The sequence below is a fragment of the Ranitomeya variabilis genome, chromosome 1 (genome assembly GCF_051348905.1).
Source record: "Ranitomeya variabilis isolate aRanVar5 chromosome 1, aRanVar5.hap1, whole genome shotgun sequence".
Classification (NCBI taxonomy): Eukaryota; Metazoa; Chordata; class Amphibia; order Anura; family Dendrobatidae; genus Ranitomeya; species Ranitomeya variabilis.
This window is the reverse complement of record NC_135232.1, coordinates 1102200517-1102344695: the sequence shown is the minus strand read 5'-3', so window position 1 is coordinate 1102344695 and position 144179 is coordinate 1102200517. Positions and strand designations below refer to the sequence as shown.

General features: G+C 46.0%; 1 protein-coding gene across 1 annotated transcript; it reads left to right on the top strand.

Moving 5' to 3' along the window:
• Positions 1-38586: 38586 nt before the first annotated feature.
• LOC143790368 (protein S100-P-like) lies at positions 38587-117808 on the top strand. Its single transcript, XM_077279115.1, has 3 exons — positions 38587-38682; positions 72222-72456; positions 117619-117808. Exons 2-3 carry the CDS (start codon positions 72319-72321, stop codon positions 117742-117744), a joined length of 264 nt encoding a protein of 87 aa, XP_077135230.1. The 5' UTR covers positions 38587-38682; positions 72222-72318; the 3' UTR covers positions 117745-117808.
• The last annotated feature ends 26371 nt before the right edge of the window (positions 117809-144179 follow it).

Below are 144179 nucleotides of genomic sequence, written 5' to 3'. Positions count from 1 at the left end.
TTTCAAACTTTTAATTTTTAGGCTATGTTCACACGGTGCGGTTTTTGCTGCGGATCCGCAGCGGATTTGCACTGCGGATCCGCAGCAGTTTTCCATGTAGGTTACAGTACAATGTAGCCCAATGGAAAACAGGACCCGCTGTGCCGACGATCCTTTTTTCCACAGGCAAATCCGCAGCGGTTTTGCCTGCAGAAAAAAGAAGTACCATGTCAATTCTTTCTGCGGATTCCGCAGCGGGTTTCCAGCAGCCCCAATAGGAAATTGCATTTGGAAACCCGCAGTGGAATCCGCAGAAGAAAAAGGATGAAAAACCGCAGCTAAAATCAGCGCTGAATTTAGCTGCGGTTTTTCAAAACAGGACCTGAAAAAAAAAGGATGAAAAAAAGGAACGTGTGAACGTAGCCTTATGCTCTTAAATCAGAGAGTTATATCACACAAAATAGTTAAAATAATGGATAACATTTCTCACATGTCGACTTTATATCAGCACAATTTTTGAAACATAATTTTTTTGTTAGGAACTTAAGAGTTAAGAGTTGACCAGTGATTTCTAATTTTTTCAACAAAATTTACAAAAACTTTTTTTAGGGACCACATCACATTTGAAATTAGTTTGAGGGGCCTATATGAGAGAAAATACCCAAACGTGACACCATTCTAGAAACTGCACCCCTCAAGGTGCTCAAAATCACATTCGAAAAGTTTGATAACTCTTCAGGTGCTTCACATGAATTTTTGGAATGAGGAAGGAAATAATGAACATTGAACTTTTTGTCACAAAATTTTTAATTTAGACCCCAATTTATTTTTTTGCAAGGTTATCAGGAAAAAATGGACCCCAAAATTTGTGAGACTTCTCCTGAGCATACTGATACCCCATAGGTGAGGTAAAACCACTGTTTGGGCACATAGCAGGGTTTGGAAGGGAAAGATTTGACTTTTTTAATGTAAAATTTGCTGTAATAATTAGCGGACGCCATGTTGTGTTTGGAGAGCTCCTGATTGCCTAAACAGTGGAAATCCCCCACATGTGTCACCATTTTGGAAACTAGACCCCTGAGGTAACTAATCTACACTCACTGGCCACTTTATTAGGTACACCTGTCCAACTTCTTGTTAACACTTAATTTCTAATCAGCCAATCACATGGCGGCAACTCAGTGCATTTAGGCATGTAGACATGGTCAAGACAATCTCCTGCAGTTCAAACCGAGCATCAGTATGGGGAAGAAAGGTGATTTGAGTGCCTTTGAACGTGGCATGGTTGTTGGTGCCAGAAGGGCTGGTCTGAGTATTTCAGAAACTGCTGATCTACTGGGATTTTCACGCACAACCATCTCTAGGGTTTACAGAGAATGGTCCGAAAAAGAAAAAAAATCCAGTGAGCGGCAGTTCTGTGGGCGGAAATGCCTTGTTGATGCCAGAAGTCAGAGGAGAATGGGCAGACTGGTTCAAGCTGATAGAAAGGCAACAGTGACTCAAATCGCCACCCGTTACAACCAAGGTAGGCCTAAGAGCATCTCTGAACGCACAGTGCGTCGAACTTTGAGGCAGATGGGCTACAGCAGCAGAAGACCACACCGGGTACCACTCCTTTCAGCTAAGAACAGGAAACTGAGGCTACAATTTGTACAAGCTCATCGAAATTGGACAGTAGAAGATTGGAAAAACGTTGCTTGGTCTGATGAGTCTCGATTTCTGCTGCGACATTCGGATGGTAGGGTCAGAATTTGGCGTAAACAACATGAAAGCATGGATCCATCCTGCCTTGTATGGAGCATCTTTGGGATGTGCAGCCGACAAATCTGCGGCAACTGTGTGATGCCATCATGTCAATATGGACCAAAATCTCTGAGGAATGCTTCCAGCACCTTGTTGAATCTATGCCACGAAGAATTGAGGCAGTTCTGAAGGCAAAAGGGGTCCAACCCGTTACTAGCATGGTGTACCTAATAAAGTGGCCGGTGAGTGTAGATGTGTGGTGATCAACTTGAACCCCCAGGTGCTTCACAGAAGTTTATAACATTGAGCCATGAAAATAAAATAATCACATTTCCTCCACAAAAATGTTTTTTTAGCCCCAAATTTTGCATTTTCACAAGGGAAACTGGAGAAATTCCACCATACAATTTGTTATTCAATTTATCCTGAGTGTGCTGATACCCCATGGGGGGGCAAACTACTGTTTTGGCGCACAGTAGGGCTTGGAAAGGAAGGAGCGCCTTTTCACTTTTTGAATGTAAAATTTGCTGGAATAATTAGCAGATTCCATGTCGCGTTTGAAGACCCCTGATGTGCCTAAACAGTGGAAACCCCCCACAAGTGACACCATTTTGCAAACTAGACCCCTCAGGGAATTTCTCTAGATGTCTGCTGGGAGATTTGAACCCGCAGGTGCTTCACAGAAGTTTATAACGTTGATCCGTGAAAATAAAAAAATCACATTTTCCCAACAAAAATGTTTTTTAGCCTCAAATTTTGCATTTTCACAAGGGTAACAGAAGAAATTGCACCTTACAATTTGTTGTGTCATTTCTCGGGAGTATACTAATAGCCCATATGCAGGGGAAAACCACTGTTTGGGCACACGACATGGCTCGGAAGGAAAGGAGCTTCATTTAACTTTTTGAATGCAAAATTTACTGGAATAATTAGCGGATGCCATGTCGCATTTGGAGAGCCTCTGATGTGCTTAAACAGTGGAAACCCCCCCACTAGTGACACCATTTTGGAAGCTGGACCGCTCAGGGAAATTATCTAGATGTGTTGCCAGCAACTTGAATCCCCAGGTGCTTCACAGAAGTTTATAACACTGAACCGTGAAAAAAAAAATCATATTTTCCCCACACAAATGTTTTTTAGCCCCAAATTTAGCATTTTCAAAAGGTTAAATAGAGAAATTTGTTGTGAAATTTCTCCTGAGTATGCCGATACCCTAGCTGTGGGGGAAAACTACTGCTTGGGCTCACAGCGAGGCTCAGAAAAGGAGTGTGGTTTTGGAACGCAGACTTTGATTGAATGGTCTTCCCATGTCATGTTTCGCTTGGAGAGCCCCTGATGTAAAAAGAACCCACAAGTGACTCTATTTTGGAAGCAAGACCCCTCAAGGAATCTATCTAGATGTGTGGTGAGCACCTTGAACACCCAGCTGCTTTACAGAAGTTTATAATGTAGAGCTGTGAATGAAAATTATAAAACAAACCCCATCAAAAATGTATTTTCACAAGAAAAGCAGGAGAAAATGGACCCCAAAATTTGTTGTGCAATTTCTTCTGAGTACGTCAATACCTCATATGTGGGAAGAAGCTCCATATTGGAGTTCACATTTTGCTAGACTGGTTTAAGCATGCCATGTCACACTGGCAGAACCCCTGAGGTGCCAGAATAACAGAATCCCACATAAGAGACTCCATTTCGCAAACTACACCTCTCAATGAATTCGCCTAGGGGTGGAGTGATCATATTGACACCACAGGTGGGTCACAGAATCTACTATATAATTGTCTAAGGGTCACTTCCGTTTGTCTGTCTTACTGTCTGTCTGTCTGTCACGGATATTCATTGGTCGCGGCCTCTGTCTGTCATGGACATCCAAGTCGCTGATTGGTCGCAGCAAAACAGCCACGACCAATCAGCGACGGGCACAGTCTGGCGGAAAAATGGCCGCTCCTTCCTCCCTGCAGTCAGTGCCCGGCGCCCGCTCCATACTCCCCTCCAGTCAGCGCTCACACAGGGTTAATGGCAGCGGTAACAGACCACATTATGCCGCGGTGTAACTCACTCCCTTAACGCTGCTATTAACCCTGTGTAACCAACTTTTTACTATTGAGGCTGCCTATGCAGCATCAATAGTAAAAAGATCTAATGTTAAAAATAATTAAAAAAATAAATAAATCATTATATACTCATCATCCGTCGGCCCCTCGGATCCAGAACCGGCCTTTACCGCTCCTCGCGATGCTCCGGTGACCGCTCCATGCATTGCGGTCTCGCGAGATGATGATGTGCGGTCTCGCGAGACCACTACGTCATCATCTCGCGAGACCGCAATACACCGCGCGACCAATCAGCGACATTGCCGCGGGATTTAAATCCCGCTTCGCTGATTGGTTGCACCGGCTGGGCGCTACCAATCAGCAACATTGCCCCGGGATTTAAATCCCACTTCGCAGATTGGTCGCGCCCAGCCGGCGACATTGGCATGGGATTTAAATCCCGCTTCCCTGATTGGTCGCGCCCAGCCGGCGTGACCAATCAGCGACATTGCCGCGAGATTTAAATCCCGCTTCACTGATTGGTCGCGCCCAGCCAGCGCGCCCAATCAGCGACATTGGCGTGGGATTTAAATCCCGCTTCGCTGATTGGTAGCTCCCAGCTGGCGCGACCACTCAGCGACACTGCCGCGGGACTTTTTACTATTGAGGCTGCCTATTCAGCCTCAATAATAAACAGATGTAATATTAAAAATAATAAAAAAACAAAAAAACTGCTATTCTCACCTTCCGTCGTCGGACGATGCGCTCGCGCCGGCCGCCATCTTCCGTTCCCAGAGATGCATTGCGAAATTACCCAGAAGACTTAGCGGTCTCGCGAGACCGATAAGTCATCTGGGTAATTTCGTAATGCATCCTGGGAACGGAAGATGGCGGCAGCCGCGCTTCTCGGCACAGCTTCGCTGGATCCCTGCGGGTGAGTATATAACTATTTGTTATTTTAATTATTTTTTTTAACAGGGATATGGTGCCCACACTGCTAAATACTGCGTGGGCTGTGTTATACACCGCGTGGCTGCTATATACTACATGGGCAGTGTTATATACTCCGTGGGCTGTGTGATATACTGCGTGGGCTGTGTGTTATACTGCGTGGGTTGTGTGTTATAGTGCGTGGGCTGTGTGTTATACTGCATGGGCTGTGCGATATACTGCATGGGCTGTGCGATATACTGCATGGGCTGTGTTATATACTACATGCCCTGTGTTATATACTACGTGGCCTGTGTTATATACTGCGTGGCTGCTAAATACTGCATGGCCTGTGTTATATACTATGTGGCCTGTGTTATATACTGCGTGGCTGCTATATACTGCGTGGACTGTGTTATATACTGCATGGGCTGTGCTATATGCTACGTGCCCTGTGTTATATACTGCGTGGCCTGTGTTATATACTACGTCGCCTGTGTTATATACTGAGTGGCTGCTATATACTTCATGGCCTGTGTTATATACTATGTGGCCTGTGTTATATACTGCGTGGCTGCTATATACTGCCTGGGCTGTGTTATATAGTGCATGGGCTGTGTTATATACTCCATGGGCTGTGTTATATACTGCGTGTCCTGTGTTATGTACTGCGTGGCTGTTATATACTGCTTGGGCTGTGTTATATAGTACGTGGGCTGTGTTATATACTCCGTGGGCTGTGTGATATACTGCGTTGCGTGTGTTATATACTATGTGACCTGTGTTATATACTGCGTGGCTGCTATATACCGCGTGGCCTGTGTTATATACTGTTTGGGCTGTGTTATATACTGTTTGGGCTGTGTTATATACTGCGTGGCCACTGTTATATACTGCGTGGCCTGTATTAACGCATCGGGTATTCTACAATATGTATGTATGTATACAGCAGCCACATAGTATATAGCACAGGCCACGTAATATTTGCTATATACTATGTGGCCTGCGCTATATACTATGTGGCTGCTATATACATACATACATACATATTCTAGAATACCCGATGCGTTAGAATCGGGCCACCATCTAGTTTTATATAATTGTGTAGTGAAGAAAAAAAATAATTGTATTTTTACCACCAATGTTTTGTTTTAGATTTTACATTTTCACACTGGGAAATGGGTAAAAATGGCACCAAAATTTGTCACACAATTTCTGCTGAATGTAGAAATACCTCATTGCTGCGTAGTCATACGGCAATACTTGGGAGGGACGGAACGCTCTTTGCAAATAGCAATCCGTCCCTCCTGACTCTGAGTCTTGCAGTATGGCTAAGCAGTACTGCTACACAGGAGGTATCCTGGAGTGCAGAATTTTCTATAATAGTTTACGGACTCCATATACAGAGCCACTAAGTGCTATAAGAGCAGAATCATCCCTCAAGTAGCTCCATTTTTGGAAATTATACCCGTATGGCAATTTATCTACAGGTGTAGTGACGACTTTGACTCCAAGAGTGTTTTCCAGGAGAAAGCAGCTCCTTTTTTTCAGAGGTGCACAAAACTGTGGCAGTTTTATGCCCTCCTAATAAAAAGATGGACATTGTTGGATCACAGGTCAGACAGCATTCACAGTGCCTCCATCTGCCTCACTATAGGAAATCTTCTGCTGGGGGTTCCATCTGAATCACGTATTTTAGAGATTTACACAGAGAGTTCGGTGTAAGTATTCAGTGCGGAGAGCAGGATTAATGTGTGCCTTAATGTAATCTTTGAGAGGCAGAATGTTACAATTCATTGTGGGATTTGTGTCAGCTCTGGTTCTTCTGAAATTTAAATGTTGTTTCTTACTTTTGGTCCAGCAAGATTTACTGTCTGTCTCTTGCTGGTTGTTCTTTTAGGTTGCTCAGCTAATGTTGGTTGGTAACCACTCCCACCTTCCTTTAAATAGTCACATGACTCATCAGCTGATTGTCGGTAACAGAGTTATTCTATGCAGACCAACAAGGGGTGAGGAGCTCGCCTGTGTCGATGGTGTTGCTGCGGTAGGAGTTCAGATTCCTGGTGCCGTTTTCTATACTGCTGTGGAGCATAGTCTGTCCCGTGTTTGTCTCTTCCCCTGTGTGTGATCATCTGCAGTGGTGAGGCTAGTGTCCTTGCCGGCCATTGTACTAGCCAGGGTACATTGAGGTGGCAATCAAGGACTAGGCATGCACGGTGGTGGGGGAAGGACCCACATAGGGCATTAGGGGAGCTTATGGACAGGCATATGTTGGTCCTAGCGTGACACAGAGTTATCAAATCAAAAGCAGGTGAAGAATTAGTTTTATTTATTTTTTATGCCATTCTTCATGTAGTATAATTGATTAGACTACTTTACTCTTTAAGTCAGTGCGATTACAGCAATACCAGATTTATATGGGGTTTTCCTGTTTGGCTGCTATCACACACTAAAATACACTCTTTTCAAAAACTAATTTTTTCATCTCCATATTTTGAGAGCTATAATTTTTCCATATTTCAGCCAACAGAATCATGTAAGGGCTTATTTTTTGCAGGACGAGTTTACGTTTTTATTGGTACCATTTATTGGGCTCATGACACTTTTTGATCACTTTCTATTCTGATTTTTGGGAGGCAGGATAAACAAAAATCAATAATTCAGGAATTTATTTTTTTTTAATGCCATTCCACGTATGGTAAAATTGATTAGCCTGATTGCCCATGCACGAAGGCAATAGGAAATAGTCGAGGCTAAGCACCATTTCTGGTGTGGCTGAAGGCTGGTGTTATTAGTTTGGGAAGGGGCAAATATCCATGGCCCTTCCCAGGCTATTAATATCAGCCTGTCTACTTAGCCTTTGCTGGTTAATAAAAATAGAAAGGACCACACATCATTTTTTGGTCCCTCTTTTTAATAACCAGTAAAGCTTACAGTTGTGCTCAAAAGTATACATACTCCTGCAGGATTTTTGCTTTCTTGGCCTTTTTTCAAAGAATATGAATGATAACACCAAAACTTTTTCTCCATTCATGGTTAGTGGTTGGGTGAAGCCGTTTATTGTCATACTACTATGTTTTCGCTTTTTAAATCATAAGGACAACCCAAAAAATTAAAATGACCTTGATCAAAAGTTCACATACCCTGGTAATTTTGGCCTTATACCTTGCACAGAGGTTGACACAAATGGGTTTGACTGGCTACCAAAGATAACATCCTGACCAGTGACCTGTTTGCTTGTAATCAGCGTGTGTGCATAAAAGCTGAGTAAGTTTCTGGGATCCAGACAGACTCTTGCATCTTTCATCCAGCTACTGACGTTTCTGGATTGTGAGTCATGGGGAAAGCAAAAGAATAGTCAACGGATCTACCGAAAAAGATAGTTGATCTGTATAAAACAGGAAAGGGATATAAATAGTTATCCAAGGAATTGATAATGCCAGTCAGCAGCGTTAAAACTGTGCTTAACAATTTAAAAATCAGGGGCTTTGTAAAAGCAAAACTACGGTCAGGTAGACCAACAAAAATGTCATCCACAACTCCCAGGAAAATGGGATGTGTGAGCTGCAAAGGCACAGGAAACTTGGTCAAAGTTGAAGGAAAGATGAATGCAGCACATTATCAGCAAATACTGGAGGCAAATTTTCAATCATCAGCTTGGAAGTTGCGCATGTGACGTACTTGGACGTTCTAACATGACAACGATCCAAAACACAAGGCCAAGTTGACCTGTCATTGGCTACAGCAGTGAAGGTTCTGGAGTGGCCATCTCAGTCTCCTGACCTCAATATCATTGAGCCACTCTGGGGAAATCTCAAGTGCGCAGTTCATGCTTGACACTCCATGAATTTACAGTAGCTGGAGGCTTTTTGCCAAGACGAGTGGGCAGCTTTACATCTGAGAAAATAAAGAACCTCATCCACAACTACCACAAAAGACTTCAAGCTGTCATTGAGAGGGGGGCAATACACGGTATTAAGAAATAGGGTATGTGAATTTTTGATCAGGGTCATTTGAATGGTTTGGGCTGTCATTATAATTTATAAAGAGAAAATACAGTAGTTTGACAATAAATGTCTTCACCCAACCACTAACCATGAGTGGAGAAAAGATTTTGGTGTTATCATTCATATTCTCTGAAAAAAGGCCAAGAAAGCAAAAATTCTGCCAGGGTATGTAAACTTTTGAGCACAACTAAGTAGTCAGCTGTGAGCTGAAATTAATAGCCTGTAAAATTCCATGGATATTGGTCCCTTCTGAGAATAATAACACCAGCTCTTATCTATCTGCTTTCCCTCAGCTGGTTAATAAAAATAAGGGGGACCCCACACCATTTTTTTCATTTACTTATTTATTACCGAAATACAAGTACAGAAAAATACACACGCAAAGCACTGATTATATATCTCACTAACATCTTTCTATCTATTCTGACAGTTCATGCTGTGAATTTACTATACTTGACTGATAAAATGTTGCATTTCCTATGAAATGTGTGCGTAAAAATCTGACGCCAACACCCATTGACTAGCATTGTTGAGTCTCTGCTGTTTTACGTGGCCATACGTGGGATGTGCAATTTTTTCCTCACCCCAATTCCAGGGGACGAAAAACTTGCAGATGAACACTACCTCATTGAATAAGATTGGTGCGAGTGCAATGCAATTTTTTTTTTCACATTGCAGTCGCCGATTTTATGCACAAATGTGAGCAAACCCTTCTACTTACATTGAGAAGTGACTTCCGGACCGCCCAGGAAACATTGGAGTAATGACGGCAGTCATAACTACAGTCACGTGGTGTGCAGAAGAGGACCGGAGCGGCACTGGGAACAAAAGAAGACAGTAAGTAGTTTCTTACATATAGGGAATATACATGACAGATATCATTATGATGGTGAAGTGGAAATAAAACAGAGTGGTACTTTAAGTCAGGACATTTTTCTCTATGGCTGAGATAATCCACAGGTAATCAGTAGGGAGCAGACCATAGCCACTCACTACTTCAGAGCTGCCTTTTTATTCCAAGTCTCTCTCCCCTGGCAAGCTCAGGTCCCTAATTATGAAACTCCCTTTTGGCAGGGAGCATTGGACTTAGTATTTTATATTTAAAAAAATGCCGTTTTTATGGTTGACCTCCCCCTTTGTTAGACTGTTGACAGTTTCTTTTGTATTCCTGTGTTTCCACACATAACAGTTTGATGACTCAACTGAATCAACAAGAGAAAAATGTGACAGCTCTCGGTCATACAACGAAGCACACATTAATCAAACTATGAATGCACATCCAAAATAATCTACAAGAAACTTCAATGGATACAGGAAAAGATATATGTTTACATTAATCAATAAAAAAAAAACACAAACACAGGCCTTAAAAAACATTTAAAATTGCATGCTATTAAGCGGAGTAAACAATGACGTTCCAGATATGACGAGATATACGGGAGAAAGGTTTAGAGACACTGCAGGCCATGGTAGCACATTTAGGCCACTAGACAGCTAACCGCAACATGAGCAACATGTGGCCTGGCATAGTCATGTTGAAAATTGGCTCCTGGGACACATGTCCTCAGACATGGCAGTTCCACTGGTTCCACCACCAAATCAATGTAAAGCTGAGTTGCTAGTGTATGGAGAATGAAGAAAATAGGAGTCCGGCTACCATATATTATGTCACCCCACATCATCATAATCCCGGGAGTAAGGCCTCTTCATGGTGTTTCTCATGTGGTCTCCAGATCAGTGTCCGGCTATCATTGCATTCAAATTAAAAGCTCATCGCTGTAGAGGATGGACCTACATTCAGGCCTCCATTGCTTCATTCCAGCCTCCAGTGTGAGCAGCATCTTTTTATCTTAGCATCCCTGGTATTTCTAGTATTAGATCAGATACACATGGTGGACAAGAGTGTGAGCAGCCTCTTCTTACCTAAGTACCCCTGCTATCTCTAATATTAGATCAGAGAGACAGGGTTGACAGTAGTGTGAGCAGTCTCTTCTTACCTCAGCACCCTGGTACCTCCAATATTAGATCAGATAGACAGGGTGGACAGCAGTGTGAGCAGCCTCTTCTTACCTTAGCACTCCTGGTATCTCCAGTATTATATCAGATAGATAGGGTGGACAGCAGTGTGAGCAGCCTCTTCTTACCTCAGCACCCTGGTATCTCCAGTATTAGATCAGATAGATAGGGTGGACAACGATATGAGCAGCTTCTTCTTACCTCAGCATGACTCGTATCTCAAGTATCAAATCAGAAAGACAGAGTGTACAACAGTGTGAGCAGCCTCTTCTTACATCAGCCCTTCTTTTATCTCCAGTATTAGATCACATAGACATCGTGGACAGAAGTGAGAGCAGCCTCTTCTTACCTCAACACCCTGGTATCTCCAGAACTAGATCCAAAAGAGAAGAAGGAGGGCCCATTGATTGAACCCTGGCTGACCTGACCCTGACTTATCACAGCAAAATCCACACCACGTTTGTAATGTGGCCTAAATATATGAACACAGTCTTATCGTATATATAATAAATATGCTAAATGGAAAATGTCCTTTAAATAGTAAGAACAATTATATTTTATTATTTATAAAACAACAATTCAAGTGAAGATAAGGAATTTTTTTTTATCTTTTCAGAGAAATCTGCTTCTATCTCCACTTATCAGTCGTCTATTGTCTCTTTCACTGATCATTCACTAAAATTGCTCAATTCTGTCTACAGATCTGTCTTCACTGAGGGATCAAATTACTGCTGCCTCTGGAAGCATATGGAGCATGGATAATGGATGAATAGGCAGAGCATACAAGAAGATACTACTGAAGCTTCTGGTGACTATGACCTGTGGAGGGAACACTGCTAAATAATGTAGAGCACAAAATATATAAGGCCTGAAATAGTGATGCACGCGCTAATTCTGAAAAGTGAACTGAAAGGACCATAATAAAACAATTGTTTTTTCAAATATATAAATGTATATCCTTTAAATGTCATTTTGCTTCTTATTATAACTAAGCTGAAAGTTTTCGGTAGTCTACCACAATCACTGATTGATCAGTCTAAGTACAAGGCAGAAAACAGTGACACCTGCAGGTAGAAATGTAAACTACTCCGCACACAAAAAGCCTCATTAATATAGTAAAAGTGCCAGTTATGTAGTAATGTTTCTGCCAATACAATTTGCAGTATGTACTTAGAAGACCCTACATTGGGGCCAAAGGAAGCTTTCAAAATTCATGCATGGATTCACACACTTGGTGGTGCTTGGTGTATTTCCTACATTATAGGGAATCTGTCAACACTTGTTTTTTGGATATATACCCTCAAATCTCCCAATGAAAATTATAATTTCTTTTGCTGATACCTGATGTACCACTCATAATAAATCCAGCATATGATCCATGTGCAATACAGGAAAACAATGCATTGGAAGAGGGTCAATGCATTTTTTACTGTATCTTCCCAATGTGTTGACATGCAACACCAAAAATTCTGTAGACAGAATTTGCCTGTAAATCAAAAGGAAAATATTAAATGCACTATAGGGGTGTTTCCAGCACATCCATCCAGTTTAAACTAAATTTCTTTTTATTAGAACAATTTAAAAACCAATGGTAAAATTGAGAGAGAGACTCTCAGCCTGATGAGTTTTTGGTGCACCTCGGTGCCCTTGGTCATGTAACTAAGGGTGCTGAGGTGTGCCAGAAAGGTATCAGGCTGATCATACCATGCCCATCATTCTTCCCCAGCTGGTGTAAAGAGACCGGGAAACAAGCATTAAATGACTTCAATATTATCGATCACGCTCGTGTAACGTCCTGAACTCAGCGCATTTAAATACAACTGAAATGTTTCTGTGTGATGGTGCAAAATGTTAGCATTTGGGACCCCACTTTAAACTTTTGCCCAGGGCCCGACTTTGTCTAAAGCTGGCCCATCCTGTCCCCTTAGCAGAAAAGCACCCCCAAAATATGATGTTTCTACCACCATGCTTCACAGATGGGATGGTGTTCTTGTGGTTGTACTCATCCTTCTTTTTCCCCCAAACACAGTTAGTGGAGTTGATGCCAAAAAGTTCTAAGTTCTATTTAAGTCTCATTTCAACACATGACCTTCTCCCATGCCTCATGTGGAAAATCCAGATAGTCACTGGTGAACTTCAAACGGATCTGGGCATGTGATGGCGTGAGCAGGGGGACCTTGCGTGTCCTTCAGGATTTTAATCCATGACAGCATAGTGTGTTACTAAAAGTAATGTTTGAGACTGTGGTCCCAGCTTTCTTCAGGTCATTGACCACATCCTTCCATGTAGTTCTTGACTGATTCCTGACCTTTCTCAGAACTACCCTTACCCCACGAGGCGAGATTTTGCACGGAACCTCAAACTGAGAAAGATTAACTCAGATTAACTCGGATTAACAGGCATCTTGTGTTTCTTCCATTTTCTAATAATTGTGCAAACAGTTGTTGCCTTCTCACCAATCTGCTTGCCTATTGTCCTGTAGCCCATCCCAGCCTTGTGCAGATCTACAATTTTGTCCCTGGTGTCCTTAGACAGATCTTTGGTCTTGGCCATGGTGGAGAGGCTGGATGTTGTGAATTCCGTTCTTGGGCTCCCTCCGGTGGCTGTAAACGGTATTTTTGTGAATTCGGTCCTTGGGCTCCCTCCTGTGGTCTTAAGTGGAACTGCTGCTCTTTGGACTTAGCATTTCAGCTGTATCCACTGATCGCCTATCTTGGATTTGTATTTAGTCTGGCTCTGGTCTTTAGTCCGTGCCAGCTGTCAATGTTATTTGGTTGGAGTCAGATTTCTCCTTGGATTTCTCTGATAGTCTGCCCATTTCTGCAAAGCTAAGTCCATGTTTGTTCTTGTTGTCCACTGGTTGTGGACATAATCCTTCAGTTCATTTTGTGCTTGTTTTTTGTCCAGCTTATCAGTATGATTTATTCAGTTTAGCTGGAAGCTCTGGGGAAGCAGATTTGCCCTCCACACCGTTAGTCCGGTGTGGAGTTTTTTGCAACCTCTGCGTGGCTTTTTAGCTTTTAATACTGACCGCACAGTATCCTATTCTGTTCTGTCTATTTAGTTAGTCGTGGCCTCCTTTGCTGAATTCTGATTTCATTTCTGTGTATGTCATTTCCCTCTCCACTCACAGTCATTATTTGTGGGGGGCTGTCTTTCCTTTGGGGAAATTCTCTGAGGCAAGTTAGCTTTCCTTTTCTACCTTTAGGGGTAGTTAGATCTCCGACTGTGACGAGGTGTCTAGGGAGTGACAGGAACATCCCACGGCTACTGCTAGTGTTGGTGTTAGGATCAGGGACTGCGGTCTGTATAGTTCCCACCTCCCCAGAGCTTGTCTCGTGTGGTTCCTTAACCACTAGGTCACAAATCATGTGGTTCCTTAACCACCAGGTCATAACAGCTGGAGTGTGATTGATTGAGTGTGTGGACAGGTGTCTTTTATATGGATAATGAGTTCAAAGAGGTGCAATTAATACAGGTAATGAGTACAGAGTAGGAGGGCTTCTTAAAGAAAAACTAACAGGTCTGTGAGAGCCAGAATTCTTCCTGGCTAGTAGGGGATCAAATACTTATTTCATGCATTAAAATGCAATTTAATTATTTAAAAATCAACCAATGTGATTTTCTGTATTTTTTTCGGATTCTGTCTCTAACAGTTGAAGTGTACCTACAATAAAAATGACATTCTTTGTAGGTGGGAAAACTTGCAAAATTGGCAGTGTATAAAATACTTATTTCTCACTGTATGTACAGCTCTGCGGCCAGAACTGTGTTCCCGCAAACCACTGTAAATGTATGACGCCGCTATTGCAGTGCAGTCTCTGACAGCAGACCATTCCTGCACATCGCCCCTGACCAGTCAATCACAGCGATTTGACAATAAAGTAAAAAAGAAAAGTAAATGGTGTGATTGGCACCATTTACAGCAGTAAAAATAGATGGGGTGATCGTGCCATCACTTCTGGTAGTTAACTCTTTTGCCGTTGATTGGATGAACAATAGTTACTGACCAATTGGCGCCAAAGGGGTTAATCAAAAATAATGATTACTGGTCTACACGCCATCTTTTCTTCAGATCTGGCGTGCAGAGCGGTTGTATAGCTCCTGTATATCTGTCAGAGAAATAAAAATCATCGGTGGCCAGTGCGATCCTCCTACGATCTCCTACTTCTGCTGTGTCTCCTGTGCTGTGGTGTGTTTGCGTGCTGTCTGCTGTGTAACAGATCTGTGATCATAGCAGCAGCAGCAGTTCCCAAACCCCTGTTCCAGCTGCCACCCCGTCCCCCACCTCCAATCACCCCACTTCCCAGTTGCATTTTTGGCCCACTTTTTTTGTGTGCATTTTATGTGTGTGCACCCTGCATGCACGCCCCTATTGCATTTTGCACTGAGCATTCGTGCTAAATTTTGGCGCACTTTTGCTTGCGACTCTAACGTGTGCGCTTCCATGACTGCAGTGCTCTGATCAGTATCGCTGCTGATCAGAGTCCTTACTAAGGGACATTTTTTTTTTTGCTACAGGTAGAGTAGTGGACATCACAATATAAGTGACGTCTGATTTTCTTGTAGAAATAAAAAATAATAGTAGCTTTATAGGTAGGGAGGTAGAGCAAAATGGGAGCAGACGTCACAATGTTAGTGATATTCGATTTTCTATTGCAAAAAAATAATAATAGTTAGCTCCAAGTAACTTCTTAGCTAGTGCATTAGGGGAGCAGCCGTCATAGTTTTAGTGACATCCATTTTTTCTTTTACACACAAAAAAGAATAGTTATTGCAGAGTAATTTTATAGCTAGCCCAATAGGGGAGCAGACGTTGCAGTGATAGAGACTAGAGATGAGCGAACCTTTCAACGCTCGGTTCGGTTCTATTCGCTGAACATTTAGATGTTCAGCGAACATGTTCGACGAACGTACCCGGACCCCACTAGATTCAATGGGAGGCGAAACCAAATAATAATAAATAATAATAATAATAATTTTATTTATATAGCGCCAACATATTCCGCAGCGCTTTACAACTTATAGAGGGGACTTATACAGACAACAGACATTACAGCATAACAGAAATCACAGTTCAAAACAGATACCAGGAGGAATGAGGGCCCTGCTGCTCGCAAGCTTACAATCTATGAGGAAAAGGGGAGACACAAGAGGTGGATGGTAACAATTGCTTTAGTTATTTGGACCAGCCATAGTGTAAGGCTCGGGTGTTCATGTAAAGCTGCATGAACCAGTTAACTGCCTAAGTATGTAACAGTACAGACACAGAGGCTATTAACTGCATAAAGTGTATGAGAACATGATGGAGGAACGTGATTATGTTGTTGTTTTTTATTAATAGGCCACACAGGGATAATTAGGTTAATGCGTTGAGGCGGTAGGCCAATCTGAACAAATGAGTTTTTAGTGCACGCTTAAAACTGTGGGGATTGGGGATTAATTGTATTAACCTAGGTAGTGCATTCCAAAGAATCGGCGCCGCACGTGTAAAGTCTTGGAGACGGGAGTGGGAGGTTCTGATTATTGAGGATGCTAACCTGAGGTCATTAGCAGAGCGGAGGGCACGGGTAGGTTGGTAGACTGAGACCAGAGAGGAGATGTAGGGTGGTGCTGAGCCATGGAGTGCTTTGTGGATGAGGGTAGTAGTTTTGTACTGGATTCTGGATTGGATGGGTAGCCAGTGTAATGACTGGCACAAGGTAGAGGCATCGGTGTAACGGTTGGCGAGGAATATGATCCTGGCAGCAGCATTCAGGACAGATTGGAGCGGGGAGAGTCTGGTAAAAGGTAGGCCAATTAGTAGAGAGTTACAATAGTCCAGACGAGAATGAATAAGTGAGACAGTAAGAGTTTTTGCAGAGTCGAAAGTAAGAAAAGGGCGAATTCTGGAAATGTTTTTGAGATGCAGATAAGAAGAGCGAGCCAGTGATCGGATGTGGGGGGTGAATGAAAGCTCGGAATCAAGGATGACTCCAAGGCAGCGGGCATGTTGCTTTGGAGTAATGGTGGAACCGCACACAGAGATGGCAATGTCGGGCAAAGGTAGGTTTGTAGAGGGAGAGAACACGAGGAGTTCAGTTTTTGACAGGTTCAGTTTCAGAACCAAATGTATACACAACACCTTAAGGGGTGAAAAAAGCTCCCAAAATAGCTAAAATTAGGGGCAGACACCATGAAAAGTGGCATCAATTGACCCACAGTAGAAATTTTCAAATGGGTTTGGTCCAGCATGTACAGCTAAGAATTGAAGTTTCAATGAGGACCCGGTGGTTAAGGGAGCAATGTAAGCCTTCTTACCTGGGAGTCCTGATACCTCATGCAACACCTCCAATTTTTTTTTTCCAGGCACACTCAGATGGCACAAACATCAGTTTCTTACAGTACTATTGGTAGAAAAATGTAATGAAAGTAACATAGGTTGTTGACTGATTAATATACCCACAAGAGAACCTTTTATAATGTCACAGTAGCAATCAGCCATGAACCATGCATGATGTATCAGGTTCTGGGCCAGCATTTACAGCTTGGAATTGAAGTTTCAATGATGACATGGTGCTTAAGGTAGTGGTGTAAGCCTTCTTAGCTGGGAGCGCTGATACCTCATGCAACACTTCATTAATCACAAGAAAAAATGGAGTTCTATACGAAATATTAAATTTTAAAATCAATATTTTATTACAACAACATAATAAAAAGACAATATTACAAAAAGTATAGAAAAAAAGGGGAGACCCTAGTACAAAAACATCCACGTCACAGACACATGAATATGTATATCACCATGGTATAAATATCTAAAGGAACATCCGTATTAGCACACAATGGTAGAGCATAGTTCTAGTTTTCATATGGACTAGTGTCCTCCATGCAAACTGCGCAGGAACACCAATTGTAATGCATATCAAATGAACGGTTTCTTACCCATAGTGAGATAAAGTGACCAGTGCCTGGGACTCTGGAGACCCCCTGACGCGCGTTTCGCGTAGCTTTATCGAAGAGGGAATGGAGTAATTGCCCACAAATTGGCGCTTTATAGCAGCGCCCATAAACCGGCGTTTTCAAAGTGCGCAGGCGCACCACAACCGACATAGGAAGCGGATCACACTCCCCAGCATTCATCGGGAGCGCACGTCAAGGGGAAATCCCCTGATGACGTCATGGACATGCGCTCTCGAGTAACTGAAGCCGGAGATGTAGTGATCCCTTACCCGGCGTGGGGCGCATGCGCATAAGGGCGATACTGTCTGCAAAGGAGACGTGCCCTGCTAAAATCATGGATCTGCGTGATCAAGTACGTAAAGCCAGAGATGTAAACAAGTGTTACATGGCATGGAGCGCATGCACATATAAGCGGCAATGTAAAAGAAAAACATGCCCACTATAACGGCACAAAGTAGAGCCATGCGTCTACAGCTGCAAATATAGCAGCTTACCCGTAAATATAGATCGCAGGCTCCACTATATGAACCAGGGGGGCAACAAAACAAAGAAACAAGGAGAAGAAAACAAAGCAAAAGAGAACTGAAAAAACACCCCGGACCAATGCCGCATGAGTGAATATACAGTGACTAATACATGATGTGAATATATGACATATGAAATACACATATTATATCATATACGTTAAGACATGTGTACCATGAATCGACAAAAGTGCAATATATGAAAATATTATTATTAACAAACATATATATACATATACCATACTCTACATAAAAAATTAGAAAAATTATTGAAAAATAAAATACATAAAAAACAACACAAAAAATGTGTGACAATTCTTCCAAATGGTAAGTTATCTTGTGGTGATACCAAGTGACACGGTTCACTAAAGCTTGTTATCCTTGTTCTTGATTCCCTATACATTGCTGGCGCAATACCACAAAGCACCAAATTTGGAGGGCAATTAAATCTAGGGATGCAAGGAGTAAGAGAGAAAATATAAATAAACAGAAAAAACAATTACATATACAGAATTAAAATGTAATACAGATTAGTTTTAATCTTCAGCACACGAGGACGTGGGGGAACAGGTATCTCATAGGAAAGGGACGAAACTAATTGTCTCGTTAAATCCCAGCGGAGACATGGAATCCAGGGTCACTATCCATTTGCACTCAAATTGTGCAAGTAACCGTTTTACATTGCCTCCTCTATTGCCACCATGGACTTGGTCAATCCCCATGATCTGCAAGCCAGTGGGATCACATCCATGAAACATATGGAAATGCTTAGGGATGGTTTTTAGGGCACCGACGTCCTCAGCTTTACTGTACGTGCATTTACGATATCCCTAACGTGCTCTCTCACACGTGCGCGAAGCTGACGTGACGTAAGTCCAACATATATTTTGGAACAAGGACATGTGGCCAGATATATGACAAAAGTACTACTACAGAGTATATGATGTCGAATCTGGAAACTCTTCCTCGCACACGACGACGAAAAATGAGTGCTCCTCACAAGATTCTTTTCTCTACAGGCCAAGCAATCGCCGCAGGGATAGCAGCCCCATGTAGGACCTCTATTGGTAGGATTAAGGGGATTGATGGTTTTTGCCACATAGTGGCTTTTTACCAATAAATCCTTAATGCTTTTACCTCTTTTCGCCGTAAAGCTGGGTCTTTGAGGGATATTTGATGCCAAGACGGAGTCAGTGAGAAGAACTGGCCAATGTTTATTGACTATCTCCTGCATACGCTTCCAATAGCAATTGTATGTGGAGATAAATCTAACATTGTTTTCCGATGTACCCCTCTTCTCTTTTTTATATAATAGCTGGTGTCTCTCCGTTTTCTTGGCTCTAATATACCCTTGTTTTATACAGCGATTGCTATAGCCACGAGCTCTGAATCTGCCTTTAAGGTCTTCAGACTGAACTTCAAATTTTTGTTCAGTGGAGCAGATCCGCTTCATCCTGAGGAATTGGCCAACTGGGATGGCTTTAATGGTATGTGTGGTATGAGATGAGGACGCATGCAACAAGGAATTGACTGAAGTAGCCTTCCTAAATACATCTGTATGCAGTGTCCCCATCTCATCCACCTCAAGAAAAATATCCAAGAAATCAATTTTTTGTTTATGTGCCTTGTACGTTAATTTAATGTTATGAAAATTACAGTTGAGTTGGCCCACAAATTCCTTGATACCACTTTCGCTACCCTGCCATATAAAAAAGATGTCATTAATATACCTATGCCAACACTGAACCTCGTCCACAGAAGAGGCCCCATCCTGATGGAATATGGATCTCACCCATAGACCAAGGAACAGGTTGGCATAGGCTGGGGCACAAGCTGCCCCCATGGCGGTCCCGCGTTTTTGAAGATAGTACCTATCTTTAAAAAGGAATACATTGTGGGTCAAAACAAACTGCAACAAGGTCACAACAAGATCACAAATCGAGCCATCCCAGTTGCCATTCTCCAGGAAGAAGCGGACCGCCTCAATTCCGTCGTCGTGTGCGATACAGGTATACAACGACTCGACATCAGCTGTTACCAGCCACATGTCCTGTTCCAAAACCATCCCCTCTGTTGTGAATTTGCTTTTTGCTCCCTCTAGTGGTTACTAGTTTTTTGACTCTGGTTTTTCTGTCATTCCTTTTATCCGCACCTGGGTCGTTAGTTAGGGGTGTTGCTATATAAGCTCCCTGGACCTTCAGTTCAATGCCTGGCAACGTAGTTATCAGAGCTAGTCTGCTGTGCTCTTGTCTACTGATCCTGGTTCCAGTTATATCAGCTAAGTCTGCCTTTTGCTTTTTGCTATTTGTTTTGGTTTTGTATTTTTGTCCAGCTTGTTCCTAATCTATATCCTGACCTTTGCTGAAAGCTCTAGGGGACTGGTGTTCTCCCCCCGGACCGTTAGACGGTTCGGGGGTTCTTGAATTTCCAGTGTGGATTTTGATAGGGTTTTTGTTGACCATATAAGTTACCTTTCTTTATTCTGCTATCAGTAAGCGGGCCTCTCTGTGCTAAACCTGGTTCATTTCTGTGTTTGTCATTTCCTCTTACCTCACCGTCATTATTTGTGGGGGGCTTCTATCCAGCTTTGGGGTCCCCTTCTCTGGAGGCAAGAAAGGTCTTTGTTTTCCTCTACTAGGGGTAGCTAGATTCTCCGGCTGGCGCGTGTCATCTAGAATCAACGTAGGAATGATCCCCGGCTACTTCTAGTGTTGGCGTTAGGAGTAGATATATGGTCAACCCAGTTACCACTGCCCTATGAGCTGGATTTTTTTGTATTCTGCAGACTTCCACGTTCCTCTGAGACCCTCGCCATTGGGGTCATAACAGTTTGCCAGGCCAGTATTAAATGTTTAATGCATTGCAGAAGAGGGATTATAAGAAAGAAGATTCTGAGTTTTTTTTTTCTTCTTCCCCTTTACCTCAGAGTGGCTATGCTTGCTGCAGACATGAATGTCCAGACCTTGATTACAAGTGTGGACCAGCTGGCTACTCGTGTGCAGGGCATACAAGACTATGTTATCAGAAATCCTAGGTCAGAACCTAAAATACCGATTCCTGAACTGTTTTCCGGAGACAGGTTTAAGTTTAGGAATTTCGTGAATAATTGTAAATTGTTTTTGTCCCTGAGACCCTGTTCATCTGGAGATTCTGCTCAGCAAGTAAAAATTGTTATTTCGTTCTTACGGGGCGACCCTCAGGATTGGGCTTTTTCGCTGGCGCCAGGAGATCCGGCATTGGCTGATCTTGATGCGTTTTTTCTGGCGCTCGGTTTACTTTATGAAGAACCCAATCTTGAGATTCAGGCAGAAAAGGCCTTGCTGGCTATGTCTCAGGGGCAGGACGAGGCTGAAGTGTATTGCCAAAAATTTCGGAAATGGTCCGTGCTGACACATTGGAACGAGTGTGCACTGGCCGCTAATTTTAGAAATGGCCTTTCTGAAGCCATTAAGAATGTTATGGTGGGTTTTCCCATTCCCACAGGTCTGAATGATACTATGGCACTGGCTATTCAAATTGACCGGCGGTTGCGGGAGCGCAAAACCGCAAATTCCCTCATGGTGTTGTCTGAACAGACACCTAATTCGGTGCAATGTGATAGAAAAACCGCAAATTCCCTCATGGTGTTGTCTGAACAGACACCTGATTTAATGCAATGTGATAGAATCCTGACTAGAAATGAGCGGAAAATTCATAGACGCCGGAATGGCTTGTGCTACTACTGTGGTGATTCTACACATGTTATCTCAGCATGCTCTAAACGTATAGCTAAGGTTGTTAGTCCTGTCACCGTTGGTAATTTGCAACCTAAATTTATTCTGTCTGTAACTTTGATTTGCTCACTGTCATCTTATCCTGTCATGGCGTTTGTAGATTCAGGTGCTGCCCTGAGTCTCATGGATCTCTCATTTGCTAAGCGCTGTGGTTTTACTCTTGAACCATTAGAAAATCCTATTCCTCTTAGGGGTATTGATGCTACACCATTGGCAGCAAATAAACCGCAGTATTGGACACAGGTTACCATGTGCATGACTCCTGAACACCGCGAGGTGATACGTTTCCTGGTTTTACATAAAATGCATGATTTGGTTGTTTTAGGGCTGCCATGGTTACAGACCCATAATCCAGTCCTGGACTGGAAGGCTATGTCAGTCTCAAGTTGGGGCTGTCGTGGTATTCATGGGGATTCCCTGCCTGTGTCTATTGCTTCTTCTACGCCTTCGGAAGTTCCGGAGTATTTGTCTGATTATCAGGATGTCTTCAGTGAGTCTGAGTCCAGTGCACTGCCTCCTCATAGGGACTGTGACTGTGCTATAGATTTGATCCCAGGCAGTAAATTTCCTAAGGGAAGACTGTTTAATCTGTCGGTACCTGAACATACCGCTATGCGTTCATATATCAAGGAGTCTCTGGAGAAAGGACATATTCGTCCGTCTTCTTCCCCTCTTGGTGCGGGATTCTTTTTTGTGGCAAAAAAGGACGGATCTTTGAGACCTTGTATTGATTATCGGCTTTTAAATAAGATCACTGTCAAATTTCAGTATCCTTTACCGCTGTTGTCTGACTTGTTTGCCCGGATTAAGGGTGCCAAGTGGTTCACCAAGATAGACCTTCGTGGTGCGTACAACCTTGTGCGCATTAAGCAAGGTGATGAATGGAAAACCGCATTCAATACGCCCGAAGGTCATTTTGAGTACTTGGTGATGCCTTTTGGGCTCTCCAATGCGCCTTCAGTTTTTCAGTCCTTTATGCATGACATTTTCCGGAAGTATCTGGATAAATTTTTGATTGTTTATCTGGATGATATTTTGGTTTTTTCTGATAATTGGGATTCGCATGTGGAGCAGGTCAGGTTGGTCTTTAAAATTTTGCGTGAAAATTCTTTGTTTGTCAAGGGCTCAAAGTGTCTCTTTGGTGTACAGAAGGTTCCCTTTTTGGGGTTCATTTTTTCCCCTTCTGCTGTGGAGATGGACCCAGTCAAGGTCCGAGCTATTCTTGATTGGACTCAGCCCTCGTCAGTTAAGAATCTTCAGAAGTTCTTGGGCTTCGCTAACTTCTACCGTCGTTTTATCGCTAATTTTTCTAGCATTGTGAAACCTTTGACGGATATGACCAAGAAGGGCTCTGATGTAGCTAACTGGGCTCCTGCTGCCGTGGAGGCTTTCCAGGAGTTGAAACGCCGGTTTACTTCGGCGCCTGTTTTGTGCCAGCCTGACGTCTCACTTCCCTTTCAGGTTGAGGTGGATGCTTCGGAGATTGGGGCAGGGGCCGTTTTGTCGCAGAGAGGCCCTGGTTGCTCGGTTATGAAACCTTGTGCCTTTTTCTCTAGGAAGTTTTCGCCTGCCGAGCGAAATTATGATGTGGGCAATCGGGAGTTGTTGGCCATGAAATGGGCATTTGAGGAGTGGCGTCATTGGCTCGAGGGTGCTAAGCATCGTGTGGTGGTCTTGACTGATCACAAAAATCTGATGTATCTCGAGTCTGCTAAACGCCTTAATCCGAGACAGGCCCGCTGGTCATTGTTTTTCTCCCGCTTTGATTTTGTTGTCTCGTATTTACCAGGTTCAAAGAATGTGAAGGCCGATGCTCTTTCTAGGAGCTTTGTGCCTGATGCTCCTGGAGTCGCTGATCCTGTTGGTATTCTTAAAGATGGAGTTATCTTGTCAGCTATTTCTCCGGATCTGCGACGTGTGTTGCAGAGATTTCAGGCTGATAGGCCTGAGTCTTGTCCACCTGACAGACTGTTTGTCCCGGATAAGTGGACCAGCAGAGTCATTTCCGAGGTTCATTCCTCGGTGTTGGCAGGTCACCCGGGAATTTTTGGCACCAGAGATCTGGTGGCCAGGTCCTTTTGGTGGCCTTCCTTGTCAAGGGATGTGCGGTCATTTGTGCAGTCCTGTGGGACTTGTGCTCGAGCTAAGCCTTGCTGTTCTCGTGCCAGCGGTTTGCTCTTGCCCTTGCCTGTCCCGAAGAGACCTTGGACACATATCTCCATGGATTTCATTTCTGATCTTCCGCTATCTCAGGGCATGTCCGTTATCTGGGTGATATGTGATCGCTTCTCCAAGATGGTCCATTTGGTTCCTTTGCCTAAGCTGCCTTCCTCTTCCGATCTGGTTCCTGTGTTTTTCCAGAACGTGGTTCGTTTGCACGGCATCCCTGAGAATATTGTGTCTGACAGAGGATCCCAGTTCGTTTCCAGGTTCTGGCGATCCTTTTGTAGTAGGATGGGCATTGATTTGTCGTTTTCGTCTGCTTTCCATCCTCAGACTAATGGTCAGACAGAGCGAACCAATCAGACCTTGGAGGCTTATTTGAGGTGTTTTGTCTCTGCTGATCAGGACGATTGGGTGACATTCTTGCCGTTGGCTGAGTTTGCCCTTAATAATCGGGCTAGTTCCGCCACCTTGGTTTCGCCTTTTTTCTGCAACTCTGGTTTCCATCCTCGCTTTTCTTCGGGTCATGTGGAGCCTTCTGACTGTCCTGGGGTGGATTCTGTGGTGGATAGGTTGCAGCAGATCTGGAATCATGTGGTGGACAACTTGAAGTTGTCACAGGAGAAGGCTCAGCGCTTTGCCAACCGCCGCCGCGGTGTGGGTCCCCGACTACGCGTTGGGGATTTGGTATGGCTTTCTTCCCGCTTTGTTCCTATGAAGGTCTCCTCTCCCAAATTTAAACCTCGTTTTATTGGGCCTTACAAGATATTGGAAATCCTTAATCCTGTATCTTTTCGTCTGGATCTTCCTGTGTCGTTTGCTATTCACAATGTATTTCATAGGTCCTTGTTGCGGCGGTACATTGTGCCTGTAGTTCCTTCTGCTGAGCCTCCTGCTCCGGTGTTGGTTGAGGGCGAGTTGGAGTACGTGGTGGAGAAGATCTTGGATTCTCGCCTCTCCAGGCGGAGGCTTCAGTACCTGGTCAAGTGGAAGGGCTATGGTCAGGAGGATAATTCCTGGGTGGTCGCCTCTGATGTTCATGCGGCCGATTTAGTTCGTGCCTTTCATGCCGCTCATCCTGATCGCCCTGGTGGTCGTGGTGAGGGTTCGGTGACCCCTCACTAAGGGGGGGGTACTGTTGTGAATTTGCTTTTTGCTCCCTCTAGTGGTTACTAGTTTTTTGACTCTGGTTTTTCTGTCATTCCTTTTATCCGCACCTGGGTCGTTAGTTAGGGGTGTTGCTATATAAGCTCCCTGGACCTTCAGTTCAATGCCTGGCAACGTAGTTATCAGAGCTAGTCTGCTGTGCTCTTGTCTACTGATCCTGGTTCCAGTTATATCAGCTAAGTCTGCCTTTTGCTTTTTGCTATTTGTTTTGGTTTTGTATTTTTGTCCAGCTTGTTCCTAATCTATATCCTGACCTTTGCTGAAAGCTCTAGGGGACTGGTGTTCTCCCCCCGGACCGTTAGACGGTTCGGGGGTTCTTGAATTTCCAGTGTGGATTTTGATAGGGTTTTTGTTGACCATATAAGTTACCTTTCTTTATTCTGCTATCAGTAAGCGGGCCTCTCTGTGCTAAACCTGGTTCATTTCTGTGTTTGTCATTTCCTCTTACCTCACCGTCATTATTTGTGGGGGGCTTCTATCCAGCTTTGGGGTCCCCTTCTCTGGAGGCAAGAAAGGTCTTTGTTTTCCTCTACTAGGGGTAGCTAGATTCTCCGGCTGGCGCGTGTCATCTAGAATCAACGTAGGAATGATCCCCGGCTACTTCTAGTGTTGGCGTTAGGAGTAGATATATGGTCAACCCAGTTACCACTGCCCTATGAGCTGGATTTTTTTGTATTCTGCAGACTTCCACGTTCCTCTGAGACCCTCGCCATTGGGGTCATAACACCCCTCTATCTTAGTTAACATGTCTGTTGTATCCCGAACGTATGAAGGCAATGTCTCCACCATAGATTTTAGATAAAAATCAATGTATCTACAAATTGGGTCACATAGGCCACCAATCCCAGAGACAATTGGTCTCCCGGGAGGATTTGTCATATCTTTATATATCTTAGGTAATAGATACAATGTGGGGATCTTAGGAAATTCCACCACCAAACCATCAAATACCTTTTTGTTGATGGTTCCCTGATCCAAAGCGTTCCGTAAAATCCCATCCAATTCCAATTTGTATGTTTCCATGGGGCTATGAGACAGTCGGATGTAGGTGTCCCTACAATTCAGCTGTCTCAGTGCCTCTTTTTCATATTTAATAGTAGGCCAAATGACAACATTCCCTCCCTTGTCCCCTGCTTGATGACTATGTCATCAAAATTACTAAGTTCTTGCAGCGCTAGTCGTTGAGATTTAGTCACATTGACGTTTGTGACAAACTCAGGGATTTTTTTAAAATCCCCTAATACAAGTCTGGTAAAGATCTCTACCTGAGGGCATAAGGACAAAGGAGGGAACGTGGTCGATTTGGGTAGGATAGATTTTGGGAACGTACCTTTGGATTCAGGTTCTTGTTCTTTTAACAAATCCTCCAGGACGGCCAAAGTCTCTTTATCAATTTTAGATGTCAGTCCATGCTCCTCATTATCCCTTTTGTTGTGTAGTTTTTTTAAGATTAACTTACGGGAAAAGAGGTGTACATCTTTCATGGCTGAAAAATAATTAAATGGGTTATTAGGCACAAATGTGAGACCAAGAGATAGTACTTCCCGCTGTGCATCAGATAATCTATGGTGGGATAGATTAATTACCTCCAATGTTCCGGATTTCTTTTTCTTGTCATCAGACTGATGTAATGGAGATATTCTCCGTTTGGTGGAGGATTTACCCTTCCCATATTCCAATTGTTTGTGGCTTGACCTTGTTTGTCTCACATGACTCAGACTGGCCGCCTGTGGGGCATCACTATCAGGTTCCTCCCCTGATGTAACTGAAGAGAGAGATTCATTGCGAACTCTGGATATAGATCGACCCTTCTCCTGTTGTTATGTCTCCACCTATAGACCTGATTGTTCTGAAAATCAAGCACATCTCTTTGAAACTTTTTTGCCTTGGTGGTCTTGATATCTTCCTCCCATTTAAGGAAGTCTTTTTCCAGGTCCTCATTGACCTTTTTAATGGCTTCAGTTGTCAAATCTTTTTTCAGGGTTGTTTGAATGCTGTCAATCTCCCTTTCAAGTTCACAAAGTGTAAGCTCATTAAATTTAATAAGTAGCTCCATGAAACCTCTGGAGCAATTACCAGCCAATTCCTCCCATCCATTTCTAAACCAGCGCAAATCAGTTTCAAAAGAGGGAAACACCTGCACCCGCAGGCCTCTAGGTATTAACCCCTTAGAGACATACTTTTCCAGAAATCCCTTGTTCCACCAAGTCCTCATTCGTCATGTGCAAAAGTAACTTTAATTTTTGAATTAATTCTTGATTTTCTCTGTAATTACAATTTAAAATCAAACTGGGGTCATCCTTAAATACATCGTTAATTTGGCTGAGCCATGTCGAGTCCCTGGCTCTAAAGTCCATCTGCCTGGAGTCAGCTGCTGTGAACAACACAGAATAAATTAGTAATGAAAACACACCTACAGAAATAACATGGATCCCACATACACCGTGTGTAGTTGTAGAAAGTTGTCTAACTCTACCCATGTATATATAAGGACAGTACCGTATACTCCGGATAATCATTAATCACAAGAAAAAATGGAGTTCTATACGAAATATTAAATTTTAAAATCAATATTTTATTACAACATAATAAAAAGACAATATTACAAAAAGTATAGAAAAAAAGGGGAGACCCTAGTACAAAAACATCCACGTCACAGACACATGAATATGTATATCACCATGGTATAAATATCTAAAGGAACATCCGTATTAGCACACAATGGTAGAGCATAGTTCTAGTTTTATGCAACACTCATGCAACACTTCAATTTTTTTTTACAGCCAGATTCAGATGGCACAAATACCAGTTTCATACAGTACTATTGATAGAAAAATGTAAGGTAAGTAACACAGGTTGTTGTCTGATGAATTGACCCACAATAGAACCTATTATAATGGCACAGCAGCAGTCAGCCATTGGCCATGCATGAGGTATCAGGGTCTGGGCAAGCATTTACAGCTTGGAATTGAAGTTTCAATGAGGATGTGGTGGTTAAGGGAGCCATGCAAGCCTTCTTAGCAGGGAGTCCTGATACTTCATGCAACACTTCTAATTTTGTTTTCCAGTCACACTCAGATGGCACAAACATCAGATGGCACCACTAAAGTGGTAGTTGAGTGAAAGTAACTGCAGGCCTGTTTGGGAGCTCTACTTCTACAGGCAATGCATATGAAGGAGAATCAACTTGAATTCTCCACATTTCAAAAAATTATTGTCATACACCACTAAAGTGGCTTAAATTTACATAGAGTAGAAATATTATAATAAGTCTCTGACACACCTTCCAAAACAGACTACCCACCAGATGGAGACCCAAGTTTGAGTTTCTACATTTCAATAAATTATTGTCACACACCACTAAAGTGGCAAACATTTCTACAGAATAGAAACAGTATAATAGGCCTCTGACACACCTTCTACCACAGTCAATCCACCAGATGGAGACCCAACTTGGAGTCTCCACATTTTCAAAAAATTGTTTGTAAAATCAGCAGCAGTAGCACAAACAGCAATAATGGAAGATCAATGCATGACACTAAAAACTACACCATTGCCTAGTCTGCCCAGTCTGCCTCTGGGGTGCAAAAGTAATTGTAGATCCATGATTTGTTCATTTTCATGAAAGTTATGTGATCTACACTTTCAGGGGACAGTCGGATGTGCTTATCAGTCAGGACACCACCAGCAATGCTGAAGACATGTCCTGAAAGAAGGCTGACTGACGGCAAGACAAAACCTCCAAGACTTGATAGGTGAGCTCAAGCCACTTTTCCTGTAATAATTATAGGGGATAACTCAGGAGTCTCTTTGCGTGGAACAAGACAACTACAGGACACAGTTTTATAAGTGGTAAAGTCTATATTATCACACAGTGATTCAAACAGGTGCAGAGAGAAACTCAAGTCCACAACACTTGGTGCAAATATTAAACGCAGCTTAGCAGTCTATAGGAAACTTCAGAGGAAAATGCAATCAAGCAGAAAGTCTATGAAGCACAGTTATTCTTGAGGATACTTGACACAAAAAAACCCTTGTCTTAGTCCAAACACAGATAGATATGCTTATAAGGCAGTTCAAATCATATCTTAGCTCAACCAGGGAGGCCTGGTTAATAGTCTCAGGTTTTTGCAGAGCAGCAACAGCTTACATGTCCAGCAAATGCAGATGGAAGTAAACACGAGCAGCAGATGAAGGAGGATTACTGGAAACTTGTGTACGCAGCAGGAACTCAGAGCAGAATAGCAGGATCACAACACAGGTTCACAGGAGCAGGTATATAGCCAGGGAGTAATCGGAGGTCAGGAGCTGGATGCAAGGCAGAATACTCTAGCACAGACTGAAGGCTGGGCTGGAGTTTTATAGCAGGAAGACACAGTGCACATGAGACCAAAGACGCCATCTTGGAAAAGGGCAGTAATGCACAAAAGGTAATAAAAAATGTTCAGAGTCCTGACACTTCCATTTTTGAAGACCAAAATGCAAAAGGGTCAGAACACCCCCAATAGCATTGATTTTGATCTCCAGAAACTCCTGCACCATCCTCTCCAGTCATTCACAACGTGTCAGACTTGTACTCTGTCCTGCTGTTACACAGGCTGGTCTAAAAAATGTGTGAAACGACCCACAGAAATTAAGACAATTAAGATTGTCTTCAAATATGTTTCAATACTCCAGCATGCTCTCTTTCCTTTCCAGGGGGAAGCATCTGGCAAAATTTACTCTTGTACTGTGGATCTAACAGAGTGGCAACCCAATAATCAGCACTATTTCTAATTCTAAGAATACGGGCATCATGTTGAAGATGTGCAGCAAGAAGGCGCTCACGTGTCGACCGCTTCCACGAGGTCCAAGTCCATGGTGTGTTGGTGGTGGGGTAATATACAAGATTGCTTCCTCCATCCCCTCCCACCAACCACTGACAACAGAGAGGGGATCATTATTCTCTTCCTCTCCTGACTGTTGCACCTTCACTAACAGATTGTCTGATACCATGAGCCCCCCTCGATCACTGTAAGTCACCATCCCATGGCTCCTGCCTGTGCAACAGCAGTCGGGACATTTGAGATATGGTTATGCCTTTTGCATCCTCCTCTGCTTCCACCTATTCCTCCGGAACCATCACCTCCTCACACAAACTATTCAATATGTGCTCCAGCATGTAGATGGTCAGAATACTGATGCTGATAACTGCATCATCAGCACTAACCATCTTAGTAGCCTTTTTAAAACTGTGCAAAAGTCTGCGGAGACCTTCATCTGTGCCCACTCCGCAAGCATGATTTGCACCACGTCTATACTGCGTTGACCCAGGCTAAGCAAAAGGAAATACTGCACCAGGGCTCGTTGCTGCTGCCACAGTCCCTGCAACATGTGCATAGTGGAATTCCACCATGTCTGAACATCGCAAATCAAATGGTTAACTGATAGGCAGAAAGACAAGTCGATGACCTGCATGGTGCGATAGTTGGAAGTGAGCACACAGCTTTCTCTAGCAGCGCATCAATGCCAGGATAATGGCACATACATTTCTGTACCACCAGGTTGAGGACGTGTCTAACTATTTGCAACTGAAAAATTATATATATTTTTTAATGTGCCTTAGGTCTGCAGACAGTTTCATATCACCGCAGCACTAAATTACAATGTGGAATTCAGATTTAGCTAGTGAAAAAATATTATTTAGAATGCTATACTAGTGCATGGAGCACAATAGAAGCAGTGCACAACACACTTGTAGGACATGTGCCCTGCTAACTTTATCTGTGGACCTCAGTAATGGGAAAAAAAATGCTGGAAGGCAGGGGTGGGATTCAAATTTTTTCTGTGTTTGTGAGTAGGAAAGTGCAGCGCCCCAGAGTCCTGGTCGTTGCAGTACTGTGGCTCCGCCGCTAAGGGGGGCTATGGTACGTCTGATGGCACTGAAGGAGTTCATCTGACCAGGTATCACATACACCAATACATTTCACAGTCGGGCCTCCAGGGGGAGCTAAGGGTTCTATTCATTAGGCCACTCCTCACATACTGGAAAAACTGGGGTCAGGCAGGAAGTTAGAGAGAAAGCTGACTGGGTTGGAACCAGGCAACACCTTGTGGCAGAGGGTGTTGTGGGGGAAGATTCGGTAGGGTCCCTGTCAGGGGTGGGATCCTGACAGAGGCCTGGCAAACAGAGAGAAAGCTATGGGACCGCGCCTGCACTTCATAGCGGCGGTGCCCTAAGAAAGGACAAGAAGCGAGATTTATTGTGCTGAGTGAGAAACGAGATCAAAGCAAGAAGGAGAATACCAGTAGTAGTCGTGCTGTAAGATCGAGGCAACATCCTACTGAGGTGCAAACAACCGGCGGCCGGAACGCCGAGGAGGTACAGAGCTCTAAGCCATACTTCAAACCAACGGCAGGACAGTCAGTCACAGGCGGGCTGTCTCACTTAAATCACCTACGCAGACATAGGGGGCAACCTTTGGAGAGGGGCAACTCTAGGGTCCCGGAAGAGCTCCGAGCCTACCCGTCATACGGGTGCGTCCCAACCATAACACCAGGGAGGGACGGAGGATTAGCAGAAGATCATCTAATCGAGTTGTGAGGGAACACGAGAAACAGACACAACAGTTGTGGGGACTATCCCGTAAGCTCAGCACGGGAGGACCACAACACATAGCACTAGTAGGAAGGCACAGATTTCCACCTGCAAAGGGAACTCTGGAGGTGCCATCGGACCGGCCGGACTTGCGCAGCCTGGTTAACCGTATTCCGGATTGAGGACTTTGAGACCTTCAGTAAAGAGGTAAAGAGACTGCAACCTGGTGTCCTCGTTATTAACTGCGACTGGCACTACACCGCACTACCAACACCATCCACACCTATTATCTATTATTTGGGTCACGGACTGGGCCTAGCCACCGTGACAACCCCAGAGCAGAGACTCAGAGGCCCGGTACCGGGTACCCCTCGGCCCTGCGGCAGTGGGGGCGCTGCAAATACCACCCCCATTTTTAAGCCACACCCATTTACACACACCTTTTCCTCAAGCATATACAAGTAGAGGCGCAGTCAAACCATACTTCCCAACTTTTGAAGAAAGGAATGAGGGCCAAAGTTTGTGGTGCGCACAGCACGCCGTGTAAAATTTTAGGCCACGCCTCTGACCACACCCATTTCACAACCTATATTCACATCCCAACCACACCCATTTAGCACTGCTGATCACACTGTTTCATAAACAATAATTATAAACATAAAAATATGACCACACATAATGCTTAATACTGTATAATGGCCCCACATGATGCTCAATACTGTATAATGGCCCCACATGATGCTCAATACTGTATATTGGCCACACATGATGCTCCATACTGTATAATGGCCACAAATGATGCTCCATCTATATATATAATTGTCTAAGGGTTTTTCTGTCTGTCTGTCTGTCCTGGAAATCCTGCGTCTCTGATTGGTCGAGGCCGCCAGGCCTCAACCAATCAGCGACCGGCACAGCATGGCGACGATGATGTCACAAAGGTTGCGTCGACCAGTCTGCCGCGAATTCGCCTCGACCAATCAGCGACGGGCACAGTATCGACGTAGATGTCATAATGGTTGCCATGGCGACGATCATGTCATAAAGGTTGCCTCGACCAATCAGCGACGGGCACAGTCTGCCGTGAATTCTGGAATCATCATTGTCCATATACTACGGGGACATGCATATTCTAGAATACCCGATGCGTTAGAATCGGGCCACAGTCTAGTACTGTATAATGGCCACACATGATGCTTCATACTGTATAATGGCCACACATGATGCTCAATACTGTATAATGGCCCCACATGATGCTCAATACTGTATATTGGCCACACATGATGATCCATACTGTATAATGGCCACACATGATGCTCAATACTGTATAATGGCCACACATGATGCTCCATACTGTATATTGGCCACACATAATGCTTCATACTGTATAATGGCCACACATGATGCTCAATACTGTATAATGGCCCCACATGATGCTCAATCTGTATAATGGCCCCACATGATGCTCAATACTGTATAATGGCCACACATGATGCTCAATACTGTATATTGGCCACACATGATGATCCATACTGTATAATGGCCACACATGATGCTCAATACTGTATAATGGCCACACATGATGCTCCATACTGTATATTGGCCACACATGATGCTTCATACTGTATAATGGCCACACATGATGCTCAATACTGTATAATGGCCCCACATGATGCTCAATACTGTATAATGGCCCCACATGATGCTCAATACTGTATAATGGCCCCACATGATGCTCAATACTGTATAATGACCACACATGATGCTCAATACTGTATAATGGCCCCACATGATGCCCAATACTGTATAAAGGCCCCACATTATGCTCAATACTGTATAATGGCCCCACATTATGCTCAGTACTGTAAAATGGCCACACATGATGCTCAATACTGTATAATGGCCACACATGATGCTCAATACCATACAATGGCCACACAGTGCTCAATACTGTATGATGGCCATACAGTGCTCCATACTGTATAATGGCCCCACATGATGCTCCATACTGTATAATGGCCCCACATGATGCTCAACACTGTATAATGGCCACACATGATATTCGGTACAGTATAATAGCCACAAATAGTTACACCTACACATACAGCTCCACTCCGTACACCTTGTACACACACACGGCTCCACTCTGTACACCTCATACACACACGGCTCCACTCTGTACACCTTGCATACGCAGCTTCGCTCAGTACACCTCTTACACACACGGATCCGCTCCATACACCTCTTACACATATGGCTCCACTCCATACGCCTCTTACACACATGACTCCACTCCGTACACCTCTTACACACACGGCTCCACTCCGTACACCTCTTACACACATGGCTCCGCTCTGTACACCTCATAAACACACGGCTGTGCTCCGTGAACCTCGTACACATGCGGCTCTGCTCCGTACATTTCGTACACACATGGCTCAACTCCGTACATCTCGTACACACATGGTTCCGCACCGTACACCTCATACACACACACACTGCTCCACTCCTCACACCTCGTACAAACACGGCTCCGCTACGTACACCTCGTACACACCCGGCTCTGCTATGTACACCTCGTACACACACGGCTCTACTACATCCACACTGTAAGCCCCTCCTGACCCCACACATAAGCTTACTCTCATCCAGCACCATGACAGCACGGCAGAGTCCTGCAATACATGGAGGCCCTTGATCATGTGACTGCTGACTCCTCCCCTCCTGTGACCTCATCACAGGTCCTGTGCGCACAGAGCAACGGCAGCCATAAAACGGTGTGTGGCTCTCTGTGGGTGGAGGGATGTGGCTCTGCAGTGCGGGACCATGGGGCACTCTCAAAATCGGGACTGCGCCACGAGATATGGGACAGTTGGGAGGTATGGTATGCGGCTCTGAATCTCCCCGATTCGGGGAACCATCTGCTATTTTAACAAGCGGTTCTATCGAACTGGGGAGAACCGGCCGAATCCTACCCCTGCTGGATAGTAAATTTAACAGTCACACTGGACACTAGCTAGCTACACTATCTAACTGATATACAACCACCTAGCTAACTAGCTAAAATCTTGCTGCTAACAGAGCAAGCATGAGGAACAGCCTCTCTGCGCTGTTACAGTGTCAAAATGGCTCTAAGACAAGATGTCCGCTTTTTATATGGAGATGTGGATCGCCCCCACTGCCGCAGGGCCAAGGGATACCCGGTACCGGGCCTATGAGTCTCTGTTCTGGGGTTGCCACAGTGGCTAAACCCGGTCCGTGACCCTGCTGAGGGGCGTCCAGTGAAAGGAGTGGATGGTGATGATGTTGTGGTGGTGCGGTGCAGGTCGCAGTAAATTACAAGGACACCAGGTTGAAGTCTCTTTACCTCTTTACTGAAGGCTTCAGGATCCTCAATCCGGAATACGGTTAACCGGGCTGCGTAAGTCCGGCCGGTCCGATGGCACCTCCAGGGTTCCCTTTGCAGGTGGAAATCTGTGCCTACCTTCTAGCGCTTGTGTGTTGTGGTCCTCCCCTGCTGTGCTTACGGGATAGTCCCCACAACTGTTGTGTCTGTTTCTGAAGTTCCCTCACAACTCGATTATGATGTTCTGCTTCGTCCCCCAGATGATATGGCTAGGATGCACCCGTATGACGGGTAGGCTCGGAGGTCTTCCGGGACCCTAGAGTCGCCCCTCTCCAAATGTTGCCCCCTATGTCTTCTTAGGTGATTTGAGTGAGACAGCCCGCCTATAACTGACTGTCCTGCCGTAGGTTTGAAGTAAGGCCTGGAGCTCAATACTTCCTCAGCGTTCCGGCCACCGGCTGCGCGCCTCAGTAGGATGTTGCCTCGACTTACAGCACGACTCCTACTGGTATTTCTCCTTGTTGCGTTGATCTCGTTTCTCACTCAGCACAATAAACCTCGCTTCTTGTCCTTTCTTGGGGTACCGCCGCAACGGGGTGCAGGCGCGGTCCCGTAACGTTCTTTCTGTTCGCTAGGCCTCTGTCAGGATCCCACCCCTGACAGGGACCCCCCTGAATCTTCCCCTGCAACACCCTCTGCCACAGGATGTTGCCTGGTTCCAACCCAGTCAGCTTCTAACTAACTTCCTATCCAACCCCCAGTTTTACCAGATTGTGAGGAGTGGCCTAATACATAGCACCCTTAGCTCCCCCTGGAGGCCAGACTTTGAAGTGTATTGGTGTCTGTGATACCTGATCAAGTGAACTCCTTCAGTGCCATCAGACGTACCATAGCCCCCCTTAGCGGCAGAGCATCAGTACTGCAACGACCAGGACTCTGGGGCGCTGCAGATGGACATGTGATTTCAGCAGCCAATGACACAAGCCGTTGTGTCAGGACATTGTGGGTGTTTCCTGGCCCTGATTGGCTAGCCGCAATGTGCCAAATGCTCATGATACACCACTATCATCATTGCTGAAGTGCTGAAAATTCGTTTGTGGCAATGCAAATATTTTCCTGCACTTTTTACCGAATGTTACCGATTTTTACCTCTTTTATAAATTTTTGCTCGTGTTTCCGATCACAAATCCAAATGTGCCATATTCGTGCCAAATTTATGTTTGGTGATCCTTTCCTAACAAATTTGCTCATCACTAATCACAATACACTTAGCAGTTATTACAAGAGGTAGAAATAAAGAGTACAAGTTCCATCATCGCACAATGTGCAAAGGTTTAAAAAAGTACAAAACATTAGCCACGTGGGGTACACACAGATGAACACTAAGAACTTGTTGCAGAAGCAGGTGGAGGAGGTGATTTCCTGAACAAAATGGTTTTGGATGGAAAGGGATGGACGTTAAGGCAACTTACAAAAAACCCATTTGGCCTGCATTTACTCAATGCTGCGCCAATGTGTGCGCCTAACCGTTATGATTGAACCTACAAAACTAAAAACCTGCTCAGACAATACACTGAGGGCATGGCAGCACCTCCAAGACATACAAGGAGAGGTTGGGCCAAGTTTGCAGCTTGGACAACCAATAGTTAAAGGACACTAAAGAATCAAGAAGGACGCTGGTATGGCTACTTAAGTAGTCCTTCACCATCTTGGTCAACTTCTCCCTCCTTGTCATAGTTACACCCACAGAAAGCCCTTGCTCACGGGACGGTGTCAAGAAATTGGCCCAGTTGGTAGACATCCCCCCCCCCCCCGAGTTGCGTCTGGGTGTGTGGCCCTTTCCTGTAATCCATGTGGGTGAAAAGAGCTGGGACCTCAGCATCCAGCGTTGTTGGAGGGTAATCTTTTGAGCAAGTCTTCCACTACGGCCCTCTGGCATGCATGCACTGAAAATGGCACGTCTGCCTCCAACATTAGGGAAGCAAATTTATCCTTGTACTGTGGGTCAAGAAAGGTGCACAGCCTGTATTTCATGGTGGACAAAATGTCTTTTATGCGAGTGTCTTGGGCATCTGGACATGAACTCTGCCATGTGTGGCAGACTACAAAGAGTCAAACATTCAGTGTTCTCACCAGGAAGAACACTAACCATCCTCTCCTCCTCACGATGTATAGCCTCCTCCTCTTCAGGCCATCCGTGCTGGACAGGCATGAAGCTGGGATTGGGAGTCCCCTCTGTAGTGCAGAGCAAAAACTCCTGTTCCTCCTCCTCCTCTTCCTGATCCTCGTCATCACCCAATGTGGCCTGAGAATACTGTGTGAGGCTGGGCTGTGTGGTATCAGCTACTGTACAATCTTGCTCCATAGCCACCTGCTTCACATTCAAAGCTTCCTCTTTCAGATTCTGCAGCGAATGTTTTAATAGACAGAGCAGCGGGATGGTAATGCTCATAATAGCGTCATCAGCGCTCATCATCTTGGTGCAGTACTTAAAGTTTTGAAGAACCTCACATAGGTCAGCGATCCAGACCCACTCTGCAGAGTTGTTACATGTGGGGGCTGAGTGTTACTCTGACGGGCATTGAGAAGCTGGAATTCATAGACTCTGCTGCTTACTAAGCCTTGCCAATATATTGAAGGTCGAATTCCAGGGCACAAATCAGTCAGTAATGAGGCAAATTAAAGCGCTGATGCAGCAAAGATAGATCGGCGAAAGCCTGAGATGACTTCCGGAAATGTGCTCTGACACGGCGTACCTTGGCAAGAATGTCAGGCAAGTCAGGGTATGTTTTTAAAAACCGCTGTACAGCCAAGTTCAGAACATGGGCCATGCATGGAACATGTACCAGCTTGCCAAGTTTTAAAGCCGCCATCAACTTATGCATATTCATACAAAGAGAGAATAAACCAAACAAAAAATTGGTGTGCACACCTGATTCAGTATGATTAAGAATGCATATAAATCTTTAGAACCTGGAACATACCGTAAGTTTAAGAACATCTTAAAACATACATACAACATGATAATCAAAACACACTCCCAAAGAAAATTATGTGTCCATGTAGGATAGCTAATATTTGGAGCTCCACAGGTATACAATAAAGCAATAAATAGAACCAACAGTACATGCAATAAGACCATTAGTATTATAATAATACATGATAGGGACCAAAGTATATACATCATCTGTAATATGATGTAACCCCTAGTAACCTAAATGAAGCAATTGCATATACTGTATCTCAATAAAGAGAGAGAAGGTCATGTGCTAAGTGACTCGAGGTAAAAATAGCATGGTATGGAGATAATAGCCCAAGGTAGGGGCTTTGAAAATGGAATACCAATATACTACAATTGGAAAGTCGTGAGAGCACCTGACACTCTAATACAAACAGCTAACTGAAGCTGCAAGGAGGAAAAAGGTAATCATCAGCACAGCTACCTAAGTAGCTCAAGAAAGGAGCTCCTATCAACAGCCCAGGTAGGCAGCATGTCCACATGGAATGGGGGTGTGGGAATACCCCACTCGTATCGCACATTATGCACATTATCACACACAATCAGACCTGGTTGAAGATTCAGTGGGGAGAGCCACTGATCGGTCTATTCTTTTACCCCTTTCAACAGCTCGGCTGATGTCCCAGCCTCTGACTCTGTCTCAAATTCCACAAGGTTAACCCAGTGTGCCATCAGAAAAATGTATCATCCCTGTCCACAAGAACTTGTCCACGTGTCTGTGGTTAGGTGGGCCTTCCCTGTGACTGCGTTGGCCAGAGCACGGCTGATATTGTGTGTGTGTAACCGCTGGTTGTGAACAGGAGGCATCAGCGCCTCCTTCATGGTCAGCAGACTGGGAAGGCCGTAACACAGGGGAAGGGGCAGTGATTTGACCCTCAGACACAGATTTTGTACCCAGGCGTTCCGCTCTCCTACTGCGGTGCTTGGCTGCCATGTGCTTTTGCATACTGGTGGTGTTCGGGTTGGCAGTGTTCTTGCCTCTTCTTAGCTTGGTTTGGCAGATGCTGCAAATGACAGTTGTTTTATCTGAAGGACTTTAACAAAAAATTGCCATACAGGGGGAAAAACGCACCTTTGGCCTGTTACCTAGCCAAGTTGGGGGGCTCTGTGGAACAGTTGACCGAGTTCTACCAGGACTGTTGCATACTCACCTAGTCCCAGCGCTCCTGGCGCTCCCCCTGCCCGACCCATGGTCTTCGGTGCCGCAGCTCTTCCCCTGTTCAGCGGTCACGTGGGATCGCTCATTAAAGTTATGAATATGGACTCCACTCCCATAGGGTCGGAGCCGCATATTCATTCCTCTAATGATGGTAACGGTGACCGCTGACAGAGGAAGAGGCTGCGGCACCCAGAGACCAGCTGTCCGGGATAAGGAGCCAGGGACGCCGGGAGCAGGTAAGTATGTCATAGTTACCTGTCCGCGTTCCACACGCCAGGCGCCGCTCCGTCTTCCGCGTCCTCTTGCTCTGACTGTTCAGGTCAGAGGGCGCGATGACGTACTAGTGTGCGCGCCGCCCTCTGCCTGAACAGTCAGTGCGGAGAGACGCCGAGACGGGACGCTGAGGAGCTGCGGGCAGCAAGAGAGGTGAGTATGTCATTTTTTTTTTATTGCAGCAGCAGCAGTAGCATTATATATTGCACACATATATATGGAGCATCTATGGGGCCATACTGAACGGTGCAGAGCATTATATATGGCACAGCTTTATAAGGAGCATCTATGGGGCCATAATGAACGGTGCAGAGCATTATATATGGCACAGCTTTCTATGGAGCATCTATGGGGCCATAATGAACGGTGCAGAGCATTATATATGGCACATCTTTATGTGGAGCATCTATGGGGCCATAATGAACGGTATGGAGCATCTATTTTTATTTTTTAAATTCACCGGTAGCTGTTGCATTTTCCACCCTAGGCTTATACTCGAGTCAATAAGTTTTCCCAGTTTTTTTGTGGCAAAATTAGGGGGTCGGCTTATACTCGGGTCAGCTTATACTCGAGTATATACGGTACCTCTTCATGCCTGTTTTCTTGCTACAGATCCATCCCTCTATGCACTGCTGTGCTCGCTAGGCTTGACACCATGCCAGGTGGATCAGTGGCCTCATCATCGACCACGTCATTTTCCAATTCCTCAATCTGATCCTCCTTCTGAGTTGCGATTTGAGGCTGATCTAATGGCAGCTGGGTGTCATGATTACCCTCCACCTCTTCAGACATGAATTGACCCTCTCTAATGTGGCTTCTGCCTGGCCGTGGGTGCTCAAATGTTTGGGCATCACTGCACTCCACCTACTCATGATCATTCATTACCCTCTTTAATGGTGCACGTTAAGAAGCCTAACAAATTACAAGGGAATGTAAACAGTTACTCAGAGTGGCCAGCGTTGAGGTCATACACACGTGGTCAAAATTGTTGGTACCCCTCATTTAATGACAGAAAAACCCACAATGGTTACAGAAATAACTTAAATCTGACAAAAGTAATAATAAATAAAAGATCTATGAAAATGAACAGATGAGAGTCAGACATTGCTTTTCAACCATGCTTCCACAGAATAATAAAAAAATAAAACTCATGAAATAGGCCTGGACTGAAATGATGGTTCCTTAACTTAATATTTTGCTGCACAACCTTTTGAGGCAATCACTGCAATAAAACGATTCCTGTAACTGTCAGCGAGACTTCTGCACCTCTCGACAGGTATTTTGGCCCACTCCTCAAGAGCAAACTGCTCCAGTTGTCTGGTGTTTGAAGTTTGCCTTTTCCAGACGGCTCTTTCCAAAGATGCTCAATAGGATTTAGGTCAGAGCTCATAGAAAGCCACTTCAAAATAGTCCAATGTTTTCCTCTTAGCCATTCTTAGGTGTTTTTAGCTGTGTGTTTTGGGTCATTATTCTGTTGCAAGACCCATGACTTGCGACTGAGACCAAGCTTTTGGACAGTGGGCAGCATATTTCTCTCTACAATCCTTTGATAGTCCTGAGATTTCATTGTACCCTGCACAGATACTAGACACCCTGTGCCAGATGTAGCAAAGCAGCCCCAGAACATAACAGCCTCCTCCACGTTTCACAGGAGGAGCAGTGTTCTTTTCTTGATATGCTTCATTTTTCCGTCTGTGAACATGGAGCTGATGTGCCTTACCAAAAAGTTCAATTTTTGTCTCATCTGTCCATAGGACATTCTCCCAGAAGCTTTGTGGCTTGTCAACATATAGTTTGGCAAATTCCAGTCTCGCTTTTTTATATTTTTTTTTTAACAATGATTTCCTCCTTGGTCGTGTAGCGCCCCCACTGCCGCAGGGCCGAGGGGTACCCGGTACCGGGCCTCTGAGTCTCTGCTCTGGGATTGTCACGGTGGCTAGGACCGGTCCGTGACCCTGCTGAGGGGCGTACAGTAATAGATGTGGATGGTGGTGGTAGTGCGGTGCAGTAAATAACGAGGACACCAGGTTGCAGTCTCTTTACCTCTTTACTGAAGGTCTCTGGGTCCTCAGTCCGGAATAAGGTTCACCAGGCTGCGCAAGTCCGGCCGGTCCAATGGCACCTCCAGAGTTCTCTTTGCAGGTGGAAATCTGTGCCTTCCTGCTAGCGCTATGTGTTGTGGTCCTCCCCTGCTGTGCTTACGGGATAGTCCCCACAACTGTTGTGTCTGTTTCTCGTGTTACCTCACAACTCGTTCGGATGATGTTCTTCTCCTCCGTCCCTCCCGGTGTTATGGTTGGGACGGCACCCGTATGACGAGTAGGCTTGGAGCTCTTCCGGGACTCTAGAGTCGCCCCTCTCCTAGTGTGCCCCCCATGTCTTCATAGGTGATATATGTGAGACAGCCCGCCTATGACTGACTGTCCTGCCGTTGGTTTGAAGTATTGCTTGGAGCTAGATATAGAAATACTTCCTCGGCGTTCCGGCCGCCGGCTGTGCGCCTCAGTAGGATGTTGCCTCGGTCTCACAGCACGACTCCTACTGGTATTCTCCTTCTTGCTTTGATCTCGTTTCTCACTCAGCACAATATATCTCGCTTCTGATCCTTTCTTAGGGCACCGCCGCTATGCTGAGCAGGCACGGTCCCGTGACGTTCTCTCTATTTGCCAGGCCTCTGTCAGGGTCCCAAACCTGACAGGGACCCTACCGAATCTTCCCCCACAACACCCTCTGCCACAAGGTGTTGCCTGGTTCCAACCCAGTCAGCTTTCTGACTAACTTCCTGCCTGACCCCCAGTTTACCCACACGGTGAGGAGTGGCCTAATAAATAGCACCCTTAGCTCCCCCTGGAGGCCCGACTGTGAAATGTATTGGTGTATGTGATACCTGGTCAGATGAACTCCTTCAGTGCCATCAGACGTACCATAGCCCCCCTTAGCGGCGGAGCCACAGTACTGCAACGACCAGGACTCTGGGGCGCTGCAGTCGTCTCCCATGAAATCCACTTTGGCTCATACAATGACAGATGATGTGATATGACACTGATGTTCCTTGAGCTTGAAGTTCACCTTTAATCTGTTTAGTAGTTTTTCTGGGCTCTTTTGTTACCATTTGTATTATCCGTCTCTTTCATATGTCATCAATTTTCCTCCTGCGACCACGTCAGGGAGGTTGGCTACAGTCCCATGGATCTTAAATTTCTGAATAATACGTGCAACTGTAGTCACAGGAACATCAAGCTGCTTGGAGATGGTCTTATAACTTTTACCTTTAACATGTTTGTCTATAATTTTCTTTCTAATCTCCTGAGACAACTCTTTCCTTCGCTTCCTCTGGTCCATGTTGAGTGTGATACACACCATGTCGCCAAACAGCACAGTGAGTGTCTGTAGCCCTATATACAGGCCACTCACTGATTCCAAGATTGTAGACACCTGTGATGCTAGTTAGTGGACACACCTTGATTTAACATGTCCTTTTCGTCACATTATTTTCAGGGGTACCATCATTTCTGTCCAGGCCTATTTCATGAGCTTTAATTTTTAAAAAAGTTCTGTGGATGCATGGTTGAAAAGCAATGTCTGACTTTCATTTGTTCATTTTCATAGATATTTTATTTATTATTACTTTTGTCAGATTCAAGTTATTTCTGTGACCATTGTGGGTTTTTCTGTCATTAAATGAGGGGTACCAACAATTTTGACTATGTGTGTATGTCTTTTGCGACTCTTGATGCTGGGAGGAAGGAGGACCAGGTTGAGGATTCAGAGGTCCAGCCTCTTGGCTACTGAAACTGGACCGTGTGGATGACTTTGTGGTGCTGCTTGTCAACACACCTTTGTCTGCCATCCAACCCAGAACATCCTCGCACTTGTCTGGGTTCGTTAGTGGTGTAGTGCGCTGACCAAATTTTGACATGAACGATACAGTCACCTTCAGATTTGTCACACGGCCTTGGTGGGCACCACTACATCCACATCCTTTAACATTACCCTTTCTCATTTTGAATGTGTTATGCTTATGAAACAAAAAATGCTGGCTTTATTTTTCACAAGTACCCTTACAAATGTCTTATGTACAAATTCACTGTATCTAACAATGTGTGGCTACTTTTTTTGGAGATTGCAGCTTGATTAACCACAGCAACAGCTGACTGATGTAAATTACGGGTAAATAGTCATGTTTGCGTATCTTTCCAGGTTTTGTGTTAGTCGCACAACTGCTAGATAAAGATACGCTATTTTTTAAAACAATAGAAAATTATGATTTTTTTTAGATCGCCTTGCTGACATACTCCAAATGTGGAGTAATGAAGATTATTGCCCCTGCTAAATTGTCACGTAAGATTATCTCTACCCAGATTGCGCCAGTCGCACAACTGCTACATAAAGATACGCTATTTTCTAAACAAATATATTTTTGGGGGGAATTTTTTGCCTCGCTTTTATGAGACACACCAAAGAGCAGACTCTGGGAAATTTATGGTAAATAGTGACATTTCGTAGCTCAAGAGGTTTTGCACCAGTCGCACAACTGCTAGACAAATATTAGGTATTTAAGCAATAGACGATAAATATTATTTAGCGATTAGATTTTAAAATGGATGTCACTGTATGCTGCCACTGAGGAATATTATTTTGCGGTAAAAAAAAAATATATATACAGGAATATTATGTAGCTCCCAAAAAAATGGTTTTGCATATGCTGTTACTACCTAATATTATTTCCCTCTACAAATATGCAGCATGCACTTGCAATGATGAGAACACCCAGGTGCCTGCCTTTCACTCTCCCTCCTATTAAATCTCTCCCTACTAAATCCCCACCTAATAAACAACTAATCTTGACAATCTTCAGCTCTTAAAAGAGCTTCTTGGAATGACACTTACTATAAGCTCCTATCACTCTCTCTACGCTCCTTTCACTCTCCCAATGCTCAGACTACGCTCTCCCTATGTTTCTGGCTGCAATGTGCTCAAGATGATGCCGGCAGCCTTTAAATATCCCCTATGATGCTGGAAGGCCAGCCAATCACATTAATGCCACCCAAAAGCTGGCGCCAGCATTACTGTGATTGGCAAGCCAACCCAACATGTTCATTGGCTGCAAATAAAGCGGCAAAGATGCTGGACGGGTCACTCGAATATACCAAGACGAAAAAATAATTACTCACCGAGTAACAAATAGCCCGAATACTGTACTACTCGCATGCAAGTAAAGAATAGTGCCGAATGTATTCGCTCATCACTATTAAATACCCTGCAGTAAATAAATTGCATAGTGCCTAAAAATAATATACGGTACTTAGTTTCATGTTTTTTGATCAAAAACATGCAAAAGCCATCCCACCACTCCATGGTGACCGTAATTGGGACAGTCCTAAATCTAATGTTAAAAACCTTAACGTTTGTCAAGTGACATGCATATGGATAAGGGCTGAGAAGGACTGGGCCCAACTAGTGGACACACAGCCATGGGAGACCACATTAATATATTGCCCAGCTCAAAGGAAAGACAGGCCGTGTTCACACTAGTAACTGAACAGAAAAAAAACAAACATAGAAACATAATTATTACATACCCTGCAGTAAATAAATAATCTGGCCCTCTGATTTGTCACTGAAACACAATTTTATCACAAACTATTTGGATTAGCTAATTTGGCCTCCTCGCTGCACCCCATTTTTAGGCCTAAAGATTTTTAAGTGGAAATCAGGCCTTCTGATTAGTCACTGAAACATAGCTTTACCACAAATGATTTGGAGTAGCAAATGGGACCTCCGGAGACTGCCACACAGTTTTTGCACAATCTACTTCAATGCTGAAAGATCAATTTCACACAGAACAGGATCCTATCTATTTAAATGACAAGTTCACTTTCAGCACTATCAGGAGCAGCTTCTCTGAAATGTGACACTGAGAAAGTGGTGCCAGCAAAACAAGATGTCCACTTTTTATATGGCCAGGGACATGTGACTTTGGCAGCCAACCACAGATTACCATGACGTGACATTGTGGATGATTTCTGCACCCTAATTGGTTAATGGAAAAAAAAAGCATGCCGCTCCTCTAACCTCTCCACACCCCCTTCCCATATTAAACATGTCACCCCGTCCCCCCCGCTCATCATTCAGCAGCACTATCCTAGCAAAAGTAATAACAAAAACATTAGTGGAAACGGGATGATTTACCGAACTGTGACTGAATTTTGCCGACTTTGAGTAAAAATGCTTGTGAAAGCTAACACGAATCCGAATTTGCTACATTTGTGACAAATTTGAGACTAGTGAATATTTTCCAAACAAGTTTGCTCATCTCTATACAGGACAGCTTGAATTTCTTTGCAATTTATCGTACATTTTTCGCTGCTGTCCACTTCCAGGAAGAGTAGCTATGCCATGGGTTGTAAAATTATTAATTATGGTGCACATAGAGGATAAAAGAACATTAAGTCTACATCCCCATGGTCAGTATTAGGCAGCGCTTTGGACGCAGCACATGTCTGCTCCGTCCAAAGCGCTGCCGGTTTTTGAACGCAGGTGATTCCGCATGTGTTCACAGAACCATGCGGAATCACCACGCTCAATACATTGGACTGGTGATATTTATCTTGCGGAGACGGAGCGTCTCCGCAAGATAAACAGATATGCTGCGATCTGGAAAGACGTGCCACATGTCCATCTCCACAGGGAAGCCGAAGGCGTCCGTGCACGCATAGTGGAGATGGGATTTCTTGAAATCGCATCCACTATGCTGTAACATCTGTCCGCTGCAGGTTGGACGCTGCGGATGTAGGCAGCGTCCAACCCGCAGTGTTTACTGACCGTGGGAACATACCCCAAGATCTCTGGAGATGGACTTATAACCTTGGGATTGTTGATATTGCTAAACAATTTTGGTTCTCAAGTTCTCAGACAGTTATCTTCTCTATCTGTTCTCCCCATAGTCCTCCATACAGTATAATGCACACCCCATAGTCCTCTATACAGTATAATGTGCCCCATAGTACTACATACAGTATAATACACATCCAGTAGTCCTCTATATAGTAAAATGCACCCCATAGTTCTCCATACGGTATATTACCCTCCCGATAATCATCCACATAGTATAATGCAATCCCCATAGCCCTTCTAATATTATAATAGCCTCCACATAGACCTCCAAATATTATAATTGCCTTCCAAATATTATAATGGCCTCCACATAGCCATCCAAATACTATAATAGTCCCAACATTGCCTTCCATACAGTACAACGGTCCTCACAGTCCTCCATATATAGTATAATGCCCTCACCATAGGTCTCCATATGGTATAATTCATTCCCCATAGTCCTCCATATAATATAATGCATCCCCTATATAGTAGAATGTACACCCATAGTACTCCATATAGTATAATGCACCTTAGATTCCTCCATATAGTATGATGTGCTCCGTAGTCTTACATATAGTATAATGCTCACTCTATAGTCCTCCACGTAGTATAATTGACCTCATAGTCATCCATACAGAATAAAGCACACCCCATAGTCTTCCATACAGTATAATGCACCCCATAATCCTCCATATAGTATAATGCACACTGTCATGAATCCCAATGGCTAGGGATAGCAAGGGACAAGCAAAGTAATACAAAATATCGGACGAGCTCTAGGGTGATGGAACCTGGGCTGACCGTTGCCCTACGCCTGACAAACGCAACTAGAGATAGCCAGGGAGCGTGCCTACGTTGGTTCTAGACGCCACGCACCAGCCTAAGAGCTAACTAGTACTGCAGGGAAAATAAGACCTCACTTGCCTCCAGAGGAATGAACCCCAAAAGGTATAGTTCCCCACCACATGTATTGACGGTGAAATGAGAGGAAGGCACCCACATAGAGATGATATATATAGGTTCAGCAAATTGAGGCCCGCTGTAAACTAGAAAGCAGAACGATACAAAAGGGGTCTGAGCGGTCAGCAAAAAACCCTAATCAAAAAACCATCCTGAGATTACAAGAACCCATGTGCCAACTCATGGCACATGGGGAGAACCTCAGTCCACTAGAGCTACCAGCTAGCATAGAGACATAATAAGCAAGCTGGACAAAAAACCAAACAACTGAAAATCAGCACTTAGCTTATCCTGAAAGATCTGGGAGCAGGTAGGCAGGAACCAAACAGAGCACATCTGAATACATTGATAGCCGGCAAGGGAATGACAGAAAGGCCAGGTAAAATAGGAAACACCCAGCCTCTGATGGACAGGTGGAAACCAAAGGCCGCAACCCACCAAAGTCACCCAGTACCAGCAGTAACCACCAGAGGGAGCCCACAAACAGAATCCACAACAGTACCCCCCCCTTGAGGAGGGGTCACCGAACACTCACGAGAACCCCCAGGGCGATCAGGGTGAGCTCTATGGAAGGCGCGGACCAAATCAGTCGCATGAACATCGGAGGCGACCACCCAGGAATTATCCTCCTGACCATAACCCTTCCACTTAACCAAATACTAGAGTTTGCGTCTGGAAACACGAGAATCCAAGATCTTCTCAACAACATACTCCAATTCTCCCTCCACCAGCACCGGAGCAGGAGGCTCAACCGAAGGAACAACGGGCACCTCATACCTCTGCAACAACGACCGATGGAACACATTATGAATAGCAAACGATGCTGGGAGATCCAAACGAAAAGATACAGGGTTAAGAATCTCCGAGATCCTATAAGGACCGATGAACCGAGGCTTGAACTTAGGAGAAGAGACCCTCATAGGGACAAAACGAGAAGTCAACCACACCAAATCCCCAACAAGAAGTCGGGGACCCACGCGGCGACGGCGATTAGCAAACTGCTGAGTCTTCTCCTGAGATAACTTCAAATTGTCCACCACCTGATTCCAAATCTGATGTAGCCTGTCCACCACCACGTCCACTCCAGGACAATCCGAAGACTCCACCTGACCAGAGGAAAAACGAGGATGAAACCCCGAATTACAAAAAAAAGGAGAGACCAACGTGGCAGAACTAGCCCGATTATTAAGAGCAAATTCGGCCAGCGGCAAAAAAGCAACCCAGTCATCTTGATCAGCAGAAACAAAACACCTCAAATAAGTTTCCAAGGTCTGATTAGTTCGCTCCGTCTGGCCATTCGTCTGAGGATGGAATGCAGATGAGAAAGACAAATCAATGCCCATCTTGGCACAAAACGTCCGCCAAAATCTAGACACAAACTGGGATCCCCTGTCAGAAACGATATTCTCCGGAATCCCATGCAAACGAACCACGTTCTGAAAAAATAAAGGGACCAACTCAGAGGAGGAAGGCAACTTAGGCAAGGGCACCAAATGAACCATCTTAGAAAAGCGGTCACACACCACCCAGATAACGGACATTTTCTGTGAAACCGGGAGATCAGAAATAAAATCCATGGAAATGTGCGTCCAAGGCCTCTTCGGGATGGGCAAGGATAACAACAACCCACTGGCCCGAGAACAGCAAGGCTTAGCTCGAGCACACACTTCACAAGACTGCACAAAGGTACGCACATCCCTAGACAAGGAAGGCCACCAAAAAGACCTGGCCACCAAGTCTCTAGTACCAAATATTCCAGGATGACCAGCCAACACAGAAGAATGGACCTCGGAGATGACTCTACTGGTCCAATCATCTGGAACAAACAGTCTTTCTGGTGGACAACGATCCGGTTTATCCACCTGAAACTCCTGCAATGCACGTCGCAAGTCTGGGGATACGGCGGACAATATTACCCCATCCCAAAGGATACCAGTAGGCCCAGAGTCTCCAGGAGAGTCAGGCACAAAACTCCTGGAAAGAGCATCTGCCTTCACATTCTTTGAACCTGGCAGGTATGAAACCACGAAATTGAAACGAGAAAAAAACAACGACCAACGAGCCTGTCTAGGATTCAAACGCCTGGCAGACTCAAGGTAAATGAGATTCTTGTGATCAGTCAAGACCACCACACGATGTTTAGCACCCTCAAGCCAATGACGCCACTCCTCAAATGCCCACTTCATGGCCAAAAGCTCCCGATTACCCACATCATAATTGCGCTCGGCGGGCGAGAATTTTCTAGAGAAGAATGCACATGGCTTCATCACCGAGCCATTAGAACTTCTCTGTGACAAAACCGCCCCCGCTCCAATCTCGGAAGCATCAACCTCAACCTGAAAAGGAAGTGAAACATCTGGTTGACACAACACAGGAGCAGAAGAAAACCGGCGCTTAAGTTCCTGAAAGGCCTCCACGGCCGCAGGAGACCAATCAGCAACATCAGCACCCTTTTTAGTCAAATCAGTCAAAGGTTTAACAATACTAGAAAAATTAGCAATGAACCGACGATAAAAATTAGCAAACCCCAAGAACTTCTGAAGGCTCTTAACAGATGTAGGTTGTGTCCAGTCACAAATCGCCTGAACCTTGACGGGATCCATCTCAATAGTAGAAGGAGAAAAAATGTACCCCAAAAAAGAAATCTTCTGGACTCCGAAGAGACACTGAGCCCTTCACAAACAGAGAATTGGCCCGCAGAACCTGAAACACCTTCCTGACCTGTAAAACATGAGACTCCCAGTCATCAGAAAACACCAAAATATCATCCAAATACACAATCATAAACTTATCCAGATATTCACGGAAAATATTGTGCATAAAGGACTGAAAGACTGACGGAGCATTGGAGAGTCCAAAAGGCATTACCAAATACTCAAAATGGCCCTCAGGCGTATTAAATGCGGTTTTCCACTCGTCACCCTGTTTTATCCGCACCAGATTATACGCACCGCGAAGATCTATCTTAGTGAACCATCTAGCCCCCTTAATGCGAGCAAACAAATCAGTCAATAATGGCAGTGGATACTGATATTTGACTGTAATCTTATTCAGAAGGCGATAATCTATACAAGGCCTCAGGGAACCATCTTTTTTTGCCACGAAAAAAAAACCTGCTCCCAGAGGGGACGAAGATGGACGAATATGTCCCTTTTCCAAGGACTCCTTAATATAATTCCGCATAGCAGTATGCTCTGGCAGTGACAGATTAAATAAACGACCCTTAGGGAACTTACTGCCAGGAATCAATTCTATAGCACAGTCACAATCTCTATGAGGAGGGAGCGAATTGAGCTTAGGCTCCTCAAAAACATCCCTATAGTCAGACAAAAACGCAGGGATCTCAGAAGGAGTAGATGAAGCGATTGAAATCGGAGGTGCATAATCATGAACCCCCTGACATCCCCAGCTTAACACAGACATTGTTTTCCAGTCCAGGACAGGATTATGAGTTTGTAACCATGGCAGACCAAGCACTAGTACATCATGTAAATTATACAGTACAAGGAAGCGAATCACCTCCTGATGAACGGGAGTCATGCGCATGGTCACTTGTGTCCAATACTGCGGCTTATTCATAGCCAATGGTGTAGAGTCAATTCCCTTCAGAGGGATAGGAACTTCCAGAGGCTCCAGACTAAAACCGCAGCGTTTAGCAAATGACCAATCCATAAGACTCAGGGCAGCGCCTGAATCCACATAGGCATCGACGGAAATGGAAGACAGTGAAAAAATCAGAGTCACAGACAAAATGAACTTAGGCTGCAGAGTACCAATGGCAAAAGATTTATCAACCCTTTTTGTGCGTTTAGAGCATGCTGATATAACATGAGCTGAATCACCACAATAAAAACACAATCCATTTTTCCGCCTATAATTTTGCCGTTCACTTCTGGACTGAATTCTATCACATTGCATAGTCTCAGGTGCCTGTTCAGAAGACACCGCCAACTGGTGCACGGGTTTGCGCTCCCGTAAACGCCGATCAATCTGAATGGCCATAGCCATCGACTCATTCAGACCTGTAGGCGTAGGGAACCCCACCATAATATCCTTAATGGCCTCGGAAAGACCATTTCTGAAGTTAGCAGCCAGGGCGCACTCATTCCACTGAGTAAGCACCGACCATTTCCGAAATTTTTGACAATATATTTCCGCTTCATCATGCCCCTGAGAGAGGGCTAATAAAGCCTTTTCAGCCTGAATCTCCAGGTTGGGTTCCTCATAGAGTAATCCCAATGCCAGAAAAAACGCATCCACATTGAGCAATGCAGGATCCCCTGGTGCCAATGCAAATGCCCAATTCTGAGGGTCGCCCCGCAGGAAAGATATTACAATCTTGACCTGTTGAGCAGGGTCTCCAGAGGAGCGAGATTTTAAAGAAAGAAACAATTTACAATTGTTCCTGAAATTCAGGAAGGTAGATCTATCTCCAGAAAAGAACTCTGGAATAGGAATTCTAGGTTCAGACATGGGAGTGTGAACAACAAAATCCTGTATGTTTTGAACTTTTGCCGCGAGATTACTCAGGCTGGAAGCCAAACTCTGGACATCCATGTTAAACAGCTAATATCAGAGCCATTCAAGGGTTAAGAGGAGGTAAGAAGCAGCTAGACAGCAATTAAGGGCTAGGCAGCAAAACTCTGAAGGAAAAAAAAAAAAAAATAAAATTTCCCTTAAACACTTCTTTTTCTCCTGCTTCAGCCCAAACAATTAACACTTTGCTGGCCGGCTATACTGTCATGAATCCCAATGGCTAGGGATAGCAAGGGACAAGCAAAGTAATACAAAATATCGGACGAGCTCTAGGGTGATGGAACCTGGGCTGACCGTTGCCCTACGCCTGACAAACGCAACTAGAGATAGCCAGGGAGCGTGCCTACGTTGGTTCTAGACGCCACGCACCAGCCTAAGAGCTAACTAGTACTGCAGAGAAAATAAGACCTCACTTGCCTCCAGAGGAATGAACCCCAAAAGGTATAGTTGCCCCCCACATGTATTGACGGTGAAATGAGAGGAAGGCACACACATAGAGATGATATATATAGGTTCAGCAAATTGAGGCCCGCTGTAAACTAGAAAGCAGAACGATACAAAAGGGGTCTGAGCGGTCAGCAAAAAAAACCCTAATCAAAAAACCATCCTGAGATTACAAGAACCCATGTGCCAACTCATGGCACATGGGGAGAACCTCAGTCCACTAGAGCTACCAGCTAGCATAGAGACATAATAAGCAAGCTGGACAAAAAAACAAACAACTGAAAATCAGCACTTAGCTTATCCTGAAAGATCTGGGAGCAGGTAGGCAGGAACCAAACAGAGCACATCTGAATACATTGATAGCCGGCAAGGGAATGACAGAAAGGCCAGGTAAAATAGGAAACACCCAGCCTCTGATGGACAGGTGGAAACCAAAGGCCGCAACCCACCAAAGTCACCCAGTACCAGCAGTAACCACCAGAGGGAGCCCACAAACAGAATCCACAACAGCACACTCCATAACCCCCATACAGTAGATACATTATAATGAACATCCCATAGTCATCCGTATAGTATAATGTGCTCCATAGTCCCCAATACAGTACATACTGTATAATGAACATCCCATAGTCATCTGTATAATATAATGCAGCCCCATAGTCTTCCATACAGTAGAATGGACATCACAGTCAACCATACAGTAAAATGGACCCCATAGATTTCCATATAGTATAATGCACCCCGTATTCCTCCAGACAGTATAAAGCACACCCAATAGTCCAGCATACAGCACAATGCATTCCCCATAGTCCTTAATACAGTTATATTGCACCCCATAGTCCTGCATATAGTATAATGCCCACCCCATAGCCCCCATACAGTACATACAGTATAATTAACACCGCATAGTTGTCCATAAAGTATAATGCACTCCCCATAGTCCTCCATATAGTATCATTCACTCCCCATAATCCTCCACATAGTATCATACATTCCCCATAGTCCTCCATATAGTATAATGCACTACGCATAGTCCTGCATATACCATAATATCATAATATAATGCATCCCCATAGTCCTCCATATAGTATCATTCACTCCCCATAATCCTCCACATAGTATCATACATTCCCCATAGTCCTCCATATAGTATAATGCACTACGCATAGTCCTGCATATACCATAATATAATACATCCCCCATAGTCCTCCATATACAGTAGTATAATGCACCCCTTAGTCCTCAATGTAGTATAATGCATCCCAAATGCCTCCATATAGTATAATGCGCTCCATAGTCATCCATATAGTATAGTGCATGCCCCATTGTCCTCCATACAGTATAATGCGCACCCAATAGTCCTCCATATAGTATAATGCACCCTATCATTCTTCATATAGTATAATGCACCCCAAAGTCCTTCTTATAGTATAGTGCACTTCATAGTCTTCCTTGTAGTATAATTCACCCCTTAGTCCTTCGTACAGTATAATGCACAGCACATAGTCCTCCATACAGTATATTGCACACCCTATAGTTCTCCAAACAGTATAATCTGCTCCCCATATTCATCCATAGAGAAAAATGCACATGCAGTACATACTCCATAGGCCTCCATACAGTATTATGGTCACCACAATATACTCAATGATTTAAAAAAATAAATACAAAACTCACTTTTCCCCATTTCCCAGCTGCTCCGGTCTCCACTGTGCGACTCTTCAGCAGCTCCACTGCCCAGCACAGCATGGCACGATGAAGTGAAATCCTCGCACCCGCTGGCTGAGACATCAGATGCCGAGGGAGAATGATGGGGGGAGGGAGTGGACGGTATGCCTCCTCCTTCATTGCTTCAACTGTGTCTGCATCCTGAATGTGCGATTCTGGGCTGAGGGTGCCCAGAGGCGGCGCTGAATCCTGGCATCCCCCAAAACAAGGGCCCCATAGTAGCCACATGGTCTGCCACTAATAGTGGCACATCACAGGATTGGGGCGCCTGGGGTAGTGGGGGCCCTGGGCAACTGCCCAGTTTTCACACCCCCTATAATACTGACCCGTTCCCCCTTCATACCCATGGATAATAGTTGTGTGAGTTGTTCTATATTTTGTGAAAACACATTATAGAACTGACACCACAATGGTCTACTGGTATATTATACTTCATAATTTTTACTATATTTGCAGGTGATGTGGAGAATGACATTTCACAGATTAGTAGATTCAGCGGGATTATACTCATCATAAACTATAATGGGGTCCATTGAGGTTGCAACCAGGATTCCAATATTTTGCACTATCCTTCCTATTTTGACCTCTTCTTTGACCGTTGCTGTTGGGTGACGCCTATTGATGGTCTGCAGTTGTGCTGAAATCAGGAATTAGGTGACTTGCATATAATAAATATAGGAACTTTTAAACATTGCAGTTCACCTGTGTGAAACTTTAAATTCTTAATTCTGAGTTTAGTTTCGCAATTTTTACAGGTGGAGAGTGAAATATAATTAAGGTGTGTCATTAATTCATATGGATAAAGTCAGCGATTATATTACGAAATCCACCTTTAACAGATAATTATTAGTGATGAGTAGTGTTGAGCGATACTTTCCGATATCGGAAAGTATCGGTATCGGAAAGTATCGGCCGATACCGTCAAAATATCGGATCCAATCCGATACCGATACCCGATCCCAATGCAAGTCAATGGGACGAAAATATCGGAATTAAAATAAACCCTTTATAAACTTGTAGGTTCATTCTACATGAAGGAAAACAACTAAGAATAATGTAGGATGTATTGGGGGACGTGGCGGAGATATTAAAGGGACAGAGGTTTAGCCCAATGTAATAGAATAGCAGGATTTTTAATTTTTTTTTATGAAGTTCGGCGTTAGAAAGAATTTGACTATGTTATTTTTTTTTTTTTTTATGTCAGATATTGATGTTTCACTACTTCCACGCCCTTCACCTTCTTTTTTACTTCTCCCACGCTTTCTTCTTAATTATCCTCATCATCAGCTTCTTTGACATCAACTTCTTCACCTTATTCATCTTCTTCTTCATCTTCTACCTATTATTTTTTGGGTTACATTGTTCATATTCTTTTTATTTTACTATTATCTTCATCATATTCAACTTCTTCATCATATTCTTATTTGTGACAGGCATTCCCGTAGTTGTTATCTATAAAAGTTTGAAGATTACACCTTCCGTTCTGCCTGTCACAAACCAGTTACATTTGTCCGCGTTCAGTTTGGCCTGCAGCATCAGGCTTTATCCAGGGGCACCACGAGGAGGAACGGACTCACCCCCATACACTGCTTAGTCTTCTTCTGCTTATAATTTACATAATATTTTTTTGCTCTGATATTTTGTGTTATGCTTAATGTCCTTCTGCTCTTTGTTCTGCAGCCTCTTGTTCTTCTGCTTCTCGGTCTTCCAGGTCGTCGTCGTCTCCAGGGTCGTCGTCTCCGGGGTCGTCGTCATCGGGGTGGTCTCCGGGGTCGTCGTCATCGGGGTGGTCTTCAGGGTCATCGTCTCCAGGGTCGTCGTCATCACGGTGGTTGTCGTCTCTGGTGTCGTCGTCATCTTAGGGGTGTTCTTCCGGGTCATCGTGTTTAGTCTCTTGAACTTGGAAATGTAGCAGAAGGTACAAGAAGGCTGAGAAAATGCCGAGAACCAGCTGATGGAACTGGAACTCGGATGGCTACCCGAAGGTCCAAGAGCCAATGGAACTACCGAGGACCAGCTGACGTTACTGGAACCCGGTTACTAAGCAGGAGGTACCCGTGCCTGAAAGCACTACCAAGGACCACCTGACGTTGGTGGAACTCGGATACCCAGAGGGAGGCACCTAAGCCAAAGGCTCTGCCCGGAACCAGCTGACGGTACTGGAACCAGGATGGGGAGCAGAAGGTACAAGAGCAAAAGACACTGCCGAGAACCAGCTGACGGTGCTGGAACCCGGATGGGTAGCCGAAGGTCCAAGAGCCAATGGAACTACCGAGGACCAGCTGACGTTACTGGAACCCGGTTACTAAGCAGGAGGTACCCGTGCCTGAAAGCACTACCAAGGACCACCTGACGTTGGTGGAACTCGGATACCCAGAGGGAGGCACCTAAGCCAAAGGCTCTGCCCGGAACCAGCTGACGGTACTGGAACCAGGATGTGGAGCAGAAGGTACAAGAGCAAGTGTCTGCGTGGCTTTTGCAGGACACGTTGCCGGCTGCACAGCAGGGGAACAGCTGGCGGTGCTGGACCCCACTGACACATTGGCGAGGTGTTTGGCTCTGTGCAGCCAGCACTTCCGGACAGCAACGAGCGGTGTTGTAGCCCGGGCTCTGCAGGGGGAGCAGAGTGTAGGCCGAAGCCTACTTGAACCAATTTCAAAGGTAACCTTTAACCCCCCCTCAGGGGTTAGAAAGTAGAAGAGCCACAGCTTATGCAGCAGTAGTGCTGCACAAGTCAAAGGTTGCTCTTTTAATTTCGCTCCTTGCACACGCTGACTGAAACACGTATAACATTTAGCCCTTTATACAGTCAAACTGTGTTGGAGGCGCGAGTTCCCTTTGTAATGAGACGCAGCACAGATGTCAAGAATCCCACCTTGGTGCTGGGTGCAGCCTCCTGAGCGTTGTTATTTGCTGTACAGGAGTCTGCGCTGTCGTGTTATCCCCTGGCCTAGCGCTGTTAGCGCTGCCCATCTTCTGACCTCATTTAATGTTGGCCGGTGCGGTTCGCGATGCCCATGAATCACAGCCCCGCAGTGTATTGACATAGTTTAAACACTGCGGGGCTGGGATTCATGGCCTGGCGCAGTACATATGTTCGCCTCTCGCTTGGGTTCTTACACCTGCTTCAGACTATGCGGCGTCATCTGATCCCTTATCGCATGCCACGGCCATGAAGCCGCACAGTCCGAAGAAGGCGGAAGGAGAGGAGGGACAGGCGAACTGATGCACTGATCCTGCCCATCAATCACACCCTCGCAGTCCCAATAAATAAGACACCGAGGGGCGTTGTGTGGGTCAGGGCGGCCGCAGAGGCGCAGGCAGCCAAACAATGATGCCAGAAGACGGGCAGCGCTACCAAGGGGGTTGCAGCGTGTCATTACAAAGGAAAGTCACACCACCGGGACGGTTAAATGGTCACACAGAGGACACATTGCAGACGTGTTTTCAGTTCCACATGTGCGAGGAGAATACGTTTCTGAGCCACCTTGCACACATGCAGCATTACCGCTGTACAAGGTGGCTGGATAACGTAAAAACGCCTGGGGGAGGGGGGACAGGTTCCCTTCAATTTCAGTTCTTGTGTCTGCGTGGCTTTTGCAGGACACGTTGCCGGCTGCACAGCAGGGGAACAGCTGGCGGTGCTGGACCCCACTGACACATTGGCTGGTGTTTTTCTCTGTGCAGCTAGCACATCTGGGCAAAAACTGGCGGTGTGTTAGAGCCCAGGGACAGCAGGAGGAGGAGCAGGAGGAGGAGGAGCAGGGGGAGGGGAGTGTAGGCCGAAGCCTGCACAGGCGGCAGCTTTGGGTGTGTTGTGTCTGCGTGGCTTTTGCAGGACACGTTGCCGGCTACACAGCAGGGGAACAGCTGGCGGTGCTGGACCCCACTGACACATTGGCGAGGTGTTTGGCTCTGTGCAGCCAGCACTTCCGGACAGCAACTAGCGTTGTTGGAGCCCGGGCTCTGCAGGTGGAGCAGAGTGTAGGCCGAAGCCTAATTGAACCGATTTCAAAAGTCACCTTTAACCCCCCCTCAGGGGTTACAAAGTAGAAGAGCCACAGCTTATGCAGCAGCAGTGCTGCGCAAGTCAAAGGTTGCTCTTGTAATTTTTCTCCTTGCACACGCTGAATGGAACACGTATAACATTTAGCCCTTTATACAGTCAAACTGTGTAATGGAGGCGAGAGTTCCCTTTGTAATGAGACGCAGCACAGGTGTCAAGAATCCCACCTTGGTGCTGGGTGCAGCCTCCCGAGCGTTGTTATTTGCTGTACAGGAGTCTGCGCTGTCGTGTTATCCCCTGGCCTAGCGCCGTTAGCGCTGCCCATCTTCTGGCATCATGTAATGTCGGCCGGTGCGGTTCGCGATGACCATGAATCCCAGCCCCGCAGTGTCTTAACATTGTTAAAACACTGCGGGGCTGGGATTCAGGGCCTGGCGCAGCACATATGTTGGCCTCTCACACTCGGGTCCTTACACCCGCTTCAGACTGTGCGGCGTCATCTGATCCCTTATCGCATGCCACGGCCATGAAGCCGCACAGTCCGAAGAAGGCGGAAGGAGAGGAGGGACAGGCGAACTGATGCACTGATCCTGCCCATCAATCACACCCTCGCAGTCCCAATAAATAAGACACCGAGGGGCGTTGTGTGGGTCAGGGCGGCCGCAGAGGCGCAGCCAGCCAAACAATGATGCCAGAAGACGGGCAGCGCTACCAAGGGGGTTGCAGCGTGTCATTACAAAGGAAAGTCACACCACCGGGACGGTTAAATGGTCACACAGAGGACACATTGCAGACGTGTTTTCAGTTCCACATGTGCGAGGAGAATACGTTTCTGAGCCACCTTGCACACATGCAGCATTACCGCTGTACAAGGTGGCTGGATAACGTAAAAACGCCTGGGGGAGGGGGGACAGGTTCCCTTCAATTTCAGTTCTTGTGTCTGCGTGGCTTTTGCAGGACACGTTGCCGGCTGCACAGCAGGGGAACAGCTGGCGGTGCTGGACCCCACTGACACATTGGCTGGTGTTTTTCTCTGTGCAGCTAGCACATCTGGGCAAAAACTGGCGGTGTGTTAGAGCCCAGGGACAGCAGGAGGAGGAGCAGGAGGAGGAGGAGCAGGGGTAGGGGAGTGTAGGCCGAAGCCTGCACAGGCGGCAGCTTTGGGTGTGTTGTGTCTGCGTGGCTTTTGCAGGACACGTTGCCGGCTACACAGCAGGGGAACAGCTGGCGGTGCTGGACCCCACTGACACATTGGCGAGGTGTTTGGCTCTGTGCAGCCAGCACTTCCGGACAGCAACTAGCGTTGTTGGAGCCCGGGCTCTGCAGGTGGAGCAGAGTGTAGGCCGAAGCCTAATTGAACCGATTTCAAAAGTCACCTTTAACCCCCCCTCAGGGGTTACAAAGTAGAAGAGCCACAGCTTATGCAGCAGCAGTGCTGCGCAAGTCAAAGGTTGCTCTTGTAATTTTTCTCCTTGCACACGCTGAATGGAACACGTATAACATTTAGCCCTTTATACAGTCAAACTGTGTAATGGAGGCGAGAGTTCCCTTTGTAATGAGACGCAGCACAGGTGTCAAGAATCCCACCTTGGTGCTGGGTGCAGCCTCCCGAGCGTTGTTATTTGCTGTACAGGAGTCTGCGCTGTCGTGTTATCCCCTGGCCTAGCGCCGTTAGCGCTGCCCATCTTCTGGCATCATGTAATGTCGGCCGGTGCGGTTCGCGATGACCATGAATCCCAGCCCCGCAGTGTCTTAACATTGTTAAAACACTGCGGGGCTGGGATTCAGGGCCTGGCGCAGCACATATGTTGGCCTCTCACACTCGGGTCCTTACACCCGCTTCAGACTGTGCGGCGTCATCTGATCCCTTATCGCATGCCACGGCCATGAAGCCGCACAGTCCGAAGAAGGCGGAAGGAGAGGAGGGACAGGCGAACTGATGCACTGATCCTGCCCATCAATCACACCCTCGCAGTCCCAATAAATAAGACACCGAGGGGCGTTGTGTGGGACAGGGCGGCCGCAGAGGCGCAGCCAGCCAAACAATGATGCCAGAAGACGGGCAGCGCTACCAAGGGGGTTGCAGCGTGTCATTACAAAGGAAAGTCACACCACCGGGACGGTTAAATGGTCACACAGAGGACACATTGCAGACGTGTTTTCAGTTCCACATGTGCGAGGAGAATACGTTTCTGAGCCACCTTGCACACATGCAGCATTACCGCTGTACAAGGTGGCTGGATAATGTAAAAACGCCTGGGGGAGGGGGGACAGGTTCCCTTCAATTTCAGTTCTTGTGTCTGCGTGGCTTTTGCAGGACACGTTGCCGGCTGCACAGCAGGGGAACAGCTGGCGGTGCTGGACCCCACTGACACATTGGCTGGTGTTTTTCTCTGTGCAGCTAGCACATCTGGGCAAAAACTGGCGGTGTGTTAGAGCCCAGGGACAGCAGGAGGAGGAGCAGGAGGAGGAGGAGCAGGGGGAGGGGAGTGTAGGCCGAAGCCTGCACAGGCGGCAGCTTTGGGTGTGTTGTGTCTGCGTGGCTTTTGCAGGACACGTTGCCGGCTACACAGCAGGGGAACAGCTGGCGGTGCTGGACCCCACTGACACATTGGCGAGGTGTTTGGCTCTGTGCAGCCAGCACTTCCGGACAGCAACTAGCGTTGTTGGAGCCCGGGCTCTGCAGGTGGAGCAGAGTGTAGGCCGAAGCCTAATTGAACCGATTTCAAAAGTCACCTTTAACCCCCCCTCAGGGGTTACAAAGTAGAAGAGCCACAGCTTATGCAGCAGCAGTGCTGCGCAAGTCAAAGGTTGCTCTTGTAATTTTTCTCCTTGCACACGCTGAATGGAACACGTATAACATTTAGCCCTTTATACAGTCAAACTGTGTAATGGAGGCGAGAGTTCCCTTTGTAATGAGACGCAGCACAGGTGTCAAGAATCCCACCTTGGTGCTGGGTGCAGCCTCCCGAGCGTTGTTATTTGCTGTACAGGAGTCTGCGCTGTCGTGTTATCCCCTGGCCTAGCGCCGTTAGCGCTGCCCATCTTCTGGCATCATGTAATGTCGGCCGGTGCGGTTCGCGATGACCATGAATCCCAGCCCCGCAGTGTCTTAACATTGTTAAAACACTGCGGGGCTGGGATTCAGGGCCTGGCGCAGCACATATGTTCGCCTCTCACACTCGGGTCCTTACACCCGCTTCAGACTGTGCGGCGTCATCTGATCCCTTATCGCATGCCACGGCCATGAAGCCGCACAGTCCGAAGAAGGCGGAAGGAGAGGAGGGACAGGCGAACTGATGCACTGATCCTGCCCATCAATCACACCCTCGCAGTCCCATTAAATAAGACAACGAGGGCTGTTGTGTGGGTCAGGGCGGCCGCAGAAGCGCAGCCAGCCAAACAATGATGCCAGAAGACGGGCAGCGTTACCAAGGAGCTTGTTGCGTGTGTCAATACAAAGTCAAATCACACCTGAGGGACGTTTTAATGGTCACAGAGGACACATTTTAGACGTGTTCACTTCAACATGGGCAAGGAGAATAAGTTTCTGAGCCACCTTGAACACATGCAGCATTACTGCTGTTCAAGGTAGCTGTAAAACATAGAAACACCTGGGGGAGGGGGGACAGGTTCCCTTCAATTTCAGTTCTTGTGTCTGCGTGGCGGTCGCAGGACACGTTGCCGGCTACACAGCAGGGGAACAGCTGGCGGTGCTGGACCCCACTGACACATTGGCTGGTGTTTTTCTCTGTGCAGCTAGCACATCTGGGCAAAAACTGGCGGTGTTAGAGCCCAGGGTCAGCAGGAGGAGCAGGGGGAGCGGAGTGTAGGCCGAAGCCTGCACTCGAGCAAGTTGAAAGGAAACCTTTAACCCCCCCCCCCCCAGGCGTTTGTAGCTGAAAGAGCCATTGTGTACAGCACTAATGCTGGAAAAGGTAAACTTAGCTCTTTTAATTATGGTCCTTGTACATGCGGAACCTAACATTTATGAAATGTGTCCCCACACAGCGTTAAACCGTCCGGTAGGTGGAACTTTCCTTTGTCGTGTGACGCAGCACAGCCATCATTTTTACCCCCTTGTCGCCGTTCGCCCCCTCCTCAGCGTTGTTTGAATCTGTCCCGGAGCCTGCGCTGTTAGGTTAGCCCATGGCTATGCACACATGTTGCGCTGCCCGTCTTCTGACCTCATTTGGTGTCAGGCTGGCTGCGCCTGTGCGGGTGCGCTGGCCGAGATCCCGCCTCGCAGTGTCGTCTCATGTAATCCCACCGCGGGCCTGTGATCCGTGCCCGTGCGCAGTGCATATCCTCTCCTCTCACTCCCCTCCCTACGGCTTTTTCAGACTGTGCGGTGTCACGGCCGTGGCATGCTATTAGGGACCAGCTGACATCGCACAGTCTGAAGAAGCCGTAGGGAGGGGAGTGAGAGGAGAGGATATGCACTGCGCACGGGCACGGATCACAGGCCCGCGGTGGGATTACATTAGACGACACTGCGAGGCGGGATCTCGGCCAGCGCACCCGCACAGGCGCAGCCAGCCTGACACCAAATGAGGTCAGAAGACGGGCAGCGCAACATGTGTGCATGGCCAAGGGCTAACCTAACAGCGCAGGCTCCGGGACAGATTCAAACAACGCTGAGGAGGGGGCGCACGGCGCCAAGGGGGTAAAAATGATGGCTGTGCTGCGTCACACGACAAAGGAAAGTTCCACCTACCGGACGGTGTAACGCTGTGTGGGGACACATTTCATAAGTGTTTGGTTCAGCATGTGCAAGGAGCATCACGAAAAGAGGCACTTTTTCCCTTTGCATCATCATTACTGCTGCACAAGGTGGCTCCTTCAGTAACAAACGCCTGGGGGGGGGGGGGGGGGTCAGGTTCCCTTACATTTAACTTGTTGTGTCTGCGTGGCGGTCGCAGTACACGTTGCCGTATACACAGCAGGGGAACAGCTGGCGGTGCTGAACCCCACTAACACATTGGCGAGGTGTTTGGCTCTGTGCGTACAGCACTTCTGGACGGCAACTAGCGGTGTTGGAGCCCAGGGACACGTGGAGGAGGAGGAGGTTGGAGGAGGTAGGAGGAGGTAGGAGGGATTGCCACACACACAGCAGGGGAACAGCTGACGTTACTGAACCCCAATAACAGAGGAGGGACTGTTGACTGTGCGTACAGCACTTCTGGACGGCAACTGGCGGTGTTGGAGCCCAGGGACAGGTGGAGGAGGAGGAGGTTGGAGGAGGTAGGAGGGATTGCCACACACACAGCAGGGGAACAGCTGACGTTACTGAACCCCAATAACAGAGGAGGGACTGTTGACTGTGCGTACAGCACTTCTGGACGGCAACTGGCGGTGTTGGAGCCCAGGGACAGGTGGAGGAGGAGGAGGTAGGAGGAGGTAGGAGGGATTGCCACACACACAGCAGGGGAACAGCTGACGTTACTGAACCCCAATAACAGAGGAGGGACTGTTGACTGTGCGTACAGCACTTCTGGACGGCAACTGGCGGTGTTGGAGCCCAGGGACAGGTGGAGGAGGAGGAGGTTGGAGGAGGTAGGAGGAGGTAGGAGGGATTGCCACACACACAGCAGGGGAACAGCTGACGTTACTGAACCCCAATAACAGAGGAGGGACTGTTGACTGTGCGTACAGCACTTCTGGACGGCAACTGGCGGTGTTGGAGCCCAGGGACAGGTGGAGGAGGAGGAGGTAGGAGGAGGTAGGAGGGATTGCCACACACACAGCAGGGGAACAGCTGACGTTACTGAACCCCAATAACAGAGGAGGGACTGTTGACTGTGCGTACAGCACTTCTGGACGGCAACTGGCGGTGTTGGAGCCCAGGGACAGGTGGAGGAGGAGGAGGTAGGAGGAGGTAGGAGGGATTGCCACACACACAGCAGGGGAACAGCTGACGTTACTGAACCCCAATAACAGAGGAGGGACTGTTGACTGTGCGTACAGCACTTCTGGACGGCAACTGGCGGTGTTGGAGCCCAGGGACAGGTGGAGGAGGAGGAGGTTGGAGGAGGTAGGAGGAGGTAGGAGGGATTGCCACACACACAGCAGGGGAACAGCTGACGTTACTGAACCCCAATAACAGAGGAGGGACTGTTGACTGTGCGTACAGCACTTCTGGACGGCAACTGGCGGTGTTGGAGCCCAGGGACAGGTGGAGGAGGAGGAGGTAGGAGGAGGTAGGAGGGATTGCCACACACACAGCAGGGGAACAGCTGACGTTACTGAACCCCAATAACAGAGGAGGGACTGTTGACTGTGCGTACAGCACTTCTGGACGGCAACTGGCGGTGTTGGAGCCCAGGGACAGGTGGAGGAGGAGGAGGTTGGAGGAGGTAGGAGGGATTGCCACACACACAGCAGGGGAACAGCTGACGTTACTGAACCCCAATAACAGAGGAGGGACTGTTGACTGTGCGTACAGCACTTCTGGACGGCAACTGGCGGTGTTGGAGCCCAGGGACAGGTGGAGGAGGAGGAGGTTGGAGGAGGTAGGAGGGATTGCCACACACACAGCAGGGGAACAGCTGACGTTACTGAACCCCAATAACAGAGGAGGGACTGTTGACTGTGCGTACAGCACTTCTGGACGGCAACTGGCGGTGTTGGAGCCCAGGGACAGGTGGAGGAGGAGGAGGTTGGAGGAGGTAGGAGGGATTGCCACACACACAGCAGGGGAACAGCTGACGTTACTGAACCCCAATAACAGAGGAGGGACTGTTGACTGTGCGTACAGCACTTCTGGACGGCAACTGGCGGTGTTGGAGCCCAGGGACAGGTGGAGGAGGAGGAGGTTGGAGGAGGTAGGAGGGATTGCCACACACACAGCAGGGGAACAGCTGACGTTACTGAACCCCAATAACAGAGGAGGGACTGTTGACTGTGCGTACAGCACTTCTGGACGGCAACTGGCGGTGTTGGAGCCCAGGGACAGGTGGAGGAGGAGGAGGTAGGAGGGATTGCCACACACACAGCAGGGGAACAGCTGACGTTACTGAACCCCAATAACAGAGGAGGGACTGTTGACTGTGCGTACAGCACTTCTGGACGGCAACTGGCGGTGTTGGAGCCCAGGGACAGGTGGAGGAGGAGGAGGTTGGAGGAGGTAGGAGGGATTGCCACACACACAGCAGGGGAACAGCTGACGTTACTGAACCCCAATAACAGAGGAGCGACTGTTGGGACTGTGCGTACAGCACTACCAGGCAACAACTAGCGGTGTTGGAGCCCAGGGACAGGTGGAAAAGCAGAGGAACACAATGTAGGCCGAAGCCTGAGAAAGTCGAAAGGGAACCTTTAACCCCCCCCCAAGGCGTTTGTAGCTGAAAGAGCCAGCTTGTGCAGCACAAAAGATGCAAAAGGAAAAGGTGGCTCTTTTCATCATGCTCCTTGCAAACACAGAACTAAACACTTATAAAATGTGTCCCCTGCAACCGTAAAACCGTCCCGGAGGTGGGACTTTCCTTCGTAATGTGACGCAGCCCAGCCGTCATTCCTACCCCCCCGGCGCCGCGCACCGGCTCCTCAGCGTTGTTTTATTCCGTCCAGGAGCCTGCGCTGTTATGTTATCCCGTGGCCAGGCACACTTAGCGCTGCCCGTCTTCTGGCATCATTTGGTGTCTGGATGGCTGCGCCTGTGCGGCCGCGCTGGCAGAGAGCCCGCCTCGCAGTGTCTTCTGATTTAATCCCACTGGGGGCCTGGGATCCATGGACATGCGCAGTGCATATCTGAACCTCCACCTCTCACTCATCTCCCTATGGCTTCTTCAGACTGTGCGGTGTCACGGCCGTGGCATGCTGTTAGGGACCAGCTGACACCGAACAGTCTGAAGAAGCCATAGGGAAATGAGTGAGAGGTGGAGGTTCAGATATGCACTGCGCATGTCCATGGATCCCAGGCCCCCAGTGGGATTAAATCAGAAGACACTGCGAGGCGGGCTCTCTGCCAGCGCGGCCGCACAGGCGCAGCCATCCAGACACCAAATGATGCCAGAAGACGGGCAGCGCTAAGTGTGCCTGGCCACGGGATAACATAACAGCGCAGGCTCCTGGACGGAATAAAACAACGCTGAGGAGCCGGTGCGCGGCGCCGGGGGGGTAGGAATGACGGCTGGGCTGCGTCACATTACGAAGGAAAGTCCCACCTCCGGGACGGTTTTACGGTATCAGTGGACACATTTTATAAGTGTTAAGTTCTGCGTGTGCAAGGAGCTAAACAAAAATAGCTACCTTTTCCTTGGGCAGCATTACTGCTGCACAAGGTGGCTCTTTCAGTAACAAACGCCTTGGGGGGGGGGGACAGATTCCCTTACATTTCAGTTGTTGTGTCAGCGTGGCGGTCGCATGACACATTGCCGGCTACACAGCTGGGGATCAGCTGACGTTACTGAAACCCAATAACACTGGGTCGTATGTTTTGACTGTGCAGACGGCACGTCTGAGCCTCAACTGGCGGTGTTGGAGCCCAGGAATTTAAGTTCAGGTGGTAGAAAGATGAACACAACAGGAGACCTGGATAACGTATACAGTGACCTAATTATTCAATCAGGAGGAGGAGTGGCAAATTCCGGCGAGATCCAGGCCTTGTTCATTTTCAGGAAAGTAAGCCGGTCAACGTTATCGGAGGATAGTCGCATGCGACGGTCAGTTAGTACACCACCTGCAGCACTAAAGACACGTTCTGATAATACACTGGCCGCAGGGCAAGACAGCACCTCCAATGCATACTGGCTTAGCTCTGGCCATGTATCCAGCTTTGAGACCCAAAACTTGAAAGGGGAAGAGCCGTCTGGGAGTACAGCAAGAGGGCAAGACATGTAGTCTGTCACCATCTGACGGAACCGTTGCCTCCTGCTGACTGGAGCCGTCTGTGATGGTGTAGACTTTTGTGGCGGGCACAGAAAACTGTGCCACAGTTCGGCCATACTGGTCTTGCCTTGGGCAGAGGCACTGCTTCTGCTCCCTCTTTGTGCAGAGCCTCCACCACGGCCTGGACGCACTGAGCTGCTTTGGAATGCACTAGCAGCACTTCTCTCAGTTGGAATGGAGAAGATGATGGAATTGACCAGTGTGTCTTGGTACTCCCGCATTTTTCGCTCCCGGTTCAACGGTGTGATGAGGCTTTCTACGTTGTCCCGGTAGCGAGGATCGAGGAGGGTGAACACCCAATAATCAGACATGTTGAGAATGTGGGCGATGCGGCGGTCGTTTCTCAGGCACTGCAGCATGTAATCCACCATGTGCTGCAGACTGCCAACTGCCCAAGAAACGCTGTCCCCTGCTGGAGGCGTGATCTCTGCCCGCTCGTCATCACCCCACCCTCGCTGTACACACTGAGTACTGGACAATTGTGTAACTCCCTCCTCTGGACGGATGTCTTCCTCCTCCATTGACTCCTCCTCATCCTCCTCACAAACGGTCCCCTGCCTACGCGTTTGTGAGGAACCACGTGGCGCTGACTGTCCAGAAGATGATGGAAATGGTGAATCCTCATCCTCCACCTCTTCCACAACATCATCCCTTAGCGCTTGCAGTGATTTTTCAAGCAGGCAGATAAGGGGGACAGTCATGCTGACTAGTGCATCATCTGCACTCGCCATCCGCGTGGAATAATCAAAGGGACGCAAAACCTGGCAGACGTCATTCATAGTGGCCCACTCTGTGGTTGTGAAGTCTGTACGGCGCTGACTGCGACTTTTTTGCGCCTGAAGCAGCTGGTACTCCATTACAGCTTGCTGCTGCTCACACAACCGCTCCAACATATGTAACGTGGAATTCCACCTGGTAGGTAGGTCACATATGATGCGATGTTCCGGCAGGCGGTGTCGGCGCTGCAGAGCCGCAATGCGCGCTTTTGCCGTGCTGGAACGCCGCAAGTGAGCACACTCTAGGCGGACCTTGTGCAGCAGTGCATCAAGATCCGGATAGTCCCTCAAAAAGCTCTGCACGACCAAATTGAGCACATGTGCCAGACATGGGATGTGAGTGAGGTTGCCGAGGCCCAGAGCTGCCACCAGATTTCGGCCATTATCACACACTACCATGCCTGGCTGGAGATTCGCTGGCACAAACCACACATCGCTCTCCTGCTTGATGGCATTCCAGAGCTCCTGCGCTGTGTGGCTACGATTCCCCAAGAAAATTAATTTCAAGACGGCCTGTTGACGTTTGGCCACGGCTGTGCTCATGTCGGTCGTAACAGGTACACGTTCATCACGGGTCCATGTGGAGGTGGACTGTGACGGCTCCTGCAGCGATGATTCTGAGGAACTGGTGTAAGAGGAGGAGTCAATGCGTACAGAATGGATTCCTGCAATCCTTGGAGTGGGCAGGACACGTCCTGCGCCACTCGCACGGTCTGTACCCGGCTCAACGACATTAACCCAATGGGCAGTGAGGGAAAGGTATCGCCCCTGTCCATGTTGACTGGTCCACGCATCGGTGGTGAGGTGGACCTTGCTACTGACGGCGTTCAGTAGCGCGTGTTTTATGTGTCCCTCCACATGCTTCTGCAGGGCAGGGACGGCTTGCCTGCTGAAGTAAAAGCGGCTGGGCACATTGTACTGTGGGACTGCCAATGACATCAAGTCACGGAAGCTGTCAGTCTCCACCAGCCTGAATGACAGCATTTCCAGTGACAGAAGTTTGGCAATGCCTGCAGTCAGAGCCTGTGCTCGTGGGTGGTTTGACGAGAAAGGCCGCCTTTTCTCCCATGCCTGTACTACCGATGGCTGTAGACTGGGCTGGGAGTGTGTGGATGACTGGGAAAGTGGCGCTGCGGGTGGAATTACAGCGGGTCTCTGGACAACAGGGGCAGAGGTTCTTCCACGGCGATCCTGGGAGGACGCCGAACCAGCTGCGTGTGAGGTAGAGGAAGAGGCAACACGAGCTGAAGAGGTGGTAGCTGCCGCTGTTGGTTGGCCTACCTCTTCAGTGTGTTTTTCTAACTCCGCCGGGTGCCTGTTGCGCACATGTTTCCACATGTTGGAGGTATTGAGGTTGCTGACATTTTTCCCTCTTTTGACTTTTTGATGACACACGTTGCATCTGACATAGCAAATGTCATCTGCAACTGTGTCAAAAAAGGACCAGGCACTGCAAGTCTTGGGAGCGCCCTTTTTGGCTTTTGGAAGAGACATGCTCCTAACGGGTGCCAAAGCGGAGGCTGCAGGATCCGCAGTCTTCCCCCTCCCTCTCCCTCTTTGGGCCGTACGGGGAATCTCTTCCTCAGAGCTGCTCCCACCACCTTCCTGTCCCTCACGCCAAGATGGGTCGAGGACCTCATCATCTACACTACCCTCTGCCCCCAACTGCTCCTCCTGGGTAGTCTCAGCAGCAGAGCACGCACCAGTAAGTGGCACCTGAGTGTCATCATCAGCTGATGCGGCCTGCGATGTGGTGACCGGAGCCACTGGCCCACCCGCCTCTTCAGAGGAAGACAGAAAAAGCTGTTGGGCATCACTGCACCCTGCCTCTTCTTCCATTTCTCCAATGCTGCTTGGCTGGCCCCCTGTTTCCAAGCCAAGAGATTCAGAGAACAGAAGTAGAGACGGCTCCTGTCCTGGGCTCTCTGTCTGCCTGGGCAATTTGGCAGGTGGTGAAGAGACAGATGGCTGCTCTCCAGTGCTCTGTGTCTGAGAGGATGTGGCACTAATGGAAGTTGATGCATTAGCTGCCATCCATCCGACAACAGCTTCAATTTGTTCTTCACGCAGCAGCGGTGTACGGCGCTCGGACACAAAGCTTCGCATGAACGACTGTTGCCTGGTGAAAGTGGGTGCTGATGAGTCACCGGTGCCCGCAGCAGGCACAGAATCCCCACGTCCCCTCCCTGCTCCGCGACGGCTCCCACGCCCCCGTGCCTTACTCACTGCCTTCTTCATCTTGGTTGACTGATAAAGATAAGCAGAAAAGTACTAACGGATTTGTGTGCTTATTCCTGAGCAACTCCTCCTAACAGGTATAAGAAGCACTAATTATCTAAAGTGTGGACTAGACTTTAATATGAGCTAATGTGGCCTACAGAAATGTAAAGTGGTGTAACTGGTGTGTTTGGTGAACTTTATTATTTATTTATTTTTTGGGGGCTGAACTGACAACAGATAGAGCTGCAGTCACACGGAGACCGTGCAGACAGACGTAAACGGCGCTACAAGGCCCAAAAACCCTCCTCTACTTTATCCTATGTAGTGTTTTTCCACAAATTAGCTGGAGACGGGTGGAAAGACACTAATAGGATTTTTTTGAATAAATTAGCAGCAGACTACACTATTTGGAAAAAAAAGAAAATTGATTTGGCGGTATGACGCAGTGAAAAACCCTGAGCTGGAGACAACCAGGCTATAGCTGCTCACAGATTACAGGGCGAGCTGCAGTCACACGGAGACCGTGCAGACAGCCGTAAACGGCGCTGCAAGGCCCAAAAACCCTCCTCTACTTTATCCTATGTAGTGTTTTTCCACAAATTAGCTGGAGACGGGTGGAAAGACACTAATAGGATTTTTTTAAATTAATTAGCAGCAGACTACACTACTTTGAAAAAAAAGAAAATTGATTTGGCAGTATGACGCAGTGAAAAACCCTGAGCTGGAGACAACCAGGCTATAGCTGCTCACAGATTACAGGGCGAGCTGCAGTCACACGGAGACCGTGCAGACAGCCGTAAACGGCGCTGCAAGGCCCAAAAACCCTCCTCTACTTTATCCTATGTAGTGTTTTTCCACAAATTAGCTGGAGACGGGTGGAAAGACACTAATAGGATTTTTTTAAATTAATTAGCAGCAGACTACACTACTTTGAAAAAAAAGAAAATTGATTTGGCGGTATGACGCAGTGAAAAACCCTGAGCTGGAGACAACCAGGCTACAGCTGCTCACAGATTACAGGGCGAGCTGCAGTCACACGGAGACCGTGCAGACAGCCGTAAACGGCGCTGCAAGGCCCAAAAACCCTCCTCTACTTTATCCTATGTAGTGTTTTTCCACAAATTAGCTGGAGACGGGTGGAAAGACACTAATAGGATTTTTTAAAATTAATTAGCAGCAGACTACACTACTTTGAAAAAAAAGAAAATTGATTTGGCGGTATGACGCAGTGAAAAACCCTGAGCTGGAGACAACCAGGCTACAGCTGCTCACAGATTACAGGGCGAGCTGCAGTCACACGGAGACCGTGCAGACAGCCGTAAACGGCGCTGCAAGGCCCAAAAACCCTCCTCTACTTTATCCTATGTAGTGTTTTTCCACAAATTAGCTGGAGACGGGTGGAAAGACACTAATAGGATTTTTTTGAATAAATTAGCAGCAGACTACACTACTTGGGAAAAAAAAAAAAAAAAGGAACAGTATGAGGCAATGAACCACCCTCCCTGAACTGAATACAACCAACTATGGATGGCCTATGTGGCTGCACTCAGACTGGAGACTGGGCTGCACTCACACACACACACACACAGACCCTGCAGATCGCTGTGAAAACAGCGCTACAAGGCAAAAGCAAGGTGAATAGTAGGTGAACACAGCGGTTGCTAAATTAGCCTTTGGAAAGCACAAAGAAGCAAATCGCTATCTCTAAACTGTCCCTCAGTCAGCAAACAGCGTCCTGTCACTAACTGAATTCACAGCAGAGTGATCGCAAAATGGCGCCAGCGACTTTTAAACTGCATCATGACATCATTACACCAGCCAATCACAGCCTTGCCAGTAGTTTCATGCCCTCCATGCTAAACAGGATGTGCCCACACTTGGAATCAATCTCATTGGCTGAATTTCTGCTTTTTGAATCTTAGAACTTCCGATTCCGGTATCCGATACGCGGCAAGTATCGGAATCCCGGTATCGGAATTCCGATACCGCAAGTATCGGCCGATACCCGATACTTGCGGTATCGGAATGCTCAACACTAGTGATGAGTAGTGTATTCATTGCTAGAATTTGTATCACTGTTACACCCAGTAAATATTTACATACTAGTATAATATTTGCTCTTCACCCTATAGACATAATTCCTCTATAAGTACCCCGTCCTTCCCTGTATTACATTCTGCCTACAACAAGCTGCCGGGACGAACAGAAAAGATAATATCACATCCAAACATGTCTGAGCTGGCGACTGCAATAGATATGTTAACTAATGTCTACAACAAATACTCCAATACTGGAGGCAAAAAGAACACGTTAACCAAAGGGGGAATGAAGACTATGCTGGAGAAGGACGTGCCTGTGCTCATGGCGGTAAGATTTTAATCCACACACACATAAAAATACTTAGGTATCAGCTGTGTAGCTTCTTTGTGGTTGTGTCGCAAAAATATATGGAAAATTAAGTAAATAGCAATTTACTAAAATTAGAACATCTCCCTAAAACTGCTAGAAAACAACTAGATAGTAATTCCTGATTTACTCTAAATAAGGAACACATCAACAGGGCATTGATAGATAAATGGGTGTTAGGTTGTCTATATACTGTGATTGACATACTGTACAGCTGGTGAATAGAGAACATATGGAGCTTGAACACCTGGCTGTAAAATATATGGATATGGACAGGGAAAATTCACATGTCTGATTTATCATAAAATACAAAATTTTAATAAAGTCACATAAACAAAACAGGTTACAGTACAAACTTATACAGGTAGAAATAACTAATATAAAAACAGGAGACAACCATACAACCATGGGGCGACAGTACAGGCAATAATGTGATATATGAGGGGGAGATACTAGTAGATGAATGTCACAAAAATGTAAATTGGAATCAAAATAGCTCAAACCCCTTATGGAGAAAAAGGGGAAGAGGAGAGTAAATGTGCCATCAATCAAACAGACATGGAGCGCAAGTACGTTAAAAAAATGCAGAAATAGAGGGATGCATTGTGAATGAGATGCGCTATGAATATAAATCGCAGACCCTCTACAATTCATGTAAACGTGACCCTGGACATCCCCGGTAGGCTCTGTTACTGCATAATGATATAACCATGAGAGGCAGGGGTGATGGATGCAAGCATAAAAGACACCATGGCCAGTATGGATGGTTGCAAGTCAAATAGACAGTAACAAATCCTCTTACCCATCTGTAATAAAGTGCCTGTGCGCCATGCCAAGGCCCCGACGCGCGTTTCGCTTTAGCTTTCTCGGGGGGGGGGGGGAAGCAGTGTGTTACATGCATCTTGTGAAGTTTATAACCCCCTGGGCCCTCTCACAACCAATGAGAGGAACGGAACATGCCCAACTGCATTCATCGAGCATATGGAGGCCGGACATCTGCTGACAGAACCATCCCTTCCAGTGTCGTGCTGTGGTGCATGTCAGGCATTAATATATTCCAATGACGTTAGAAGGCATGCACCACCCCATGAGGACACCTTCCCGCAAAAGAGGCAGACGTCACATGCTTCCAGTGGTGGTTGGACTAAGTGGATGTCATGTGGTGTGTTGTATATGTGTCGGCCATGTGGGCAAAGCAATAACAGGTGACTATTGCAAAAATAATATCGATAAAGCAGCAATAAACAGAGTTCGTAATGCTGTATTTCAAAACACATTGTAACTAGTGATGAGCGAATATACTCGTTATTCGAGATTTCCCGAGCACGCTCGGGTGTCCTCTGAGTATTTTTTAGTGCACGGAGATTTAGTTTTTTTCGCCGCAGCTGAATGATTTACAGCTATTAGCCAGCATAAGTACATGTGGGGATTCCCTAGCAACCAGGCAACCCCCACATGTACTTAGCCTGGCTAATAGCTGTAAATCATTCAGCCGAGGCGATGAAAACTAAATCTCCGAACACTAAAAAATACTCGGAGGACACTCTAGCATGCTCGGGAAATCTCGAGTAACAAGTATATTCGCTCATCACTAATTGTAATTTATTATTAATAATACAGAATGACGCTGTGCTATAATTCCCTATTGCATTGAATTCCAGCAAAGCCCCACAATATGAATGGGAGAATTCTGGAACATCAATGCAGGCACCATAACAATAAAGCAATAATCAGACCACTAATCCTGCCCCTTCAGCAATAAAATGGCCAATTATTTGAAAACTCACACTAGGAAACAAAGAGTATATGTACAGTAAAAAATGAAAGCGAACCTGTCAGCAGTTTTGGCCGATACGAGTTACGGCCACCCCCTTTCAGGGCTTATCTACAGCATTCTATAATGCTGAAAATAAGCCCCGGTCCGACCTGGAAGAGAAGAAAAATAGGTTTTATTATACTCACCTGCGAGGGCGGTCCGGTCCAATCGGTGTCGCTTGTCCTGGTACGGCACCTCCCATCTTCTTGCGATGTCGCCCTCCTGCTTGCTTTATGTGGATGACACGTCCCTGCATCATCCACAGAGGTTCCATGGCATCGCGCTCCTGCGCAGGCGTATTTATCTGCCCTATTGAGGCAGTTTAACAAGATAATATGAGAAGGACTTACATAGGTGAACTGATGGAGGTACTCCCGCAGCCCCAACGCACGTTTAAAGGGAACCTATCACCCCGTTTTTTAAAGATTAGATAAAAATAGTGTGAAATAGGGGCAGAGCTGGGCTTTACATTACTGCCTTTTTGGTGCCTTTACACCCCCGTTAAGCTGCCTAAATACCTGTGTGAAGTGGCCGTTTTCTGCTGTCACTCAAGTTGGTCAGGTCGGATGGGCGTGGTCACAGCGCTGTTTGTCCCCCAGGATCCTGCTCATCATTACGTTGGTGGCGTAGTGGTGTGCGCATGTCCAGCAGGCGAATCCACTGCCCAGGAGATGAATAACAGCGTGGTCTTCGCTATTCAGCCGTTTACCGGTGGGCGCAGCCATCTTTCCTGTGGCCGCGCCTGCGCAGATGGAGCGCTCTGCTGCCCGGGGCTTCAGGAAAATGGCCGCCGCGATCTCCATCTGCGCACGCGCGGAATCCCGCGGCCATTTTCCTGAAGCCCCGGGCAGAAGAGCGCTCCATCTGCGCAGGCGCGGCCACAGGAAAGATGGCCGCGCCCACCGGTAAACGGCTGAATAGCGAAGACCGCGCTGTTATTCATCTCCTGGGCAGTGGATTCGCCTGCTGGACATGCGCACACCACTACGCCACCAACGTAATGATGAGCAGGATCCTGGGGGACAAACAGCGCTGTGACCACGCCCATCCGACCTGACCAACTTGAGTGACAGCAGAAAACGGCCACTTCACACAGGTATTTGGGCAGCTTAACGGGGGTGTAAAGGCACCAAAAAGGCAGTAATGTAAAGCCCAGCTCTGCCCCTATTTCACACTATTTTTATCTAATCTTTAAAAAACGGGGTGATAGGTTCCCTTTAATGTGGTCAGTTCCTCAGGATAACATGGCAAATGACTAGAGATATGCGAATATGTTCGAAAACCGATCGCCAAACATAAATTCAACATAAATATGCCACATTCGAATTTGTGATCGGAAACACAAGCAAATCGGTAACATTCGGTAAAAAGTGCTGAAAATATTTGCAATGCCACTAAAGTATTTTGAACACTTTGGCTACAATAATGGTGGTGTATGATGAGTGTGGGGCACATGTTTGATGAGGATATAGGGGTGGGAAGGTCTCAGAGGAGAAGTGTGCTTGTAAACTTTATTTTTCCTAACTGTATGTGTGCACATTGAGGCTAGCCAATCAGGACGAGGAAACATCCACAATGTCCTGACACAATGGCTTGTGTCATGGGCTGCTGACATCACATGTCCCTCTTTTTATATAGAGCGGCCATCTTGTTTTAGCGCCATTTTGTCAATATAACAGCACAGAGAGGCTGCTCCTGACTCTTTGCATTGGATGCTGATAGATTTTTAGCTACGGTAGTTAGTTGGGCAATTGTTTCTAAGTCAGATAGTTTAGATAGCAAGTGTCCTGTGTGGCTGTGAAATGGAGCTTCCAGCATTTTTGTTTTTGCCATTACTGAGGTCTACAGACAAAGACAGCATTGTGCACATTTCATAGAAGTGTGTTGTGCACTGCTTCTATTATGCTTCATGCAAGAGAAGACCATTCTAAATCTTAATATTTCAGTTGCTAAATGTGATACAGCACACCATATCCCACCTTGTCATTTAGTGATGGTGACATTGTTCTGTGATTTGAGCTGTAGCATGATACAGCAGGCTAGATCCAAGTTTAAAATTGTTTAGAGCATATATTCTATGTTATACAGGCCTCATCCACACTAAAAGCAAATTTCTTCTGTTACTAACGTGATACAGTAGGGGAGATCTCAGTTTGATATTGTTTGGAACATATCTTTTTTGTCATACAGGCCTTATCTACATTCAAGCAGTTCTTTCTTCTGTGACTAATGCGATTCACCACGCCAGAGTTCAACTTGTCATTTAGTGATGCTGAAATTGAGCTGTGTGCGGAGCTGCTGGAAAGTAAAAAATCACATTTTTGCTGCTAATACTGTGCTCCTGCAGCGCCCCAGAGTCCTGGTCGTGCAGTATTGTCGCTCTTCCACCAGGGGGAGTGATGGTACGTCTGATTGTACTAAAAGAGTTCACCTGACCAGGTATCACAGTCACACATTACACTTCACACTCCGGCCACCAGGGGGAGCAAAAGGTTCTATTTACTAGGCCACTCCTCACACTCTGGTTAAACTGGGGGTTGGATAGGAAGTTGGAAGAGAAGCTGACTGGGTTTTGCCCAGGTAACACCTAGAGAGAGTTGCTGGGAAGATCCAGGGAGGTCCCTGTCAGGGGTGAGATCCTGACAGTGGCCTAGCAAGAGACAGATCGTTACGGAGCCGCGCCTGCACTTCATTGCGGCGGCATCCTAAGAAAGGACAAGAAGCGGAGTATATTATGGAGAAGTGAGAAACGAGATCACAGCACTAGGAGATAATACCGGGAGGAGTCGTGCCCTAAGATCGTGGCAACATCCTTCTGAAGCGCGTAGCCGGAACACCGAGGGAGTACTGGCTCTACGCATTACTCCAGATCACGGCAGGGCAGTTAACTTTAGGTTGGCTGTCTCACCTTTTCACCTATGCAGACAACGGAGGCAATTGTGGGAGAGGGGCGTTTCTAGGGTCCCTATAAAAAAGCTCCAGGCCTACCCCGTCACACGGGTGTGTCCTATCCATACCAACTGGGGGACGGAGAGAGAACATCAGAAAAAGATACAAGAGGACTATCCCGTGGTGCTCAGCAGGGAGGTACTACAACACACAGGCGCTAAGTAGGAAGGCTACTGATTTCCACCTGCAAAGGGAACTCTGGATGTGCCTTCGGACCGGCCGGTCTCAGCTAGCCCTGTTAGCAGTGCTCTGGATTGTGGATGCCGAAGTCTACAGTAAAAGGTAAAGAGACTGCAACCCTGTGTCCTCGTTATTCACTGCGACCTACACCATTACCATCTACTCCTCGAGGGAAGCCCTGGGGACATACTTCACCTGTGGGAAGGTATACCATCTAGCTGCCATTCCATCACCCCCAGCGGACCCCTAGCAGCATCGGTCACTCTGACCGAATACCACAGGTGGCGTCACGAACACTTGACAGACTTCTACCTACACCTTTAATTGGACGCCCCTTAGCAGGGCCACGGCCTGGGTCGGGCCACCGTGACATCCCCAGAAAAGAGACAGAGAGACCCGGTACCCCGCTGCCCTGCATCTGGGGGTGCTCCACTCCTACCATACTATCTAAGCAAAATGACTGGGAAAAAGCAAGGTTGTGGTAGAAGGTAAATTAGGCTTGGTGTTCAAGGTGTATGTGAGGTACGTGGTAATGTTTCTGAAAGAACTAGTGAACCAACAATGTCACGTCCTATACAAAGACAACTTACAACTCCTGTTACTGGACCGGCTACTCCACTACCTTTCTTTGGGAGACGCACAGCAGTACGCCTTATTGATGAGGCCTATAAAGAGCATGTGCTTGAGTGGATGTCAAGTACAGCTTCAAGTGGCCTCTGCTCCTCTTCATCCTCCTCAACATCATACTCAGTACAGTCCACAGAGGTGGCATCCCAATTGCCCTTGCTTTCCCCCATGGCACAACTCTCCAACCGCCCAACTTGCTGTAGGGAACCACAGATGGGTGAGTCTTCAGAGCTGTTCACACATTCTATGTGATGGACATCAGAAGTGTACTCAAAAGCTTCCCAGAGTCAAGAGGAGGAAATCATTTGCACCGATGCCAAAATGACCCAATTTTTTTTTAGCTTGGATCAGGGGCAGGATGAAGTAGGGTCTGAGCAGCATCCTGACCCTCATCAGCAGATGTTAACCCCTGAAGGGGGAAGGTGATCCTGATGAGACTCAGATATCTGAGGCTCATGCAGACTGTATTGTGCTGTCAGGGCATGAAGAGGAGGAGGGTGACTCTCTAGGCGAGGAATATGATAACACAGAGGATGATGATGAGGTGGTGAATCCCAGTTGGCGTGAACACAGAGGCACACAGCTGAGTAGATCATCTGAGGAGATGGAGGAAGAGGAAGATGAGGAGGTTATGGTGCGCTGTACTTCGCAGACATGTAGTGATGCAGCCAGCAGCATTTGAGGGTCTGCAGTTCAGAGGGGCAGCAAGAGTTGATTAGCCTGGGCCTTTTTTGACACCGCAAAGGATCAGCAATCTCACATTATAATAGTGCAATAATGTACCTATTACATGCATGGCCCTTTTCATGCGTAATCAACATTCATTGCTCTGGGAATCCCATTGCGCTAAAATGCAGACAAGCTGAACTCAGCAATCACCAGCCGCCCCATCAATCACATCTGCTGATTCTTCCTCCTCCTCTGTTACTGTGCCAAGTATTGTCACACAGGTCTCTGACCGTAAAACCCTGGGTGCTTTAACAACTCCAGTCAGGCTAACTGAGAGCCTGCCATCAACTGTAATGCAAGCTGACATGCCTGTTGTTTTTGACTGATCTCAGAGAATGAGCACACCACACCACTCGGCCCTATCTCAGCACTGCAGCTGGCCCACGGTCCTGCAGTTGTGGTCATGTAAAAGATTGTTTCCTCCTATGCATGACAAAGCTAAGAGATTGAACTCTACCATCTCCAATGTGTTGGCTAAGGAAATTCAGCCTTTCCACCTGGTAGATATAAACGCTTTCAGGAAGCTGAATGCCATCGCAGTCCCCCAGTACCAGTTGCCCAGTCGTCATTACATCTCTAAGAAAGCTGTGCCTGTGCTTCACCAGCATGTCGCAGACAACAACACCAGTTCCTTGACTAAATCTCTGTCTGCCAGGGTGCATTTCACTACAGACACTTGGATGACTAAGCATGGCCAAGGGTGTTGGATCTCGCTGACTGGGCACTGGGTGACTCTAGTGGCTGTGGGGGCAAGCGGGGAAGGTGCTGCTCCACAAGTCTTGAAATCCCCAAAGCTTGCAGGATAAACCTCTTTATTTCATACTTCATCCACTGCTTCTGCCTCCTCCACCTCCTCTAGGGCCTCCACCTGCACCCTCAACCTCTGCCTTAATGAGACACACGTTCCAAAAGTGCTGAGTGAATTCCCACCACCTCTGTACTGCGCAGCTGGCTCACCGCAATCAGACAGTGTTTAAATTGACATTGAAGTATGCAATCACCGCGCTACAATAGAAAAAGTTACTGGTAGTGTACTCCTGTGTGGAATAATATGTCAGGTGCCCAGAGTGGATTAGTCAAGCAGATGGCAGCAAGCAATAATAATACTTACTTCTAGTATCCGGGCATACAGCGATGGTTCCGTGCTAGGATGGCTGATGTACAGAGAGGCCGGGTTATGGGGAGCATCCTCCCGTGATGGCGACTCACACAGATGCACAGAGACTCAGGTTGTGAAGGTGCACCGAGATGGAAGCTAAGCGGCGTGCTCTGGCCGGAAGCACTGCTGAAGCAGGGACAAGGTTGCCGGAAAACGTGACGTCATGTAGCTCAAAACGACAGATGTGTGGTGAGACCAAAAAATCAACCAACACTTTTCGAAGGACGTGGTCCTTTTTCGTCAGGGTTACCAGTTTTACCAAATTATTTGTGATTAACACGTATCCATACTTTCATGTTTTCATATTTTCATATTTTTATATTCTCATATTCTTTGAATTTTGATGGTATTAATTAAACAGCATTTTGCACTTTCACAACTTCATTCTCCGGCAACCTGTGCGAGTTTCCATCACGGGAGGATGCTCCCCATACCCCAGCCTCTCTGCACATCAGCCATCCTAGCATGGAACCATAGCGGTACGCCTGGATATCAGAAGTAAGCCCTATTATTGGTTGCTGCCATCTGCTTGACTAATCCACTCTGGGCACCTGGCATATTGTGACCGCGCATTATTTCACACAGGAGTACACTACCAGTAACTTTTTCTATTGTAGTGCGGTGATTACAAACGTCAGTATTACTTTTACCCTACTTTGACAGGACTTGCACAGAGCCTGCCATTTCACCTACAGCAACAAGTTTTGTTTTATCTCTTAGAAGCCCCGGTGTGTCTTTTCTATTCCTCCTTCTCAGTGTTAAAATTGATATGTTTTGGAGATCGCAGTCATACAGCTGAAGAGTTCTGGAGTCTGGACAGCTCTCTGGGCCGAGTTTGAGCAATGGCTGTCTCCACTGAACCTGGATCCAGGGAAGGTCGTGTCCGATAACGGTGTGAATCTGGTGGCGGCCCTACACCGAGACAAGCTCCCACACGTGCCTTGCATGGCTTACGTCCTCAACCTAGTGGTACAGCGATATCTCTGCCACTATTGTGACACCCCAGGTTCCTGGTTGTCACAGTGGCATTGCTTTCCTCACAGGGAGAGTGATGTCAAGCTTGGAAGCGATGAAGGATTTCTCTTATCAGGTATTCACAAGCATGCAACATGTTCATACTCCAGGCCAGAAGGGGGAGCTCTGACCAGCAAACCTGTGTCCTTTGTTTCTTTCTACACTACCCATCCTCTCCATCTACACACTGGGAGCCCTGGGGACCCAACTTCATATGTGGGAAGTTGTTCCATCTTAGCTGCCATAACATCACCCCAGAGGACCCCTTTAAGCAGCAGGTGGCATCACGAATAAACTTTATTCACAAAACCCCTTTAAAGACCATCCCTTTTACATGGGCTCCCAGGGCCACGGACCGGGTCGCAGCCGCCGTGACACATCCCTTTAAGTACCAGACCCGGTACTGAGTACCCCTAGGACCTGGCGGGCGTTCCACTATCAAGTTGGATCGCCCCCATGGGGCCATGGTGTACTCGGTACCGGGTCCTGCGGTTCACAGGGGGATGTCATGGTGACTGACCTGGTCCGTGGCCCTGGGACGTCCGTGTAAAAGGAAAAGGTCTTTAAAGGGATAAAGTTTGCGTTCCTGACGCCACCTGTGGTATTCGGTCAGGGTGACCGACGCTGCTTTAAGGGGTCCACTGGGGTGATGTTATGGCAGCTAGATGGTATACCTTCCCACAGGTGAAGTATGTCCCCAGGGCTTCCCGGTGTGTAGATGGTGGATGGTGAGAGGCGCAGAGAAGAACGAGGACACAAGGTTGCAGTCTCTTTACCTTTACTGAAGACTTCAGCATCCACAGTCCAGGGCACCAGATCACAGGGCAGGCAGAGTCTGGCCGGTTTGGAGGCAAGTCCAGAGTCCCCTTGTCCAGGTGGAAATAAAAGCCTTCCTCTAGCGCTGTGGTGTTGTAGTCCCTTACTGCTAAGCTTCTCATAAGGTCCTCACAACTGTTGTAGATGTTATTTCTCTCTCTGTCCCCCAAATAGGATAGGACAAACCCGTATGACTGGTGGCTTGAGGAGGTTTATAGGGACTGTATCATGCCCCAGCCTCTAAGGCGTGCCACCGTGCCTCCTGGGTGTAGGGGCGGACAGGTAACGTGAAATTAGCTGTCCTGCCGGTCTCTGAAGTAAAGCATAAAGGTCCTTACTCCCTCAGTGTTCCGGCTACTGGGATCCTGTGCCTCAGAAGGAGGCAGCCTGTGCAGGGCTGGTCCCCTTCTGGTATCCTCTCCTTTGCTTCTTTTCCTTACACACTCGCTGCAATACAATTCTGCTTTCAATGTCTCTTTCTGGGAGCTTCAGCTCTGAGGGCATGCACAGCTCCTTTGGACCCTCTGTCCACCTCAGACTACTGTCTGGAATGTTCTAACTTTCCCTACAGACTACCAGTTATAAATATATGGGGAGTGACCTAATAAATAGGAGCAGAAGCTCCCCCTGGTGGCCTGGAATGTAAACTCTGTTGCATGTTTGTGGTACCTGGATGCAGTTATCCTTCTTTGCCTCCAAATGAAGTATCACTCTCCCCAAGAGGAAAGCAATACCACTGCGACAACCAGGACCCTGGGGTGCCGCACTCCCCCCGTTAAATCCAGTACTCCCGGACTGGGAAAAGAAAACAACAGTTACAGGTTAGCAAAAAGACATACAAATTTTGAGTGCAATAAACAAGTTAATATAAACTGGTGCTTCCCTTTATGGGAGGTGAGGACTCTTGAACGTTGCGTAACAAAATATATTTACATAGTAGGCCTACTTTTAGAAATAAAGCAAATTAACAAAAAAGTACATTAACTAACTATGAAATGCGATGACCCTCATGGGTATACTATCTTAGAACTTTAAGTGCAAACAATCTTTTTCCTTATTCAGGTGCAGAACAGTCTATCAACCCCCACGGGCTCACTGCATTATCTTTCAATTTATTCAAAAGTGCTCCATAATATCAGCTACATACTATCGGCTATGTAAAACACAATTCTATCTATATTTAAGTCTAACTGGCAAAGTGCAATAATTCAACACTCCCTTTAAGGGTTCAAACAATATTCAAGTCTTTTAATGAGGTAGTGCAAGTAACACTCAAGTCAATTATTAACTCTAAAACAGCAGGAACTTTCACCATTATATCAGGAACAGTCTCTTCAAAAAGCTCCTTTTGTAAAACCAGTAGGAAGCACCCTTAAAAAGGTGGAAACTATATACAGCAAAGCTTGTGAATCATTTACCGTCCATGATTCCAATGTTCTTTAAGGCAAAAAAGGCAACTGTGCAAAATACAGGATCCCTTTAACACGGGACCCTTTTAAGAAATAACCCTGGTAGGGTTTAGTGAACTGTAGCAGCAAAAGGATGAAGAATTAACTATTTACAGTCATTTCAAGTTGCTATATTACTTGAACAGCTCTGGAGGTAGTACTGGTGGTGGCAGTCCCTTCGGGTATGAGCGGCTACCAGGCATCACATACAGTGCGTCTGCACTCCGAATGGGAGTCTGTGTACTTTGTTGTGAATTCCGTTCTCGGGCTCCCTCCTGTGGTTGTGAATGGTACTTTGTTGAGTTCTGTTCGTGGGCTCCCTCTGGTGGCTTTGAGTGATACTGCTGGTCTTTAGCTGGGCTCCAGCTGCCTCGTTTTCTGCTATGCTGGCTGCCTATTTAACTCCACCTAGATCTTTACTTGTTGCCAGCTGTCGTTGTATTCAGTATTGGTTCAGATCTCTCTGGGACTTCTCTTGTGACCTGTCTCCTCCAGGAGAAGCTAAGTTCATGCTAGTTCATTTTTGCTCATTGCTTTTGGAAAATGTTTCTCAGTATATGTTAAGTTCAGTCCAGCTTGCTTATATGCTATTTCCTTGCTAGCTGGAAGCTCTGGGGAGCAGAGTTGCTCCCTCACATCGTGAGTCGGTGTGAGGGTCTTTGGTATTCTCTGCGTGGATATTTTTGTAGTATTTTATACTGACCGCACAGTTCCCTTGCTATCTTCTTACTATTCAGTATTAGTGGGCCTCATTTGCTAAAACCTGTTTTCATTCCTATGTTTGTGTTTTCCTTTCAACTCACCGTCATTATTTGGGGGGGCTGACTTTACTTTGGGGAAATTTCTCTGAGGCAAGTGAGGCTTTGTTTCTCTCTAGGGGTAGCTAGCTCTCAGGCTGTGAAGAGGCGTCTAGGGAGAGTTAGGTACGCTCCACGGCTGCCTATAGTGTGTGTGATAGGATCAGGGTTGCGGTCAGTAAAGTTCCCACATCCCTAGAGCTTGTCCTATATTTCTGGTTTACCTATCAGGTCTTTCCTAGTGTTCCTAACCACCAGGTCCATAACAGTACTTACAGTCCTCTGTTCCACTAGAGCGCGTGCGCATCTGGAGCACAGAACAGCGGGTGTTCTGTCATGGGCAGATGTGTCTCTCACCTGACCAGGTGGGGGCAGTGTTGGGCGATATGGAACCTCCGGTGGCAATGGCTCTGAGTCTCTAGATGGCGATCTTCCCTCGTTCAGCTCACACTTGTGCACGTGGAGAGCGTACCACCCTTTGTCTCCCCAATGTCTGATGTAGGTGACGCGGTCACCAGGGTAGAGGTCACGGCCCGGGTGTCCCTCCATCAGATGGGCCTCCACGTCACGTCGGTTCACGAAGACCTCCCGATACAGGTCTGGTTCCTTGATGAAACCCCATCCGGCATGAAGGCGAAACACCACAACGGTCCCGCACCTCCGCCTCCAAACGAAGTATCACTCTCCCCTTAACTATGATTCAAAATAGTGCTGATTACTGGGTTGCCACACTGTTAGATCCACGTTATAAGAGTAAGTTTTTCTAGATGCTTCCCAACCAGGAAAGGGACCTGTCAATGCTGGAAGTTTAAGAGAGGTTTTCCCCAAGACAGTAGTGAAGCACACCGTGTGCATCACAGCTCTAGACTTCCAACCTCCGGCACGTCAACTCATCAATGGCAAATCATTAGCTGCAGTAGTGTAAGTGGTAGTAGCAATTTCTGTGAGTCCTTTGACACATTTTTTAGACCAGCTTGTACACCAGTACAATAGAGTCCAAGTCTGACACGTGGTGAACGAATGGATCGGATGGTGCAGGAGTATCTAGAATTCAATATCAATACCATCAGGGAAGGTTTGGACCCCTTCACATTTTGGCTTTCAAAAATGGATCAGTGGCCTGAGCTTGCCTTTCATGGCTTGGAGCTTTTATCATGCCCGGCAGCCAACATTCTCTCAGAATATGTCTACAGCGCTGCTGCTGGTGTTATCACAGATAAGGGCAGCCGGCTGTTGAAGTTTTTAGTGTACTGCATTGATCTCGCGTAATTGCAATCTGTGATATCTTTAGTGTGGCTTCTGTACCTGCTGTTGCTGCAGATGTTAGCACCAATTTGTGGAAATGTGAACAGTCCTGGTTGTTTTCTATCTGCTTGGTTGGCTGTAGTGGAAGACGTGTTGTCTCTATTATACTATTTCTACTCTCATGAAATTGATGCTACTTTGCTGGTGTCTGCCACTGATTGTTGGAAATGTGTATACTCCTGATTGGGTGTCCATCTACATGGGCAGCACGGTGGTGCAGTGGTTAGCACAGCAGTCTTGCAGCGCTGGAGTCCTGGGTTCAAACCTCACCAAAGACAACATCTGCAAAGAGTTTGTATGTTCTCTCTGTGTTTGTGTGGGTTTCCTCCCACATTCCAAAGACATACTGATTTAGATTGTGAGCCCCAACGGGGACAGCGATGATAATGTGTGCAACCTGTAAAGTGCTGCGGAATATATTAGCGCTATATAAAGATTATTATTAGTATTGGCTGTAGTCGAAGATGTAAGTAAGTAGATGATGCCACTTTGGTGGTGTGTGCCACTAATTTTTGGAAATGTGTACATTCATGGTTGGCTGTCCATCTGCTGGGTTGGGTGTAGTGGAAGACCTGTCAGTCCCTATTATACTATTTCTATTGTGGTGAATTTTATGCCACTTTGGTGGTATCTGCCAAGAATTGCCAAAAATGTGCTGAAAGAGGGACTCAGATACACCCTTTATTAGGCATCAAGGAGGGCCTCATACACATTCTGTTCAAATTGTCATGTAGTGTTATTATTCCTAGCCTCATGAAGGCTATACACTAAGTGCAAAGCCTTCCAAAAATTACTAGCAGGGTCATCCATACACCCTTGAAGGCACCACCTGTAGTGCCTCATTCAAACATTGAGTAAAGTATATGTCATGGTCAGCTGCAGCCACTGATGCGGCCATCCCACAAACGCCGACAGACCACGACGGTGCGGGGCACACATCCCCCAGTGATGCAATATGGACCCTTTATACCGCAGAGGGGAACCCGGGCCTACCCAAACTAGGGGAGGGCAGAGACCGGGGTTCTGTGGCAGCTGAGCATGTGGACAAGGAAAGAGACATGTAGGACTTGATTACACCGCACAACTTCAGGTATAGAGAAAGTAAAGTTTACTAAAGTGAAGTCACACAGTACATAAACAAAACATGACTATGCCAGGCTCCCGATTCCACAGCTCCCAGAAGGTTACCACCCAGTGGACCCCAACGGATCACCAAGGCACACATAGGGGGGACATCAGGACACAGGCAGGACATCAGGGTGCACGAGGTCATCAGGACGCAGGCAAGACATCAGGACACAGACAGGATGTCAGGGTAAATGAGGTCATCAGGACATCAGGGTACATCAGGTCATCAGGATGCAGGCAGGACTTCAGCTTACAGACAGGACATCTTGACATATTGTCACCAGCAGACATCAGAAAGGAGTCGTTCGGTTCCGGACATCCGACACGACCTACAGGCACCACCACAGTCATCAGGCTCCAAACTCCAGGCTGCTGTCATCAGGTTCCAGACTGCGGTCGTCAGGCTCCAGGCATCAGACCTAGGGTGGAACTCTAGCAGGATGGTGCTAGAACCGCAGGATTGCTGGGCCTGCCAGGAGCTAGCACCGCATGGTAGCCAGAGCCCAGAGTAGCAGATGCACAGCAGAAACACCAGTTACAAGAGACTCAAAGTCACTGGGTGTGAGGCTCCGGACACAGAGCGATTCCAGGAACATAAAACAGCACAGTTCAGACAGGGTCAGGTACAGAACAGGTACAGGATCAAAGATTCAGACCTGGATATACCACCTCCAGGACAGGTGCCAGAACAGTACATAACAGGAATCAAGGCAAGGACTTTGGTACCAAAACATAGACAGGAGAGGTGCAGGAACACAAAACACACATAGCAAAGTTAAGGAGCTTTGTGAGTAGCCCAGCCCAACCAATAGGGCAGGGGAATTTTATATAGGAGCTGCCCCTCAGCAATTGGCTGGGGACAGCATTTCAAGTACACACACTAACCCTGATAAAAAGCAGGGGAGGTATGGCCACGCAGACCCTTAGCACAAACAAAAACCATTACAGCACAATCAATGCAGGAACTGAGGCTCAGGGCACCTGGCAGTGACTGCACGCCCAGACACACATGGAAAGTCATGCACCAGCTGCAAATGACCTTGCAACCCACGGACAGCTTCCACAGCAGCAACCAGGGATCGCACATGTGGATGGTCATGCAGCAGAGCAAAGACCTAACCATCCATGTACGGCTACGCAGCAGAGCAGGGAACTGAGAAGGCTCCATACAGGTAACAGCCAACAGTATCCCAGCTCAATTAGGGGGAAAGGAGCAAAGGGTTAAAGCAAAGACATGCGTTGTCACGCCGAAAACCAGATACAGACAGAACGGCGAGACAGTATAGTTGTGGTACTCATACACTCAATAAAATTCTGCACAGTGCAAAGCCTGACAAAAATTACAAGCAGTCATTAATAAAACCTTTGAAGGCACCAATTGTAGTATGTCATTTAAATATTGAAAACAAAGTATAGTTGTGGTACTCCTACACATAAACGTTCTGCACAGTGCAAAGACTTCCAAAAATTATAAGCTGGGTCATCATTACAATCTTGAAGGCAACAAGTGGTCTGTCTCATTAAAATATTAAGAAAGTGTAGACCTACAGCAGACCAATTTTGTTATTTATTTCAAACCAACAAAATGTCTACGGTCAATTTTTTTACCAAAAATGTTTTGTGAACTGTACCAGGCCAAGCAGTTTTAAAAAATTTTAACCCACCATAGTTTTATACAAAGCACGTTAAACTGCATGCATGAATCATTGAATTCATAGCCTTCTTCGCAAGCTTTTTTTTTTAGAGTTTAATATTCCAGCAAAATGTAACAAGAACCGCATTACAGTGTATAACATAGTAACATAGTAACATAGTTAGCAAGGCCGAAAAAAGACATTTGTCCATCCAGTTCAGCCTATATTCTGTCAGAATAAATGCCCAGATCTACGTCGTTCTAAAGAACCTAATAACTGTAAAATACAATATTGTTACGCTCCAGGAAGACATCCAGACCTCTCTTGAACCCCTCAACTGAGTTTGCCATCACCACCTCCTCAGGCAAGGAATTCCAGGTTCCCACTGTCCTAACAGTAAAGAATCCTTGTCACGATTGGACTGGCGAGTAAACTGGGACCAGGGGCACCTTTCCTGGACCTAGCACTAGGGGGCGCCCTAATTCGCTCTGTTCCCCGTGATACCTCAGATAGCGAGGATGCCAGGGCCTCCGCCCTCGCCCTGTCTTCTAACTGCAGCCCTGCGTCTTTCCCCTTCCCCCACCCGAGGAAGAGAGGCGCTACCATGTACCGCAGTACACCAACCCGACAAACAGGGGAACCAAGACAAGGGTAAAAGAAAACTCCACTCACATAAAATCTACTCTCACAAATAACAGAGGTATTTACCAGGGTGTGAAGGATGGGGGAAGAAAATAAGGCAGGTAAGGATGAGGAATTTCCAAGCGTACAAACCAAGCAACAGTCGCACAATAAACTCCTCCAGCTCTCCAGACACCAGCTCCTCACTACTCCAGGTATATCTAGCAAGTCCTATCTCAGACAAGGATCTGGCCAGAAGGCCTAGCTTTTATAGGAAAGAGGAGTGGCTAACTGAGCACAGCTGAAAGCAGGGATATCCACATGGCCTATTAACCCCTGTCCTGTTGAAAGAAAACAAACACCTTTAATACGCTGGAGAAGTACTTCTCAGCGGCGAAGCAGGAGCCATCAGTCTTCTGTTACTGCTCTGTCGCGGTAACTCTGTGACAATCCTCTTCTAAGTTGGTGGAAAAACCTTCTTTCCTCCAGACGCAGAGAATGCCCCCTTGTGACCATCACCTTCCTTAGCATAAACAGATCCTCAGAGAGATATTTGTATTGTCCCCTTATATACTTATACATGGTTACTAGATTGCCCCTCAGTCGTCTTTTTTCTAGACTAAATAATCCTAATTTTGCTAATCTCTCTGGGTATTGTAGTTCCCCCATGCCCTTTTTTAATTTTGTTGCCCTCCTTTGTTCTCGCTATAGTTCTACTATATCCTTCCTGAGCACAGGTGTCCAAAACTGTACACAGTACTCCATGTGTGGTCTAACCAGGGATTTGTACAGAGGCAGTATAATGCTCTCGTCATGTATCCAGACCTCTTTTAATGCACCCCATGATCCTGATTGCCTGGGCAGCCGCTGCCTGGCACTGGCTGATCCAGGTAAGTTTATCTGTAACTAGGATACCCAAGTTTAAAGGAATCATTGAATCCTTAAAAAGTTTTGGAAGGTTTTTTCTAAAAGTTTAATATACCAGTGAAATGTAACAAGAATCACATTACAGTGTATGGATTAATCTTTGAATCTATGAAAAGTTTTGGAAGGTTTTTTTAGATTTTAACCCCTTAATGACCGCCAATACACATTAAAATGGCCGCCATTAAGGGGCCTTAGTCCCTCATTTCCAAGTGTATCTGAAAGCCTGGAAAACTGTTATACGCTGGTGGTTTAGGAGCAACATGGGACGTGCTCTGGAGGAGGTGGTACCTGTACTGACCGCAGTTCCTGAGCTTAACACAACACTAGAAGTAGCCGTGGGATGTTCCTGTCACTCCCTAGACACCTCGTCACAGCCGGAGGACTAACTACCCCTAAAGATAGAAACAGGAAAGCTATCTTGCCTCAGAGAAAATCCCCAAAGGATAGGACAGCCCCCCACAAATATTGACTGTGAGTGGAGAGGGAAATGACATACGCAGAATGAAACCAGGATGTAGCAAAGGAGGCCAGTCTAGCTAGATAAATAGAACAGGAAAGAATACTGTGCGGTCAGTATTAAAAACTAGAAAAATCCACCACAGAGTTTACAAAAATCTCCACACCTGGCTAAAGGTGTGGAGGGTAAATCTGCTTCCCAGAGCTACCAGCTTAACTGAATAAATCCATACTGACAAGCTGGACTAGAAAAAACATAGAAAGTGCAGAAAGATTAAGTCCACAACAAGTGGACTGCAAAAGAACAAAGCAAGGACTTATCTTTGTTGAACTGGTCAGAATATCAGGGAAATCCAAGCAGAGATGTGAATCAAACCAGGAACCATTGACAACTGGCAAAGGCTGAAGGATAGAACCAGGCTAAATAGCCGAGCCAGAAAGACAATCAGTGGAAGCAGCTGCTGACTACTAAATCCAAGGAGCAGCAGTACCACTTAAAACCACCGGAGGGAGCCCAAGAGCAGAACTCGCAAAAGTGCCACTTACAACCACCAGAGGGAGCCCAAGAGTGGAATTCACAACAGAAAACATGATCAGGGCCGTATTTTTCCTGTCCCCGATCACATGATCGCCGGTATTCATTGAATAACAACAATCACTTAAAAAAATATGTGCCGCTATTCTGCCTGCCGGCATTCAACAGCAGCTGGGATTTTTCTTATTGGTTCATTTTGATCACTATGATAGACTCTATCAAAATACAATAATTAGTATGTCATCCCCCACTTTGTCAGATTACATTTTATTTATTGCATCATTTTTATTTATTTCATTCTTTGCCATTAGGGTTAGTGTTGGAGTTAGGCTTGGGTTAGGGTTGGAGTTAAGCTAGGGTTAGGGTTGAGGTTAGGCTAGGGTTTGGGTTGGGTTAGGCTAGGGTTTGGGTTAGGATTGGGCTAAGGTTAGGTTTAGAGTTAGCATTGGGGTTTGGGTTTTTTCAAAAGTTAAAAAAACAGGATGATGATATGACAACCAAAGGTACTACACAGCATTTGATAACATTAGGTCATCATATTGAATATGTTGTCATTGGTGTTGAGCGCAAGTGCTCACTACGTAAGTTTGCATAGGGGTCAATCGAGCACCCTCGATACTTGATGCATACCCAAGTAGCCAATGCAAACTCGAGTAATGAGCACTTGCGCTCAACACCCATGATGACATATTCAATATGACAACCTAATGTTATCAAATTCTGTGTAGAACCTTTGGGTAAAATCCTCAATATACCCATGGATAAAATACTTGAGGGGTGTAGGTTCCAAAATGGTGTCATTTCTGTTTAGGCACATCTGGGGCTCTCCAAACGCGACTTGGCGTCTTCTCTCAATTCCAGCTATTTTTGGGTTCAAGAAGAAAAAACGGTGCTGCTTCCTTTCTGAGCCCTGCCATGTGTCCAAACAGCGGTTTACCCCCACATATGGGGTATTGGCGTACTCAGGAGAAATTGCACAACAACATTTGGGGTTCATTTTCCATTACCATTGTGAAAGCAAAAACTTTGAGGCTAAAGCAAAATTTTAGTGAAAAAAAAATAAAATGTTCATTTTTTTCCTTTCACATTCCATTAATTCCTGTGCAGAACCTAAAGGGTTAATAATCTTCTTGAATGTGGTTTGGAGGACTTTTAGGGGTGCAGTTTTAGAATAGTGTCACTTTGGGGTACTTTCTGTCAAAAAAGTCATTTCAAATGTGATGTGGTCCCTAAAAAAATGGTTTTGTAAATTTTGTTGGAAAATTGAGAAATTCCTGATCATCTTTTAACTCTTCTAACTTCCTAACAAAAAAATTATGTTTTAAAAATGTACTGATGTAAAGTAGACATGGGATAAATGCCATGTATTAATTATTTTGTGCTACCACCGTGCGATACAACTAAAATCTACCCAAGAACATGTAAAACTGTATGGATCAGCAATATAATAGTGATACATTTTTGAACAATTTCTTGGAGGATTAGATACCTCCAAAATGCACCCAAGAAAATGTAATACTCTATGGAAGAACAATATAATACTGATACATTTTTGAAAAAAAATTTTGGGGTTGGATACTATCAAAATGCACCCAAGAAGACATAGTACTCAACGGATGAGTAATATAATACCAATAAATTTTTGAACAATTTTCTTTTAGCAATTTTTAAATGCTTTTTTGGAGTGTTATATATCACAAAAATGGACCACAGACGACAGAATACTGTATGGCTTTCAAATGTAATCCAGCAAAATTTTTGAACGCTGTTTTTGGAGTGATAGATATCACAGTAATGTACTCCACACCATGGAATACTGTATGGGTGCGTATTTTAACCCAGAAGCATTTTTAAATGCTTTTTTTGGAGTGTTATATATCACAAAAATGGACCCCAGACACGGAATACTGTATGGCTAAATAATTTAATCCAGCAACAAAAATTACACTTTTTTTTTAGTGTTATGTATCACAAAAATGTACCCAAGACCACAGATTACTGTATCGGTGAGAAATTTAACCCAACAAAATTTTTAAATGCTTTTTTGAGGGGAGTGATATCACAGTAATGTACGCCAGACCAGGGAATACTGTATGGTCGAGAAATTAAACCCATTTAAATTTTAAGTGCTTTTTTGGAGTGATAGATATTACAGTAATGTCCCACAGGTCACAGAGTGCTGTATGGGTGAGTAATTTAATCCACAAATTTTTTTAAATGCTTTTTTTGGTGTGTTATATTTCACAAAAATGAACCCTAAATCACGGAATATTGTATGGCTGACAAATTTAACCCAGCAACATTTTTAAACTTTTTTTGGGAGTGATAGATATTACAGTAATGTACTCCAGACCACGGAAAACTGTATGGGTGAGAAATTTAACTCAACAAAAAAAATTTCCACTTTTTTGGACCGATAGACATAGTAAAAATGTACCCCAGATTATGGAATACTGTATGGGTGAGTAATTTAATCCAGAAAAAAAACTTTTTTTGGAGTATTATATAATACCAAAATGTACCACAAAGCATTTAATACTCGATCTTTCACACAATATAATCAATTTTTTCACAGAAAAAAATTTGCAGCATCTACGGTATATATTTTTCAAGGGACTCAACAGGACTAATCCCTGTCTACAGACTGTATTCTGCCACTGTCCCTGCAACTCGCTCTCCCTCCCTAGACTAAATGCAGAATGTATGTGATACAAACAGCAAGGCAAATGATTAAACCTGACAAGGGCTATTAGTATGATGGTTCAGCTTCAGCACCAGTATCAAGATTACAAGACTGATTTGTTATACGGTGAACACACAAGCTTGGACAAGCACTCTCTCCCTCCAGAGCCGGCTGGCGCCAGTTTTCTTTGTATTATGATGATGTCACATGGCCAGCCAATCACACTAATGCCACTACCAATTACAGTAAGAAAGATGGTAAACTCGCAGAAAAATCAATAATTTCAGATGACAGACCCAAAAGAATACAGACGTGTACAATTCGACGTTTCGGCGTAATATCGCCATTCTCAAGATACATCTGTTCTGCAAGAATAAAACAGTATTCATACAAAATAATATAAAGATAAACAAAGTAAAGGGTCCAATGATACATAGAAAACTCTATTTGTCTCACTTAATAGATTCATAGAAACAAAAAAATTACTGTAGCTAGTTAGCCTCACCGAAATAGGGAGGTTACACCCATCCTGTCTAGGAGGTACTGAAAGACAGTGCAAACAAAAATGATAGTTTCAAGCTCAAATGCATACTTTCCTGGTATGTATATAAATAATAATAGTGATCATAATAATCATCATAGGTCACTTACAGGCATAATATTAAATAGGCATAATATTAAATGTCTTGGAAGCAGGTGACAAAAACAAAAATTCCACAAGCAGAATGCGGGAACAAAGGTGCTGTAAGAGAGTGCAGGAAGAGTCGTTTTACCTGTCAGGCTCAGGGTCCCCGGGTGGCGGTATGTAGTATCCACATGTGCTGCGGTGTTGTTTGGTGCTTGTGTGCATTTTTATAGTCTGTGCGAAAGTGATTAGCAGTGCTTCCGGTGTGTTGACCGCTGGTGTGAGGAAAATGAACTGCGCATGCGCGTTCTGAGGACAGCCGGAGAAAGCCGAAACTTTGTTTGTGAAAACTCCAGTTTTTCAATGACTTTTTTAAAATGTGGTGCTCAGAACTGGACACAGAATTCCAGTTGAGGTTTGACCAAGGAGGAGTAGAAGGAGATAATTACTTCACATGATCTAGACTCTATGCTTCTCTTAAAACATCCTAGAACAGTGTTTGCCTTTTTTGCTGCTTCATCACACTGTTGACTCATGTGCAGTCTTTGATCTATTAGTATACCCAAGTCTTTTTCACACGTGCTGTTGCTTAGTTCCGTTCCTCTCATTTCCAGCTCAGATGTAGAATCTTACTTTTCTCCCTGTTTAATACCATTCTATTAGATGCTGCCCATTATTCAAGCTTATCTAGATCCTTCTGAATGCATTCTTTGTCTTCGCTAGTGCAGAATTCTGCAGACAAAATTGACCTCCTGTTTCTATATAGAGCTTAGAATGATTCAGCTAGTTAGTTTTTAGTCACCTGAAGTCAAAGACTTAATTGAAAACAGTCTAAACAGCACTAAAGAAATGCTTTGTAGACAGTAGTAGGATGCGCTTATGGGTTCTCCTCCATGAACAGCCATCATGCGATCACTATGTGGAGAGATGTAGCAGGTGCTGCTGGTTCAGAGGAGACCCAGACAGCCCTGCTATGAAGACAAGTCTTTTTCACACGTGCTGCTGTTTAAATCTATTCCTCCCATTGTATACATGTAATTTTCGCTATTCTTGCCCAGATGTAGAATCTTGCATTTCTCCCTGTTAAATACCATTCTTTTAGTCGCTGCCCATTGTTCAAGCTTATGTAGATCCTTCTGAATCCTTTCTCTGTCTTCTCTAGTGTTAGGGTACCGTCACACAGTGAAATTTCCATCGCTACGACGGTACGATTCGTGACATTCTAGCGATATCGTTACGATATCGCAGTGTCTGACATGCAGCAGCGATCAGGGACCCTGCTGAGAATCGTACGTCGTAGCACATCGTTTGGAACTTTCTTTCGTCGCTTGATCACCCGCTGTCATCGCTGGATCGTTGTGTGTGACAGCGATCCAGCGATGTGTTCGCTTGTAACCAGGGTAAACATCGGGTAACTAAGCGCAGGGCCGCGCTTAGTAACCCGATGTTTACCCTGGTTACCAGCGTTAACGTAAAAAAAAAAAAAACAGTACATACTCACATTCCGGTGTCTGTCCCCGGCGTCTCAGCTTCTCTGCACTGTGAGCGCTTGCCGGCCGGAAAGCGAGCACAGCGGTGACGCGGTGACGTCACCGCTCTGCTTTCCGGCTATGGCGCTTACACAGTGGAGAGAAGCAGAACGCCGGGGACAGACACCGGAATGTGAGTATGTACTGTTTGTTTTTTTTACGTTAACGCTGGTAACCAGGGTAAACATCGGGTTACTAAGCGCGGCCCTGCGCTTAGTAACCCGATGTTTACCCTGGTTACCCGGGGACTTCGGCATTGCTCCAGAGCCGTGATTGCAAAGTGTGACCGCAGTCTACGACGCTGGAGCGATATTCATACGACGCTGCAACGTCACGAATCGTGCCGTCGCAGCGATGGAAATTTCACTGTGTGACGGTACCCTTAGCTATCGCTCCTAGCTTTGCATCGTCTGCAAATTTGATTAGTTAACCTTCAGTTCCCTTATCAAGATCATTCATAAAAATGTTGAGCAACACTGGGACAGGACAGAGCCATGTGCTACCCTACTTGAAACACTTGTCCAATTGGATGTGCAACCATTTATTACCACTCTTTGAGTACGATCACTGAGACAGTTATGAATCCACCTAACCGTAGCCTTGTCAATCTCATACATGGTAATTTTTTCCAAGAAGGATAGTATGAGATACTAAGTCAAATTCTTTGCTGAAGCCGAGATATACTATACTACATTTCCCAGATCCACCAAGTCATTGATTTCATCACAAAAGGAAATTAGAAGTGCTTCTATCTAAATTAGAATATCATCAGAAAGTGAATTTATTTCAGTTCTTCAATACAAAAAGTGAAACTCATATATTATATAGAGTCATTACAAACAGAGTGGTCTATTTCAAGTGTTTATTTCTGTTAATGTTGATGATTATGGCTTACAGCCAATGAAAGCCCAAAAGTCATGATCTATGTAAATTAGAATAATTAACAAAAAACATCTGCAAAGGTTTTTTAAGTATATAAATAGGTCCCTTATTCTGCTTCAGTAGGCTCCACAATCATGGGGAAGATTGCTGACTTGACAGATGTCCAGAAGGCAGTCATTGACACACTCCACAAGGAGGGTAAGCCCCAAAAGTTCATTGCTAAAGAAGCTGGCTGTTCACAGAGTACTGTATCCAAGCATATTAATGGAAAGTTGAGTGGAAGGAAAAGGTGTGTTAGAAAAAGGTGAGAAAAGATTGTTAAGAAAAGGCCATACAAAAATTTGGGGGAGATTCACAAGGAGTGGAATGCTGCAGGGGTCATTGATTCAAGAGCCACCACACACAGACGTATTCAGGACATGAGCTACAAGTGTTGCATTCCTTGTGTCAAGTCACTCATGACCAATAGACAATGCCAGAAGCGTCTTACCTGGGCCAAGGAGAAAAAAGAACTGGACTGTTGCTCAGTACTCCCAAGTAGGGTTGAGCGACTTTCATTTTTTTAAGATCAAGTCTGGTTTTGTGAAACCCGATTTAGTCCAGAGTCGAGTCGAGTGAAGTCGGCCGATTATCGCTAAAAGTCGGGGATCGACCGAAACACGAAACCCAATGCAAGTCAATGGGGAAGCATAGCCGGCAGTGAGTGGAGGCCAGGAAAACACCTACAGTGCACATTTTACTGCCAAAAACATCCATTCTTGTTTTCTGAAGCTTGTCAATCTTAATTAACTTTATAATAATAGTTGGGCACTGGAAATTGGGGGTCATTTGGCAAAAGTTGTGGGGGTAGGGCTGGTTCAAGGTTTTAGTGGGCCCAGGAAACATGGACTACGTCATGGCGGTGGAGCAGGGAGAGGTAAGTATTTCAACGTTGCAAGTGCTGTGATCCTGAGCAAGCAGGGGGGGCCCACTCGTTCGCATTGGCACTGGCACAGGGCCCCTCAAAGTACGGCGGTGTGTTTGCATGGCGAGGGCGCCTCCCACCAGCAGCGACACTTTTGCGTACTCTGAGTGGCCCTGTGCCAGTGACGTCGCCAACGAGTATGCCCCCCCACCTGATGAAGGAACCCGCACTTTCATCTGCACCTTCCTCTTTGTCCCTGTGTAAGGTGGTATAATATGCGGGAAGGGGAACCTTACTTTCAGCAGGGTCAGATTCTGGCTGTGTAGAGTACAAGGGGAATGTAGTGGTCTAGGTCAATGTACCAGCAGACTCATCTAGCAGTGGCTGGGCAATGGGCAGGATGATGAGGAAACAGATATAGGGCCAAAGAATAAAGTAGGCTAAATGCAGATCAAAATTGGTAACAGGACTAAACAGGCGGCATTGCTTTGTTCAGTGGAGTAGCAAACCCAAGAGCAGCAGACACTGTTTCAAGGGCCTAACCACACTAGTAGGCCAAATGCAGTTTAATATCTGATAGTATAGGCCGAAAGCCAGAATGTGGAAGCTCAGCTTTGTTCAGTTGAGGACAACACCAGGGAGGGGCAGACACCGTTAGTAGGCCCTAACCACCATTTTGTTTTTTAAAAAACACTTAATGAGAGCCAGAAGGTTGAAGCTCAGCTTTATTCAGTTGAGGGCAACACCAGGCAGGGGCAGACACCGTTAGTAGGCCAGAACCAGCAATGTGTTTAAAAACAGCAGTTAATCAGAGCCGGAAGGTAGAAGCTCAGCTTTATTCAGTTGAGGGCAACACCAGGGAGGGGCAGAAGCCGTTAGTAGGCCGGAACCACCATTTTGTTTTTTAAAAAACACTTAATGAGAGCCAGAAGGTTGAAGCTCAGCTTTATTCAGTTGAGGGCAACACCAGGCAGGGGCAGACACCGTTAGTAGGCCGGAACCACCATTTTGTTTTTTAAAAAACACTTAATGAGAGCCAGAAGGTTGAAGCTCAGCTTTATTCAGTTGAGGGCAACACCAGGCAGGGGCAGACACCGTTAGTAGGCCGGAACCAGCAATGTGTTTAAAAACAGCAGTTAATCAGAGCCGGAAGGTAGAAGCTCAGCTTTATTCAGTTGAGGGCAACACCAGGGAGGGGCAGAAGCCGTTAGTAGGCCGGAACCACCATTTTGTTTTTTAAAAAACACTTAATGAGAGCCAGAAGTTTGAAGCTCAGCTTTATTCAGTTGAGGGCAACACCAGGCAGGGGCAGACACCGTTAGTAGGCCGGAACCAGCAATGTGTTTAAAAACAGCAGTTAATCAGAGCCGGAAGGTAGAAGCTCAGCTTTATTCAGTTGAGGGCAACACCAGGGAGGGGCAGAAGCCGTTAGTAGGCCCTAACCACCATTTTGTTTTTTAAAAAACACTTAATGAGAGCCAGAAGGTTGAAGCTCAGCTTTATTCAGTTGAGGGCAACACCAGGCAGGGGCAGACACCGTTAGTAGGCCGGAACCAGCATTTTGTTTTTTAAAAAACACTTAATGAGAGCCAGAAGGTTGAAGCTCAGCTTTATTCAGTTGAGGGCAACACCAGGCAGGGGCAGACACCGTTAGTAGGCCGGAACCAGCAATGTGTTTAAAAACAGCAGTTAATCAGAGCCGGAAGGTAGAAGCTCAGCTTTATTCAGTTGAGGGCAACACCAGGGAGGGGCAGAAGCCGTTAGTAGGCCGGAACCAGCAATGTGTTTAAAAACAGCAGTTAATCAGAGCCGGAAGGTAGAAGCTCAGCTTTATTCAGTTGAGGGCAACACCAGGGAGGGGCAGAAGCCGTTAGTAGGCCCTAACCACCATTTTGTTTTTTAAAAAACACTTAATGAGAGCCAGAAGGTTGAAGCTCAGCTTTATTCAGTTGAGGGCAACACCAGGCAGGGGCAGACACCGTTAGTAGGCCGGAACCAGCAATGTGTTTAAAAACAGCAGTTAATCAGAGCCGGAAGGTAGAAGCTCAGCTTTATTCAGTTGAGGGCAGCACCAGGGAGGGGCAGAAGCCGTTAGTAGGCCGGAACCACCATTTTGTTTTTTAAAAAACACTTAATGAGAGCCAGAAGGTTGAAGCTCAGCTTTATTCAGTTGAGGGCAACACCAGGCAGGGGCAGACACCGTTAGTAGGCCGGAACCAGCAATGTGTTTAAAAACAGCAGTTAATCAGAGCCGGAAGGTAGAAGCTCAGCTTTATTCAGTTGAGGGCAACACCAGGGAGGGGCAGAAGCCGTTAGTAGGCCCTAACCACCATTTTGTTTTTTAAAAAACACTTAATGAGAGCCAGAAGGTTGAAGCTCAGCTTTATTCAGTTGAGGGCAACACCAGGGAGGGGCAGAAGCCGTTAGTAGGCCGGAACCAGCAATGTGTTTAAAAACAGCAGTTAATCAGAGCCGGAAGGTAGAAGCTCAGCTTTATTCAGTTGAGGGCAACACCAGGGAGGGGCAGAAGCCGTTAGTAGGCCCTAACCACCATTTTGTTTTTTAAAAAACACTTAATGAGAGCCAGAAGGTTGAAGCTCAGCTTTATTCAGTTGAGGGCAACACCAGGCAGGGGCAGACACCGTTAGTAGGCCGGAACCACCATTTTGTTTTTTAAAAAACACTTAATGAGAGCCAGAAGGTTGAAGCTCAGCTTTATTCAGTTGAGGGCAACACCAGGCAGGGGCAGACACCGTTAGTAGGCCGGAACCAGCATTTTGTTTTTTAAAAAACACTTAATGAGAGCCAGAAGGTTGAAGCTCAGCTTTATTCAGTTGAGGGCAACACCAGGCAGGGGCAGACACCGTTAGTAGGCCGGAACCAGCAATGTGTTTAAAAACAGCAGTTAATCAGAGCCGGAAGGTAGAAGCTCAGCTTTATTCAGTTGAGGGCAACACCAGGGAGGGGCAGAAGCCGTTAGTAGGCCGGAACCACCATTTTGTTTTTTAAAAAACACTTAATGAGAGCCAGAAGGTTGAAGCTCAGCTTTATTCAGTTGAGGGCAACACCAGGCAGGGGCAGACACCGTTAGTAGGCCGGAACCAGCAATGTGTTTAAAAACAGCAGTTAATCAGAGCCGGAAGGTAGAAGCTCAGCTTTATTCAGTTGAGGGCAACACCAGGGAGGGGCAGAAGCCGTTAGTAGGCCCTAACCACCATTTTGTTTTTTAAAAAACACTTAATGAGAGCCAGAAGGTTGAAGCTCAGCTTTATTCAGTTGAGGGCAACACCAGGGAGGGGCAGAAGCCATTAGTAGGCCGGAACCAGCAATGTGTTTAAAAACAGCAGTTAATCAGAGCCGGAAGGTAGAAGCTCAGCTTTATTCAGTTGAGGGCAACACCAGGGAGGGGCAGAAGCCGTTAGTAGGCCCTAACCACCATTTTGTTTTTTAAAAAACACTTAATGAGAGCCAGAAGGTTGAAGCTCAGCTTTATTCAGTTGAGGGCAACACCAGGCAGGGGCAGACACCGTTAGTAGGCCGGAACCACCATTTTGTTTTTTAAAAAACACTTAATGAGAGCCAGAAGGTTGAAGCTCAGCTTTATTCAGTTGAGGGCAACACCAGGCAGGGGCAGACACCGTTAGTAGGCCGGAACCAGCATTTTGTTTTTTAAAAAACACTTAATGAGAGCCAGAAGGTTGAAGCTCAGCTTTATTCAGTTGAGGGCAACACCAGGCAGGGGCAGACACCGTTAGTAGGCCGGAACCACCATTTTGTTTTTTAAAAAACACTTAATGAGAGCCAGAAGGTAGAAGCTCAGCTTTATTCAGTTGAGGACAACTTGAATTAGGGACTGCATACAGACTTAGCAGGCTGTCCCCTGTGTGGACCATGCATCCAATACATTAACCCATTGAGCCACAAAGGACACGTAACCTTCCGTGGCCATGCCTACAGGTCCATGTGTCTGTTGTCAGGTGTACCTTTGTCAGTGTAGGCCTATTGGAAGGAGGGACCGCAGACAGGCTTCGAAGGCCTAACACAATAAAATGGGCTGGCTGTAGGCACTTTAAAATTGGTTCCAGGGGTACACGGGCAGCAGTGGTCTGGTCAGTGGAGGCCTAGTGGAAGGAGGGACCGCAGACAGGCTTCGAAGGCCTAAAATAACAAACAATAGGCTCATGGCAGTTTTACAGCGGTTACATGGATACACGGGCAGGCAGCTTGGTGGTGAGTGGAGGAGTATTTAAAGTAGGGACCGCAGACAGGCTATCAAAGGCCTAAAATAACAAACAATAGGCTCATGGCAGTTTTACAGCGGTTACATGGATACACAGGCAGCTTGGTGGTGAGTGGAGGAGTATTTAAAGTAGGGACCGCAGACAGGCTATCAAAGGCCTAAAATAACAAACAATAGGCTCATGGCAGTTTTACAGCGGTTACATGGATACACGGGCAGGCAGCTTGGTGGTGAGTGGAGGAGTATTTAAAGTAGGGACCGCAGACAGGCTATCAAAGGCCTAAAATAACAAACAATAGGCTCATGGCAGTTTTACAGCGGTTACATGGATACACAGGCAGCTTGGTGGTGAGTGGAGGAGTATTTAAAGTAGGGACCGCAGACAGGCTATCAAAGGCCTAAAATAACAAACAATAGGCTCATGGCAGTTTTACAGCGGTTACATGGATACACGGGCAGGCAGCTGGTGATGAGTGGAGGAGTATTTAAAGTAGGGACCGCAGACAGGCTATCAAAGGCCTAAAATAACAAACAATAGGCTCATGGCAGTTTTACAGCGGTTACATGGATACACGGGCAGGCAGCTGGTGATGAGTGGAGGAGTATTTAAAGTAGGGACCGCAGACAGGCTATCAAAGGCCTAAAATAACAAACAATAGGCTCATGGCAGTTTTACAGCGGTTACATGGATACACGGGCAGGCAGCTGGTGATGAGTGGAGGAGTATTTAAAGTAGGGACCGCAGACAGGCTATCAAAGGCCTAAAATAACAAACAATAGGCTCATGGCAGTTTTACAGCGGTTACATGGATACACAGGCAGCTTGGTGGTGAGTGGAGGAGTAGTGCAAGGAGTGTCTGTCCCAGTACTCCCAAAATATAAATAGATGTTAATGTCTCGCAAAACAACCAAAACAAAAAAAAAGGTGGCATACTTAGGTACAGGGGTGGGCTCATCTACTGAGTTTCTGACATAGTAATTTGGCAGTAACTATTTAATGGTGCCAATATAGGACACAGACACAGACTACTTTAAGTTGCATCATAGATGTCTACAAATTTGTATTGTCAGTGCCAGACATTGAATGATGTCAGCGAATAGACTAAAGATTGGTGGAGCTGTGCGACATAATTTTGCACGTGGTAGAGCACATTTTGAGCTGGGGTAGGGGGGAACTCTCTTGAGGCCGGCGGGACCGCCCCAGGGCCCCTCATGTTACAACGGTGTGTCTGACGTTGGGTGCGCACCGCCACCGCCAGAGACACTACATTGTACTATGAGGGACCCAGTAGCAATGCCGTCAACCAAAAGCGAGCACACCCACCTCTTCAGACAAACAGCAGTCTCACGGGTGCTTGCGCCAAGTCGCGATACCACGGCCCCGTGTGGGGAGTTTTGCCATTTAGGGAGGTGTAAACATGTCGTATGCTGTACAATCAGCTGCAGCAAATTAGACATTAGAAAAGTAATTCACAGGCAAGAGCTTTTCATAGGAAAGCTAGGTGTCGGCCGGGCAAGGTGGGGCAAAAGATTTCGAAATCCAGTTGTGGTTCATTTTAATGAATGTTAGATCGTCAACATTTTGGGTAGCCAGACGAGTCCTTTTTTCGGTTAATATTGAACCTGCAGCACTGAATACTCTTTCTGATAGGACACTTGCTGCCGGGCAAGCAAGCTCCTGCAATGCATATTCTGCCAATTCTGGCCAGGTGTCTAATTTGGAGGCCCAGTAATCAAATGGGAATGACGGTTGAGGGAGAACATCGATAAGGGATGAAAAATAGTTAGTAACCATACTGGACAAATGTTGTCTCCTGTCACTTTCAATTGATGCAGCAGTACCTGTCCTGTCTGCGGTCATAGCAAAATCACTCCACAACCTGGTCAGAAAACCCCTCTGTCCAACGCCACTTCTGATGTGTGCACCCCTAACACTCCTAGTCTGCTGCCCCCTGGAGCTCGTGTGAGAACGATCACGTGCGCTGTGTGCTGGGAATGCCTGAAGCAAACGGTCAACAAGAGTTGATTGTTTGGTTGCTAATATTAGTTCCAAGTTCTCATGTGGCATAATATTTTGCAATTTGCCTTTATAGCGTGGATCAAGGAGGCAGGCCAACCAGTAATCGTCATCGTTCATCATTTTCGTAATGCGTGTGTCCCTTTTTAGGATACGTAAGGCATAATCCGCCATGTGGGCCAAAGTTCCAGTTGTCAAATCTCCGGTTGTGATTGGTTGAGGGGCAGTTGCAGGCAAATCTACGTCACTTGTGTCCCTCAAAAAACCAGAACCCGGCCGTGACACGCAACCAATTTCCTGTGCCCCCGGGAAAGGTTCGGCATTAAAAATATACTCATCCCCATCATCCTCCTCGTCCTCCACCTCCTCTTCGCCCGCTACCTCGTCCTGTACACTGCCCTGACCAGACAATGGCTGACTGTCATCAAGGCTTTCCTCTTCCTCTGGTGCAGACGCCTGCTCCTTTATGTGCGTCAAACTTTGCATCAGCAGACGCATTAGGGGGATGCTCATGCTTATTACGGCGTTGTCTGCACTAACCAGCCGTGTGCATTCCTCAAAACGACTTGACACACATCAGCGCAAAGTCATCTGTCAAAAATGTTCAACTAGCTTAAGCAGAGGTCAGAATCTGAAAAGTCTAAATACTAGTTGCAAAGTAAAAAAGGCAGCACACTGCAGCGCTAAGACATGCAAACATGAAACATGAAAACTGAACTGCAATACTGCACTAGAAATATGAAAAATGAGAGCGTTTAGCGCATAAAAATGGCCAATTTTATGTGTACCTGATAGCCCCTTTACGGCATCTCTCGTATATCAGGACCTGATATACGAGAGATGCCGTGATGGGGCTATCAGGTACACATAAAATTGGCCATTTTTATGCGCTAAACGCTCTCATTTTTCATATTTCTAGTGCAGTATTGCAGTTCAGTTTTCATGTTTCATGTTTGCATGTCTTAGCGCTGCAGTGTGCTGCCTTTTTTACTTTGCAACTAGTATTTAGACTTTTCAGATTCTGACCTCTGCTTAAGCTAGTTGAACATTTTTGACAGATGACTTTGCGCTGATCAGTTGGATGTTGTTTAAAAAAATGCCAGACTGCACTCTTCCTAGACTCGGATCCCTTTTCAGGGATTGCAGACTGAGCTTTAACCGGATGGCCACGCTGTCCTCCAACAGGTTTTGGCTTTGACACGCGTTTTGGGCCAGATACGGGCCCGGCAGATGGAACCTGTTGCGATGTTGATGCCTGCTGCGGCCCCTCCTCCACCTCCGCTTCTGAACTACTGCCGCCTGCACCCTGTTCCCCCAATGGCTGCCAATCGGGGTCAATAACTGGGTCATCTATTACCTCCTCTTCGAGCTCGTGTGCAACTTCGTCTGTGTCACTGTGTCGGTCGGTGGTATAGCGTTCGTGGCGGGGCAACATAGTCTCATCAGGGTCTGATTGTGGATCTGTACCCTGAGAGGGCAATGTGGTGGTCTGAGTCAAAGGAGCAGCATAGTACTCTGGCTGTGGCTGTGCATCAGTGCACTCCATGTCAGAATCTACTTGTAATGGGCATGGCCTGTTAAATGTTTCACTTTCTAAGCCAGGGACGGTATGTGTAAAGAGCTCCATGGAGTGACCCGTTGTGTCGCCTGCTGCATCCTTCTCTCTTGTTGTAGTTTTTGCTGAGGAGGACAAGGAAGCGACTTGTCCCTGACCGTGAACATCCACAAGCGACGCGCTGCTTTTACATTTACCAGTTTCGGAAGAGGAGGCAAAAGAGCTAGAGGCTGAGTCTGCAATGTAAGCCAAAACTTGCTGTTGCTGCTCCGCCTTTAAAAGCGGTTTTCCTACTCCCAGAAAAGAGAGCGTTCGAGGCCTTGTGTAGCCTGACGACGAAACTGGCTCCACAGCTCCAGACTTAGGTGGAATATTTTTATCCCCACGACCACCTGATGCTCCACTACCACTACCATCATTACCAGCTGACAATGAACGCCCACGACGACCTCTTGCACCAGACTTCCTCATTGTTTTAAAATCTTAACCTGTGAAGGAAGCCCCTGTTCCTTCCACGTCACCAATCCGTGACGTCACTACACAGGCACAGCTCTCCGGCGCCCCCTTTGTCTCTCAGGTCAGTAAGGGAACTGCACCTAGAGCAAATGGCCGCCGGAATGACTGCCCTGTTACCCACACTGGGTATTCTAGGATTCGCAATCAGAGTAAAAGGATCAGCCCAAAATTAATTTATGATTTAATTGCCTTAAGGGCGCACTAGGTAATTACAAGAAATATACAATCACAATATATCAAGAGTTACAGTCAGAGTACAATATAACAACAATGATACAAGGCTTAAGGTATAAAGTTGGAGGTCACTTTACCAGGTTAGAGGTCGCTTGTGGAAGCCGGGGGGCGCAGCGTTCCGCAGGTCCAAAACTTTAGTTGCCGGGCAGCCCCCAGAAAGCGTGTGCTTGCCCCCCTCTGGCTGGCGTGTGCCCTGTTTCTTAGCTGTTCATCTTCTGTGTGTCACCCACTCTCCACATGGTCCAGCTCTTAACCCTGCCGTGTCCCTCCCCCTGTAGCTGGGTGGGCTTAGCAATCTCCACCCCTCTGCCTCCCTGCAAGATTTATTCCAATATCTAATAAATGGGATAACTGCTCTCAGGATGATCGGATCAGCCCACGGGCAGTACCAGCGCCTGTGGTTTGTTCTGCCGGTCGTACTGGGATCAAACCTGGACCCATTCGGTCCCTGTGGGAGGCTGATCTCTATATCTCGGGTTTCAGACCTCCCACGGATACCGGAGTCGCACTATTAGATGCACCATTTCTTTAGGACGAGGGGAATATTTTTTATGAGCCGGTACCTCGGACGATGCGTCCATAATTCACGATTCCATGTCAGAGACGGTTCGGCTGGACGACCATACTAGATGTGTATCCAGTGGCTACTTGACATGCGTGCTTTAATTAAGCCCCCATGCATTTCCAAGCTCCCTGCTGGTGTGGTTTCCTCCCTGAGCTTTGAAGTACCTTCTGCAATCTACACTGAGCTCAGCCAATTACCATACTAATAGGCACTATGTTCATTAGAAAAGGTGGGGGCCAGGAGCACTCCTCTCTGCAGACCTGTGACCAGGAGGCAAAATGGAGTCACGCCAATCTCTGTTAGTATGCCCGTCCAAGATGGCGGCTGTTCCCTCATCACACCTCCCTGCTTTAGAGGGCGCTAGGGGGCATCACATTCCTGTGTTCCCCCGTGCGCCCTTCCGCACTCTCTCCTTGCCGGGACAACCCATCAGCATTACCATGGTCTCTGCCCCCTCCTCTGTCTCTCTCCGAGGCTGTCTCTGCCTCCTCCTCTGTCTCTCTGAGGCAGTCTCTGCCTCCTCCTCTGTCTCTCTCTGAGGCTGTCTCTGCCCCCTCCTCTCTCTCTGAGGCTGTCCCTGCCCCCTCCTCTCTGTCTCTGAAGCTGTCCCTGCCTCCTCCTGTCTCGCCCTGAGGCCGTCTCTGCCTCCTTCTCTCCTTCCCTGAGGCAGTCTCTGCCTCCTCCTCTGTCTCTCTCTGAGGCTGTCTCTGCCCCCTCCTCTCTCTCTAAGGCTGCCTCGGCCTTCTCTCTCTTTCGGAGGCTGTCTCTGCCTCCTCCTCGGTCACTCCATGAGGCTGTCTCTGCCCCCTCCTCTCTGTCTCTGAGGCTGTCCCTGCCTCCTCCTCTGTCCCTCTCTGAGGCTGTCTCTGCCTCTCCCTCTCTCTCTGAGGCTGTCTCTGCCTCCTTCTCTCTTTCCCTGAGGCTGTCCCTGCCTCCTCCTCTGTCCCTCTCTGAGGCTGTCTCTGCCTCTCCCTCTCTCTTTCTGAGCGGATAGGGTACCCCTAACTGTCGGTCCCTGGGCCACGCCTCCGGTGAACCCTGCTGGACCGTTACCTGGAACAGCCATCCCTGGTCCCAGACCACCCGCTCGCGGTCTGACTCCCCAGGAGGGTGTGCCGCCTGCTCCTTGAGAGCTTTCAGGCTAGCATCAGCTTCCAACGCTGCCTGAAATCCCTGACTCGATGTGGCGAGAATGGACGACACTGCCACATCCGCTGTCAGCTCCCCGGGATCTGTCTCCTGGCCGCTGTCTGACTCGGCCGCCACTTGGTCAGAGAGGGGGAAGCCTTCGGACCTCTGCAAGGCTCCTTGGGCTCCGGCGCTCCCACTCCTGGTGACAGCGGCCACGACCGCTGTGCCCATGGGTAGCGCCTGCTTCCCCCCGGCTCCTGACCAAGTCGCCGGGTCAGGCAGACTTCCCTGCCCTCCTGACATCCCGGGGGTGGGGAACTCCTGCCCTGGGGTCTTACCTGGTGGCTCCTCTCCTGGGACGCCTCCTCCCCCCATGGCCTGTTCCCCTTCCTGCAGGGGCCCTAGACTCAGCAGGCTGGATTCACTTAGGGGCCCTACACTGCCCATAGCAGCCCCTCCCTCCACCTCTGTGCTCTCCCCTACAGTCTCCTCACCTGTCCTCCCTGTGAGCCCTGTGTGTGTGGTGTCAGTGTATGGATTACCCTCAGGTTTCAATCCCTCCTCCACTGTTGGAGGCACATTCAACACATCAACATTCACAGTAGAGTCATGACATTCTTGGGGAGCCGAACTTGGGGGTTCAGTGGCCACATACTGAGACACTATCTGCCCCAAATCGGTCCCAAGTAATACATTGGCAGGAATATTTGACGTTACTCCCACCTCCCGCACTCCCCTCCCGGCGCCCCAGTCCAAAAACATCTTGGCGACAGGCAGCGCCGGTTCCACGCCTCCAATTCCGGAGACGGAAAGGGTTTTTCCCGGTACCAAGTCTTGAGGGGACACCACCTCAGGACGTACCAGGGTTCGTTCAGCGCCTGTGTCCCGCAGTCCCATGACCGCTGTGCGGCCGATAGTGACGGGTTGGTAATTGTCCAGGGACCTCCCACCACCCCCTCCCACACATAAAACAGTGGACGGTTTCGGGGACAGGGATGGGGCCTTAAGACGCTGGGGACATGCAGACTTGAAGTGTCCCAGCTGGTTGCAGTGATGACAACGTCTGGGTTCTGCGCCTGGCCTGGAGAGGGCAGCAGGGGGGTACACCCCTTGCACTCTGGGGGCTGGGGAAACAGGGGCAGGATTGGGCTTACCCCCTCTCCAGGTGCTGCTGGCAGGCTTCTTCGGCTCAGGCACCCTGTTATTGGCATACTCATCTGCCAGGGCGGCTGTAGCAGAAGCCCCCTTCGGTTTCCGGTCACGAAGGAACTGCTGGAGGTCCTCTGAGCAGTTCCACAAGAACTGCTCCGTGACGAACAGTTCCTGGACCTCCTGGCGGGTGGTGAGCGCTAGACCCGAGGTCCAGTGCTCTGCAGCTCTCAGCAACGCCCGCATGTGGTCGGTCCAGGTGTCCTTTGGGCCCCGCTGCAGGCTCCGGAACTTCTTGCGGTAGGACTCCGGGGTGAGGTTGTAGTGCTGGATCAGGGCCCGCTTGATGCTGCTGTAGTCCTGCTCCGCCCCGGCAGGTAAGTCCCCCAAAACTTCCAGGGACTTACCCCTCAAACGGGGGGTCAGGTATCTTGCCCACTGAGCCGGTGCCAGATGGTGTTGAAGGCAGGTCCTTTCAAAGGCCAGCAAGAAGGAATCCAGGTCTCCATCCTTCTCAAGCAGAGGGAAGTCCTCGGCCCGGACTTTGGAAACCCTGGACTCTGGTGGTGCTGGGGCGTCCAGCGGGAGCCCGTGTTGAGCCATCTCCAGTCGGTGCTGGCGCTCCGCTGCTCTCTCTGCCGCTGCTTGCTCTGCCGCTTCACGGCGTTCTGCACGCTCGACCCCCGCTGCTTTCTCTGCAGCTGCCATGAGTCTCATATAGGCGTCTTCATTACCTGCCTCGAGACGTGCCACTGCCGCTGCAACAAGGGTCGCTGATGTGGACAGGCTGGGGCGGGTAGGTGGTGGGTAGTCCCTTGCCGGACTACGCACGGGTGGCTGGCTCCTTGGGGAGTCTGGGCTGAGCTCCCCCTCACCTTGAACAGTAAAGTCCACCACCACCTCCTCATCGACCATAGCACTGGCCTGCGCCCTCACTGCACTCCTGGTGCCCTCTGCCATCTTTGAAACCTCTGGTTACTGACACAGCTGTAACCCTGACCTTGCACACAACTTATTATATTTACACTCTGACCGTCTAGTGCTGGGCTGACCTTAAGACCCCAGCAGCGAAAGTTACTACTGGTAGCCTTTAGTGTCTGGGAGTAGGGGTCCCACGCACACTATTACTCTGATCCCACGTACGCTGCCACCACTGTGAAGGAAGCCCCTGTTCCTTCCACGTCACCAATCCGTGACGTCACTACACAGGCACAGCTCTCCGGCGCCCCCTTTGTCTCTCAGGTCAGTAAGGGAACTGCACCTAGAGCAAATGGCCGCCGGAATGACTGCCCTGTTACCCACACTGGGTATTCTAGGATTCGCAATCAGAGTAAAAGGATCAGCCCAAAATTAATTTATGATTTAATTGCCTTAAGGGCACACTAGGTAATTACAAGAAATATACAATCACAATATATCAAGAGTTACAGTCAGAGTACAATATAACAACAATGATACAAGGCTTAAGGTATAAAGTTGGAGGTCACTTTACCAGGTTAGAGGTCGCTTGTGGAAGCCGGGGGGCGCAGCGTTCCGCAGGTCCAAAACTTTAGTTGCCGGGCAGCCCCCAGAAAGCGTGTGCTTGCCCCCCTCTGGCTGGCGTGTGCCCTGTTTCTTAGCTGTTCATCTTCTGTGTGTCACCCACTCTCCACATGGTCCAGCTCTTAACCCTGCCGTGTCCCTCCCCCTGTAGCTGGGTGGGCTTAGCAATCTCCACCCCTCTGCCTCCCTGCAAGATTTATTCCAATATCTAATAAATGGGATAACTGCTCTCAGGATGATCGGATCAGCCCACGGGCAGTACCAGCGCCTGTGGTTTGTTCTGCCGGTCGTACTGGGATCAAACCTGGACCCATTCGGTCCCTGTGGGAGGCTGATCTCTATATCTCGGGTTTCAGACCTCCCACGGATACCGGAGTCGCACTATTAGATGCACCATTTCTTTAGGACGAGGGGAATATTTTTTATGAGCCGGTACCTCGGACGATGCGTCCATAATTCACGATTCCATGTCAGAGACGGTTCGGCTGGACGACCATACTAGATGTGTATCCAGTGGCTACTTGACATGCGTGCTTTAATTAAGCCCCCATGCATTTCCAAGCTCCCTGCTGGTGTGGTTTCCTCCCTGAGCTTTGAAGTACCTTCTGCAATCTACACTGAGCTCAGCCAATTACCATACTAATAGGCACTATGTTCATTAGAAAAGGTGGGGGCCAGGAGCACTCCTCTCTGCAGACCTGTGACCAGGAGGCAAAATGGAGTCACGCCAATCTCTGTTAGTATGCCCGTCCAAGATGGCGGCTGTTCCCTCATCACATAACCAAAGTAACTTTATTTGTTGCTGTCAAACAACTTACACGGTGAGCTATAACTTCAGTATGATTTCAATATCCCTTAACAGGTTGGTGAGACCACAAGGAAAATCAGGCACAATGTTACACACTCTGTTTTCTGTGGCACAAAATCACAGAGATGACACACACGCAGGACTGTCACTCAAGCACTAATGTCAATATTAATCTCCCACCTAATTTATTTATTTATTTTTTCTCAGGGAGACTTTAGAAACCAAATAATATTAAAAAAAAAAAAAAAAAAAAAGGCTTTCTATGGCCCACAATTAGAGAGAGAGAGGTGGCACACCCAGGAGTCAAGACTGGCGCACAAGCTGAAAGGGCAATATTACTCTCCCACTGTTTTTTTAAGTTTTTTTTTTTTTATTTTCAGGGAGACTTTAGAAACCAAATAATATTAAAAAAACCAAAAAAATAAATAGCCTTTCTATGGCCCACTGAATGAGAGAGAGAGGTGGCACACCCAGGAGTCAAGACTGGCACACAAGCTGAAAGGGCAATATTACTCTCCCACTGTTTTTTTATGTATTTTTTGTTTTTTAAGGGAGACTTTAGAAACCCAATAATATTTAAAAAAACAAAAAAAAAAAAGGCTTTCTATGGCCCACAATTAGAGAGAGAGAGGTGGCACACCCAGGAGTCAAGACGGGCGCACAAGCTGAAAGGGCAATATTACTCTCCCACTGTTTGTTTAAGTTTTTTTTTTATTATTTTCAGGGAGACTTTAGAAACCAAATAATATTAAAAAAACCAAAAAAATAAATAGCCTTTCTATGGCCCACTGAATGAGAGAGAGAGGTGGCACACCCAGGAGTCAAGACTGGCGCACAAGCTGAAAGGGCAATATTACTCTCCCACTGTTTTTTTAAGTTTTTTTTTTTTTTCAGGGAGACTTTAGAAACCAAATAATATTAAAAAAACCAAAAAAATAAATAGCCTTTCTATGGCCCACAATTAGAGAGAGAGAGGTGGCACACCCAGGAGTCAAGACTGGCGCACAAGCTGAAAGGGCAATATTACTCTCCCACTGTTTTTTTAAGGTTTTTTTTTTTTATTTTCAGGGAGACTTTAGAAACCAAATAATATTAAAAAAACCAAAAAAATAAATAGCCTTTCTATGGCCCACTGAATGAGAGAGAGAGGTGGCACACCCAGGAGTCAAGACTGGCACACAAGCTGAAAGGGCAATATTACTCTCCCACTGTTTTTTTATGTATTTTTTGTTTTTTAAGGGAGACTTTAGAAACCAAATAATATTAAAAAAAAAACAAAAAAAAAAAGTCTTTCTATGGCCCACAATTAGAGAGAGAGAGGTGGCACACCCAGGAGTCAAGACTGGCGCACAAGCTGAAAGGGCAATATTACTCTCCCACTGTTTTTTTAAGTTTTTTTTTTTTTTCAGGGAGACTTTAGAAACCAAATAATATTAAAAAAACCAAAAAAATAAATAGCCTTTCTATGGCCCACAATTAGAGAGAGAGAGGTGGCACACCCAGGAGTCAAGACTGGCACACAAGCTGAAAGGGCAATATTACTCTCCCACTGTTTTTTTATGTATTTTTTGTTTTTTAAGGGAGACTTTAGAAACCAAATAATATTAAAAAAAAAAAACAAAAAAATAAATAGCCTTTCTATGGCCCACAATTAGAGAGAGAGAGGTGGCACACCCAGGAGTCAAGACTGGCGCACAAGCTGAAAGGGCAATATTACTCTCCCACTGTTTTTTTAAGTTTTTTTTTTATTTTCAGGGAGACTTTAGAAACCAAATAATATTAAAAAAAACAAAAAAATAAATAGCCTTTCTATGGCCCACTGAATGAGAGAGAGAGGTGGCACACCCAGGAGTCAAGACTGGCACACAAGCTGAAAGGGCAATATTACTCTCCCACTGTTTTTTTATTTTATTTTTTTTTTTTCAGGGAGACTTTAGAAACCAAATAATAAGAAAAAAAATAAATAAATAAATAGGCTTTCTATAGCCCACTGAATAAGAGATAGCACACACAGCAGTGGCACACAAGCCCTGACTGAGGCCAATATTTTTCTCCCACTGATTGATGTAGTGTTTTTGTGTTGAGGTAGAATTTAGAACACAAATCACGGAAAAAATAAATAGGCTTTCTATGGCCCACTCAGTGAGAGATGGCACACACAGGGATGGCACTGTAGCAGAAATGCCAATCTTAATCTCCCACAAAAAAAAAAAAAAAAAAAAAAAAACAGGGACTGTCCTACAATTACTATCTCCCTGCAGTAATCTAAGCCAGGTATGGCAGGCAGCAATAGGAGTGAACTGATGCACAAATTAAATAAAAAGTGTGGACAAACAAAAAAGATAGCTGTGCAGAAAGGAACAAGAGGATATGTGCTTTGAAAAAAGCAGTTGGTTTCCACAGTGGCGTACACACAGCAATACAGCTATCACGGAGCCTTCTAGGGCAGCCCAATGAGCTACAGCGCTGAGGAAAAAAAAAAAAAATAGCTTCCACTGTTCCTGCACACCGAAGGTGGTGTTGGACAGTGGAAATCGCTACAGCACAAGCGGTTTGGTGGTTAGTGGACCCTGCCTAACGCTCTCCCTGCTTCTGACGAAGCGGCAGCAACCTCTCCCTAAGCTCAGATCAGCAGCAGTAAGATGGCGGTCGGCGGGAACGCCCCTTTATAGCTCCTGTGACGCCGCAGACAGCAAGCCAATCACTGCAATGCCCTTCTCTAAGATGGTGGGGACCAGGATCTATGTCATCACGCTGCCCACACTCTGCGTTCACCTTCATTGGCTGAGAAATGGCGCTTTTCGCGTCATTGAAACGCGACTTTGGCGCGAAAGTCGCGTACCGCATGGCCGACAAGCACAGGGGTCGGATCGGGTTTCATGAGACGCCGACTTAGCCAAAAGTCGGCGACTTTTGAAAATGATCGACCCGTTTCGCTCAACCCTACTCCCAAGGTGTTGTTTTCAGAACAAAGTACATTTTGCATTTCATTTGGAAATCAGGGTCCCAGAGTCTGGAGGAAGAGTGGAGAGGCCACAATCCAAGCTGCTGGAGGTCTAGTGTGAAGTTACCACAATCAGTGATGGATTGTGGAGCCATGTCATCTGCTAGTATAGGTCCACTGTGTTTTATCAAGACCAAATTCAGCACAGCCATCTACCATGCTTCCCTCTTCCAACAAGCTATTTAGAAATTTAATTTTCCAGCAGGACTTGGCACCTGTCCACACTACCAAAAGTATCAATACCTGGTTTAAAAACCACCATATCTGTTGTGAATTCTGTTCTTGGGTTCCCTCCGGTGGTTGTTGGTGGTATTGCAGCTGTCCCTGGCTTGCAATTCTGGTCAGGTGTCTGTCATGAATCCCCAATGGCTAGGGATAGCAAGGGACAAGCAAAGTAATACAAAATATAGGACGAGCTCTAGGGTGATGGAACCTGGGCTGACTGCTGCCCTACGCCTGACAAACGCAACTAGAGATAGCCAGGGAGCGTGCCTACGTTGGTTCTAGACGCCACGCACCAGCCTAAGAGCTAACTAGTACTGCAGAGAAAATAAAGACCTCACTTGCCTCCAGAGGAATGAACCCCAAAAGGTATAGTTGCCCCCCACATGTATTGACGGTGAAATGAGAGGAAGGCACACACATAGAGATGATATATATAGGTTCAGCAAATTGAGGCCCGCTGTAAACTAGAAAGCAGAACGATACAAAAGGGGTCCGAGCGGTCAGCAAAAAACCCTAATCAAAAAACCATCCTGAGATTACAAGAACCCATGTGCCAACTCATGGCACATGGGGAGAACCTCAGTCCACTAGAGCTACCAGCTAGCATAGAGACATAATAAGCAAGCTGGACAAAAAAACCAACAACTGAAAATCAGCACTTAGCTTATCCTGAAAGATCTGGGAGCAGGTAGGCAGGAACCAAACAGAGCACATCTGAATACATTGATAGCCGGCAAGGGAATCACAGAAAGGCCAGGTAAAATAGGAAACACCCAGCCTCTGATGGACAGGTGGAAACCAAAGGCCGCAACCCACCAAAGTCACCCAGTACCAGCAGTAACCAGCAGAGGGAGCCCACAAACAGAATCCACAACAGGTGTCCCTGCTAATTGCAGGCCTCACTGGGGTATTTAGGGCTGCTGGATTCATTAGTCAGTGCCAGTTGTCCATTGTTCTTGGAGGGATTGCTTCTCTCTCTGGCTCCTCATGCTCCGCTGCCAATTCAGCTAAGATAAGTGCCTGGTTTTTTGTCTCTGTGCACACATGCAGTGTGCTTGTAATTCAGTGCAATTCATTTGTGTTTTTGTCCAGCTTAGACTTTGTTTGGATTTTTCAGTCATGCTTTATCCTCAGGAGTTGCAGATATACTTGCTATGTCTTTAGTTAGATGTAGTATATTTGTCCAACAAAATGAAGAGAAAAGAAGTGGCACTCACCCGGGATTTGCTGAACGATACTTGTCCTTTATTGAAAAATCACAACATCACGGACTTTACACGGAGAGGCGGCAGGTAGAGGAAGGGTTGCGGGGAGTGAGGAGAGGACTACGGCCGTTTCACGCTCGTGCGCTTCCACGGGTCCAGCTGGACCCGTGGAAGCGCACGAGCGCAAAACGGCCGTAGTCCTCTCCTCACTCCCCGCAACCCTTCCTCTACCTGCCGCCTCTCCGTGTAAAGTCCGTGATGTTGTGATTTTTCAATAAAGGACAAGTATCGTTCAGCAAATCCCGGGTGAGTGCCACTTCTTTTCTCTTCATTTTGTTGGACAATTGGCTATACTTTTATCAAGTGGAGCACCACTCTTACATTGCTGGTTACAGACATACTGCACATGTCCTGCAAGGAATCCTGTCTTAAAAGATATGAGAGTTGATGAATATTACCTGGTGCCGTTCGTTTTGTGACTTTTTGCATTTTGTAGTATATTTGTATTTTCTGCTGTGGATATTTTTAGGATTTTAATACTGACCGCTTAGAATTCTGTCCTATCCTTTTCTATTTAGCTAGAAGTGCCTCTTTTGCTAAATTCTGTTTTTCTGCCTACGTGTGTCTTTCCTCTTACTCACAGTCAATATTTGTGGGGGGCTGCCTATCTTTTGGGGTTCTGCTCGGAGGCAAGATAGAATTCTCATTTCCTCCTATAGGGGTATTTAGTCCTCCGGCTGTGTCGAGGTGTCTAGGACTGGTTAGGTACACCCCACGGCTACTTCTAGTTGTGGTGTCAGTTTAGGGTTTGCGGTCAGTACAGATACCACTTACTCCTGAGAAAGTCTCTCATGCTGCTCCTAGGTCACCGGATCATAACACATGTCACTGTGATATCACTGTGCTTGATTGGCCAACAAACTCGTCTGCCCTTAACCCCAGAATCTATGGAGTATTGTCAAGAAGAAGATGAGAGACACCAGACCCAACAATGCAGACGAGCTATAGGCTGCTATCAAAGCAACCTGGGCTTCCATAACACCTCAGCAGTGCAACAGGCTGATCGCCTCCATGCAGTTGTTGCAGTAATTGATGTAAAAGGAGCCCCGACCAAGTATTGAGTGCATTTACTGAATAATACATTTCAGGAGGCCAAAATTACGGATTTTAAAATAATTTTTTAAAGCTAGTGTTATAAAGTATTCTAAATTACTGAGATAATGACTTTTGGGTTTTCATTTGCTTTAATCATCAAGATTAACAGAAATAAACACTTGAAATAGATCACTATGTCTGTAATGACTCTATATAATATACAGTATGAGATTCACTTTTTGTGTCGAAGAACTGAAATAAATTAACTTTTTGATGATGTTCTAATTTATTGAGAAACTCTTGTAGATTAGTCTGGCTTGACTTGTTTGCTACAAACCCATGCTGGTTCTGGTAAATTACTGTATTATTATCCAAGTACTTAAATACATGCTGTTTAATAATTTGTTAAAATATCTTTCTTGGTATAGAGGTAAGGCTCCTTGTCCTGTAATTTCCTGGCTCCATCCTCTTTCCTTTTTTGAAGATAGGGATAACATTTGTCCTTCTCCAATCTTCTGGGACTTTTCCTGTTTTCCAGGATTTTGCAAAGATTCTGGCTAGTGGTTCTCTAAATTCATCTGCTAACTCTTTTGGTACCCTATGATGTAATTCATCTGGACCAGGAGATTTAAATTCATTTAAATTGAATATCCAAATGAGAAAACAAATTTACAGGGTTTTAAACTGAAAACTGAAAATGCACCTGGTCAGGAATCCTGGTAAATTGCCTGGAATTGAACTTGTTAAAGCACATTGGAACCATACAAATATTGCAAAGGTAGCCACATCCTTCATGAAGAAGTTAAGGCAGAGCTCCTATGTGTTTGAGTGTCTAGGGTTATCGATGGTTACACCGAAGGGTCTTGTATAAATATTCAGAATCTTACAGATCATTGCTTGTAGCATCTAGTGTATGGAGGATTCATTTTTTATTTTTGGGGTATTTTACATTCAGATTTGGAAATTCTATTTTTCATGTTCTGTTTCTCCTTGGCTAATTCAGTTGTACATACAATGATAAATAACAGACGAGCTTCTTTGATTGTAACAATTTAAAATCATTTCTTTTTTAGAATGCCAAAGAGAAGGACAATTCTGGCAAACTCCTAAAGGATCTGTTTATAAATGGAGAAGCTGAAGTGGATTTCAAGGAATTTATAAACATTCTTTCTCGTGTCCTCATTACATCAAACGAATGAGAACTTGCCTACAAATTAATTATTAATATCAATTTAGCATTGGCTAATAAACTTCTGTATTTAATATGTTCTGCTTCTTTCTTTTGTTGAAGGTAATGTACTGGTTAATATCAACATACATTATACATAGTAGAATATGAAGTGAATGTGTTATAATATTCCAGGAGGTCAAGGGTAATTTATTGATTAGCACTTATTACATAATTATACATATTATATAATTTATATTGTACAATTATACCTACAATTACATTTTTCTAACACAATTAGGTCCAAAATGTTTATTGTCGTTAATGTTTTCCGAATACAGATCTTCAAATGGGAAAATTATCAACTGATAATTGGCATAAGAAAAGTTGCAGATGATGTGGTGTAACATATTTGCACCAAAACTTGGAACTTTTTTTGGCAGTCATAATCTCTGTCTTTCTGACATTCCTATCAAGTTTAACCCCTTTGCGACCTATGATATATAGATCTGATATGATCTGATCAGCTGTCATGTGCCCCAAACAGCTGCGAGAGGAATTGTTATCCACAGCCGGCTGAGAACATGTTAAATTCCGCTACCAATCTCTGACAGTGTCTTCTAAAATGCACACGTGCATCACTAACTCCACGACAGGAGACCCTCGTGCTTGTCATTGCCAATCTGCTATGAGTGCTGCTCCGTGGCTGGCGTTCACAGCAGATGATGACTTATGCTACACATTGGAGGGCTAAAGCCCTGCTATGCGTAGCACAAATTATCAAAAGATCGCAGCTTCAAGTAGACTGTTGAAGAAAGTGAAAATTTAAAAAAAAAGTTTTTACAAATATTTAAAAAAATGTTAAAAAATAAAAGTTCAAATCACCCCCCATTCAAAATAAAACAATAACAAAAATAAAAAATACATATATTTGGCATCGCTTGGTTAAGAAATGTCCAATCTAGCAAAACATAAAAATAATTAATCTGATCGGTAAACGGCGTAAAAAGAAAAAAAAAAGAAAAAACTACACTATTAATATTTATTCGGTTCACCGCAACATTGAAATAAAATGCAATAATAGACAATCAAAAGACCGTATCTACCCCAAAATGGCAGGTCAGGTTTAGCATTTAGTGAACATGGTAAAAAAAAACTATTGTGGAACTTTTTTTGCAGTTTCTCTACACTTGGAATTTGTTTATAATTTTCTAGTACGTTACATGGTAAAACCAATGGAGTTTTTCAAATGTAAAACTCGTCCCGAAAAAAACAAGCCCTCTCTTGGCCATATTGATGAAAAATAAAAAAAAGTTATGGCTCTGGGAAGAAGGGGAGCCAAAAACAAAGACGAAAAAATTTAAAATCCCAAGTGGGTGAAGGGGTTAAGGTATTATTATTATTATTATTATTATCATGCAGATAATGATATCAATTTGCATTGACTCGTTTGCAACCATAATTTTATTTTATGACTTTAAGGGCTCATGCAGTCACTACAGATATATAATTAGGGGTAATAGTTACTGTTACGCAAGATGAAATCATTCAAGTATATTGGCAGGCTCGTATGGCCGTAAGAAATCTTGGGCCAGTAACATCCGCAAATCGCTGACATGACTGGCTCTGTGTGCAGCTGGCTCAGTTTTATGCAATGGAAGAGGCGGCATTGAAGGCATTCTAGATTATTATCTGAGGACAGCTTGTATATTTTCAAAAATCTAATGATCACAATCAGTAGCACATGACAAGACGCCATATATTCTAGCATATATCCATTGTTTCATTCTAGTTGGCAGTGATGGCAGGTCCTTTATGTTCAAGATTCTGGATCCATATGACTTCTATTTTGAATTTGGAAATCATGTAAAATTGCTGAAAACAAATTCACAGATCTTTAGTACCACAAGTATATTAGACTAAAGTCTGCTAAATTGGCCGATAGCATTGGTATTATACGACAGTCTAATGTATATGGGGGCTTTCCAACTTTCCACAGACAAACCACGTCGAGAATTGTAGGGCTGGGATGTTGGATTTTCAGCAACTAATCCTTTTGTTCTCCAAGACACGACTCACTATGTTCAGTTTGTCAGTGACCTTCTTGTAGACTCTGTTAGGGTAGGATTACAAGACAAATGTCTCCACATCTGAGAAAAATGATCTGATTATTTTGATCAGTGTGACGTCAGTTTTACTCGGATGTGGAGAGAAAAAAAAGCTTCTCCACCTTCTCCACCTTCTCCATTCTGTCAGTCCGTGAAAATCAAACCACATTTGTTGTGAAATTGGATTTTGGGCTCCCCCGGTGGCCACTGGTGGAATTGAACTGGTGTGCATCATCCCCTCTGTTCACCTGTTCCCATCAGGATGTGGGAGTCGCTATTTAGCCTTGCTCCTCTGTCACTTCCATGCCGGTCAACATTGTAATCAGAAGCCTTTCTGTGCATGTTCCTGCTGCTAGACAACTTCCAGCTAAGTTGGACTTTAGTCCTTGTTTGTTTTTGCATTTTGTTCCAGTTCACAGCTGTAGTTTCGTTTCTGTGTCTGGAAAGCTCTTGTGATCTGAAATTGCCACTCTGATGTTATGAGTTAATACTAGAGTCTTAAAGTAATTTCAGGATGGTGTATTGATAGGGTTTTCAGCTGACCATGAAAGTGTCCTTTCTGTCTTCCTGCTATCTAGTAAGCGGACCTCAATTTTGCTAAACCTATTTTCATACTACGTTTGTTATTTCATCTAAAATCACCGCCAATATATGTGGGGGCCTCTGTCTGCCTTTCGGGGAAATTTCTCTAGAGGTGAGCCAGGACTATATTTTCCTCTGCCAGGATTAGTTAGTCCTCCGGCCGGCGCTGGGCGTCTAGGGATAAAACGCAGGCAAAGCTACCCGGCTACTGTTAGTTGTGCGGCAGGTTTAGTTCATGGTCAGTTTAGTTTCCATCCTTCCAAGAGCTAGTTCTTATGTTTGCTGGGCTATGTTCTCTTGCCATTGAGAACCATAACAGTTTGACCGGCCGCAAAAGGGTTAAATTAATTGACAGAGAAAGGAGAGAAAAGAGAAGTCTGCTGAAGATTTTTTTTTTTCTTCTCTTCAGTTCTGAGTGTGCTTGTAATTGAATCTCTTGCAAGTCTGCCTATATTGCAGCCTTCCTCTCTCTCTCCTTCTAATCCTGGAATGGCTCTGTGTTCACCTGTTTAAAATGGATTTTCAGAGTTTAGCTGCAGGTTTGAATAATCTCACCACGAAAGTTCAAAATTTACAAGATTTTGTTGTTCAGGTTCCTATATCTGAACCTAGAATTCCTTTGCCTGAATTTTTCTCGGGGAATAGATCTTGCTTTCAAAATTTCAAAAATAATTGCAAGTTGTTTTTGTCCCTGAAATCTCGCTCTGCTGGAGATCCTGCTCAGCAGGTCAGGATTGTGATTTCCTTGCTCCGGGGCGACCCTCAGGATTGGGCTTTTGCATTGGCTCCAGGGGATCCTGCGTTGCTCAATGTGGATGCGTTTTTTCTGGCCTTGGGGTTGCTTTATGAGGAACCCCAGTTAGAACTTCAGGCGGAAAAGGCCTTGATGTCCCTATCTCAGGGGCAAGACGAAGCTGAAATATACTGCCAGAAATTTCGTAAATGGGCTGTGCTTACTCAGTGGAATGAGTGCGCCCTGGCGGCGAATTTCAGAGAGGGTCTCTCTGACGCCATTAAGGATGTTATGGTGGGGTTCCCTGTGCCTGCGGGTCTGAATGAGTCCATGACAATGGCTATCCAGATCGATAGGCGTCTGCGGGAGCGCAAACCTGTGCACCATTTGGCGGTTTCTACTGAGAAGACGCCAGAGAATATGCAATGTGATAGAATTCTGTCCAGAAGTGTACGGCAGAATTTTAGATGGAAAAATGGGTTGTGCTTCTATTGCGGTGATTCAACTCATGTTATATCAGCATGCTCTAAGCGTACTAAGAAGCTTGATAAGTCTGTTTCAATTGGCACTTTACAGTCTAAGTTTATTCTATCTGTGACCCTGATTTGTTCTTTATCATCTATTACCGCGGATGCCTATGTCGACTCTGGCGCCGCTTTGAGTCTTATGGATTGGTCCTTTGCCAAACGCTGTGGGTATGATTTGGAGCCTCTTGAAACTCCTATACCCCTGAAGGGGATTGACTCCACCCCATTGGCTAGCAATAAACCACAATACTGGACACAAGTAACTATGCGGATTAATCCGGATCATCAGGAGATTATTCGCTTTCTTGTGCTGTATAACCTACATGATGTGTTGGTGCTTGGATTGCCATGGCTGCAATCTCATAACCCAGTCCTTGACTGGAAAGCTATGTCTGTGTTAAGCTGGGGATGTAAGGGGACGCATGGGGACGTACCTGTGGTTTCCATTTCATCATCTATTCCCTCTGAGATTCCTGAATTCTTGACTGAATATCGTGACGTTTTTGAAGAACCTAAGCTTGGTTCATTACCTCCGCACCGGGAGTGCGATTGTGCCATAGATTTGATTCCGGGTAGTAAATACCCTAAGGGTCGTTTATTTAATCTGTCTGTGCCTGAACATGCTGCTATGCGAGAATATATAAAGGAGTCCTTGGAAAAGGGACATATTCGTCCTTCGTCATCTCCCTTAGGAGCCGGTTTTTTCTTTGTGGCTAAGAAAGATGGCTCTTTGAGGCCGTGTATTGATTATCGGCTTTTGAATAAAATCACGGTTAAATATCAATATCCGTTGCCACTGCTGACTGATTTGTTTGCTCGCATAAAGGGGGCCAAGTGGTTCTCTAAGATAGATCTCCGTGGGGCGTATAATTTGGTGCGAATTAAGCAGGGGGATGAGTGGAAAACCGCATTTAATACGCCCGAGGGCCACTTTGAGTATTTGGTGATGCCTTTTGGTCTTTCTAATGCACCTTCGGTCTTTCAGTCCTTTATGCATGACATTTTCCGTGATTATTTGGATAAATTTATGATTGTGTATCTGGATGATATTTTGATTTTTTCGGATGACTGGGACTCTCATGTCCAGCAGGTCAGGAGGGTTTTTCAGGTTTTGCGGTCTAATTCCTTGTGTGTGAAGGGTTCTAAGTGCGTTTTTGGGGTTCAAAAGATTTCCTTTTTGGGATATATTTTTTCCCCCTCTTCCATCGAGATGGATCCTGTCAAGGTTCAGGCTATTTGTGATTGGACGCAACCCTCTTCTCTTAAGAGTCTTCAGAAATTTTTGGGCTTTGCTAACTTTTATCGTCGATTTATTGCTGGTTTTTCTGATGTTGTTAAACCATTGACTGATTTGACTAAGAAGGGTGCTGATGTTGCTGATTGGTCCCCTGCTGCTGTGGAGGCCTTTCGGGAGCTTAAGCGCCGCTTTTCTTCCGCCCCTGTGTTGCGTCAGCCTGATGTTGCTCTTCCTTTTCAGGTTGAGGTCGACGCTTCTGAAATCGGAGCTGGGGCGGTTTTGTCGCAGAGAAGTTCCGATTGCTCCGTGATGAGACCTTGTGCTTTTTTCTCGCGTAAATTTTCGCCCGCCGAGCGGAATTATGATGTTGGGAATCGGGAGCTTTTGGCCATGAAGTGGGCTTTTGAGGAGTGGCGTCATTGGCTTGAGGGGGCTAGACATCAGGTGGTGGTATTGACTGACCACAAAAATCTAATTTATCTTGAGTCCGCCAGACGCCTGAATCCTAGACAGGCGCGCTGGTCGTTGTTTTTCTCTCGGTTTAATTTTGTGGTGTCCTACCTGCCGGGTTCTAAGAATGTTAAGGCGGATGCCCTTTCTAGGAGTTTTGAGCCTGACTCCCCTGGTAATTCTGAACCTACAGGTATCCTTAAGGATGGAGTGATATTGTCTGCCGTTTCTCCAGACCTGCGGCGGGCCTTGCAGGAGTTTCAGGCGGATAGACCTGATCGTTGCCCACCTGGTAGACTGTTTGTTCCTGATGATTGGACCAGTAAAGTCATTTCTGAGGTTCATTCTTCTGCGTTGGCAGGTCATCCTGGAATCTTTGGTACTAGGGATTTGGTGGCAAGGTCCTTCTGGTGGCCTTCCCTGTCTCGAGATGTGCGAGGCTTCGTGCAGTCTTGTGACGTTTGTGCTCGGGCCAAGCCTTGTTGTTCTCGGGCTAGTGGATTGTTGTTGCCCTTGCCTATCCCGAAGAGGCCCTGGACGCACATCTCGATGGATTTTATTTCGGATCTTCCTGTTTCTCAGAAGATGTCTGTCATTTGGGTGGTGTGTGATCGTTTCTCTAAGATGGTCCATTTGGTTCCCCTGCCTAAGTTACCTTCTTCTTCCGAGTTGGTTCCTCTGTTTTTTCAAAATGTGGTCCGTTTGCATGGTATTCCGGAGAATATCGTTTCTGACAGAGGTACCCAATTCGTGTCTAAATTTTGGCGAGCATTCTGTGCTAGGATGGGCATAGATTTGTCTTTCTCGTCTGCTTTCCATCCTCAGACTAATGGCCAGACCGAGCGGACGAATCAGACCTTGGAGACATATTTGAGGTGTTTTGTGTCTGCAGATCAGGATGATTGGGTTGCTTTTTTGCCTTTAGCGGAGTTTGCCCTCAATAATCGGGCCAGCTCTGCCACCTTGGTGTCTCCCTTTTTCTGTAATTCGGGGTTTCATCCTCGATTTTCTTCTGGTCAGGTGGAATCTTCGGATTGTCCTGGAGTGGATGCTGTGGTGCAGAGGTTGCATCAGATTTGGGGGCAGGTAGTGGACAATTTGAAGTTGTCCCAGGAGAAGACTCAGCTTTTTGCCAACCGCCGGCGTCGGGTTGGTCCTCGGCTTTGTGTTGGGGACTTGGTGTGGTTGTCTTCTCGTTTTGTCCCTATGAGGGTTTCTTCTCCCAAGTTTAAGCCTCGGTTCATCGGCCCGTACAAGATATTGGAGATTCTTAACCCTGTGTCCTTCCGTTTGGACCTCCCTGCATCTTTTTCTATTCATAATGTTTTTCATCGGTCATTATTGCGCAGGTATGAGGTACCGGTTGTGCCTTCCGTTGAGCCTCCTGCTCCGGTGTTGGTTGAGGGCGAGTTGGAGTACGTTGTGGAAAAAATCTTGGACTCCCGTGTTTCCAGACGGAAACTCCAGTATCTGGTCAAATGGAAGGGATACGGTCAGGAGGATAATTCTTGGGTGACTGCCTCTGATGTTCATGCCTCCGATCTGGTCCGTGCCTTTCATAGGGCTCATCCTGATCGCCCTGGTGGTTCTGGTGAGGGTTCGGTGCCCCCTCCTTGAGGGGGGGTACTGTTGTGAAATTGGATTTTGGGCTCCCCCGGTGGCCACTGGTGGAATTGAACTGGTGTGCATCATCCCCTCTGTTCACCTGTTCCCATCAGGATGTGGGAGTCGCTATTTAGCCTTGCTCCTCTGTCACTTCCATGCCGGTCAACATTGTAATCAGAAGCCTTTCTGTGCATGTTCCTGCTGCTAGACAACTTCCAGCTAAGTTGGACTTTAGTCCTTGTTTGTTTTTGCATTTTGTTCCAGTTCACAGCTGTAGTTTCGTTTCTGTGTCTGGAAAGCTCTTGTGATCTGAAATTGCCGCTCTGATGTTATGAGTTAATACTAGAGTCTTAAAGTAATTTCAAGATGGTATTTTGATAGGGTTTTCAGCTGACCATGAAAGTGTCCTTTCTGTCTTCCTGCTATCTAGTAAGCGGACCTCAATTTTGCTAAACCTATTTTCATACTACGTTTGTTATTTCATCTAAAATCACCGCCAATATATGTGGGGGCCTCTGTCTGCCTTTCGGGGAAATTTCTCTAGAGGTGAGCCAGGACTATATTTTCCTCTGCCAGGATTAGTTAGTCCTCCGGCCGGCGCTGGGCGTCTAGGGATAAAACGCAGGCAACGCTACCCGGCTACTGTTAGTTGTGCGGCAGGTTTAGTTCATGGTCAGTTTAGTTTCCATCCTTCCAAGAGCTAGTTCTTATGTTTGCTGGGCTATGTTCTCTTGCCATTGAGAACCATAACACACATTCAAATGTCATCCAAGTGCAGTCCGAGATTTTTCATGTAGCTATAGATTTACATGACTGATTTTGATCCGACACTGAGATCAAAATCGAACATGTCTCCAATTTTTTCCATGGACCACTCTGTACGAGGAAAAAAATCGGACACGTGTCCCATTGAATACCATAGGTACGAGTGCTATCCGTGGAAACCACTGATAGCACTTGTCCGAGAATATTGGTTGTGTGCTCAGGCCTATAGACTAAGAAATGGAGTTAAGGTCTTCAGGCCTGACAAATCTTGCAGGAGAATAGACTGGAACAAAATACTGTTGAGGGGGTAAGTAAGCCAGACACAGGGAGTGTCTTTTGCTTACTATGCAGCAGTGAATTTTGCCATAACCTAAACCCAGAATGTCTTTTCACAAAGGATATAATATATACAAAAACTCCGGCAAGCCCCTGGAGAATGTTGGACCAGCAACATCCACTGTAGCAACGAATATCCTATTATTTATTAATACATCACATAATACAGGGAGACAGCATCATAATGTGATGGGATAACAAAAAAGAAGACACTCTCTGCTACCATGGATGTTTTTGTTGCACTTTTCATTTTTGGAGCTTATGGACAATTTTGATCATCTTATTTTTGGCATATTTGCAACCACTACCTATTTATCAAGTTACACATGCCATTTTTCTAGTCATTATCACAGACCTTTGACTAAGTGACCCTCCAGACTCCAAATTGCAATGGAGGTGCACTATAGACATTTATATAGTGTTCCAGCATCATGTACTACAAGGATAGATGACTTCTGATTGGCTGATTCAGTTTCCAATCTGCTACCATTGCAAAGTGAAACTCTTATTCAATTTGCTATTATTTTTTATTGTTTTATTTAGTAAAGGTGTTAAAGACTTTTTTGTTGCATTACTAATATATCAGTATTACAAGCAACATGCAGGGCTTTCTGCACATGGCGCTCATTCTCCATACTGAATAAATAGAGATTAACATCTCTATCCATAATTTCATGACTTTACCTTCTTGGTTTCACAATTTCAATTTTCAGGAGAGTATAAAGTAATGCAATAAAGTCATGTCCACATGATATAAGGTGACCAACCCCTTTAAATTCATTGCTAAGTCATAATGCCTCTCTCAAGAATCAGTCGTTAAGTTACTATTGCCACTATAGGTCAAATAATAGACCAGGCTTAATTCCATTCTTGCTTTGACTTCTATAACTCCTGGTATTCCTACTTTGGTAGCCAAACTGGTTCCAATCCAGTTCTCAGCTTAGGTCTTCTGATGGGTGTCACAGTTTCTTGTTTCTATCTGAGACCTTGGTAACTCCACATTTTGAGCCACAACCTTTACATGGTCTCAGGTCACAGCAGAGATGATCACCTCCGGGTGCAGCACTACCCACTGTCTCACGTCACAATAAACTTTGTATATACTATCGTGGCCTTAAGTGTTGGCACCCTTGAAATTTTTCCCAAAAATGAAGTATTTTTCCTAGAAAATTATTGCAGTTACACATGTTTAGTTATACATATGTTTAATACATTTGTGTATATTGGAACGAACAATACAAAAAACTGAGAAAAAAAAAAGAAAATTAGACATACCGTAATTTCACACAAAATCCCCAAAATTGAACTGACAAAATTTTTGTCACCTTTCCAAAATTGTGGGTAAACAACTTTATTTCAAACATGTGATGCTCGCTCAAACTCACCTGTGAGAAGTAACAGGTGTGTGAAATATGAAAATCACACCTGAAACCAGGTTAAAAGTTGAGAAGTTGACTCAGTCTTTGCATGGTTTATCTGTGTGTGTTACTCTAAGCATGGCGAACAGAAAAAGAAAGAGAGAACTGACTGAGGACTTGAAAGCCAAAATTGTTGAACAATATCAACAATCTTAAGGTTACAAGTCCACCTCCAGAGATCTTGATGTTCTTTTCTCCATGGTGTGCCAACATAATCAAGAAGTTTACAAACCATGGCACTGTAGATAATCTCCCTGGATGTGGATGGCAAAGAAAAATTGATAAAAAGGTTGCAATGCAGGATAGTCCGAATGGTGGATAAACAGTCCCAATCGAGTTCCAAAGAAATTCAAGATGTCCTGCAGTCACAGGGTGCATCAGTTTCAGCATGAACTGTCGACATTTGAATGAAATGAAACGTTCTGCCAGGAGACCAAGGAGGACCCCACTGCTGAGAGAGAGACATAAAAAAGCTAGACTGCAGTTTACAAAAATGTGCGTGAGTAAGCATTTTATTGACATAAGAGACCAAGATAGAGCTTTTTGGTAAAGCACATCATTCTACTGTTTACAGTCAAATATATTGGAGGTTCAAAGATAATTTGGGGTTACTTTGCTGCCTCGGAAACTATGTGCCTAGACTGTGTGCAAGGCATCATGAAATTTGAAGATTACTAAAGGATTACTTACAGTATAGTGTCCAGTGTCATAAAGCTGGGTTTGCGTCCTAAGTCATGGGTCTTCTGTAACACCCCAGGTAACCGGTTGTTACAATGATGTTGCCTTCCTTTCGGAGAGGGTGATATCATGGCTGGAGGCAAGGAGGATTCCCTTTACCATGTAATACACCTACATGCAACACATTCTGAATCCAGGCCAGAAGGGGGTGCTCTAAACCCAGATTCAGGGGAGTTTCCCCAGCTTTAAGTATTCTGGTCTGGAGGAGGTTAGACAGTTGGTCCAGGGAGACAAGAGGAGAAGGAAGTCTGGAACAGACTGTGAGAGCAGGGAGTGGAATCGTACAGCCACAAGTGGTGCTGCAGCTCCAGGAGCAGAAGAGAACCTGAAGGGTTGCAGTGATAGCATGTATTTGAGGGGAGAAGCAAAGGAGAACCAGGGAGCTGGAGGGGAACTGTGACCGGGCACCCTCCAAGCTCAAGCGCAGAAACCGGGCACCGGGAGCCCGAGGCTGTGTCTCACTTCAAGTACCACAGCAGAACCGGAAGGACAGAGGATTGTACGTCGTCTGTCCGCACCCACACCCGAAGGTGCAGCAGTACATAGAGCCTGGGTGTGATAGAGACCCTGTAAAAAGGCTCACATTGCCCACCATACAGGTTACTGTCCCTGGACAGGAGAGAGAGAACTTTGTATGGGAGCCACAGGCAGCAAGGACCTCGCAAAAGAGCGCGAGTAGAAAGGCTTACAAACCTCACCTGGGAGAGGGATCGACCATTGCCTCCAGGCTGGCCGGACCACATCAACACCTGTTGCTGGTACCCTGGACTGTGGCTACTTTCAGGGCCGCCATCAGGGCATTACTGCCCTGACTGGCGTGTGGGGCCCGGTCAGCAGAGGGGGCCCACATCGGGCCCCGTCTCTTCTGCTGATCAGGCCCCAGCGGCAAGGATTTGCTGAACCTTGCATCCGAGATGCAAGGTTCAGTTACACTCCATTGCCGTGTGAGCCCAGGCCCGCATGGCAATAGTTAAAGCCGCCAGCCAATAGGAGGCTGGCAGCTGATGTCAGCGCGCATGCCGCCGGTGTCTGACGTCATCGTCATTCGGCGGCGAGTGCACGCTTTTAGCCTGGAGGGAAAATCGCTCGCCGCAGGAGCACGGCAAGGTAAGAGGAGGGTTTTTTTTAAATTTATATATTTATTTATTGAAAGCGGTAAGCAGGCAGGATGGAGACAAGTGTCCATTCTGCCGGGGGCAGAATAGAGATGTGCAGAATGGAGACAGGGGCAGAATGGAGATACAGAGGCAGAATGGAGAAACGAGGCAAGAATGGAGACAAGGGGCAAGAATGGAGATACAGGGGCAGAATGGAGACACGGGGCATGATTGGAGATACAGGAGCAGGATTGGAGACACGGAGCAAGAATGGAGACAGGGGGCAGAATGGAGACACGGGACAAGAATGGAGACATGGGACAAGAATGGAGACACATGACAAGAATGGAGACACAGGGGGCAGAATGAAGACACAGGGGGCAAGATTGGAGACACAGGGGGCAAGATTGGAGACACAGGGGGCAAGATTGGAGACACAGAGGGCAAGATTGGAGACATGGGGCAGGATTGAAGACAGGGGGAAAATGGAGACAAGGGGCAGGATTGGAGACACAGGGGGCAGAATGGAGACACAAGGGGCAGAATGGAGACACAGGGGGCAGGATGGAGACACAGGGGGCAGGATGGAGACACAGGGGGCAGGATGGAGACACACGGGGCAGAATGGAGACACAAGGGGCAGGATGGAGAGACACGGGGCAGAATTGGAGACAAGGGGCAGAATTGGAGACACGGGGCAGAATTGGAGACACGGGGCAGAATGGAGACACGGGGCAGAATGGAGACACGGGGCAGGATTGGAGACACAGGGCAGAATTGGCGACATGGTGGCAGGATGAAAGACAAGGGGGCAGGATTGGAGACATGGTGGCAGGATGAAAGATATGGGGCAGGATTGGAGACACAGAGGGCAGGATTGGAGACACAGGTGGCAGCATTGGAGTCTTGGCTCAGGATGGAGACAGATCGGGCAGGATGGAGACAGATGGGGCCGGATTATGGGGCAGGATGGAGACAGATGGTGCAGGTTCATGGGGCAGGATAATGGAACAGATGGGGCATGATGGGGACATGACATGCGGCCAGAATGGATACTCATGAGGGCAGGATGGGAGAACATATGGCTGGAGCCAGGAATGAGACACACGAGGACCAGGATGGGGGATATTATTACCATAGGGGCTAATTAAGGGATATTATTACTGCAGTGATGTATTTTATTTTTTGAGTATACTGTTTTAAATGTGGAGGCGGTCCTGTTACTGTGTAGAGTGATACTATGTTGCCTTTTTTCTTCATTTGGTGTAGTGTAGAAGTTGGGGAAAAAATAAGTAATGTGTTCGGCAAGCGGAGCTCGAGATAACTGTGTTATTTCCTGCAGAGACGAGCCCTGACTGGAAGAAGTGACATCGATCTGTGCTGGATGAAGATGAAAGACTTCACCTAGAGGCGTCACTGGTGAGCCAGTATGTTACCTATACACTGATACTATACACTTTATATATAAAGCGGTCCTGTGTACAATGTCACCAGTGATCACTGTATTACCTTTACACTGACACTGCATACTAAGTACAGATCTCCTGTGTATGGCACGTATGGTGATATTAGTATTGTTTTTTTGTTTTTTTTCTATCTGATCAATATTGTAGTATTCAGTCACAAAGTGGTGGTAATATGTTGTCCGGCCATGGTGTGGTAGTATTTGTTCTTTTTATGTGGTATTATTGGTCACCATGTGGTGATAATATGTGGTCTGGACATGGTGTGGCGGTATTTGTTCTTTGTATGTGGTATTGTAGGTCACTACGTGGTGGTAATATGTGGTCTGGTCATGGTACGGTAGTATTTGTAACTTGTGTGTGATCTTATTGGTCATTTTAAAAATGCACCTAAATTGTATTGCATATTTTACCAAATGTTTAATAGATTAAAGTAGATTAGGGCCCAGCCAAAAGAGTCTATCATGTCGTGGTGGCAGCTTAAAAAATCTTTTGGCCAAAACAAAGGCTGCTGGTTATATGTGTGATCTGCTGATGGGAACTGTTAATGTGTGATTGGTGAGAAGTGGAGTTTTTCCAAGAGAGAGCGGTGGGACTGTGGACAGTTCGAGGGGTGGAGCCTGGGCAGAGTCTCAAGGGGGCCCCGAAAATCTTGCCAGTATGGAGCCCCGATATTCCTAGTGGCAGCCCTGGCTACTACAACCAGTAAACCAGGTAAAGAGACTGTAGCCCTGTATCCTCCGTTTATTTTCCGGCATTACACCATCCTTGCCCACTACATCGGGAGCCCTGGGGACCCAGCTTCACCTGTGGGAAGCTACACCATTCCAGCTGCAGTACCATCACCCCCAGAGGACCCCTTTAAGCAGTGTCGGTCACCCCTGACGGAGTACCACAGGTGGCGTCACAAACTTTTATTATTTTCACAACCCCTTTAAAGACTATCCCTTTTACTTGGGCACCCAGGGCCACGGACCAGGTCGCCGCCACCGTGACCGCCCCTTTAACGACGACCGGACCTGGTACCGAGTATCCCCATGGCCCTGGCGGGCGTTCCACTTCCAGCTAAACAATGACCCCAAACATACTTCATGAAGCACCATTACATCAGCAACTAGGGTGCCAACCTCCGCTGGTAGGAAGGTTGAGTCTAGGGTCAGTCTAGGGAGAGATTAGCCCTAGTTACACTTTTTTTCTCCCCTCCTACTCAAATTTGTTATTTTTTGCATTCTTTTGATAACTACTATAATGTGATATACCTTTTTAAATCTATATCAATAAAGGTTAAATTTTAAAGGTCTAAGGTTTTTTGGTTTGTAATAATAGTAAGACCTCAATTAATTTCTTATGAAGGTTTTTGTACTTCATGAAGCACCCAGAAATGGATGGAAATAAAGTGCTGGATAGTTCTGAAGTGGCCAGCACTGAGTCTGGGTCTAAATACCATTGAACACCTGTGGATAAATGTTAAAATTGCTGTTGGGAGAAGGTGCCTTCAAATATGAGAGACCTGGAGCAGTTTGCAAAAGAAGAGTGGTCAAGTTGATGGTTATAGTATTAGATTGATTCCAGTTATTTATTCCAAAGACTGTACAAGCAAATATTAAGTTAACAACTTAAATAATTACAAATCATATATACCAAACCATACATGCACCACAGATCAAAATCCCAAGGGTGCTCGGATATATGTAGAAGGTTCAGTGCAACATAAAGTAGACATGAAAACCTAGAAGAACAGCACTACACGAACCAAGTAAAAATTACAAAATAATCTTTATTAAATAGACAATAAAAGCGTAACATACATGTGTCAAAAAAGGGAAACAGATGACAATGATCACCAAACCTTCTTCCGGGGGGTGACACCCCCGGAAGAAGGCACCGCACCGAAACGCGCGTTGGGGCTCGTGGCAGTGTGGGTTCTTACCAGGTAATATGGTCGGCTGATTTATACCCAGTTACTTTCTCCCTCATGTGCTATTATCCTCTCCGTAGTCGCATGATTAGTACTTTGCACTTATGCCTTTTTGACTAGCTATATATTTATGCACTGTGAATGGGTAGTATGCTTTATGCACTGCAGCAACACAGGCATCTGCTTTTCCTTAGTGTGCATGAGGCTGTGACGCAGTATGTTATTTTCTACCTGTTGCTTCCCACACTGCTTTTTTTGGTTTGGTGATCATTGTCATCTGTTTCCCTTTTTAGACACATGTATGTTACGCTTTTATTGTCTATTTAATAAAGATTATTTTGTAATTTTTACTTGGTTCGTGTAGTGCTGTTCTTCTAGGTTATCAACTTAAATAATTAGTTAACAATTTTGCTTGGCCCATTTTGAGGATTTTGTTTGAAATTGTGTCCAATTTGAATTTTTTTCCTCAGTTTTTTTAGTTGTTCCAATACACACAAAGGAAATAAACATATGTATAACAACTGAAAAAGACAGAAATTTGGCGAAAATTTTGAAAATTTTGCAATTTTCCAACTTTGAAATTTTTATGCCCTTAAATCACAGAGATATATCACACAAAATACTTAATAAGTAAAATTTTCCACATGTCTACTTTACATTAGCACAATTTTGGAACCAAATTTTTTTTGTGAGGGAGTTATAAGGGTTAAAAGTTGACCAGCAATTTCTCATTTTTACACCATTTTTTGGGGGGGCTACATCACATTTGAAGTCACTTTGAGGGGTCTATATGATAGAAAATACCCAAGTGTGACACCATTCTAAAAACTGCACCCTTCAAGGTGCTCAAAACCACATTCAAGAAGATTATTAACCCTTGGTGTTTCACAGGAATTTTTGGAATGTTTTAAAAAAATGAACACTTTAATTTTTTTTTCACAAAAAATTTACTTCAGCTCCAATTTATTTGTTTTTTTACCAAGGGTAACAGGAGAAATTGGACCCAAAAGTTGTTGTGCAATTTGTTCTGAGTACGCTGATACCCTATATGTGGGGGTAAAGCACTGTTTGGGCAAACAGCAGAGCTCGGAAGGGAAAGAGCGCCATTTGACTTTTCAATGCAAAATTGACTAGAATTGAGATAGGACGCCATGTCGCGTTTGGAGAGCCCCTGATGTGCCTAAACATTGAAACCCCCCCACAAGTGACACCATTTTGGAAAGTAGACCCCCCAAGGAACTTATCTAGATTTGTGGTGAGCACTTTGACCCACGAAGTGCTTCACAGAAGTTTATAACGCAGAGCCGTGAAAATTTTAAAAAAATTCCAGAAAAATTTTTTTTTTAGCCCCCAGTTTTGTATTTTTCCAAGGGTAACAGGAGAAATTGGAACCCAAAAGTTGTTGTCCAATTTGTCCTGAGTATGCTGATACCCTATATGTGGGGGGGAACCACTGTTTGGGCGCATGGCAGAGCTCGGAAGGGAAGGAGCGCCGTTTGGAATGCAGACTTAGATGGATTGGTCTCTGCAGGCGTCATGTTGCATTTGCAGAGCCCCTGATGTACCTAAACAGTAGAAACACCCCACAAGTGACCCCATATTGGAAACTAGACCCCCCAAGTAACTTATCTAGATGTGTTGTGAGAACTTTGAACCCCCCAAGTGTTTCACTACAGTTTATAACGCAGATGAAAATGAAAATAAAAAAAACATTTATTCCACAAAAATTATATTTTAGCCCCCAGTTTTGTATTTTCCCAAGGGTAACAGGAGAAATTGGACCCCAAAAGTTGTTGTCCAATTTGTCCTGAGAAAGCTGATACCCGATATGTTGGGGTAAACCCCTATTTGGGCGCACGGGAGAGCTCGGAAGGGAAGGAGCACTGTTTTACTTTTCAATGCAGAATTGGCTGGAATTGAGATCGGATGTCATGTCGCATTTGGAGAGCCCCTGATGTGCCTAAACAGTGGAAACCCCCCAATTCTAACTGAAACCCTAATCCAAACACACCCCTAACCCTAATCCCAACGGAAACCCTAACCACACCCCTAACCCTGACACACCCCTAACCCTAATCCCAACCCTAATCCCAACCGTAAATGTAATCCAAACCCTAACCCTAACTTTAGCCCCAACCCTAACCCCAACTTTAGCCCAAACCCTAACTGTAGCCCTAACCCTAGCCCCAACCCTAACCCTAGCCCCAACCCTATCTTTAGCCCCAGCCCTAACCCTGACTCTAACTCTAATGGGAAAATGGAAATAAATACATTTTTTTAATTTTATTATTTTTCCCTACCTAGGGGGGTGATGAAGGGGGGTTTGATTTACTTTTATAGCGGGTTTTTTAGTGGATTTTTATGATTGGCAGCCATCACACACTAAAAGACGCTTTTTATTGCAAAAAATAGTTTTTGCGTCTCCACATTTTGAGAACTATAATTTTTCCATATTTTGGTCCACAGAGTCATGTGAGGTCTTGTTTTTTGCGGGACGAGATGATGTTTTTATTGGAACCATTTTCGGGCATGTGACATTTTTTGATCGCTTTTTATTTCGATTTTTGTGAGGCAGAATGACCAAAAACCAGCTATTCATGAATTTCTTTTGGGGGGGGGGGGGGCTTTATACCGTTCCATGTTTGGTAAAATTGATAAAGCAGTTTTATTCTTCGGGTCAGGATGATTACAGCGATACCTCATTTATATCATTTTTTTATGTTTTGGCGCTTTTATTCGATACAATCTATTTTATATAAAAATTAATTATTTTTGCATCGCTTTATTCTGAGGACTATAACTTTTTTATTTTTTTGCTGATGATGCTGTATGGCAGTTCTTTTTTTGTGGGAGAAGACGTTTTCAGCGGTACCATGGATATTTATATCCTTTTTTTTTATCTCATGTTATTCCACTTTTTGTTCAGCGGTATGATAATAAAGCGTTGTGTTTTGCCTCGTTTTTTTTTTTGTGACGTGTTCACTGAAGGGGTTAACTAGTGGGACAGTTTTATAGGTCGGGTCGTTACGGACGCTGCGATACTAAATATGTGTACTTTTATTGTTTTTTTTTTATTTAGATAAAGAAATGTATTTGCAGCGCCCCAGAGTCCTGGTCGTTGCAGTACTGACGCTCCGCCACTAAGGGGAGTGTTGGTACGTCTGATGGCACTTAAGGAGTTCACCTGACCAGGTATCACAGTCACACACTACATTTCACACTTCAGCCACCAGGGGGAGCAAAGGGTTCTATGCATTAGGCCACTCCTCACACTTGGGTAAAACTGGCGGCTGGATAGGAAGTTAGACAGAAGCTGACTGGGTTGGATCCAGGCAACATCCTGTGGCAGGGGGTGTTGTGGGGGGAAGATTCAGGGGGGTCCCTGTCAGGGGTGGGATCCTGACAGTGACCTAGCGAACAGGACAGATTGCTACGGAGCCGCGCCTGCACTTGAATGTGGCGGCATCTTAAGAAAGGATACGACGCGAAGTTTATTGTGGAGAAGTGAGAAACAAGATCGCAGCAAAAAGGAGATAAACCAGTAGGAGTCGTGCCCCGAGATCGGCAACATCCTACTGAGGCGCGTAGCCGGTGGCCGGAACGCCGAGGAATTATTGGGCTCCAAGCAGTGCTTCAAACAGCGGCAGGACAGTTGATTATAGGTTGGCCGTCTCACCTAAAACACCTAAGCAGACATAGGAGGCAATTGTGGGAGAGGGGCGACGCTAGGGTCCCGGAAGAACTCCAGGCCTACCCGTCATACGGGTGCGTCCTAGCCATATCATCTGGGGGACGGAGAAAGAACATCAGAACAGATACGAGTTGTGAGAAAGAACATCAGAAACAGACACAACAGTTGTGAGGACTATCCCGTGGTGCTCAGCAGGGAGGTACTACAACACACAAGCGCTAGAAGGTAGGCACTGATTTCCACCTGCAAAGGAAACTCTGGATGTGCCGTCAGACCGGCCGGTCTCAGCCAACCCTGTTAGCAGTGCTCTGGATTGTGGATCTCGAAGCCTTCAGTAAAGAGGTAAAGAGACTGCAACCCTGTGTCCTCGTTATTCATCGCGCCTCGCATCACACACCAAATCACCACCACCACCTTTCATTGGACGCCCCTTAGCAGGGTCACGGACTGGGTCTAGCCACCGTGACAACCCCAGGACTGAGACTGAGAGACCGGGTACCGAGTACCCCGCGGCCCTGCGTCTGGGGGCGCTCCATATTTATTGGAACAATATATATTTTTTTTCAATATTTTTTTTTACTTTTTTACATTGCCCCAGGGGGGGACATCGCACTATAGTGTCAGATCGCTGATCTGACACTTTGCACAGCACTGTGTCAGATCAGCGAACTGACAGGAAGTGCTCCTGGCTTACCAGCGCCTGCTCTGAGCAGGCGCTTGTAAGCCACCTCCCTGCAGGACCCGGAAGCAGCCCCGCGGCCATTTTGCATCTGGGGCCTGCAGGGAGAAGGAGGTATGAGACCCTCGGAGCAACGCAATCACATCGCGTTGCTCCGAGGGTCTCAGGGGAGCATGCAGGGAGCCCCCTCCCTGCGCGATGCTTCCCTATGCCGCCGGAACGCTGTGATCATCTTTGATCGCAGGGTTCTGGGGGTTAATGTGCCAGGAGCGGTCCATGACCGCTCCTGGCACATAGTGCCGGATGTCAGCTGCAATAGTCAGCTGACACTCGGCCGCACTCCCCCCGTGAGCGTGGCTGATCGCGCTGGACATACTATTCCATCCATGGGAAGTAGGGCCCACCCCACATGGATGGAATAGTACGTCCAATGGTAGAAAGGGGTTAAAAAACACTGACTCTTTCCATAATTTATTTAAATAAAAATTTAAAAAAACATGCAGGTCTTACATAGTCCAGGGAATCTGACGTAGTCCACAAATGGAAACCTGAAAGACATAAAAAGAGAGAAAGAAAAGAAAGAGACTGTCCCTCGTGTCGCTCGTATTAGAAAGCAAAGTTCGCACGCAGATCCGACATCTAATCTAATGTGATGCATCACTTCTGGGGCAGCTGTGGGCTGGTATTTTTAGGCTGGGAAGGGCCCAATATCCATGAACTTTCCCAGCCTGATAATGTCAGCTCACAGCTGTCTGTTTTACCTTTGCTGGTTATTAAAAATTAAGGGGGACACAATGTCATTTTTATTTATTAGGCTAAACAAGGCTAAACACCCTTTAGTGACGCATGAAAGGCACTAAGGCCGGTGTCACACTCCCGTGTAGCGGTGGGATATGGGGTAATGAAGGGTTAATGTCACCTTGCTATTGTAAGAGCACTCCCACGAAGTAAATCCATCTGAAGGGGTTAAATCATTTTACAGCCAGGAGCTCTGCTAAAGCAGTGCTCGTGCCTGTAAAAACCCCGGAGAATGAATTGAGTGCAGGGGAATGACTTGTAGTTACCTTGAGTTGTGGTGAGGCGCCCTCTGCTGGATGTCCTCATATGAACTCGAGCGTGTGAACTTTTACCAGGCTCCAGTTCATGATGACATCCAGCAGAGGGCGCCTCACCGCAACTCAAGGTAACTATAGGTCATTCCCCTGCAATCCATTCATTCCCTGGGGTTTTTACAGGCACGAGCACTGCTTTAGCAGAGCTCCTGGCTGTAAAATGATTTAACCCCTTCAGATGGATTTACTTCGTGGGACTTGACCTGAGCGACGGAAGGTATGGGATATTGTTGTTTTTTTTATTTTTCCTTTGTTACAGAACGAGGGTCTTCAGGTGGATTACCAGTATAATAGAATATTACAACAACCTGTGTCTTTATTTCATAATTGACGCCTCTCCATTATTAACTGGCTTAATGTCACCTTACAATAGCAAGGTGACATTAACCCTTCATTACCCCATATCCCACCGCTACACGGGAGTGGGAAGAGAGTGGCCAAGTGCCAGAATAGGCGCATCTTCCAGATGTGCCTTTTCTGGGGTGGCTGGGGGCAGATGTTTGTAGCCAGGGGGGGCCAATAACCATGGACCCTCTCTAGGCTATTAATATCTGCCCTCAGTCACTGGCTTTACTACTCTGGCGGAGAAAATTGCGCGTGAGCCCACGCCAATTTTTTCCGCCATTTAACCCTTTATTTTACAAGCTACAGCGCCCAAATTTTGCACATACACACTACTAACATTAGTAGTGTGGAATATGCAAAAAAAAAAAGGGATATGAGATGGTTTACTGTATGTAAACCATGTCTCATATCATGTCGGGTTTGTGAAGGAGAAATGAAAAGCCGGCAATTGAATTACCGGCTTTTCTCTAACACCGGTGCGTATTTCTCGCAAGTCACACTGCTGGTCCGTGTGTAATCCGTATTTTTCTCGCCCCCATAGACTTTCATTGGCGATTTTTTTGCGCAATACGGTGACAAACGCAGCATGCTGCGATTTTCTACGGCCGTACAAGACCGTATATTACGGATGCGTAATATACGGCAGATAGGAACTGGGCCATAGAGATTCATTGGGCCGTGTGTAATGCGTATTTTACGGACGTAGTTTATGCGCTCATACGTCGGTAAAACTCGCTAGTGTGACGCTGGCCTAAAAGGTGCAAGTTTATAGCAGGATAGCGATCTATTCTATCTAACTATTGTCTATGTATCTATGTATTCTAGCTATTGTCTATGTATGTATCTATCGAATATCTATCATCTATCTATATGTTTACATAAGATTGCTTTATTATTTATGACAACTAGGTTTAATTTGCATAGAGTATTATTAAAGTATGTAAAAGATGATGCTACAGTAAAAACGCATTGCATACGCATGTCATGATCATAACATATAGATCCTAGGCAAAAATAAGCGCTCATACTTATGACATACAGAAATAAATACACATGCAGGGCTGGTTTTTGACAAAGTGAGACCTTGGGCAGAAGTTTAAAAGTGGGGCCCCAAATGCTCACATATTGCACCAACACACAGTAACTGTTACGAAACTGCAGCACAGAATTAGGAGAAAAGGGGGAAAGCTGACCCTGCACTAAGACTAGGCTGAAACCCTACGATGGAGTGAGCGACCCATTCATTGCAAATAGACCCACTGACAATCCTAGTCTAAACTCAGCGAAGACCTATAGATAAGGGGAAGGAGGTCACTAAAAGATCTAAGGACTGGGTACAAAAAAACAGGTCACCTCCTAATAGGAAACACAGAGAAGGCTGCAGGAACAAACTGAAAACAGAAAGGCCATGTTCACACGTTCCTGATTTCCCTGCTGTTTTTTCTGCACTAAAAACCGCAGCTCTTGGCAGAAAACGCAGGTGCGGTTTTTGGTGCGTTTTGGTGCGTTTTTGGTGCGTTTTTTGGTGCGTTTTTTGATGCGGTTTTTAGTGCGGTTTTTTATGCAGTTTTCTCTGCAGATTGTCTGTGTTTGACACAAATAAAGCTTTAACTACAGTGGGGAAAAAAAAAAAAAGAAATGATGTCATTTCCTTGTCCAACCCTTTTCTTCTTCCATCCTCCATTTTGGGACTAAACACCAAAATGAGTGGACGTGTTTTGAATGACAGCGCTCCGCAGAGTGCTGAGCGTAGGCCAGATCACAGCCCGCGGATCCAGCTCTATCCAGCTATTTAAGTGCCACGTATTTAAGTGCCACGTATCACGTATTTCAGTGCCACGTATTTAAGTGCAACGTATTTAAGTGCCACGTATCACGTATTTCAGTGCCACGTATTTCAGTGCCACGTATTTCAGTGCCACGTATCACGTATTTAAGTGCCACGTATCACGTATTTAAGTGCCACGTATCACGTATTTAAGTGCCACATATCACGTATTTAAGTGCCACGCATTTAAGTGCCACGTATCACGTATTTCAGTGCCACGTATTTCAGTGCCACGTATTTCAGTGCCACGTATCACGTATTTAAGTGCCACGTATCACGTATTTCAGTGCCACGTATCACGTATTTCAGTGCCACGTATCACGTATTTAAGTGCCACGTATCACGTATTTCAGTGCCATGTATTTCAGTTGCACGTATTTTTGCTCTTGTAAGGTGGAATTAATCCCGGTTAATAATGGAGAGGCGTCAATAAAATGCCTATCCATTATTAATGCTATTAAAATGATAAAAAAAAAATATAGGGGGACCCCCCCCCCAAAAAAAAAATGACATAGGGTCCCCCTATATTTTTAGGCCAGAATGGCTACGCAGACAGCCGTGGGCTTATATTCATAGCCTAGGAAAGGGGCCATGGATATTTGCCCCCCCCCCTGGCTACAAATATAAGCCCGCAGCCGCCCCAGAAAAGGCGCATCAAAATGATGTGCCAATTCCGGCACTTAGCCCCTCTCTTCCCACTCCCTGTAGCGGTGGGATATGGGGTAATGAGGGGTTAATGCCACCTTGCTATTGTAAGGTGGCATTAAGCCTGGTTAATAATGGAGAGGCGTCAATAAGACGCCTATCCATTATTAATCCAATGAAAGGGTTAAAAAAAAACCACAAACACTAGAAAAAAAATATTTTAATGAAATAAAGACACCCACTTTTTGGCCATATTTTATTGTACGCTCAATCCGTCCTGAAGACCCTCGACCTGAAAAAGACGCAAAATAAAAAAACAAATTCATACTCCCTGGCCCTGTCCGCAGAAATCCATCGAGGGTCCCACGAAGATCTTCCATGGAGAACAGACACATCCAGAGATATGTCTGCTCTCCACGGCTGCAGCAACACACTGACAGGAGCCATAGTTCCTGTCGGTGTGTCACTGCGCATGCGCGAGCGAGTTTACCGGCGGTCATTGACCCCGGCACTCTCGCTTAACGGCAGTGCTGCGTGGGAAAGTTCAACGCAGCTGTACTGCCGTTAACCGAGACGCCGGCGCCATTGAACTCCGGGACAGTACGCGATACACTGCTAGGAGCTTCGCTCCTGGCAGTGTATCGCCGGAGAGCAGCCGATCGGCGTGGGACACTCGTTTTATGGATTCTGCGGACAGGGAGTATGGATTTGATTTTTTATTTTGGGATTTTTTCTAGGGGATCGAGGGCTTCGCCTACAAGTGTGCTGTTGGTGAGTATATACTCTGTGTTATATGTTGTATGTACTGTGTGTCATGTATGTGTATTGTGTGTGTTTTGTGTAACTTTACAACTGTGCTAAGTCGCCGGACACAGGGACAACTCTCCCATCCTAATACCGGATGGGAGTAGTAGTCCCATACGGCGACTTAGCACAATGGTGGCACTAGCGTCACATGGGGACACACACACACACACACACATACCAAATCTATCAAACGGCCGACATCGATCCCCATGCGACGGTATGCCTCCATGTCTCTTCGGGATACAGGAACACACTCCGCCCAAGCACTTCCGCCCACGAACTTCCTCCCGCTTCCCCGCACTTCCTGCTGCAGCGGTTTCTCCACCCATAACCGCAATAAAACCCTAAAACCCACAGATATATTTTTAATCTGCGGGTTTTACTGCGGGTTTGACCTCACAATGGAGGTCTATGGGTGCAGAACCGCTGCAGTTCCGCACAAAGAAGTGACATGGTCCTTCTTTTTTACCGCAGCTATTCAGCGCGGCTTTTTTAGTGACTTTCAGCATCATGTGCACAGCGTTTCCTGTTTTCCATAGGGTTACATTGTACTGTACCCTGCATGGAAAACAGCTGCAGACCCGCAGCGGCAAAATCGCGGCGGTTCCGCAGTAAAAAACGCATTGTGTGAACATGGCCAAACAAAAGATAGCAGAACCAGAAATCCCAGAACTGCAAAATATCAAACACAAAAAGCTGTCTAAGCACCTAGCCAGAACTCTAGCGGATTAACACTGTTGTCCAGCAAGGAATGGGAGGCAGGTGCTGGGTAATAAAGGGTGATACAATCACCTGACCAAGACAAGCCAGCACCAGGGGAAAAAGACCAGCAGCCAGAAAACCACAACAAGATGGCGGATGGTCAAAACAAAACAGATTCTAACAGTAACATTTACATTGCATTTACTTGGGTTGAGTTCAAGCCGTTAAATGAGTGTGATCGGCAGTATTGAAGTACTTTAGTGCTTGTTTCCCTGCTCTTTACACCAGCTGAGGAAGAATGATGGGGACAGAACAATCACTAACAGATCAATCTGTCTCCATACAGTAACAAGTTGTCAACAGCACATATGCAGTTTGCCCTGGGCGGTGTGCTGCGGAGAATGACTTTTATTCTGGCATAAAAAATAGGCAGCATTTTGCTCGTACGTTGGCTGATTTCTGATGTTTACACCTATGGACTTCCTGTCTGTGCAATTGGTATTTATAAATATGAATGCTAAACACTCGCAATATTTGACACAAACTTTAACACAAACTGCACGTTACACACATTTATATACACACTAGCTGAAGAGCCCGGCGTTGCCTGGGCATAGTAAATATCTGTGGTTAGTTATAGCACCTCACTTCTCTTATTTTCCCATCACGCCTCTCATTTTCCCCATCACATCTTTCATTTTCCCCCTCACATCTCTCATTTTCTCCCTCACACCTCTCATTTTCCCCCTCACTCCTCTTATTTTCCCCCTCACTCCTCTCATTCCCCCCTAACACTTGTCATTTCGACCTCACATCTGTCATTTTCCGATCACTCCACTATTTTCCCTCACTCCTCTCATTTTGCACTCACAACTTTTCATTTTCACCTCACACCTCTCATTTTCACCTCAGTATATACGTTTGTCATCTCCCTTATATATAGTATACACCTGTATGTCATCTCCTGTATATAGTATATACCTGTATGTCATCTCCCCTGTATATAGTATATACCTGCTGTGTGTCATGTCCCCTGTATATAGTATATACCTGTATGTCATCTCCTCCTACATATAGTATATACCTGTATGTAATCTCCTCCTGTATATAGTATATAGCTGTGTGTCATCTCACCTATATATAGTATATATCTGTGTGTCATCTCCTCCTGTATATAGTATATACCTGTATGTCATCTCCTCCTATACATAGCATATACCTGTATGTCATCTCCTCCTGTATATACTATATACCTGTAGGTAATCTGCTCCTGTATATAGTATATACCTGTGTGTCATCTCCTCCTGTATATAGTATATACCTGTATGTCATCTCCTGCTGTTTGTAGTATGTACCTGTATGTCATCTCCTCCTCTATATAGTATATACCTGTGTGTCATCTCTCCTGTATATAGTATATACCTGTGTGTCATCTCCCCTGTAAATAGTATATACCTGTGTGTCATCTCCTCCTGTATATAGTATATATCTGTATGTCATCTCCTCCTGTATTAGACCTCGTTCACACGTTATTTGGTCAGTATTTTTACCTCAGTATTTGTAAGCTAAATTGGCAGCCTGATAAATCCCCAGCCAACAGTAAGCCCACCCCCTGGCAGTATATATTAGCTCACTCATACACATAATAGACTGGTCATGTGACTGACAGCTGCCGGATTC

Coding starts and splice junctions, on each gene's coding strand:
- LOC143790368 (XM_077279115.1), top strand. CDS start 72,319: ATGTCTGAGCTGGCGACTGCAATAGATATGTTAACTAATGTCTACAAC. Junction 72,457..117,618: donor ACGTGCCTGTGCTCATGGCG/GTAAGATTTTAA, acceptor TTTCTTTTTTAG/AATGCCAAAGAGAAGGACAA.